Genomic DNA, 144,179 nt, shown 5'->3' with positions numbered 1-144,179 from the left:
TGCCAGAGCGTGCACCAAGAATTCAGCAGCGGGGATATAAACACTCGAAGCCTCCAGGATCCAGGAAACTCTCAGTCCTCAGGCCTGAGCCAGAGAGGTATCTTGTCCAAGAAATCTACACCCTCTGGTGACCAGGAAGAACCTGTGGGTCCTCCAGCCCCAGATTCAGAGATACTGCAACTACACGGAACACAAGGCTGTCCCCGTTGTCCAGAGTTACAGAAGGAAATAGAGGACCTCAGGAAACAACTGTCAGCCCTGCAGGCTGTCGGTGAGAAGTTCCAAACCCATTCAACTTAAACCTAACATGTCCTCAAGACAAGCAGCTGGCGTGGTTTCTGATTCCTCTTCCAGATTCTTCTCTCCTCTTTGCTGCTGCTTTTTCTGCCCCTACCCCTGTCCAAGTTAACAGTAGTTTCGAATTCAAATACTTCTCATGAAGGAAAATAAAAGTCTGTGATATAAAGTCAATAAAGGTAACTCTAAAGAATGCTGGCTTGCTTCTGCCTTCTTGAAACTAACTGGTCACTGTACCAACACTGCCTGCCATGGAACATGATGAACCATAATGCGTTAAAGAGGTTGAGGGTAGTTTCTTTACAAGGCTGTTTTTCGATCTATTAGTTTTTATTTGGGCTTCGAGGTTTGATTTGTTTGCCTGTTGTTTGTTTCGTTTTGTTTCTTTGGGAAGGATCCCACATCAAGAAGATAACGGTGGTTCTCCAGATAAACATAAAGTACATTCTCTGATTTTAAATGGCTTAGAGGGAATTGCTCTCGTTTTACAGGGCTAGCACTACTGACAGGAAAATACAAATATAAATATAGGTGTTTGTGTGCCATTTTAATATTTTAAGCAAAGAATTCAGTCAGCTGACATCTTTATTCTTCTTATCCATGCTTCTCTGGTACGAGGTCCCACAAGTCTTTGTTCAAATATCTAGGAGCAACCTGTCCATGTAGTAGTGTCGAAGCATTCCAAGGTTCGACAGATAAACTCTTGGTGCCTGGCTAACACTACAGTGGCACAGTCAGAACTTCAGAAAGAAGTCAGTGGGCTCTGTTGAATATCTGGCCCAACAAAATCTAAACGTAAAGGATCTCTATGTGATAAACTCTCCAGGTACGACAAGCAGAAAACAAATGCACAGCCACAGCCCCAAGCTAAAAGCAGACCATACAGTTGTTTGCAAACAGAAGCAAAACAGAGAAAGGACTTGAAAGTCACTTTCCCCACAAGTTTTTATCTGTGACTCTATCCCTTTCGTTCCCTTCACCTATTTCACCCCAGACACTTAGGCTGGATTGGTCAAGCATACAGCACTCTTCGGAATCTAGAAATAGAAAGGGTGTTTTATTTGCTTCAAAGATGTATCATCTCAAGGAGAGGAGAGATTCACACCAATATCAGAGAACAAACTGCAATTCATAGTGTAAAAATAACTGTAAGCTATTTGGCATCGCGGACAGAGCCCTGTGCTACAGTTATGAACTCATCTTTAAATCGGTTTCAGTGCTTTCTAATGAAGCGCCCTTGGATGACTCAGTTTCATTTCCTTGGGCTTTCATTCTTCTTCTGTAAAATGAGGATAATAACAAAAATGAGTCTTTGTGTGTGAGGAAGAATTGCCTAAAGTTTAAAGTCAAATTTCAGGAAAATATAAAGGACTGCTATGGTTTAAAATGTAAACACGGTAGAGCACAACTTTGAGTTTATACCCTGGAGGTAGAAATAGCTCCCCCACCTTTAACTATTGGAATAGTCCAAGAATTAGTGAAGAGCACATCTCTGGAACTTCTGCGAGATCACAAGGAAGAAGCAATCAGGTACCTGGGAGGGGGATGCCTAGTTAGGAAACTGCCCCACTTTGAACTGAGAAAATCCAGGCCAGAAACCCTGTGTATGTACAGGACAAAGAGTCATAAAACTTACACTTACAGTGAACCAGGGATATTTCTACTCTTATAATAAAATGCTTTCTGCTCTCTCCCTCTCCCTCTCTCTCTGATGAATACAACATTACTCTCTGAAAAAACTTTATTTAAAAATAATCAAGGAAGCCACGCACAGTAGCACAGGCCTTTAATCCCAGCACTTGGGAGGCAGAAGCAGAAAGAATTCTATGAATTCAAGGCCAACATAGCCTACATAGTGAGATCCAGGACAGCCAGAGTTATATAGTGAGACCCTATCTCAAAAAAAAAAATCAAGTAAAGTTGCCACAATACCACATGTACTTCTTAAAGAAGGACAAACAATAATCACCTAAATGGAGGTCGCTGAAGGAGAACTTTCTTGTGAAATGTGTGATGGTAGATCAGTATAAACAACATCAAACAATACTACATGCTCAGAGCAAAGGAGACATTTGTTAGTAACACTGTGTTCATAGAACAGAGGGAAGAGTCATCAACTCTTAACCCTCAGGAGAGATTTCTAAAGAAAATGAATGTAAATGAAAGGTCACAGTAAAATTCTTACAGTGTGCCAGAAACACACACACACACACACACACACACACACACATGCACACACAAACACACATACATACCAAACACACACACACACACACACACACACACAAACACACACACACACACACACACACACACACACACACACACCAAAACCATAAGGAGTCCAGAGATGTTGCCCAGTAGAGGAGAAGTTGTTTAAGATATATAATGTCCTAGGTTCTATTGTCAGCATGGAAAAAAATCACTGCTGAGAGACATATCAAGAAGAATATGATAGATTTGGAAGTTATTTAAGGTTACTTCTCTTGAGGAAAATATCAAAAGTAAATAGAATATTCAACACAGAAAAAAGTTCTACTATATGGAGGAAAATATTGATATAACAATTAAACCCTTCCCAGGTCAATGAGGAGCTTCCCATTCCATCTCCCTAGACTTCCAATACCAGAGGCAATGATTAAAATAAAACCAGCAATTTCGACCAGAAAATATAACTTTTAAAGTCTGAGGAATATTTTCTGAAATTTATTTTACATACTAAACATCTTTCTAAATGTAATAGATCCCAGAGACTGTAACAGAAAAAAATTATACAAATTTCATTAGTTTTCTTCAATACATCAAGAAAACAAAGTTAACAGGAAGCATAATTAGCCGTAATGGCGTGAACAGAGGTTCAGTCTTGTTATAATAAAAACTATCAAGAGATACTGCTTTTTTAAAATACATTTATTTTTTATTTATTCATTTTACATCCTGATCACTGCCCCTCTCCTGGTCACCAATCTCCCACAATCCTCTCTCTTCCTCCATACCTCCATCCCCTTCTTCTCTCTAGGTATCCCTCTACCCTGGTACAAGTCTCTGCTGGTCTAGGAAGATCCTCTCCCACTCAGGCTGAACAAGAAAGCCCAGCTACAAGAACATACCCCACACGCAAGCAACAGTTTTTGGGGTAGCCCCCATTCCAATTGTTTGAGACCCATATAAAGACTGAGTTGCGGGTTGGGGATTTGGCTCAGTGGTAGAGCGCTTGCCTAGGAAGCGCAAGGTCATGGGTTCGATCCCCAGCCCCGAAAAAAAGAAAAAAAAAAAAGACTAAGTTGCACATCTGCTACATATTCGTGCAGAGCCTACCTCCAACCTGTGTATGCCCTTTGGTTGGTGGTTCAGTCTCTGAAAGTCTCAAGCATCCCAGGTTAGTTGCTTCTGTTATTTCTGTGGAGTTCCTAACCCCTTTAGGGCTCTCAATCCCCCAACTCTTCCATAGGAGTCCCTGAGCTCCATCCAATGTTTGCCTGTGGTCTCTGTGTCTGTCTGAGTCAGCTGCTAGGTGGATCCTCTCAGAGGACAACCAGGCTAGACTCCTGTCTGCAAGCCTAACAGAGTATCATTAACAGTGTCAGGGATTGGTGCTTGCCCATGGGCTGGGGCTCTAGTTGGGCTGGTTGTTGCTTGGTCATTCCCTCAGTCTCTGCTCCATTCTCCATCCCTACATTTCTTGCAGACAGGATAAATTTGGGGTTGAAAGTTTTGTGGGTGGGCTGGTGTCCCTATCACTCCACTGGAGTTCCTGCCTGGCTACAGGGGGTGGCCTCTTCAAGTTCCAGATACTCCTTTTTAAATAGCAATATTAAAAAACCTTAGTAGCACTTGATATGTTTATATTGGGAGTATTATTGAGATGTGCTTTAGAAAGAGCAGCTTGACAATGTTCATTAAACATATAAATATACACACCAGCATCCTTATTTTAATAAGTCAGCCTTAGCTATCCCTGTGTCCTTACAATAATGAATATACACTGAGGAGCTACTTATGGTAGCAAAAATAGCAGTCCACTAAATTTCCATCAGCTAAGTAAATGCTATCCCAGTTAATATTGATGAAGCAGACTACCTCCCAAAATAATGAGAAATCTCTTTGTTTATGTCTGTGGAATAAATCTCCACGGTAAACCACTTAGTTATAAAAGCAAGGTATAATGTGTATACAGAAATTCTCAGAGTTTGTGAATGTTTAAATGTGCATCTAGAAACTGTGATTGTCTCTAGAGGAACCCAAAAGAAGCAATCAAGGGTAAAACAGAGACCTTGAGGTGTCTGACAAGGAAAATAGAAATGGCCCCTTTGATTCTACAGAATTGAGAATTGTTGTTTTAATCTCAATTGTTGTCTCCAAAAAATGGAATTAGTCTAGGGAGATGGAATGGGAAGTTTTAATTTGCCCTGAAAAGGTTTTGGGAGGATTTTTTAATATTGTAAACTCACTTCTATATTTCTTGATATAATAAGTATTATTTTTATCTTTTTTGAAAACTTTAGAGATTACGCATAAAAATAATTTCAAACTCTCTGTTCTATTTAAAATACCGTATCCCACTATTTGGCTGTTTGTGCCAAAACTGAGAGTAGAAAATATGTCACTGTAGCTATAATAGTAACAAAATGTTCCCTGTATTATAAGAATACAAAGAGGGACCAGCCAATTCTGGAGGCAGATGGGTGGTTACCACAAAACCCAGAGATAGAGAGATGCAGATTAAACTAGCTCTTGAAGGATGTTAGTTCACTCAACAGATATCTGGTACAGGAAGTTAAAGACACATGCTAAAGCGTGAGTATAAGAAACCATAATGCTACATAGAACCTGTCAGGTTTGCAGAGGACTTGGACTCTGTGAGGGCGCCAAAGTAGAGAGGTCACAAGAGAATGAACTAGACACAAGGTGGAAAGGGGAACTGAGGTGGAGACAGTGTTACAGAAAGCCTAGCTGACCTGCTAAGGTGCCTTTTTGAATCAGTAGATCTAAATCTTACCAGCTATCAGAATTACCCAAAGGGGTCTCATAAAAATACCATCTCATACCAAGCAAATCTTATTCTGATAAATAGATTTGTGGACCTGGAATTTAAACCTAACATTCCACTGCCACAGACAAAGAATTGTCAGATACTCAGTGCAGCATTGTGTGTGCAAGAAGAAACAGAATCCTATTGGGAGGTTATCAAGACTTATGTGTAGTTTCCTGTGTGTACATGTCAGACCAAACACTTCTTTTTCTTACAGCTCTAAACTCATTCTTGTCCACAATTTGTTAAAAGTGAGGCAGGAATAGGAAAATAAATTTGTCTTTTCCCTGATCCTCCCTCCAAGCCAGTTCCTGACACCACTGCTATGAGTGACTGAGCAGAAAGTACTAGGCAAAATAAGAACAACCAAGCACATTCACTAAGATTTTTCATTCAAAGTAAAGACTTTCTTCTTCTATGTAGAATAAACAGCAATAATTCATGATTAATTATCTTAGTCCTTTTTCTGTTGCTGCAATAAAATACTTTGACAAAAGCAAGATGAAGGAGTTTATTTAAAGTCACAGTTCAACTCACAGAGAGTCAAGGAGCCAGGAGAGCGAAGCAGTTGGTCAGATTATGTCCTATCCAGAAACAAACAACCAAACAAAGCAGCTAATGAATGCATGCTAGTGTCAGCTCAATTTTTTCCATTCTTATACACTCTGGGCTGTCCTGCCTAGGGCATGGTGCCACTTACAGTAGACAGCTCTTGCCATGTCAATAAATGTAATCAAGATGATCTCCTACAAACATATCCAGAGGCTCATTTTCCAGGTGATTTTAACTTTTGTCAAGTTGACCACACTTACAATCACACCGATCATTTCCAGAGTATCAGATCTTAAGTAATGTTTTGAACAGATAATTCAACAGCTCCTATCAACTCCTGACCTGGTATTAATAATGCTCAACTGACACTTACTAGACATAATGTTTAACCAGAGTCCTTTCAGTAAAAGTTTTTCTGTCACGGAATCAAGAAGTGCCTGCTGCACCTGGAGTTATGAAGATACAAAAGACAAGGGTCCTATTGTCAAAAGTCATCCAATCCTCTGGGGAAAAAGTCACAATCTGAGAGCAGTCTTGAACTAAACCCACAATATTTATCCTAAAAATAGATGTTTTTAAACATCCTCAATCTGTAGATGAGAAAATTAAGGCATAGAACCACATGCAATACAGACAGTCACACAGGAAATACTCATCAGGAACTTAAGATAAAGTCATTCCAAAATCTATTCTGTATAAAACAGGAGACAGTGATGTCAAGTCCTAGTCCTATAACTAATCATCCTGCATGGGATTAAGAAGGTAAAGTTTGGATTTTACATCCTTTCTTAAGAGGGCTCATAAAAATGTAGAAACTTGTTATTGAATGATCCAAAAAGAGAAATTATACAACCTGAGTTCATTTGCATATTCAATGTCTATGATAGTTACTAAGTATCTGGAATAATAGTGAGTCATACACAAAACAACACAGATTTTTCTTTGGACATGATCAGTTATCTCACCCAAGAGCATTATGGTGAAGGGAGTTTATTCTCATTTGTTTTCATCTATGCCAACTGTAAATCTAAGGTTTCCTGCAATCACTTCCTCTTGAGTAAAGATTGAGTCTTAGGGTATACGGAAGACATTACAGATACATAGTCTGCATGCTGCCTATAGCTTGCCCTTATCCTTCACAGACATCATTAAGCAATCCCAGTACTTTTTCACTACACTTAAGAAAATCTTTGTCTTTCACCACACAACTTTAGACAACTTTTACTGTCTAAGATGAGGGCATATGCCTCCAAAATATATGGATTTTATTTTATCAATTGAATATAGTTCAATAATTGTATGCTGAGGCTTCCACACTATATATATATATATATATATATAGAGAGAGAGAGAGAGAGAGAGGAATAATTGAAGTCTTCATCTTTAAAAGATGCTGTAACATATTCCTGTAAGTAGGAACTATAAATAAATAATCTTTCAGTAGTTTTATAATGACTATAACTTTGAATTGCATGTCCTCAAGTAGAGACCATAACTTTTACCATCGTGTACATGTCACTTACAATAAGACATGGTAGAGATGACTCTGTAATGTTTGTTAATGATCTAGGAGCAGAGACTAGTATACTTAATTTTTAAATAAATAAGCAAAACCTTTAAGGAAGAAGTCAAAGTTTTGGGGAATCTTAAGAAATCATTATTTGAGAGACTAAAGAGATGGCTTGGTCAAGTAAAATACTTCCTTTGCAAGAATGAAGATCTGACGTTGATACCTAGAACCCACATTCAAAAACCAAAATGTAGAGCTGAAGAGATGGCTCGGTGGTTGGAAAAATGACTGGTGTTCCAGAGATCTAGCTTCAAATCCCAGAACCACTAAACAGCTTATAACTATCTCTAACTCCAAGATCTAACACCCTCACACAGAAATACATTCAGGCAAAACACCAATGAATATGAAATATTTTTAAAAGCCAACCTGGTGGTACATACTACAAATCCCAGAACTGGGAACATGGAGATAGATGAATTCTTGGGGTTCACTGGGCAGCGCTAAGCCAGAGATAAACTCTTTCTTGAAAAGTAACATGAATAACACCTAAGGAACTGTAGCTAAGCTTGTCTGATGTCTCACCCATAAGTTTCCATGGGCAAGCATGTGCACCTTTACAAGTGTACCTGCAAATGCATGAACACACACACACACACACACACACACGCACACGCGCACACACACACACACACACACACACACACACACACACGCACAGCGTTTTTCCAAATGAAAAGACATACATACAAGAGAAACTTACTTTTGCAATTCTGTTGTTAAACTATGATTTAAAATAAAACAAAATATGATTAGGAATATAGCTCAATGTTAGAAGAACTCTGCCTGCAGAGTGCAAAGCTCTGTATTCAATCTCTAATGCTCCAAAAAGTTACTTATCCTCTACTCATTCAAAGGCAGCATCTTACTACCTTCCAGATTATTTAAAAAGAGTTTAATAATATAATAAAGGAAAATATAAATGTTTTCATCAAAGCTGTTACAATCCATCTTTATTTGCTATAAAAACCCTAGGAACCCTAAATTCAACTGCGCTTACAAATTCCACCTGATTGCATTCTTTCCCAGTGATCTTTCATGTGGTTTATTTTGTGGAAAACTAATTAAAATCAATTAGGATGACATTTCATTGATTGGTCTGGTTTTACTCATGTGTAACGAAAGTGCAGAAGCAGAAATTGAAGGGTAGTGGTGTGCCATTTGTTCTCACCCCCTCAATGGCAGGTATCTGTTTCTACTGAATGGACAAGCCACTAAAATTCCAAAGGATTTATTTAAAGCATAACCAAATGCCTTTCATTAAGCATCTGGATTAGAGACTTGACTATCAATGGTGCTTGGAAGAATTTGTCCTTGGTGTCGTTCACAGAATATGATCAACCTTCCTTTCCTACCTTTGAGCTTTAACAAGATGAACTTTTACAATATGAGTCACTCACTCCCTGCATTTTTACTTGTTTTCCTATATATATGATATGTCACACATTACTTATTTCAGGTATCCAAATCATATGTCTCAATATCAGGCTTCTATTTCCTGCATCTCAGGGGTGGGGGGAGACAGTCACAGACACAGATAGAGACACAGAGAGAGACGGAGACAGAAAGAGACAAAGAGACAGAGAGAGACAGAGACAGAGACAGAGAGAACAAATGTGAAAGTATAAGCAAGAAGATTGGGAGAAAGAGGGAAAGATAAGAGATAAGACAAAGAAAGAATAATAAAAATGTGCACAGATTCCACATCTATGGTCCAGGCTGCATGTCTAAATGATGTATGCCACATAATCATTATGAACCAGGTGTGGTGACTCATGCCAGTAATTCTACTGCTCAAGGATGGTAGTCAAGAAGATCAAGGACAATCTGGGAATCCTAGAAAGAGAACCCTGTCTTAAAACTAAAGAAAGGGATCTGAGGTAATGGTTCAGTGGGTGAAGTTCTTGTTGCAAAATCATGAAGATCTGAATTCAAACCTCTAACACCTACATAAGATAAAGCAATGCAGCTTGAAACCCCCATTACTTAGAGAGCAAAGGCATGCAGATCCTTGAAACCTGCTGCCCATCCAGAGCTCTGACACTGTCCCTAAAAAAGGATGGGGTGAAAAGTAATACAGGAATACACCAATGCTGACCTCTAGAGTCCACACAAACATGCACTCAAGTTATACATATGCATACTTGCATAGCACACACACACACACACACACACACACACACACACACACACACATTACAATCTAAAAATTAAATGCATCTTTCTCTTTTGGAGATCAAGAAACTAAAATATAATTTGGTCACCTGCTGAACAGCAGGGACAGTTCAGGACCAAGATCTAGCCTTCATGCTTGTTTCTGTTTTAAAAGGAATTTGCTACTTTTTTTTTTTTGAGCTGGGGACCGAACCCAGGGCCTTGCGCTTGCTAGGCAAGCACTCTACCACTGAGCTAAATCCCCAACCCCGGACAGCTACATTTTTATACTTTCAGACTCTAACTCTTCCACAAATCTTGGGCGCACCCATTTGAATGGAATTTCGGTTTTAGAGCTTCAACCATGTTCAGTGAAACAAAAGCCAAAAGAAACTATTTTTGAAACAAAGTTGTGTATATAGTAAAAACAAAAACAAAAAATTTACAAATTCTTAGTCAAGGAAAAGAGAAAAATATGTCATCAATACCAAACGCAATAGAGAACTTTTTAGACAAAACTGAACTCAAGAAGAACTTAGAAGTAAAGGCATAGCATTGGGAGTAATGGTATTGAGAATAAGGGTATTATTGTGACATCAAAGCAGGAGGAGAGAACAAAATTAGAAGGAGACACTATAAGGCAACTTAAAATGCTGAGAAAGAAATATGCAGAAAGTTAAAGGGGAGAGGAAAAAAGAAGACGATGCAGAAAGAGCAGAAGCAGACAGATGTCTCCTTACCATGGGACAGAACAGGTCCTTTTTCAATAGCAAGTCAGGTTTAGTCTTATTAAAGAGAATAAAGCTTTCTTTTTTACATTTTCGGTCTTAATTCACTTAGCAATAAAAGGGTAGAAGCCTTTTCTTTCTCTATGTAGTTAAGATTGGAGCTCATTTTCATCCAGAATGAGAAAGCTCTTTCTGCACTGGTGCTTGGTCTTTTCTTCCATATACATATGTAAGTATGGATGTGTGTGTGTGTGTGTGTGTGTGTGTGTGTGTGTGTGTGTGTGTGATTTGAGATAGCATGAAAGCCGGGCCCAGCTGGTTCGAATGGAGATTTAAGAAATCTGTATGCATGAATCTGGATATGAATTTATATGAGTTTAATCCCTATTTGCTGATGTAAAAGTTTCTCCTTCTGCAAGCATGATTCTCTTCTCCTGATTCAGTAGAAGTTTAGTGCTGCAAACTTTACCCAAGCCTGACAAGCAAGAGGCATCTGGACAAAAACTGAAAGGCTCTAGCAATTAATCCTTTACTTAATACCCAGCTGTTTCTCAATGAGTTGCTAAATGAGACTGCAGTTTGTGACCTCAACATGATTCAGGCAGGTCAGCTACAGTAGCAAAGTAACTTAGATTAAGATAGGTAGATGTTTTATTATTATACGGCAACCCTAAATATCTCATAAGACCAAGTCTTACCCTTGCCAATGCTCTTCCCATTCCACTGCCTCAAGAAAAACCAAGAACAAGAAAGAAGACCTGACCTGGCTGGCTTCCAAAAGAAAAAAGAAAAGAAAATTGAAAAGAGAGGAGAAGGGAAGAGAAGAGGAGAAGAGAAGAGAAGAGAAGAGAAGAGAAGAGAAGAGAAGAGAAGAGAAGAGAAGAGAAGAGAAGAGAAAAGGAAGGGAGAAGGAAATGCCAAGTACATACAGAAGGATGGCTTGACACAGTTCCTGCCCATGCAACAGAGCTAACAATGCGTGGGCCTCCATGAGTGTTGACAGTTGCTAGCACATGAGATTTATTTGTACAAAAATGTACATATTTTTATGTTCCTTCTTCAGGTAATGCTCTCCCCACTAAGGTTAATTACTCCATCATAACTAAGAACAGCATGACTCCAGGAAGAAAGAATGTGTCTCTGTGATGCTAAGACCTTCAGGACAGCCCTTAAGGCTGTGAGAAAGAACTCTGAAAACATGAGTTCAAAAATATATAAACGGAATTTCTCAACTATACAAAATATAACGATACAATATGAATTATATGAGGGACTTCACAGACATAAAAGAACAGAGGCAGATGCACTATGAACCAGCTCGCTAGAAAGATATTAAGGAAGGAGGTAAAGAGATTTAGGGAGTGGTGATCTCAGCGCAAGATCCCACCCAGTGAAACTTATTGTTTGTGCTTACAAAGGCAGGCAATTTCTTAGTTCAAGGTCAGCATGGGACAGAAGGAGTTTAGACCCAGGCATGGTGGGAATGGTGATCTCAGAATGAGATCCCACTCAACACACTTATTCTCTATGTATACAAAGACAAGTAGATCTCTGAATCCACTTGCCATTTTTAAAAACACCATGTATTTGGTGTCTTCTTCTAAAAATCAAGCGGCTAAAGTCATAAAATGCTGATTCATATGGAATAACCAAAAAAGAACCTGGGTGAATGATTGAGTTGATATGTAAATAAAAGACTGAGCTTTTAGTCTGTAATAGATGAATTGTCTAGAGAGCTATTGCAGTTCGGTTTTAGAATTTGTCTGGTGGGCTTTATGACTTTGGACAGAAAACCCAAGAATTTTTTCTAGCAGTTTTTCTGACTTTGGTTGGATAACCCATGAGCTATCCAGAGAGCTTTTCAAATTTTTTCTAGCAAGAGAAAGAGCTGTCTTTAGTTAAGAGCTGTCTTGAGCAGAAAGCTGTCTAGGGAGCCATCTTGAGCAGACTACAGAGTTTTCAGTTTGTACCTATGATTAACTTTGAGTAATTCTTTCACTGCTCCCAAACACCTTTTCCACAGTAACTCCTCTCCAAGATGAGGCTGATCCATGGCATGGATTTAAAAAAGAAAAAGAAAAAAGAAAGAAAAGGAAATGTCTCTTTGCAACAAACAAGACCATTACAGAAAACAACTGATCAAAGTACAGAAAAAATTTGACCCAGCCCCAGTAAATATATTTACAATTCAACTCTAGCACCTAAGGCTCAGAAAACATTACAGAGAGGGTGTGAAAATTTTTTAAGATACAGAGAATCAAGAAGTCTACTTTGGTATTGTCTGTCCTAAAAATGTCATGGAAACTTTGCCCATGATACCTCAATAATATGACTTCCTAAACAAGACCTGATAGGGACAACACCAGCAGACATGCTCACATGGAAGGAGGAACTCTCACAGAGTCCTACCCCTAAACAAATAGTTATAGACAACTAAAGAACATTGAGAGCAGAAAAAATAGTCTTTCTGAGATATAACCACCTTAATTTACTGTCCAATTGTTTAGACTTGAAGTGTATACACTCAAGTAATAGTAACCAGATATATCAGGTCATAAAGTAAAAGAAGCCATGAATTTAACGTGGAATAAGGAATAAGGGGAGACATAGGAGGGAAGAAATGGTGTAACTATTTTTAATTTCAGAAAATAAATTTAAAACAAATAAAAATAAAATCTGGGGGTCCTCTGGAGCAACCAGAGCTACCCTGAGCAGCCTGCTATCCTGCTAGCCCAGGAAGACTTCTCATCCCCCACCTCCTCTCAGGCCATTTCATCAAACCTATGGATCCTGAACCATACAGGTGTTTCCATTTTCCCACCCATCTTCTCTGCTTGCTGAGTCCACTGAAGCAACCGAGCTGCTCTGCTATCCCTGGTGGACCTCCATTTTCCAATTACTTCTCCTTCATCTTCATCAAGCATGCTAAACCTAAAACATAAAGGTAAGCTTCCCTTCCCCTCATCCATTTTTACTGCTCCCAAAATCTTCTGGGTACCCAAAACTGTGCTAGCCCACAAGGACCTCTATTTTCCCATCACCTCTCTGTCCACCTTCATCATATCTGCAACTCCTGAAACATACACACCTGCAGATTCAGAACCATAAGACACTTGTGTACCCATCAGAGGTCTGTCACACCAGGACCATAGAGATTAACCCCCTTCCAATAACTACTGCTCAGGAACATCCGGACACTAAAGCCATAAAGATAGCTAAAGGTCCTCAAAAGAACACAAATAGCAAAAGCCAGGACAATATGACATCTTCAGAGCACAGCTACCCTACTACAACAAGCCCTGGATATCCTAACATAACCAAAGCACAAGAAAATGACCTTAAAACCAATCTTATAAAGATAATAGAGGTCTTAAAGAGGAAACAAATAAATTTCTTAAAAATACACAGGAAATACCATTAAAAAGATAAAGAAATAAATAAAACTGTGCAAGGCCTGAATGTGGAAACAGAAGCAATAAAGAAAGTAAAATCAGAGGGAATCTTGGAGATGGAAAACCTAGGGAAGAGAATAGGAACAATAGATGCAAGCATCACTAACAGAATACAGGAGATGAAAGAGAGACTCTCAGTTGTAGAAGATACAAAGAAATTGATACATCAGTCAAAGAAAAGGTTAAACTTGAAAAATTCTTGACACACAAAAAATATCCAGAAAATCTGGGATACTGGAATAGTTTACATATGCTTAGACCAGAGAGTGGCACTATTAGGAGATTATTAAAGTGGGTGTGTCACTGTGGGTATGGGCTTTAATTCCCTCATCCTAGCTGCCTGGAAGCCAGTATTCTGCTTGCTTGCTTGCTTGCTTGCTTGCTTGCTTGCTTGCTTGCTTGCTTGCTTGCTTGGGAACAAGAAGTGGAACTCTCAGTTCCTCCAGTCTCATGTCTGCCTGGACTCAGTCATGTTCCTGCCTTCGTGATAACAGACTGAACCACTGAAGCTGCAAGCCAGCTTCAATTAAATGTCATCCTTATAAGAGTTGCCTTGGTCATGGTTTCTGTTCATAGCAATAAAACCCTAACTAAAACAGATAACAAAAAAAAAGACCTAGCCTAGAATAATAGGAATAGAAGGTGAAAAGTCCCAGCTCCAAGGCCCAGAAAATATTTTCAACAAAACTATAGAAGAAAACTTTCCCAACCTAAAGAAGAGGACTATAGAACATCAGTTAGACTGGATGAGAAAAGAAAATTCTCCCAGTTCATAATATTCAAAACATCAAATGTAGAGAGCAAAGGAAAAATATTAAAAGCAGCAAAGAAAGAAGACCTGGTAATACACAAAGGCAGACCTATCAGAATTACACCCAACTTCTCAACAGAAGCTCTAAAAGCTAGAAGGCCCAGGATGTACATATTACAACCTTGAAAGAATAACAGATGCCAACATAGACTACTATACCGAGCAAAGCTCACAATCACCAAACACTGTAGATGGAGAAAATAAGATATTTCAAGACAAATCCAAATTCAAGCAATATCTACCCATCAATATAGCCCTCCAGAAAATACAAGAAGGAAAACTCCAACCCAAGAAGGATAACTACAGAAAATAAGTGATTATTTACCAGCAAAAATAAGGGAAGCATGTACAAAACAAATACACACTAACAACACTAACATCAAAATAACAGGAAATAACAATCACTGGTAGTTAATATCTCTCAGCATCAATGGACTCAATTCCCCAATAAAAAGATGCAGGCTAACAGCATGGTTGTGCAAACAGGATCCACCATTCTGCTCCATACAAGAAATATACCTCAGCAATAGAGATAGATATTACCTCAGAGTAAAGGACTGGAAAATGTTTTCCAAACAAATGGACCCAAGAAGCATGCTGGAATAGAAATTATACTATTTAATAAAAATAGAATCTCTTCAAAAATTAAAAGAGAAATTGATACATCAGTCAAAGAAAAGGTTAAACTTGAAAAATTCTTGACACACAAATAATATCCCTTTTAGAGAAAGGAACTCTAAAAGGAAACTCATCAAAGAAAAACTCTAACCAGATGATATCTCAATTCTGAACATCTATACCCCAAACACAGGGCGCCAACATTTGTAAAAGAAACATTGCTAAAGCTTAAATTGCATATCAAACTACATTAATAGTTGGTGACTTCAACACCCAACACTCACTAATCGACAGACAACCAGATTAAAAACTAAAGAGAGAAGCAACAAAACTAACAGACATGAATGAAGTAAACCTAAGAGACATCAATAGAACATTTCACCCAAAGACAAAAGAATATACCTACTTCTCAGCACCTTAGCGATCCATCTCCAAAATAGATCATATACTCAGTCACAAAACAAGCTTGACGGATACAAGAAAATTGAAATAATGCCTTGGATCTTATCATACCATCGTGGATTAAAACTGGACTTCAACAATGACAGAAACACCAGAAAGCATACAACCTCATGTAAGTTGAACAATTTTCTACTCAATGATCTCTGGTCATAGAAGAAATAGTGAAAGAAAGACTTTCTAGAATTCAATGAAAATAAAGGAAAAACATACCCAAATGTATGGGACACAATGAAAGTAATGCTAATATGAAAATTCCTAGCACTAAGTGGCTCCATAAAGAAATTACAAAGTTCTTATACCGGCAAATTAAAAGTACACCTGAAAACTCTAGAAAAAGAAAAAGAAGGAAGCACACAAAAGAGGAGTAAAATGCAGGAAATAATCAAAATCTAGGCTGAAACTAATCAGGAAAAAAATACAAAGAATCAATCAAACCAAGAGCTGGTTCCTTGAAAAAATAAATAAGATAGACAAACCCTTAGTCAAACTAGTCAAAAGACAGAGACACTATCCAAATACACAAAATCAGAAATGAAAAGGGAAGTATAACAACAGTGAGGAAATTCAAAGAATCATCAGGTCTTAGCCCAAAATCCTGTACTCCACAAAATTGGAAAATCTTAAGAAAATGGACAATTTTCTAGGCAGATATCACTTACCAAAGTTAAGACCAGGTAAACTATGTAAACAGTCTTTCAAAGAATAGTTAATACCAACATTCCTCAAACTATTCCACAAAACAGAAACAGAAGAATCATAAAAGGAACACTGCCAAACTCATTCTATGAGTCATCCTGATACATAACCCACACAAAGACTCAACAAAGAAAAAAGAACTTTGGATCAATTTATGAACATTGATGCAAAAATATTCAACAAAATACTCGCAAACCAAATCCAGAAATACAGACACAGGGATAGTTCAATATACAGATATTCATCAACATAATCCACTATATAAACAAACTGAAAGAAAAAATCACAAGATAATCTCATTAGATGCAGATAATGTCTTCAAGAAAATCCAACACCCTTCATGTTAAAAATATTAGCAAGATCAAGGATACAAGGCACATACCTAAACATAATTAAAGCAATATACAGCAAACCAATAGCCAACATCAAGCTAAATGGAGAGAAATATAAAGCAATTCCGCTAAAATCAGGGACAATAGAAGGTTGCTCGCTCTCTCCCTATCTCTTCAGTATTGTAACTTAAGTACTAACCAGAGGAATAAGACAACTAAAGGAGATCAAGAGAATACAAATTGGAAAGGAAGAAGTCAAAGTGTCACTATTGGCAGATGATATGATATTATACATAAGCAACCTCCATAATTCTACCAGAGAGCTCCTACAGATGGTAAACACCTTCAGCAAAGTGGCTGGATTCAAAATTAACTAAAATAAGTTGGTAGACCTCCATCATATAAATGATAAATGGACAGAGAATGAAGTTAGGGAAACAACACCCTTTACAATGGTCACAAATAATATAAAGTATCTTGCTCTATCTAAGCAAGTAAAAGATCTGTAGAATAAGAACTTCAAGTCTCTGAAGAAAGAAATTGAAGAAGGTATCAGAAGATGGAAAGATCTCCCATGTTCATGGATATGTAGGATTAAAATGGTGAAAATGGCTCTCTTGCCAAAAGCAATCTACAGATTCAATGCAATCCCCATCAAAATTCCAACACAATTTTTCTACAGATCTTGAAAGAATAATACTCAGCTTCATGTGGAAAAATAAAAAACCCAAGATAACCAAAACAATTCAGACCAATAAAAGAACTTTGGAAGGAATCACCATCCCTGTACTGCAGAGCAATGGTGATAAAAACTGCATAGTACTGGTACATACACAGACACATTAATCAATGGAATCAAATCAAAGACCCATAAATAAACCCACACACCTATGGACACTTGAGTTTTTAATAGCGAAGCCAAAACCATACAATAGAAAAACAGAAAGCATATTCAACAAATGATGCTGGTTTAACTGGAGGTCTACTTATAGAAGAATGAAAATAGATACATATTCATCACCCTTCACAAACTCAAGTCCAAATAGAACAAGTACCTCAACATAAAACCAAATACACTAAATATCATAGAAAAGAAAGTGGGAAATATATTTGAATTCATTGGTACAGGAAACAATTTCCTGAGTAGAACAATGTCTCTGGCTCTAAAGTCAATAATCAATAAATGCAACCTTATGAAACTGCAAAGCTTCTGTAAGGGAACGGACACTGTCAATAGGACAGCAGCCTACAGTTTGGGAAATGATCTTTATCAACGCTACATCTTATAGAGGGCTAATATCCAAAATTTATAAAGAACTCAAGAAGTTAAACACCACAACCCAAATAAAATCGGAGCACAGAGCTAAACAGAGAATCCTCAACAGAGGAACCTCAAAGAGCTGAGAAGCACTTAATGTTCAAACTCCATAGTCATCAAGGAAACACAAACCAAAACAACTCTGAAAATCATACACAGAGCAGAAACTCAAGTAATAGCACATGCTGGCAAGAATGTGGAGCAAGGGGAACATGCCTCCGTTGCTGGTAAAAGTACAAACTTGTACAACCACTCTGTAAATCAATTGGCAGTTTCTCATAAAATGGGGAGCAGTTCTACCTCAAGACCCAGCTATACCATGCCTGAGCATATGCCCAAAGGATGCTCCTCCATCCCACAAAGACCCTTGCTCAACTATGTTAATAGCAGTTTTATTCATAATAACCAAAAACTAGAAACAACCTAGATGTCCTTCAGCTGAAGAATGGATAAAGAAAATGTGATGCATCTACACAATGGAATACTATTCAGCTATGAAAAACAAAGACATCATTAATTTTGCAGGCAAATGGATGATCTTGAGAATATCATTCTGAGTGAGGTAACCAAGTCCAAAAAGGACATGAATGGTATATACTTGCCTATAAAATACAGGATGCCAATGCTACACTCCACAGACCCAAGAAGGCTGGTCCAGAAGGTGTACACAAGCAAGGATGCTTGAGTCACATTTGGAAGGGGGAAAGGAAATGCTCCTGGAAGGCAGATAGAGGGAGGGAAAGAGAATCGTGAGTGGAGGAGAGGGTTCAAGGTCAGGAGTAGGGAAGAGCAGGAGGGATGACAGGGTGGCCATGAGGATAAATGGAAATCTGCAGCTGATGGAGGTGGGAGGTAGGGAGAATCTCCAGAAAAGGCAAAGACCTTATATAGCGGAGGATCCCCAGGATGAATGGGGACATGCTTAGCTAAGACTCACTGCCTTGAGGATATGGAGCCTCAAGAGACTGCCTCCTGTGGCCAGGCAGGAACCCCGGTGGAGCAATAGGGATAATAACCCACCCACAAAACTTTTGACCCAAAACTTATTCTGTCTACAAGAAATGCAGGATTGGGGACAGAGCAGAGACTAAGGGAACTTTCAACCAATAACCAGCCCAACTTGAAACCAATCCCATAGGCAAGAATCGAACACTGACACTACTAATGATACTCTGTTATGCTTGCAGACAGGACTCTAGCATGGCTGTCCTCTGAAAGGCTCCACCCAGCAACTGACTCAGATAGATGCAGACCCCACAGCCAAACATTGGATGGAGCTTGGGGACTGTTATGGAAGAATAGGAGGAAGAATTGCAGCCCCTAAGGGGATAATAACTTCACAGGAAGACCAACAGAATCAACTAACACTGACCGTTGGAACTCTCAGACTGAACTACCAAGCAAAAAAGATACACTGACTGGACTAAGGCCTCTCTGCACTTATGTAGCAGATGGGTAGTTTTGTCTTTTTACTGACTGGTTTTATGTGTAACACAAACTGAAGTTATCACAGAGAAAGGAGGAGCCTCAGTTAAGGAAATGCCTCCATGAGATCAGCTGTAAGGCATTTTCTCAACTAGTGATCAAGGGGAGAGGACCCAGCCCATGGTGGGTGGTGCTGTCCCTGGACTGGTAGTCTTGGGTTGTATAAGAGAACAAGCTGAGGAAGTCAGGGAATGCAAGCCAGTAAGAAACATCCTTCCATGGCCTCTGCATCAGCTCCTGGTTTCCTGACCTACTTGAGTTCTGGTCCTGACTTCTTTTGGGGATGAACAACAATGTGGAAATGTAAGCTGAATAAACCCTTTCCTCCCCAACTTGCACCTTGGTCATGATGTTTGTGCAGGAATAGAAACCCTTACTAAGACAGTCTTCATATGGGTCCTGAACAACTGTAATGAGAGCTATCCCAAAAGTTGTTGCCTGTCTGTGGGATATGTTCTTCTAGCTGGGCTGCCTTGTCTGGCCTCAGTGAGTGAGGATGCACCTAGCCTCTTGGAGACTTGATGTGCTAGGCTGTGGGGATTGTGAGGAGGACACTCTGGCAGTCCCCACTTGAAGAGAAGGGGAGGGAGGAGGGTTTAAGGACTGTAGGACAGGGTAACTGGGAGGGGGCAGCAAACTAAATAAGCAAAAAGGGTATATATAATAATTTTTAAAATTAAAAAATAAATCAATAAAATGTGTTCTCCAAACTGGTAATATTGTTGAGACTATATAAGGACTCCATTTTATTGGATATTTTATTTATCTACATTTCAAATGTTATTCCCTTTCCTGGTTTCCCCTCTGGAAACCCTCTATCCCATCCTCCCTCCCCCTGCTTCTATGAGGATGCTCTCCCACCACCTACCCACTCCAGCCTCCCTGCCCTGACATCCCCCTACACTGGGGCACTGAGCCTTCCCAGGACCAAGGGCCTCTCCTCCCATTGATGTCCAACAAGTTCATCCTCTGCTACATATGCAACTGAAGTCATGGGTACCTCTATGTGTACTCTTTGGTTGGTGGATTAGTCTCTGGAAGCTCTGGGGAGTCCGGTAGGTTGATACTGTTGTTCTTTCTATGGGTTGCAACCCTTTAGCTCTTTCACTACTGGATATTATCCCAAAAGCTCAGAATATCCCAAAGTACAATTCACAGATAACAGGAACCTCAAGAAGAAGGAAGACCAAAGTGTGGATGCTTCAGTATTTCTTAGAAGGGGAAACAAAGTACTCAAAAGAGGAAATACAGAAACAAAGTGTGAAACAGAGACTGAAGGAAAGGCCATCCAGAGACAACCCTACCTAGGGATCCAGCCTGTATACAACCACCAAACCCAGACACTATTGCAGATGCCAAAAATTGCTTGCTGACAGGAATCTGATATAGCTGTCTCCTGAGAGACTATACCAATGTCTGACAAAAACAGAGGTAGATGCTTGCAACCAATCACTGGACTGAGGATGGGGGTCCCCAATGGAGGAGTTAGAGATAAGGACCCCTAATAAGTACTCCATAACACAAAATATAAGTCAAATCCAAGCCAGGAAAACTAGAGTGTATAACTCACACTGCAAATAGTATCAAATTACATGAATCTGTACTTTATCTACTTGCTTGATAAGGAAATATACACTCAGACTATAGTGAAATGTTCTCTCTCACACATAGACCCCAGCTTTTAGTTTTTATATGTGTGTATGCATGTAGGTGTGAGTGTAGGTATAGGTAGTGAACCTTGAAAGAGTGCCATGAGAGTTCTGAGGAAAGAGGAGGATAATTGAATGCATGGCATAAATGTGGAAAGGGGCTTATTGAGAGCAAAATGAGTAAGGGGGAGAAGAGAGTAGAGGAAAAAATCAAGGAAGGAGAATCAACAAAGACAAATTGTGTGTGAACATGCCATAATGAAACCTATTACTTCATGTGCAATTAAAAGCCAAGTAACGGGGTTGGGGATTTGGCTCAGTGGCAGAGCGCTTGCCTAGGAAGCGCAAGGCCCTGGGTTCGGTCCCTAGCTCCGAAAAAAAGAACCAAAAAAAAAAAAAAGCCAAGTAACTATAATTAGAAATTTCTGTACTCCGACTGGGCAGACTAATGTAAAGAAGAATGACAATGGTAGATGTAGAGTGCCTAAACTTCTCACACACTCGTGGAGGAAGGTATAAATCTGAGCAATCACCTTTAAGAACTCTTTGGGAACATTTACCAAGTAAGGCATATACACATGATACTGTATATTCTTCTTCCTCCAAAAACTATTATAATGTATTTTACATAGCTCCGACAATCACATCACATCAGGTAAAGAGTTCTGTAAAATTCACTAAATAGTAAAGACACAGAGATGAAGAAATGGCCCTAATGACTAATCACAACAAAATGAATAAATGGATCACAGTGCATGATAAAGTGGATAACTATACCGCCATAAAGATGAGTACTAAATACTACATTGGACAGTTGGAAATGAGTTAGAGGAGGAGGGAGCAGAGGAAATGAAGGAAAGGGAAGGGGAATGCAAGAAAGACCATGGAGAAAATTACAGGTTTATATGTGTGTGTGTGTATGCTTATACATTTTTGTATACACACATGCACGTGTGTGCACAGTTAGTTCACTCTTAAATAATCCAAGGAATGAAATAAATATCCTGCTGATCTCCTGAATCAGAGGTCCATGCTGTGTAGGAAAAGGAAGATGAAGAATTATCTAGATGATGCATCATGCATCTGTATGCTGTGCACCCAGAGTTTATCCTCTGTTGATCCTGAGAAGTGGGTTTCAAGATGGGTTTCACAGAGGCCTAGAAATTATCAGATAAATTAAAAATCGGCGAAATCAACCAGCATCCATGGAGTGTGAGAGAAAGTGTGGGTCAGGCTCAAGATCTGCCCCACAAGTCCTCTTGTATCTGTTTTCTGTGTGTGAATTTTCTGTGACATCTCATTGAAAAAGTTGTTATCTATACAACTGTCTGGCTAGTCTCTGTTCTAAAAAATAAACTGTATAAACCACTGACCTGTGAAGCACAGATTCACCGAGTGCCCACAGAGCCATTTTTCCTACTTTGTGTCAACACACCCCAATCTCGGTAAGAAAAACAGAAACTCTATTATGTATTGATTTTTTTTATTCTTTAACACTGTCATCTCCTCTAGCCTTCCTGTTCTGTAAGGGAAGTGTCTGGTAATAAATTTTGGTGGTTTTGGTTGTGAGTCTAGCCCTCAATGGCTGAGCCTTCTTTCCAGTCCTGATTATAATTTCTAATACCAAAGGAGAAGATATCACAGTTTCCCTGAAAATGAGGAAACTGACCAATTACAGTCCTCCTTACAATTCTCATATTCTGCAATGTCCTTTTTGAACATACTTTGCATTGAGACCATGAGGCCATTCAAACAGGAGCTTCATTGCCACACAGTTTTGATGGCTGCGTATGAGATGTAAAATATCAGATTTATCTTATGCTCCTCTCTCTCCTATTTCTATATTACTTTTTATTTAAGACATTATTTGTTTAAGACATAGATCCACTTGTAAAGTAAGTGAAATAATTTTATAGGTCCCTTTAACATGCTAATGCACAAGGTGCCCATAACCTTCTTAGATGTGTTATGTTTTCAAATGACTTATATTCCTTTTAATTTTCCTCCAACTCTCCCAAAATAACCTTTAATGTGGAATTTTATAGCTCCCTTATTTTATAAGCTGGAGAGGCAAATATTTGCACATGTCTATATATCAAAATTAAGTACGTGTGTGTGTGTGTGTGTGTGTGTGTGTGTGTGTGTGTGTGTAATTTTACTATACTAACTGTACACAAACTGTATTAGTCAGCTTCAGCTCACTCTCTTCCTGGTTCTAAGACCTTTGCTTCCTTCATTGCAAATTGAAGTTTTGCTCCATCCGCATTGGGTTAGTCAGATGGTGTATGTGTCGACTAGGAGAGCCCTGCTATAATTGATATTCATTTTCTGCCACTGTGCTTCTGGCTCACGAAACTTGAGCTTTAAATGCCAAGTAAAGCCCCTGATATTATGTGCGCACATTGTTACATCTACATGAACACTTTTTACGTATATGGCCACCCTATAAACACAAAATTTATTTCAACCCTCTTAAAAGTTATTTGTTAACACTTCAGGCAGGCAGGAACTAAGTTTTCAGATTAAGGCATAAATGGACTGCCAAATTGATTTGCAGACTGATTGTACAAGTTTGCACTCCTACCAGCAATGGATGAGTCTTCCTCTTGCTCCACATTCTCCCCAGCATGTGCTGTTAACTGAGTTTTTGATCTTGGCCATTCTGATGGGTGTTTAAGGTGGAATCTCAGAGTTGTTTTGATTGGCATTTTTCTGATGACTACAGATGCTAAACATTTCTTTAAGCATTTCTCGGCCATTAGATGCTCCTGTGTTGAGAATTCTGTTTAGCTCTGTACACTTTTTTAATTAGGTTATATGGGTTGTTGGTGTTTATCTTGAGTTCTTAATAAATTTTGAATATTAAAATCAGATGTAGGGTTGGTGAAGATCTTTTCTCATTCTGTAGGCTACCATTTTGTCCTATTGACAAAAGGGTAAGTGCCCTTTACCCTACAGAAGCTTTGCAGTTTCGTGAGGTCCCATTTATCAATTTTTAATCTTAGCCCCTGAGATGTTGATGTTCTGTTCAGGAAGTTGTCTCATGTACCAATGTGTTCAAGGCCTTTCCCCCTTTATCTTTTATTACATTTAGAGGAATGGGGGTTAGATGGGAAGTTTTCAAGGGAAAACTAGAGAAAGAAGGCTAGGGAGAGGGGAAATCGGTGGATGGGGGCATGGGAAGGTGTCTCTAGGATGTGCCAGAGACCAGGGAGTCTATAGGGTGTCTCTAGTTGAGACTCCTAGCAGTGGGGAATATGGAGACTGAAGTGTCCACTTCCTATAGCCAGGCAGCCAAGTGTCCATTCCTATCCCAGGGGAGGAATAAGGACGTCAGCTCACCACAAAATCTTCAACCCAAAATCTATACTTCCTACACGATGCATAGGGACAAAGATGGAGCACAGCCTGAAAGAATGGCCAGATGGTGACTGTCCCAACTTGAGACTCATGCCGGGTAAGAACCAGTCTCTGACACTATTAATGATACTCTGTTATCCTTGAATATAGAAGCTTGGCATAGCTGTCCTCCGAGAGCTCCAGCAAGCAGCTGACTTAAACAGATACAGAGACCCACAGCCAAACCTTAGGGCTTAGTAAGTCTTGTGAAAGAGTTGGGGGAAAGATTGAGGGACCTGGAGAGGGACCTGGCACTCCACAGGAAGACTAACAACATCAATTAACCTGGACCCTTGGGGGCTTCCAGAAACTGAGCCACCAATCAAAGTGCATACATGGGCTGGACCCCAGCACATATGTAGCAAATCTGCAGCTTGGTCTTCATGCAAGTTCCCCCAAAATTTGGAGTAGGGATTTACTTTGACTCTTGCCTACCTGTGGGTCCTGTTCCCCTATCTGGCCTCAGTGGGAAAGGATGTGCCTAGTCCTTCAGTGACTTGAGGTTACAGTGTGGAATGGTATTAGGGGGTCTCTCCCTTCTCAGAAAAGAAAGGAAGGCTTGGAGAGGGGATACATGAGGGGAAAACTGAGAGGAGTTAGGGGCTGTGATTGGGGTGTAAAGTGAATAAATAAAGTAATAGGAAAAGACAGAAATGGACAATATTTATGATTTCATGGAAATTATATTCCAGAATAGGCAAATATTACATTTTTATATGATAATGTTTGGTATACATTAATAGTTGTAATGCTGGTAGTTAATATATGAGAAAAAAATGTCATATGAGGGTTCTTACCCAACTTGGGAACAAGAAAGACTTCCCCAGGAAAGGGCCCCTTTAAATGAGATCCAATAATAAAGGGAAGTTAATATCCTCCTGTCTGTATCCCACCTCCAATACTGGATTAACATGTTCACATAACCATGCCTGGCTTTTTTATATGGCTATTGGAGGTTCTGAATTCATGTAAGCATGACTGTGCGAATGTCAGAGATTCCCATGTATGCACATCATGCTCTCTTATCCATTGAGTCACTAACCCACCCCAGTTCTTATAAGAACAATAAAAATAATAGTTCTTTCTTTGTAAATATGTTGTGAAGACTCAGTGAATCCATCTAGGCCAAGTGCCATGACCAAGGCAAGCCCATGGAGATATCTCTTCACAGTTGGAAGGATAATAGGTTGCAGAGAGCCCAGAAAGCAATTATGTAAGCAATAAGAAATCTTTACAAAAGGACAGCCCAAGAAGAATTGAGAATGACTATGGAGTATATATTAATGTAAATGGAGATATGTCATGGACCAACTGTATAGAAATACCATCTTCATTTATATGATAAGAATTTATAGATGTTATTTATAATATATTTAGTACTATTTATGGCTGTTATTATATGTTCTCATTACATATTGCATCTTCCTCACATGCAACGAAAACTTACTTCAAAATGACTGAAAAAAATATTTTCCATCCACATGCTCTGTAATTTGACCTTGACAGTCCCTCAACAAGCAGGAAAATAGATTTCTTTATCTCCTTGGATATGAGAGAACCTCATGACAGCTTTAACCAATAGTATATGGTACTAATATATTTGTACCAATCTCAGTCATAACCCTCAAGGTCCTTGGAGTGTCTACTCTCTTCTGGTTTAGAACTAAGCTGTTGTATTAGAAGCATAACTATGCTGTGCAAAGTCTAAAACTTTAGAGGATGAGACCCAACTAAGGAAAAGAAAAAAGCCAAAGGACATCGAGGTAGCACATATGTACATAACACCATCTTGAACATCTGTTCAGTACAGTGTCTAAAATGTTTCCACACCAGCTTCTGTCTAACTGTAGCTATGTAAGAGATTCCAATAGACAACCACTGAACTCTGCCACATGATAGCAGATTGCTTTCTTGGGGTAGTTTGCTAGCTGAGAGAGATGACTAGAAATAATATCTAAATCATTTAGGCTGACAGAGTGCTTACCTAGCATACATGAGGACTTGGTTTGATCCTCAGTATTATGCAAACCAGATAAAATGGTGCATTATTTTAACTTGGACAGTGGAAACAGGAGGATAATAAATGAAAGTCCACTTGGCTACATAGTGAGTTTTCAGGTCACCCTCCTTAAATCAGTAGAATGGGAGTGGAGGCGAGAGATGAAACAATATCTACATGATCTCAGTTAAGTCACTTTTTAAAAGTCTAAGATCCAGTTTTCCCAGCTGTCACACAGAAGACACAACATAAATATTAGTTCCTCTCCTATCTTTTACCCAAAGCAGTGGCAGAGATTTTTGTCACTGTTTTGCTGTTGTTAGAAGGGAAATTAGCACCTTTTGCTCTGACAGGTATATAAGAAAAGACAGACACATTATCCTTATACAGAAATGCTTCGCCCCTCTTCCTAGCAGGCAGCAACCTAAGTAGCTCTCCACGTTAGCTTCTGTGTAAAGATGAAACCAATGCAGCAGCTGGAGCACCAGCCTGCCTTTTTCATCCTAATGGAACTCAGAGGGGAAGACTCTCACTGTGCCCAAAGCTACCCTGGGACTTGGGAACCTTCTTCACCCTTGACCCTTGTGTGTCTCTCTGCAGTTAAAAGAAATAACTTCTTCCAGACCATCACCAATGCAAGCCCTGCAAAGAAACTGACAGGCTGAGCTGGAAATCTCACAACTATGCATTCCTGTGGTCATCATCAGTTTTTCATATTCAATGAATATTAAACAGGCAGAAATAAAGAGTGCCTTGCTTCATTTGTATTGGAAAAAATATATTCAAAATGTGCATTTCTTAAATAATATTTGGGAAAGTCTCGTGTCATAGTCACTAGGGAACTTGTTAAAAATGCAGATTCTAGAAGCTGATTGAATCAGACAGCCTTAGAGTGATGGTTGGGAAACTGTATTTTAATAAGTACCCATAGTGATTATTAACAGCACGAAAATCCAAGAGCCAAAATCCGACGCTCTCTGATCTCTTTCTGTATTTGATTTTGGAACTATGAAATGGCTTAGACTAGAAACCAAGAGATCCAAGCCAAACCCAGAATTGCTGTTCATTGCATACTTCTTCATGGGCTCAGTCATGGCTAAGAACCTCAACTGCACTTAAGGGTGCAAGCACTACAAGTAGCACTCTGATGTTTGAACTTGTTTCTGCTTAATCTGCCTAAATCTAAAATGAGTGCAACTTCTTGTCAATCCAAAAGCTTGAGTAGAACTGTTAAAGAAAGGTATAGGAGAGGCTTTAATGATTTAAAAAGCAATCAGAACAAGAGTCATGACTGCTCGTATTCTTCTGAAGGGATCAGCCCCTCTCTCTCTCTCTCTCTCTCTCTCTCTCTCTCTCTCTCTCTCTCTCTCTCTCTCTCTCCCTCCCTCCCTCCCTCCCTCCCTTCCTCTCTCTCTCTCTCTCTCTCTCTCTCTCTCTCTCTCTCTCTCTCTCTCTTTCTCTCTCTGTCTCCCTCCGTCCCTTCCTCCCTCCCTCCCTCCCTTCCTACCTTCTCCAAAAAGAAAGCTTAGATTTGGAAGATTGTCTTAAGGAAATCAATGAACTTTGTAGCGCATTTGCATACAGATTGCACTGGGACACCCTACCATACACTCCCCTCAACACCCATGGGGAGTGTGGAAAATGGAACAGTTGTACATGGAAGGGCTGTGATTTAAAGAGCCCAAGTGTGAACATACTGCAGTGTGTGTGCTATTTGTTGTATTGATAGTTGAGAGCCTAAACACAGCATGCTATCATAGAGTAGAGAAATGAAACTTCAGAAGCCTAAGAACTAAGTTGTCAAGATGTATAAATTGTTTGATTAAAACAAGTTATTACTCAAGTTCAATAAGATGGTTTATTGATCCAAAACTATATATATTCACATGGAGAAAAACATCTACAGTCCTTCAACTTCTTGATGTGCAGTATTAAAAAGACTCCACTCTCAGCTAGAGTAAAAGAAAACATGCCATACCTAACCCAATTAGGGAATCATCTTTCTTGGGAGGAAGAAGATGAGTATATTACCCAAGATGGACTCATCAGAATGTATGTCAGAACTGGTAAAACATGTTCCAGGGAAAGTCTTGACATTCTTTTACTATCATTTATACAGAGAAAGATGAACTGGGTGGTGCTTGGGGATAAAGAGAACTTAAAGTTGGGGGTGTAGAGCCCATCGTACCTGAACCAGACCTTTTGACTATGCAAACTCTGGTTTTCCTCTATGCTTTGCTTAGACCCATTTCATCAATGCGTACAACATCCTAAAATGATGACCAAGATCATATTTGGGCTTTATTTTGTCTGCTGTTTGCTACTGTGTTTATGTATTGGATTTAGTTAAAATGGCCACAAAATTTGTCATCCAAACCATGTACTAGATTATAAAAGAAACACTATTTAGAACTAGAGACATAGCTCAGTGGTAGAGTGTTTGTCTAGCTTACATGAGTCCCAGTATCACCTAGCACATATAGCACACAGGGTCATTATTTTTAATTTGTTCACAGTATTTATTCCTATATTGCTGAAACTTATAATACTGTTCAGCACAAGGCACATATTCAATGTCCTTTCAACTTCACTTTGATATATAAAACATTTTCAAAGTATTTCCATGGGTGTTTTCCCTCACTGGTTACTTTGTATGCCAGTCATTGCTCTAGGCCCCTGCCCTCGTCCAGTTTTCATTTTTAGGGAGAATAATAAGACAAGACAAATAAATAAATACTTTCTGGTAGGAGCACATGCTATAGGAGAAATAAAACACAAAGACTAGAAAATCAGAGATGTTTTACCTGGTAGGATCAGGGTTATCTCACTAAAAATGAGTGTGTAACCTAAGGCCACACTAGCCATAAGAGCCTTAAAGGGGTCCCTATAGTGAAGCAATTATCACTATGTCAGTACCACATAGCAGTCTGCAGTCCATGAGTATCTTCATCCTGTCAGGACACCACTCCCACACATTTCACCACTGTCTGCAACTCTCCAATGTCTTCTAGTTCCCAGACTGAGTAATGAGGATGCAGAATGTTCGTCATTACAGAGTCTAGCAACAGTCCAACGTGGCAGGTGCCACACTGGTTCAGAAGACATCACAGGTCAGTGTGGGGAAAGTTGGTGTAACTATAATAAGAGCTAGAAGTTCCAAAGCTTCGCAGATGAGGAGGAGGTGATGAGAGATGAACTTAGGACATGGGACTAGAACAATGGTTCCAGACTCTGAGATCAAGCTGTGGAACTGAATCCTGGGCTTGACTCCTAGCTCTTCTGCACAGTAGCTTTGTGGGCAGACAAACTTTGTGAGATTCATCATCTCACACAGAAGATTTGAATACTAATATCCCTATGCCAATATGCAGTCAGCAGTCAGAACAGTGTCAGAATAACTATGTGTTCAATTAATATTAGCTAGCATTAGTGAGCTGAGCAGTCAGAAATTTAAATATGTTCAAGAAAAGAAAGAAAACTAAGATCATTGCCTTTCTCCTCAGGAATCTCATTGGATATTCCCTGTGTGAGATCTCTCCACCATGCCCCTACTAAGGGCCCTGTCTCTGAAGCTTCTGCTGAAGCTTGCTAGGGTTTTTTTTTTAACCAAAAAATTAAACTGTGATATTTTTGTTTCCAATTTCTAATCGGAAAAAAAAGGTTTAACATGACAATTTTTTAATTCTCAGTTTTCCTCCCAGATAAATCTTTCTTAACTGTTGGACATCTGCTACCTAAAGTACTAACAGATGAAAAAAGTAAGTGAACAAGCAGGAAATATTACCAGAAAGCCTCAGAAACAGCCTGCCATGTTTAAACCAATACCTTGTTCTTTTTGTGGACATGTGTTCCCAAGATCACCATATTGTCTGGAAATAAAATTGTCCCAGTTGCATAAAACGGAATTAAATAGATCAGTATGCCTTGGAGCTCCTCAGAAGGGTATCACCCCATCTCCTGAAGAGGTTAACAGTCCTTCCACAGAAAAGTCCAAAGCGTTTAAGGACAGTTCACAGTTCAGCCCTCCACCTTCCCAGGAGCTAGAAAGTGGAACATAGGAACACGGGGAGGAGAGTGATGAAAGTGGGGAGAGAAGGGGGGAGAGTAATAAACTTCTGTCTTCTGGAGTATCTTCTTATTGATAAATTGCCCAAGCATACTTAAGAATTCACAATGGAACTGAGACCAGGAATTCTGTCCTGGAGTAAGACCATTGAAACAGGACTCAGCAGAGTACACACAGATCACTGAACCTACAAGGGCATGGAGAATGATCAGTGTGAATTAAGACCCCCAACAGTAATATATTCTGAGGTTCCTTGTCCTGGAAGTATCGGAATTAAGATTCTCAAAGCATCAGAATGAAGATGTCTACCCTTTTTAATGGCTGAGGCTCTGGGAAGCCACTCTACCCCTTTGCACTCTGTATTCATTCAGGCCACACGTCCATGCCTCATACTGGTAAGGCTCCTCCCCACCAACTCTAGTTATGGCTGCTGCCCAGCCAAAGTGATGCTTTGCCTACAAAATCTTTACCTACAATCTCTCCAAATACATCTGATAACTATTTTTAACCTGCTTTTTAAAAGGTAAGATCTCAATGAAAAATACTCTGGCATGCCTTAGTGAGACTTTTCACTGTTACCATGAGAAAAAGTACAAACAAATTATTATCTTATAGGATTGCTGATTAGGACCCCAAAATGAATCTCACTAAACTAAAACAAGATGTCAGCCACTTGAATTTCTGGATGCTCAGAGGGAAATTCCATTTTTTTTTTTTGCCTTTTCCAATATGACTAAACCACCTTCATTCCTTGTTTGATGCCAACTCTTCAACCTTCAAACTAACAATGGAGCATCTTTCTGGAATTGTTTACCTTCTAGCATTATTTATACCACATCGCTTTTTTTAAATAAAGGTCAGAAGATAATCTCAACTTCTAAAAATCTGGTGTGATTAGATTATACTCATCGTGAAAATTCGGAAAACCACCCACCCTCAGTTTCTCTATTTAATCTCACCCTTAACATATCTCTACCATGGAAGATAAAATGGCCACTAGTTGTTGATTTCGCTTAGGAGCCATTATTCACCTCACCCTTCAGCCTACAAAGATGAATGGCTGCCTGCATGCCAAGTACATATGTCCCATCTCAAGGACCCCAAGTTTCAGTCCAACAACTCAAGAATCAAAACCTCATTAAATCAGCTCAAAGCTTACTCTCTAAATCATCTCAATTATGTAGAGACATGGATCTGGGTGTTATTCATCTTGAGACACAATTCTTTCTCTAAAGCCTGGAAAACTCAAGAAACAAGATATCTGTTCTCAATATTTAATGATAGTATATATGCTAGTTACTTTTCTGTTGCTGTGATAAAACATTATGATTAAGGAATTTAAAAAGGAGTAGTGTAATTGAGCTTATGGCTTCAGATGGTTAGAGTCTATTATGGTGCTAAAGGCATAGCAACAGGAACAACTGGAGAGCTCACACCTCAAACTGCAATGGGGAGACATAGAAAACACACTGGAAATGGAACACCAAAATCTCAAAGCCCATCCCAGGTGACACACCTGCTCCAGTGAGGCCATCCCTCCTAATACTTCCCAAACACTTTACCAGCTAGGAACCCTTCAAACATATGAGCCTCTGAGGGCCATTCTCATTCAAACCGCCACAGGGAGACGAAATCGAAAATTTAGATGTTACTGAATAAGAAGTAGGGAAATGCAAGGGGAAAGAAGGCCGGCAGCTTTGAAGCTAGGCAGGAAAACCCATCAGGTTTCAAGATCGCAGCTCCACCCTCCATACTCAGCACACACCTCTCATAAATAGAGCACTCACTAGCCACCGAGAGGTTTTCTCAGTTTGCTTACTGTTAATAGAATTTACAAGCTCATTGCCTTCCTTCATACCCATTTCCTTTCAGAACAAGCTGTCAGTGTTTCTGTGTGTTGTGAAATTCTCAAGAACTTTGTCACCTGTGCGTGTTACGGGTGTTTTTAAATGCAAGAACTATCAGTATTCAAAGGCCATGAAACTTACCTAAGTTTCAGTACTTTCTCCTAATCTACACACAGATTCAGCCAGTGAGGGCTGAGGATAGAAATGTTTCTCACTAACCAAATTTGACGTCTGCAGGAGTATTTGTGGAGATAGTTATTATTGCTCTGTTAAAAAAAAAAAAAGTCTTACTCCATCCCACAATCATAACATGCTGTTGTGTGTTGAGTGACATCATGCTTCATAAGCTCTTCGGTCTTTTTTATAGTCCTACTAGCTTTTTGACCTAGAATAAAATCACTATTCTTTTAAAATACTGGTCCCTGAAATAGATAGGTAGAAATTTCTTAAAACTGTTAACCCAGTATGAGTTTCTTAAAGCCCACTGAACAAATGCCCTGGCTCTATAACTCTAGTTGACATACTTAATTTTTTTTTTTGCTTTTACCTTATTTATGTGTGTTCGTGTTTATGTCAGATTACCTCAGCCATGTCATATCTAGATGACGGAATTTCACATGACTCCTCCCATCCTCCGGATCTCATGACCCTTCTGTCTTCTGCTCTGTGATCTCTTGATCTTGCAGATAATCCTGGTCTACTCTTAACATCCTTTGACAGATAACATAGTTTTCAACCCATTCTCTACAGATCCAATCTCTGCAAACCTGATGATCTTCTGGGTGATTTTAGTACCGAAACCAATTTGTTGATAAAACATGAGCTGAGCTGATAGTTGGTGTCAGTTTTATCTCAGTATACCTGCCGATCGCATCTGCTTCTATCACCAGCTGATTTTCTTAATGTATTGTGAAGTTTTTGAGGCTCTGCAAAGATGTCAAATAATAATAATAAAGTCATCCTAGCCCTATGAATTACAGAGAATTACAGAGTCCATGTCTCTACCACCGTGAGTATGCCTGAACTCCTCTAATCTTGAAACTAATCAAGGTTGGACCTGGTTAATACTAGAGAGAGAAAGAACTATTAATTTTATCAGCTACAAGGTGAGCTGTTGCAGAACTAATAGTGTGTCTAAGAAATGCCTTTCCACAGATTTAAAGACAGAGTCTCTACTACATGCAATCTAATGAAGCTAAAAGACAATTTCTGATGTAACAATGACAACCCAAAGGAGAAATGAGTGAAACTTTGCATTAGGGAAAATTATAATATGTTTGGTTTGAGGTTTAATAGATAAAAATAAGTGTATGGTACTGTTTTATTTACTGTCAGAGGTAAAGTGTAAAAGAGAACATAAAATCAGTGAGCCTATTTAAAGAAACAGTGAGCACTGCTAGAGAGTGGAAATATTCAGAAAGTTAGCTGTAGAAACTAAGTGTCAAAGTATAAAATATTTGAAAAGCTGTACTGAAAAGCTGTCATTGATCATGAGGTGACTGGAATTACATATATAAATTTCCTAAGATGATATTGATGAAAATCTTAATCTGGAGATCTGGAGGAATTTGCAAATGCTGATGAAACATCTCTGTACTCCTGTCGTACTCCCAAAATCCCCTCCGCCATGACTGACAAGACAACAGTAGCAGGCTTTAGGCATGCAGCAACTGAAGGCTAGTTTAGATGTTCTTATGTATGCCAGGACTGCAGGAGAAAGCAAGCAGACAGTGATGGGGAAGACTAACATTTTTTTTCTATTCTAAAAACCACAAGAAAGTGTTCTTGGCCAAGTGTAGTGACTCAAGTTTGCAACCCCGGCACTCATGAATCCGAAGCAGACATATCTCTGTGAGTTCAAGGTTAATGGGGTCTATATAGCAAGTTCCAGGACAGCTAAGGCTGCATAGTAAAACTCTAACTCACAAAGAAATAAATAGTAAAAGAGAAGATAAGGAAAGGCCTTTGGAGAATTCAGAATCCACTATGTGTATGCATCTTGAGATCTCTGAAAAAGACCCAGGCGGGGAAAAGCTATACAGTTTGAATGTTGCTGATCATTGACTCTATTTAATCTGTCTTCTAAGTTTTTGGAGAAAAATAATATTTGAGCATTTAAAACTTTTGTGAAACAGCATTGGGTGTTTATTTTCTACTTACTTATATTTATATTTATATAAATTTATATTTATGCTTATATTTATATTTATTTATATTTCTGTTTGTCTGCTGTTTCTCTGTTGTCTTTTGCTACATATTTTCTGCAGTTAACCAAGGCCCAGGAACTTGAGACGTGGTAAAGGAGGCAGGGCGGTTATTACTACCATACCTAATGCTTCCAACTGTGTTGCTATGAAGACATTCACAAAGCCTCTAGACTATGAGGGTATTTGTAAAGGTCCTGCAGATAAAGGGAATGAAGGTTTCATCAGTAATGGGAACAAACCATGCCACATCATATGGGCAATGACAAAACCTCATTACAGAAACATGAAAGTAAGAAGTTGTCACAGGGCAGCTACATACGTCAGAAAACTAGAGAAATGATCCTAAGCAGACTTTCAGTAATGAAGATGGTACTGATATTTTGAACAGAGATCGATACAGATGACAGCTTGACAAAGATCCTAGGAGTGAGACTTTAATGTGGCATGGAATTAAGAATGTCCCACTTCTATCCTTCCACTCCTGTCACTGACTGCAGGGTTCTGGTACAAACTTGGTAAGGTGAGATCATCTTGGAGTTAATTTCCAGAATTCACTCAGGTTGCAAGTTGTCTCTGTTAACCTTAACTCTACAAGAAGTACCAAAAACAGCGGCAGCTGGGATAAAAGGTAGAAATTGAACAGAAAATAGAAAATTGGGTGCTCCTAACGATCTAGGTGGCATGCAGTCTAGAGGACCAAGGCATGTATCCATGAGGCATACTTATCGAGTTTGAATCCTTCTTGGGTCATCTGCAACCCCTGTGACCTGAGCCAAGTTATTTCACCTCTCTGTACCTCAGTTCTTCATCTGTAGAACAATCATGATAATGAGAACTGTGTCACTGTGAAGGTTGATCAGTTAATGTTTAAAACACTGAGCACAGTACCTGGCACATAATAATCAGTGCAGAGGTGACAAATGTCAACACGAATCTACAGGAGGTGATAATGACCCATATGCTTCACACATGGGAGACTCCAAGAATATTAAGATAACAGATAAATAAATATCCTATATTTCAGTCCAGACACATCTCTCACTACTTATATTTAGTTCTTGCCAATGGTACCAACAAACATTCTACTCTGCTTTGGACTCTATGTTCATCCCAACTTGCCTGTCAATGACAGTGAACAGTAACATAAAGGTATTTTTTAAAGGTTATATTCTAGAACTAATGTGTGTGTAACTGGTTATTATCGAATGCTGCTAGGAGTATAAATTGGTGGCTTTGATAGTTTTCATTGTAAACTTGACACAACTAGACTTACCTGGGAAGAATCTCAATAAGAGATTGTCTACATTGGGTTGTCCTATGTAATTGTCTTACAATTCATGAACCAGAGTTAAGTCCTCTCCCCACCAGCTTCTTATACCTCCGTAACTGATGTCCATCATCAAACTGCCTTGCCTGGTCTTGTTTTCCTTCACAGGCTAAAGCAAGATGATGCTGTGATGCAGGTTGGTTTCTGGAATTCTGGCAGAGATTCATACAATCATAGAACTAATGGCAAAGAATTAAGAAGCCAGAGTCTGGTTTGACTAGCTAAATCTAACAAGCTCCTGCATGACTTCATTCCCCAACATGATTCTCAGCTTCCATATCTAGAAAATGGGCATGCTTACATGATTTAGTCATGTAGTTCGATGAATTTTAAATTTCTTGTCTCGATTCTGTGGCCCTCAGAGGTAACAGTACATCTTTACAAGTAAGACACTGACCTCATTGGCCCCCAGGTCATTGACCAATTCCACACCTGTCTGCATGACACTGAATAGTGGCATTATGGCCTCCAAGCCTTCTCTACAAAGACAGTCTTGCTCAGCTCACTATACTGAAAGCAGAAGTACCATGCCCTGTGCATTCACTCCCTACCTACTGGATTCTGTTCCTTCCCAGTCTGGTTCTACTAAAGGAAGCACATTCCACTGCTAGACTCTTTGCTGATCTTTTCACTGGGAGCTATGAAATGACCATCACACGCATTATAATTCAATATCTTCTTAACAGTAGGAGCCAGTACTTTTGCCCTGAAGACTTTTCATTCTGAATTCAACTAATTTGTTATGGTAATTAGCAGAAATGTAACTTGCCATTGCTCACTGGGGAGTAACCTAACTATAATATTAAAGACAGTTGCTCCTATTCCATACCCCATACATGGAAGTCCAGCAGACATCTTTATTGATATGCAGGGTCTGTCAGCTCTACTAAAGCTACTGGTTTTAATAAGGCATACTTCAGCTCCACAGTGTCTTTCTAAGAGCCCTCCAGGCTAGGCCCAGCAGCTACAAACAAGCTCGCAGCAAAAACCTGCCCTTGAAAGAACTCCTGACCATAGCTGCATTCTGCTTTCTAAATTATGCCCTTCGTGTAAGTATAACTATAAACTTCTCCCTTCCTTCACAAACTGACATTTCAAATTTAATTATGAAATACATTAAAGAAAACAATGCTAAGACATTTATGCTTGTTTATAAAATCAAACCAAAGAAATGTATGGTTTTTTTCTATTTTATTTTGCTGTCCCCACCTCCAAGGGACTATGATCAGATCTACTCTCCAGAGTAACTTCATCACATTTGCCTGTGCAAAACTGAGAACCACTAACTAGAATAGTGGCTCTCAAGCTGTGGGTTTTGACCCCTGAGGGCCATATATCAGATATCCTGCATATCAGATATTCACAATTGGTAAGCAACAAAATTATGCTTATGAAGTAATAATTTTATGGTTGTGGCGTCACCACAACATGAGGAACTGTATTAAAGGGTCACGGCATTAGAAATGTTGAGAACCACTAGACTAGAAAGAAAGGGCCCTACTAGATCCTCCAGCAAAAGGAAGCATGCCGTAAGTTTTCAGTTTTCTCAGTTATGGTTGCACTGCCAGAGAAGCTCCGCTCTTGAGGACCATTGTCCTCAAGGAAAGCTGTCCCATCTTGATGGTGCCAGTGTTCACATTTCCAAAATGAAAACAGTAGCAAACACTGCACTGCCAGATGCCCTGTGGAAGGTCATATGAGATCTGGGAATGAATGCAGAGTAGCATATCAAGGATTGAATGTGCAGGCACAAGGTGCAGGAGAGATGGCTCAGTGGTTAAGAGCACTGACTGCTCTTCCAGAAGTCCTGAGTTCAATTGCTCACATGGTGGCTCACAACCATCTGTAATGGGATCTGATGTCCTCTTCTGGTGTGTCTGAAGACAGCTCCAATGTACTCATATACATAAAGTAAATAATTCTTCTGAAAAAATAGATTCAACCTTATTTAAAAGGGAATGTGCAGGTGCTTTGTCCAATAGGCATAAGTGCATTGCACCTCACCAGAGCTTTAGCCATTTATATAGGGGAACTGAGCTTTCAGTAAGTTAAGTACTAGTGTGCAGATAGAGCTCCACTGAGAGTCTGCTTTGCCATGCATGAGGACCTGAGTTTAGTCCTCCAGAACCCATTTAAAAGCAAAGCGAAGTAGTCCATGATTATCATCCCAGCTCTATGGAAGTGATGACAGGTGGGTCCCTGGGATTTTTGGACCAACTAGCCTAGGCTACTCCAAGTCAGTAGCAGAGCCTGTCACAAAAGACCAAGGCAGAAGGCACCTGAAGCATGATGCCCAAATTTGTCTTCTGACCTAAACACACACACACACACACACACACACACGATCACACATGCACAAGCTATGCACAAACTCCTTGTCAAAGTTGTTCATTGTTAAACGACCAAGAAGTTGTTCCTTATTGTCCATGTTTTTCCTTTCATTTATCAGCATCACTAGTTCCTGACACTAGCACCCATCTCTGGACTGGCCATTCCACAAGGACAGGGGCATCTAGTCTAGTCACCATCCCACCACCCATTCTTCCAATTGGCTCAGAGTTGACATTGCATAAAAATATCTGAATAAATGAATCAGTTAACAAATGAATGAAATTGAATTTGAACTAATTCAAGATATTGTCTTTAAGTCATTTTACCACCTCTGCTAGTAAAATTGCCCTTAATTTATTTCTTCCCATTGGCCTCACGGTTTGATCGATTTCCTCTACCAAGCAGAGAATCGTGACAAATTGTTTTTCCCTGTGTTCAGTTGATCACAAATGGATAAATTGCTAACCAGCATTTCTAATCAACATGAAATACATATGCATTAATTTCAGCATAAAACAAATACATCAACCTAGTGGCCTAAGTGATCCACTTGCAAGCACATGGACCACAGTCCCTACAATATCAAAAACCATAATTAGTTCTGAACCCTTAGAGATCTTGGTACACAGTTCAGGAAATACTTCCCTAATTGTGTCATATAGATATTACAATGACATCTTACAGAAGATGGCTGCAATGTCAACATATACGAAAATGCCATATTTGGTCCAAGATAGCTTTCAAAATTCATCAAATTTGTCACATTTAAGGATCAATATATACATAATCTAGTTCAAAGGAATATTAAATAAATATCATTTGACTTCTGACTAGCTTTAAGAAGGTACCTGTTGCCCAGACTTTTGAATTTCTAAGCTTTCCTTCCTAATTGAGTGCCTTTGTTTGCCCTTTTCCAGATTGTCATTATTTTGAATTTGAGTTGCTTTCTGATTTTACCACTTATGTTTGTATTTCCAAGCAATATATCATTTCATTTCACTTGTGTTTTGAGCTTTAAAAGGCATTTTGTGGCATGTACTACTGTGTGACTCACATTTTTACTGAACATTATATCTGAAAACAGATGAACATTGCTATAGATGATATCCATGACTGTATAGAAAATCAATTTTTCAACTTAAAGAATTTCTTTCCTGAAATCAGGTTGTTTTACCTAATTTTACCAGCAAATGTGGATACATAAAAAAAGGTGGATGACCAAACCAATTATCCCAAATCTGAATTCTATAAAAAAAAAGGAAGTTTGTGCAAATGGTCACTTCTGTGGAGCTGTTCTCCCTAACAAAAGTATTAGAGACCCAAGTTCTTTCCACCTAGGACACCAAGACACTCAACACTAGCCTCTGGTAGCCATGGAAGGAGAAGAGTTCTTTAAAGATCCCAGGAGGTTTGGAAATGCCTGCTGTGTGGCTGGTAAGAGAATTACTTGCTAAACATTGATTTGTAACAATAAAATAAGTCACTGGGTTTGAACAGATTTTAAACACTTGTTTTAGCATCAGATGATTGTTTTTAACACTGTACTCATACTGGGTAATGACACAGTCTCATCCATAGACATTTCTGATGAACAGCTGGCTACGCAATATTCTATAATCCAGGATACATACCAGCTTCAAGAAGGCAACTCTGCCCCATGCATGTTCAGTTTATGCTGACTACTAATCACAGTACACCAAACAGCTCCAAATGATGTCAAGAACTAGGCTGTGGCTACACTGGGACACAACTAAAGAAGCCTAGATAGTCACATTCCTTTAAGGGTCATGACAACTGTGCAAACAACAGTTATTCCATATTGCAAACATATTCCTCAATAGATTTTCTTTTATCTGTGCTCCAACAAACTGTCAAATAGTATCTTCTAAAGTTTGGGTGCATTAAATGTCCCAAAATCCCAAAAAAACTAAGGTCAGCTAGGTTTGCCTATATTCAATTGTTCTCTCTCTCTCTCTCTCTCTCTCTCTCTCTCTCTCTCTCTCTCTCTCTCTCCCCCAAATCCTGTGTGGGAGAGACCTGGACTCTCAGAAGTGCAGACAATCCTGAGAACTCAGAGGAGACCTCTGCTCACATTCCTGGCCAAAGAGGAAGGAAGCCGCCTAGTGCCCTCTGGGCACAGGAACCTAGGAGCAGTCAGGGGCAGGACCGTTGTGGTTTCTGCCTGCACACAGAGCTGAAAGCCAGTCACCAGGAGCACTGACACATCTGAGAGCAGAGGTAAAACCAACTCTTCTGCTCCAAACAACATGCCTTGTGGCCTCAAGACACACAAACCCAGGAGCAGACTGGGACAGGACACTTCCCATTTCTGCCTGCACCCAGAGCTGACCTGGTCCCACAGCTCTCTGTACATAGATCCTGCTGAGAGAAAACAGGTCTATAGGAGTGCTGACACACAGGCTTACAGGAGGGTCAGCCACTGTCAGAGACAGCAAGACAAGCTAACACCAGAGACAATGTGATGGCCAGAGGAAAGCACCGGAACCTAAGCAACAGAAACTAAGACTACTTGGCATCGTCAGATCACAGATCTCCCACTAAAGCAAATACCAGATATCCAAACACACCGGAAAAGCAAGATTTGGATTTAAAAATCACCTCTCATGATGATGATACCTCTATACTTTAAGAAAGACATAGACTCACAAACTGGATACATAAAGAGGACCCAGCATTTTACTGCATACGGGAAACACACCTCAGTAGCAAAGACAGACACTACCTCAAAGTAAAAGGCTGAAAAACAATTTTCCAAGCAAATGATCCCAAGAGACAAGCTGGAGTAACCATTCTAATATTGAACAAAATCAACTTTTAACCAAAAGATATCAAAAAACAAGGAAGGACACTACATACTCATCAAAGGAAAAATCCACCAAGATGAACTCTTAATCCTGAATATCTATGTTCCAAATGGAAGGATACCTACATTCATAAAAGAAAACATAGTAAGACTCAAAGCACACATTGGACCTCAAACAATAATAGTGGGATGTTTCAACACCAACTCTCAACAATGGACAGATCATGGAAACAGAAATAAAACAGAGACATACAGAAACTAACAGAAGTTATGAAGCAAATGGATTTAACAGATATTTATAGAACATTTCATCCTAAAACAAAAGAATATACCTTCTTCTAAGCACCTCGTGGTACCTTCTCCAAAACTGACCATATAATCTATCACAAAACAGGCCTCAACAGATATAAGAAGATTGAAATAATCCCATGCATCTAGTCAGATCCGCACAAATTAGCATGGGTCTTTAATAACAACAAAAAATACAGAATGCCCACATATACATGGAAATTGAACAACACCCTATTCAATGATAACTTGGTCAAGGAAGAAATTAAAGACTTTTTAGAATTTACTGACAAGGAAGGCACAACATACCCAAAATTATAGCACACAATGAAAGCAGTGCTAAGAAGAAAGCTCATAGCTCCGAGTGCCTCCAAAAATAAACTGTAGAGAGCATACATTAGCAGCTTGACAGCACACCTAAAAGCTCTAGAACAAAAGAAGCAAATACACCCACGAGGAGTAGATGGCAGGAAATAATGAAACTCAGAGCTGAAATCAATCAAGTAGAAACAAAAAGAACTATACAAAGATTCAACAAAACCAGGAGCTGTTTATTAGAGAAAATCAACAAGATAGATTAACCCTTAGCCAGACTAACCAGAGGGCACAGAGAGTGTATCCAAATTAACTAAATCAGAAATGAAAAGGAAGACATAACAACAGAGTCAAAGAAAATTCAAAATCTTCAAATCTTACTATATTCAACAAAATTGGTAAATCTGGATGAAATGGACAATTTTCTAGACAGATACCAGGTACCAAAGTTAAATCAGGATCAAATAAACCATCTAAACAGTACCACAACTCCCAAAGAAATAGAAAGAATAACTAAACGTCTCCCAATCAAAAAAAAAAACCCAGGACCAAACGGGTTTAGTGCAGAATTCTATCAGATCTTCATAGAAGATCTAATACCAATACTGTACAAACTATTCCACAAAATAGAAACAGATGGAGCACTATCCAATTCCTTCTATGTAGCCACAATTATACTTATACCTAAACCACACAAAGACCCAACAAAGAAAGAGAACTTCAAACCAATTTCCTTTATTAATATTGATGCAAATATACTCAATGAAATTCTCACAAACCAAATCCAAGAACACATCAAAACAATCATCCATCATGATCAAGTAGGTTTCATCATCCCAGCAGGGATGGTTCAATACACGGAAACCCATCAACATAAACCTCTATATAAACAAACTCAAAAAAAAAAAAAAACCCACATGATCATCTCATTAGATTCTGAGAAATCATTTGACAAAATTCAACTCCCATTCATGTTAAAAGTCTTAGTAAGATCAGGAATTCAAGGACCATACTTAAACATAGTAAAAGCAATATACAGCAAACCGGTAACCAACATCAAACTGAATGGAGAGAAAAATTGAAGCAATCGCACTAAAATCAGGGACAAAGCTGCCCATTCTCTCTCTACTTATTCAATATAGTGCTCAAAGTCTTACACAAAGCAATCAGACAACAAAAGGTGGTCAAAGGGATACAAATGGGAAAGGAAGAAGTCAAAATAACATGATTTGCAGATGATAAGATAATATACATAAGCAACCCCAAAAGTTCCACCTCAGAACTATTAAACCTAATAAACAACTTCAGCAAAGTGCCTGGTTATAAAATTAACTCAAACAAATCAATACCCTTCCTCTAATCAAAGGATAAACAGGCTGAGAAAGAAATTGGAGAAATGACACCCTTCACAATAGTCACAAATAACATAAAATACCTCGGTATGATTCCAACCAAGCAAGTGAAAGATCTCTATGACAAGACTTCAAGTTTCTGAAGAAAGAAATTGAAGAAGATCTCAAAGGATGGAAAGATCTCCCATGCTCATAGATTGGCAGGATTAATATAGTAAAAATGGCCATTTTGCCAAAAGCAATCTACAGATTCAATGCAATCCCCATCAAAATTCCAAATCAATTCTTCATAGAGTTAGAAAGAGCAATTTGCAAATTCATTTGGAATAACAAAAAAGCCAGGATATCGAAAATTATACTCAACAATAAAAGAACTTCTGGAGGAATCATCATCCCTGACCTCAAGCTGTATTACAGACTAATACTGATTTAGAAAAAAAGAAAGAAAAGAAAACGGTATGGTATTCTTACAGAGAGAGGAGGGGCAGGTAGATCAATGGAATAGAATTGAAGACCCAGAAATGAAACCACACACCCATGGTCACTTGATTTTTGACAAAGGAGCTAAAACCATCCAGTGGAAAAAAGATAGCATTTTCAACAAATGGGGCTGGTTCAACTGGAGGTCAGCATATAGAAGAATGCAAATTGATCCTTTCTTATTGCCCTGTACAAAACTTAAATCAAAGTGGATCAAAGACCTCTACACAAAACCAGATATACTCAAACTAAAAGAGAAAGAGGGTAAGAATCTCAAACAAATGGGCACAGGGGGAAATTTCCTGAACATAACACCAATGGGTTATGCTCTAAGAATCAACAAATGTAACTTCATAAAATTGCAAAGCTTCTGTAAGGCAAAGGATAATGTCATTAGGACAAAATGGCAACCAACAGATTTGGAAAAGATCTTACCAATACTACATCTGATAGAAGGCTAATACCCAATATATACAAAGAACTCAAGAAGATAGACTCCAGAAAATCAAATAACCCTATTAAAAATGGAGTACAGAGCTAAACAAAAAATTCTCATCTGAGAAATATCGATTAGCTGAGAAGTACCTAAAGAAATGTTTAACATCCTTAGTCATCAGGGAAATGCAAATCAAAACAACCCTGAAATTTCACCCCACACCAGTCAGAATGGCCAAGATGAAAAGCTCAGGTGACAACAGATGCTAGCAAGGATGTGGAGAAAGAGGAACACTCCTCCATTGTTGGTGGGATTGCAAGCTGGTACAACCATTCTGGAAATCAGTCTGGCAGCTATAAGAAAATTAGACATTGTACTACCTGAGGACCCAGCTATAACACTCCTGGACATAACCAAAGGTTGCTCCAGCATACAACAAAGACACATGCTCTGCTTTGTTCATAGAAGCCTTATTTATGATAGCCGGAAACTGGAAAGAACCCAGAGGAATGGATACAGAAAATTATATATATATATATATATATATATATATATATATATATATATATATATATATATATATATAAACACCATGCAGGTAAAACATTCACAGATAAAATAAAATGTATAAATTGGATTTTTAAAAATCTGAGTCAATTCCACAATTCCACCTCGAGAAATTCTTATCCTCTCCATAGTAATCACAATAGCCCATTGTTTTCTTAGATGGCTATGGAGAACTTTCTACCTCCTGTTTCCCATGTTGTCGGTTGTTTTGCACTCTATTCTCATCACAGTGGACAGTGTTACTTCAAAACTCAGATCAAATGATGTTACCCCTCTGCTTCAAATGTTTGCTTTTCCAGACTATTTGTCTGATGGTCATTACCTGAACAGCTAAATTGCGAGGCAAAAGTAGAAAAGAAATAGTCGGCTTCTGTATTCATTGCTCATAAGGAAGACCCAGCATGTTAATGCTGGTCTGGAACTTCTTCAGATCAAAACCATTTTCATTTTTGCTTACAAACTGTTCACATGCTCTGATGTCAACCAAATGTTTTTCTTCTTTTCTTTTTTGGCTAATTCCCTTGGACACACTGCTTAATTAGTTGGTCATCGTGGTGATTCATATTAATTTTATAAAGAGCACTCTACTTTCTGAATACTTAAAGATTACATTTGCAATAAGTCTTAACAGATATGCCAAGCTACTTGCTTAAAAAAGTTGATCCATATTCTGATTGTTGTTAGTGCTCTGACCAAATGGAAACCATCTTTATTCTTACTTTTCTTTAAAATTATTCAATTGTAAAAACTGAAAATAAAGTGTTGATCCATTTCAACCCATTTTGGCTTCATTGTATTAGTAAAAAATGGATGGTACTTCTATATGGCCTTAGCTTGTAGCACAATCTCAGCTGATTATCAAAATAACTAATAAATTAGTTTGATTATATATTATAGATGATTTAACACACACATGTATACATATATTAGACTATCAAATGTATGCCAAAAGTGGTTTAAAAAAGTCTCCCAAAAACACAGAGCAATGGCACTAGAATAGATTCAGATGTGCCTGACTATGTGACCTGGATGTTTGACCTCACTAATCACACTGCCGTAAAAGAAGAATTACAGGATACTAAAATCAAAAGCATGTGTACTAGCATCAACCTATGCACATTTGTATCCTGTGGACACTACTGTGTGACTTTGTAGTGCTAATGTGCTTCTCTCAGTCTCAATTTCCTCCCCTGAAACATGGAGACATTAACACTTACCAGAGGAGAGAAGCACAGAGTTAAGAAAAGTAGATCAAATGCCAAAACATCTCATTTTAATATTCCCAATTTGATAAGGAAGGAAATGTCATGGCTACTATCTTCTGTCACTTTCTTTTTAAAAGATTTGGGTCAGACAGTTGGAAATTCTTAAGTGTGTACTTGGTTTGTGCATCATAGATCTGTTACAAAAGAAAAAAAAAACAATAATTCTGGACTCTTCAATATTTCTTACAACTCTTTGGAAGTAAGCATAATTCATTCCATCCTGTGAATTGTATGCTGGTAGTGCAACCTCATTTCTTCACTATTAGGGGCCTGTAAACTCTTCTTGTTTAGAATAATAGAAGGAATTCTAATTTAGTTCTCATTCAACCAAAACAAAACAAAAACCTCAATTTTTAGCATGTTGGTGCTCCCTGAGGAGACTGGAAAAGTCAAGCATGGTTTTTCATTTTAATGTCTGATCTTCTAAATAAGCTGACAAAAGAGGAACATATTTCAATTGAATTTATCAAATGTTGATTATTTTGTGGTAGCAGCTATTCTGGGTAATTATGGCTCTATAATTCTATAAACACATTCTGATGTAAACAACAGTGAGAATGGCATTTTTGAATGCTCCGACCGTGCCCACAACATAACAAGAAGCAGTAATTTATTACTCGAACTAATAATTAGAAGTAATTAACTACTAGAAGCAATTAGGAATAGTAATTTATTTCTTAACATAATGTAATGAGCTGTTTTTTCTATGTATGTTTGAATATTTAGCAGTCAGTAATTAGTTTTAGAAGAAAGAAAGAAATGTGCTGTTTTGTTAACAATCTTAGATGCCTGGCTTGTGCATCCATCTGGCCCATTAATGGGGAGGTTTGACAAATCATTGGAAAGAATGCTGCAGAAATGGGTTCCAGGCCATCCTTGTGCAAGAGTGGTCTCAGTTTCATAGTTATTTAGTTATTAAATGAATATTTACTGAGTATCTACTAGGTCTTATGTCATCTGTGCTAAAAACTGGATAAATAGGCTGAGAAGTGTGAATGTTCAAGGAGTTAGAGGAACAGAGCATTGAAGGACTGTTTGATCCTTCATACTACCATTCTCTAGAGCGGCCTGTAAAAGAAAGGGTTAACTAGATAAGGAGCTAAAAGGAGTCTCTGCCACTGGCCAACACAAAGAGGGAAAACCCAGGGGTAGGAATAGGATGAACCTTTTCAGTGAGCTGAGACCTGGAGAACTAGAGGCTCTACCTCTGAAAACTAGAAAGAGACTTGGTTCCCACATGCATGTCCACATCAGCCCTCCCCTAACTCCCTACCTGGCAGTGCAAAATCGCAAAGGGTTGAATTAAAGTTGTCTTTTCAAATGATTCTCTGATCATCTCTCCAAAGATAAAATAGGGAACTGGAGCAGAAGATGGAGAGAAGCCAACTAGCATGCTAATCAGAGATTCGGAAGAATGATAAAGTACCCATGCTTACAGCATGGATGAAGAATGCAGTCTGAATCACAGCAATTTAGGAAATTGACAGCTGAAAATGAACTAAATACAATTACTGAAATAAAGAGACAGGAAGGGACTCGTGCAAGTGAATATATATGAATCATAAAATGACCCAAGAAATGAAAGTTAAATGTTTGGCTAATGCTGTGTTTGAGGAGATGATGAGTTCGAGAGACCCAAAAGACATGAAGGAGTTGTTAACCAGTCAGAAGCCTACAGTCCTCGAAAGTTCACAGTGGTATCCACTAAAGACATACTTTGGGCGTCATTTGCACAAAGAAGAACTATCTGAAAGAAGGCTTAGGATAAGAAGAAACTCCAGTCCGCTCTAGAACAGAGCCTGAAGACACCACACAGTTCAGGCCTGCACTTTCCTCCCCAGGTTCCTCCACTTGATCCTCTGGATCCCCAATGGAGACATGGGTGCTATAAATCCTTCCCTTTCAGCCCTTCATGATCTCCCCCTGCATTGGAAGGCGGTGACCTTCACTGCCCCCGCTCTACTGCTTCATTTCCTTGTTAGAGCACAACTTTTCTTTCTAGAAACTTCTATTGGTAGGTACAAAGCTCAGACTCCTAGGGTCACTCTCACTCTCTGCCACATTCCTTACCCACATCAGTCTAACATCACAAATCAAGACACCTCCCTTTGCATCTCTACAAGGGCATATTCCTTTCATCAGAATTATACTTTAATTGTTCTGCCCATGAATCAGGCAAAATCCACATGGTAGGCCTAGAGTGCAGATACTTTGTTGAGATGTCTGGTGTCTCTCTCTCCATCTTTCCTAAAACCATCTATTCATAGGCTAGGCTTGTACAGATGGGAATTCAGGATGGGGCTTGGGAAATATGACCCAAGCATTGAGAGAACCCAGCTTCAGTAGTTCCATTTTTGCTTCAAATATGCTACCCTTCAGAAAGGAAAATATCATTGCTAAGCCTCGGATCAGAAGTCTGCATCAGTAAAGTCAACAGGCATTTCTTTAATGTTTGCAGCTTACAAAATCAACATCATTTTTAATTTTCACATCAGTTTTATGAGGTAGACCTTTACCCTCAGGAAAATATTACCCTCAAGAAAAATGCAGAGAAGAAACCTGATAGCTTCTCAAGGTTAGTTATGAAAACTTCACAGGGCAGTAGTTGAAAGCTATATCTTATAAGTGAGTTTTGGACACTTGCTAATACACCAGACCATTCAAACTAGGAGACAGATAAATGTTAAAGAGATTGCCCACTTCTAAGCCACTGCAACATTAGAACACTGGGTAAGACTATCCAAAGCAAATGGACCTAAGACAGTTTTGATCATATCGAGTTATGGAAGTTATGTTTTCTATCAGAGTCCTAACCCCAGGATAAAGATGTGGAGAAGACTAAGAGATGATTAAACATCTCTTATGAATTTGGAGACAAAAGCATAGGAGGGAAAAAACATTATATAGGTCTCCACTCCGTAGTGTTTAATTAAATAGAAAAAAAATGCATGAACTATGGTTTTAAGTGAGATACATAACCACATACAGAGTGACTAAGGATAGGTTTAAAAACAAAACAAAAAAGCAAAAAATAAAGGGCCTGGTCCCTTCCAGACCCACAACCATAAAATCTCTAGAAAGAAGATGAACTTTTACTTTCAAAATTTACATCATGGTTCGTTTCACTCTCAAGTTAGCAGACCACTAAACTGAACCACTGCAGTACTGTTTCTTAGCCTGTTAGCAGAACATGAGAGCATCACAAGATATAGGATGAGCCAAGTTGCTTTGATCATGGGATTTTATCAAGCCTCATGTAGGGCTTGGGACGCCTTGGCAAGGTCTGCCTGCAGACTTATTGTGGTAAAGCAAACTGCACTTGGTCATGAACATTTCAAGTTCATACTTCTCCATAGTGCTCACAAAATAATTTTATTTTAATTCTCTTGTCCTGGTCACTTGAGAAAGTCATTTATATACAGGGCTTTAGTTTCCTCTTCTAATCTTTTTTTTTTTCCGGAGCTGGGGACCGAACCCAGGGCCTTGCGGTTGCTAGGCAAGCGCTCTACCTCTGAGCCAAATCCCCAACCCCTAGTTTCCTCTTCTAAAACAGTAAAGCAGGGTTGGAGAGATGGCTCAGCACCTAAGAACACTGTCTACTCTTTCAATGGACCCAGGTTCTATTTCCAGCACCCTCATGGTGTCTCATGACCATATGTAACTCAAGTTAGGGATCTGAAGCTTTCTTCTGGCCTCTGCCAGCACCTGGTATACACACGCTACACAAACATACATGTAGGCAAAACCCCTATACACATAAAATAAAAATAAATGAATCTGAAAATAATTAAGAATAACATGATTAAACAACTTGCAGGCATCTAAGGTTGTTGTATATGTTCAGTAAGATTCAGAGAGTGAAACACTGAAGAAGAAAATATCCCCTTGTGGACAGGCTATGTGCCTCTTGTCCAACTTATTTTCTTGTGAGTTCCCATCCACTGCTAAATAGGACTACAGAAAAGAGCTAACATTGAAGTCAAACTCATATCTGTGAGGTCATAAAAAGTGAGGTCCCAGTGCCCTGGGAGATGTTTCCCTTTCTGATGTTGTTGCAATATATAGATGGCTGCACAGTGTTAAGTGCTACCAAGAAAAATGAGCCCCTGCTATCATTCCCAGGAATCCCCATTGCATTTTATCATCTTGACACCAGAGCTGGACCCTGTCCTCCTACAACCACCTCCCATATAGGAAGAGATTTTATGCTCTGCAATGTAAAAGTCGCCCTTATTTATATTCTGAGTGACAAATATATAGTGCTCACAAGATGATTTTTTTTAATTCTCTTGTCCTGAAACCTTATATTATTATAGTCTCTGCTAGGCTTTTAGACCTACGAAGTGCATTCTACTATTGCAATTTTCCCCCTTGTTAAATGAGAAATATCACTGCTTTGTCTCAGCTTGGTTGACCCTTAATTCTATTTCGCTGACCCAGTGTTTTAATTAGTCCTCAAAACACTTGTTTGTGTGGTCCATGTCTGTGATCCATCAGAAAATGTTTATCCACAAATTAGTCCTGCTTTCAAGAGTGAGAAAATTATTCTCCCAAGAAAGTTTCTTAATTCTTTTTCACTATTCTTTTCTTGCACAAACAGTGAGTTGAACTAATTCTACTTGCAATGGGATGAATGAGTTTCCTAAGGATATAGGTTAAAGCAGTATGGCCACATGGTTGTGAAGATCTTGAAAAAAAAGTAACCTGCCTGCACACTTTTTAATATCAAACACCAGGGCAAGGCCTCCAGACATGTTACGTCATTTGCTCAAAACTTTATTTAGTCAGTGGCTCTCAACCTTCCTGATTCTGAGACCCTTTAATATAGTACCTCATGTTGTAGAGACCCCCAAACATAAAAGGCTTTGTTGCTATTTCATAACTGTAATTTTGCTACTGTTATGATTCTTAATGTAAGCCCGGGTTTGTCAAAGGTTGCAACCCACAGGTTGAGAACCACTAATTTATGGTATCCATCTCATTTTTCTCCTAAAAAGACCCATCTTGAACTTAACATATACTGCTAATTTTATTTTGCTGGAAATGCCCTGTAAGGAATGGCAGGGCAAACATTCAACAGCATGTATTACTTAGAGACAACTTGGCTCAGGTGTCCTGTGAATATGCATCTTGTGGCTGCTTTCACTGATGATTTGGCTCTAGGGATCTCAGGGTTAACCACAAAGTAGGAGGAGGATTTTAAAGGCCATATAACCCAGTATCTAGTCCCCTACTCCAGGCACAGAAAACCCAACAGATACACAGTTCCTATTAATGTTTCTGCTTTTGTGTTCACCAACAGTTACTTAAATGAATGGCAAAATCTCCAGGTCTACCCAGCAAGGAGGGGTTGCTCTGATTTTCCATTGAAACCTATGTTGTTGCCCAGTTGCTTCCATTGACTTTGAAGACAGCTCAATACATTAACCGCTTGCAGGCTGATAGACTTCTCTATCAGCACACCTATCAAGGGATGAGCAAAATTGCTGGTCTGACCCTCACTGACATCAGAGTCATTTTAGCTTACCCTCACCTATCACTGCAACTGTCACTATTTGCTAAAAGGAAAGCAAAGATCGTGGGGTAGTCTACATTTGCATGGTGATGAACCGAAAGTCTGGGGATGTGTAGAGGCGATGGCACCATGAAAGCACCCTCACTGTTGTTGGATTGGGAAGGAAATTTTTCAAATGTTTTCTCACAGAAAGAAAGATGAGTAGTCAATGTCTGTTAAAGCCAAGAATTATTTTGTATCATGAAAAAGATCATGAAGCTGTACAAGGATGTTTTTGTTAAGAAGATCTAACAAACCACCAACCCACAGGAAAAGGAAAGCAAAAAACTTAAACAAACACCAACCTCACAGGCAGCTCTGCTCTCCCTTCTAGGCCCTGTATCATTTGGTCTCTAAATCCTGTTTTGCTATGACACTCTGGGCTATCTCTTTTAATCAAGACCTCATTCAGTTACTCAAGTCTCAACTCAATATTGTAAGGGTCCATGATTCATGAAGAAGGATACCCTAGACTCAAATAGTATGCAGTAGCAAAGAGTGTTTAGTCTGCAGAGAGCCTGCATACAGAGGTCCACCATACTTCAGGGTGGGAGACAGAGGCATGGACTTCACGGGATCAATTTAAAGCCTGTTAGGGTAGGAATGGGTGACTTTTACCTTTCTTTACTTTGGCTGGTTGGCTCTATCTCCAGGAGTATGGGTGTCCTTGTGACTGGTTAAAGCTCTGGGAGATTTGGGGAACTTTTGCTGATTAACTTATATTTGGCTCAAGCTAGGTGCTAGGGCAGCTTCTGACAGCTCCTCGTGAGGGGTGGTTTTTCCTGGAATTGACTTGTTTTGAACTTTTCCAATTCTGAGAAACAGAAACTTAAGCCTAGTCTCACGAACTGTCAGTTTGCATCCTGCCGTGGAGTCAGCTGGCTCTGGCTAACTTAGTCCTCTCAATATGATTTCCAGAGATGCAAACTTAACCTACCTATATCTCTTAGTTCACCTACTCACTTACATGGAATCACACATGCATCAGTAGTTCAGTCAGCAATGGCTAGAAAGAGGCAACAACTTCAGGGGTCTAAGTAGCAAACTGATTATCACCTTCTCTTCAGCATTAAGCTGTGTAAGTGGACTTCATAAAGCTAATTTATTGTTTCTTCCCCCTCTTACCTCTACATCACCCTTTTCTAAAATACAAACAACCAAAAGAATTTGATACAGTCCCCCAAAAGATATGAGAGTCACCTTAACAAACAACAAATTTCTATTTGAGAGCACACAGGAAATAACTGTTTGCCCCAACACACACATACACACACACACACACACACACACACACACACACACACACACACACACACCACACACACACCACACATATTAGTAAGCACCAAATTTCAAATGACCAAGTGCCTGAAAGAATAAAAACTATGTTCAATCTAGGAGTGGTGACACACACCTGTAATCTCAGCAATTAGGAAATGAAGGTGAAAAGATCAAGAGTTCAAAGTCATCCTCAGCTACAGAGAAAGTTGCAGGCCAGCTAGGACAACATGAGATCCTTTCTCAAAGACTACATTTATGAACATGAGCTCCTATATATAACAGTATTACTAAATTTTGAAAGAAATATTGTTCCTTTCCATTATTAACTTTTTATATTAGACCTTTATTTGTGTAAATCTGTTTGTTTGTGACAAGTTCTTATTAGGCCCAGGAATCATTGAATTTTCTGTTGAGCCACAGCTGGCCTTGAGTTCCTCATTTTCTTTCCTTCACCTCCCAACTTCTAGGACTATAGGCATTCTCTACCACTTAAGCTGATACAACAAAATGTCATAAAACAGACAGCATACAAACAACAGAAATGCATTTCTCATACTTCTATAAACTGGAAGTCCACGATCAAGATATCAGTGGATTTGATGTCCAGAAGAGGCCTGTTCTCTGATGTGCAAAGAATACATCCTTGGTGTGTCTTTTACACATTGGAAATGGAACCTAGCCATTTACAAGTGCTTCTAAAAGGGCACTGGTCCCACCATTCACAATCCCACCATCCTTATGACCTCATCACCTCTGCAAGGCTCTGCCTCAACACAATTGCCATGGGATTTGGAATTTCAATATATAAATTTGTATGAGAACATATTCAGATATGGCAGTTTCAACTCTGGTGGTGTGGAGGGCATAGAAACTAGAAGCAAAGACTCAGGCGACAGATGTCTGGAAGTTGGATCAGAGAAAACTTTGATGATTTATTTAACTTCTGTTTTTGTCTCTTCATCTAGATAATGAAAGGGTGAAAACAATGAAGCTAACCTCGTAAGACCATTGAGTGGTTAAAAAGATTGGATTGGACACCCGCGGATCCCAGCCCACAGCAGCTCTCTGCTCCCAGACCCGGTGAGAGAGAGACCCAACCGCCTGGTCAGGGGGGCACTCCTGAGGCTGCAGAGCGGAAGAGACCACCAACACTGCTCACCCCTGCCCACATCCCTGGCCCAAGAGGAAACTGTATAAGGCCTCTGGGCTCCCGTGGGGGAGGGCCCAGGAGCGGCAGGACCCCTGCCTGAGACACCACCAGAACCTGAAAGAAACAGACCGGATAAACAGTTCTCTGCACCCAAATCCCGTGGGAAGGAGAGCTAAACCTTCAGAGAGGCAGACAAGCCTGGGAAACCAGAAGAGACTGCTCCCTGCACACACATCTCGGACGCCAGAGGAAAAAGCCAAAGACCATCTGGAACCCTGGTGCACTGAAGCTCCCGGATGGGCGGCACAGGTCTTCCTGGTTGCTGCCGCTGCAGAGAGACCCTGGGCAGCACCCCACGAGCGAACTTGAGCCTCAGGACCACAGGTAAGACCAAATTTTCTGCTGCAAGAAAGCTGCCTGGTGAACTCAAGACACAGGCCCACAGGAATAGCTGAAGACCTGTAGAGAGGAAAAACTACACGCCCGAAAGCAGAACACTCTGTCCCCATAACTGACTGAAAGAGAGGAAAACAGGTCTACAGCACTCCTGACACACAGGCTTATAGGACAGTCTAGCCACTGTCAGAAATAGCAGAACAAAGTAACACTAGAGATAATCTGATGGCGAGAGGCAAGCGCAGGAACACAAGCAACAGAAACCAAGACTACATGCCATCATCGGAGCCCAATTCTCCCACCAAAGCAAACACGGAATATCCAAACACACCAGAAAAGCAAGATCTAGTTTCAAAATCATATTTGATCATGTTGCTGGAGGACTTCAAGAAAGACATGAAGAACTCCCTTAGAGAACAAGTAGAAGCCTACAGAGAGGAATCGCAAAAATGCCTGAAAGAATCGCAAAAATCCCTGAAAGAATTCCAGGAAAACATAAATAAACAAGTAGAAGCCCATAGAGAGGAGACACAAAAATCCCTGAAAGAATTCCAGGAAAACACAATCAAACAGTTGAAGGAATTAAAAATGGAAATAGAAGCAATCAAGAAAGAACACATGGAAACAACCCTGGATATAGAAAACCAAAAGAAGAGACAAGGAGCTGTAGATACAAGCTTCACCAACAGAATACAAGAGATGGAAGAGAGAATCTCAGGAGCAGAAGATTCCATAGAAATCATTGACTCAACTGTCAAAGATAATGTAAAGCAGAAAAAGCTACTGGTCCAAAACATACAGGAAATCCAGGACTCAATGAGAAGATCAAACCTAAGGATAATAGGTATAGAAGAGAGTGAAGACTCCCAGCTCAAAGGACCAGTAAATATCTTCAACAAAATCATAGAAGAAAACTTCCCTAACCTAAAAAAAGAGATACCCATAGGCATACAAGAAGCCTACAGAACTCCAAATAGATTGGACCAGAAAAGAAACACCTCCCGTCACATAATTGTCAAAACGCCAAACGCACAAAATAAAGAAAGAATATTAAAAGCAGTAAGGGGAAAAGGTCAAGTAACATATAAAGGGAGACCTATCAGAATCACACCAGACTTCTCGCCAGAAACTATGAAGGCCAGAAGATCCTGGACTGATGTCATACAGACCCTAAGAGAACACAAATGCCAGCCCAGGTTACTGTATCCAGCAAAACTCTCAATTAACATTGATGGAGAAACCAAGATATTCCATGACAAAACCAAATTTACACAATATCTTTCCACAAATCCAGCACTACAAAGGATAATAAATGGTAAAGCCCAACATAAGGAGGCAAGCTATACCCTAGAAGAAGCAAGAAACTAATCGTCTTGGCAACAAAACAAAGAGAATGAAAGCACACAAACATAACCTCACATCCAAATATGAATATAAAGGGAAACAATAATCACTATTCCTTAATATCTCTCAATATCAATGGCCTCAACTCACCAATAAAAAGACATAGATTAACAAACTGGATACGCAACTAGGACCCTGCATTCTGCTGCCTACAGGAAACACACCTCAGAGACAAAGACAGACATTACCTCAGAGTGAAAGGCTGGAAAACAACTTTCCAAGCAAATGGTCAGAAGAAGCAAGCTGGAGTAGCCATTCTAATATCAAATAAAATCAATTTCCAACTAAAAGTCATCAGAAAAGATAAGGAAGGACACTTCATATTCATCAAAGGAAAAATCCACCAAGATGAACTCTCAATCCTAAATATCAATGCCCCAAATACAAGGGCACCTACATACGTAAAAGAAACCTTACTAAAGCTCAAAACACAAATTGCACCTCACACAATAATAGTGGGAGATTTCAACACCCCACTCTCATCAATGGACAGATCATGGAAACAGAAATTAAACAGTGATGTCGACAGACTAAGAGAAGTCATGAGCCAAATGGACGTAACGGATATTTATAGAACATTCTATCCTAAAGCAAAAGGATATACCTTCTTCTCAGCTCCTCATGGTACTTTCTCCAAAATTGACCATATAATTGGTCAAAAAACGGGCCTCAACAGGTACAGAAAGATAGAAATAATCCCATGCGTGCTATCAGACCACCACGGCCTAAAACTGGTCTTCAATAACAATAAGGAAAGAATGCCCACATATACGTGGAAATTGAACAATGCTCTACTCAATGATAACCTGGTCAAGGAAGAAATAAAGAAAGAAATTAAAAACTTTTTAGAATTTAACGAAAATGAAGATACAACATACTCAAACTTATGGGACACAATGAAAGCTGTGCTAAGAGGAAAACTCATAGCGCTGAGTGCCTGCAGAAAGAAACAGGAAAGAGCATATGTCACCAGCTTGACAGCACACCTAAAAGCTCTAGAACAAAAAGAAGCAAATACACCCAGGAGGAGTAGAAGGCAGGAAATAATCAAACTCAGAGCTGAAATCAACCAAGTAGAAACAAAAAGGACCATAGAAAGAATCAACAGAACCAAAAGTTGGTTCTTTGAGAAAATCAACAAGATAGATAAACCCTTAGCCAGACTAACGAGAGGACACAGAGAGTGCGTCCAAATTAACAAAATCAGAAATGAAAAGGGAGACATAACTACAGATTCAGAGGAAATTCAAAAAATCATCAGATCTTACTATAAAAACCTATATTCAACGAAATTTGAAAATCTTCAGGAAATGGACAATTTCCTAGACAGATACCAGGTATCGAAGTTAAATCAGGAACAGATAAACCAGTTAAACAACCCCATAACTCCTAAGGAAATAGAAGCAGTCATTAAAGGTCTCCCAACCAAAAAGAGCCCAGGTCCAGACGGGTTTAGTGCAGAATTCGATCAAACCTTCATAGAAGACCTCATACCAATATTATCCAAACTATTCCACAAAATTGAAACAGATGGAGCCCTACCGAATTCCTTCTACGAAGCCACAATTACTCTTATACCTAAACCACACAAAGACACAACAAAGAAAGAGAACTTCAGACCAATTTCCCTTATGAATATCGATGCAAAAATACTCAATAAAATTCTGGCAAACCGAATTCAAGAGCACATCAAAACAATCATCCACCATGATCAAGTAGGCTTCACCCCAGGCATGCAGGGATGGTTTAATATATGGAAAACCATCAACGTGATCCATTATATAAACAAACTGAAAGAACAGAACCACATGATCATTTCATTAGATGCTGAGAAAGCATTTGACAAAATTCAACACCCCTTCATGATAAAAGTCCTGGAAAGAATAGGAATTCAAGGCCCATACCTAAACATAGTAAAAGCCATATACAGCAAACCAGTTGCTAACATTAAACTAAATGGAGAGAAACTTGAAGCAATCCCACTAAAATCAGGGACTAGACAAGGCTGCCCACTCTCTCCCTACTTATTCAATATAGTTCTTGAAGTTCTAGCCAGAGCAATCAGACAACAAAAGGAGATCAAGGGGATACAGATCGGAAAAGAAGAGGTCAAAATATCACTATTTGCAGATGACATGATAGTATATTTAAGTGATCCCAAAAGTTCCACCAGAGAACTACTAAAGCTGATAAACAACTTCAGCAAATTGGCTGGGTATAAAATTAACTCAAATAAATCAGTTGCCTTCCTCTATACAAAAGAGAAACAAGCCGAGAAAGAAATTAGGGAAACGACACCCTTCATAATAGACCCAAATAATATAAAGTACCTCGGTGTGACTTTAACCAAGCAAGTAAAAGATCTGTACAATAAGAACTTCAAGACACTGAGGAAAGAAATTGAAGAAGACCTCAGAAGATGGAAAGATCTCCCATGCTCATGGATTGGCAGGATTAATATAGTAAAAATGGCCATTTTACCAAAAGCAATCTACAGATTCAATGCAATCCCCCATCAAAATACCAATCCAGTTCTTCAAAGAGTTAGACAGAACAATTTGCAAATTCATCTGGAATAACAAAAAACCCAGGATAGCTAAAGCTATCCTCAACAATAAAAGGACTTCAGGGGGAATCACTATCCCTGAACTCAAGCAGTATTACAGAGCAATAGTGATAAAAACTGCATGGTATTGGTACAGAGACAGACAGATAGACCAATGGAATAGAATTGAAGACCCAGAAATGAACCCACACACCTATGGTCACTTGATTTTTGACAAAGGAGCCAAAACCATCCAATGGAAAAAAGATAGCATTTTCAGCAAATGGTGCTGGTTCAACTGGAGGGCAACATGTAGAAGAATGCAGATCGATCCATGCTTATCACCCTGTACAAAGCTTAAGTCCAAGTGGATCAAGGACCTCCACATCAAACCAGACACACTCAAACTAATAGAAGAAAAACTAGGGAAGCATCTGGAACACATGGGCACTGGAAAAAATTTCCTGAACAAAACACCAATGGCTTATGCTCTAAGATCAAGAATCGACAAATGGGATCTCATAAAACTGCAAAGCTTCTGTAAGGCAAAGGACACTGTGGTTAGGACAAAACGGCAACCAACAGATTGGGAAAAGATCTTTACCAATCCTACAACAGATAGAGGCCTTATATCCAAAATATACAAAGAACTCAAGAAGTTAGACCGCAGGGAGACAAATAACCCTATTAAAAAATGGGGTTCAGAGCTAAACAAAGAATTCACAGCTGAGGAATGCCGAATGGCTGAGAAACACCTAAAGAAATGTTCAACATCCTTAGTCATAAGGGAAATGCAAATCAAAACAACCCTGAGATTTCACCTCACACCAGTGAGAATGGCTAAGATCAAAAACTCAGGTGACAGCAGATGCTGGCGAGGATGTGGAGAAAGAGGAACACTCCTCCATTGTTGGTGGGATTGCAGACTGGTAAAACCATTCTGGAAATCAGTCTGGAGGTTCCTCAGAAAATTGGACATTGAACTGCCTGAGGATCCAGCTATACCTCTCTTGGGCATATACCCAAAAGATGCCTCAACATATAAAAGAGACACGTGCTCCACTATGTTCATCGCAGCCTTATTTATAATAGCCAGAAAATGGAAAGAACCCAGATGCCCTTCAACAGAGGAATGGATACAGAAACTGTGGTACATTTACACAATGGAATATTACTCAGGTATCAAAAACAACGAGTTTATGAAATTCGTAGGCAAATGGTTGGAACTGGAAAATATCATCCTGAGTGAGCTAACCCAATCACAGAAAGACATACATGGTATGCACTCATTGATAAGTGGCTATTAGCCCAAATGCTTGAATTACCCTAGATCCCTAGAACAAACGAAACTCAAGACGGATGATCAAAATGTGAATGCTTCACTCCTTCTTTAAATGAGGAAAAAGAATACCCTTGGCAGGGAAGGGAGAGGCAAAGATTAAAACAGAGACTGAAGGAACACCCATTCAGAGCCTGCCCCACATGTGGCCCATACATATACAGCCACCCAATTAGACAAGATGGATGAAGCAAAGAAGTGCAGACCGACAGGAGCCGGATGTAGATCGCTCCTGAGAGACACAGCCAGAATACAGCAAATACAGAGGCGAATGCCAGCAGCAAACCACTGAACTGAGAATAGGTCCCCTATTGAAGGAATCAGAGAAAGAACTGGAAGAGCTTGAAGGGGCTCGAGACCCCAAAAGTACAACAATGCCAAGCAACCAGAGCTTCCAGGGACTAAGCCACTACCTAAAGACTATACATGGACTGACCCTGGACTCTGACCCCATAGGTAGCAATGAATATCCTAGTAAGAGCACCAGTGGAAGGGGAAGCCCTGGGTCCTGCTAAGACTGAACCCACAGTGAACTAGTCTATGGGGGGAGGGCGGCAATGGGGGGAGGGTTGGGAGGGGAACACCCATAAGGAAGGGGAGGGGGGAGGGGGATGTTCGCCCGGAAACCGGGAAAGGGAATAACACTCGAAATGTATATAAGAAATACTGAAGTTAATAAAAAAAAAAAAAAAAGATTGGATTGGTGAGAAGTATTTAGAAGACTTTCTGACATAAAAAGTGCTGCGCTGCGGTAGACCTCGTTATGATAATCAGGTTAGATAATTGAGCTATTTCTATAAATTCAATGTAATATTACTGACTTCTATATATCACAGACAAGCATACACATTATATGTGTGATAGATACATATGCATGTATTATGCACAGATAAAGATACACCTGTGTATATCAAATAATCAGGTGAAGGGGTTAATTATATAGCTAATTAACCCACCAAGTTAAGTTTTTTATTTCAACCTTATAGAAAAGTAAATTAATAAGGGACAAAGATTATGGGATTATGGAGATTTTTCTCATGTACAACTCAGAAATTTCAATGCCAAGAAAGTTTACCAAGTGATTTAAGAATTGAGGTCAATTTCAACTTACTGGAACTTACTCACCATATGAACTACAGATTAGAAACAAAGCAAAGTATCAGAGACGATATAAATTTGGGGGCTGAATTTGGAGAAGGCATTAGGTCCTCATCTTTGTCTAGAACATTCTGGTTGAGCTTGACACAAGGAAGATGTTGCATTCCTTTCTAGTTAGCCTCTGAGACACACCCAAAAGTAGGGCAAGTCCCCAAAGCAGGAAACAGCACTTGGCATTGGAGGTCAGTGAGTGTCAACTGCTCTTCTCACCACTGCTACACTCTCAACTCCCCACAGTCTTTCTCATTCTGGTTTGTTCTGCAAATTCTAACTGTAGCCATGAGCTGTCAAGAGGGATATTGATTTCAGAGGTGATTCCTGTAATGAAGCTTTTTCCCCCATCTTCTCAGGAATGCAATGGCATTGATCTGTTTGCCACCAGGCTTGGCTGTGGGTTTTTTGTTGGTTTGCGACCATGGATCCAGAAGAAATAATCTTCCTCAGATTATGGTCACCATGTAGAACTGTTTTACAGGGTGGTGGGGAGGACTTTGAGTAAAATCAGACCCATCTTCCAGGTGATGCTGAAGGTTATTCCAGAACTTCTATGTCTTCCTTCTGAATTGACTTATCATGAGTGTTCACGTTGACTGTTTGCATCCCTAGAGGTCTGTCAGCATCTGAAAGGAAAAAAGCATAGTGTACATAAAAACCATATATTCTAAAAATCCCCATCTCATTATAGTAGAATCAGAACAAAAGTGAGTTGGCCTGAGGGCTAAAGAAAATGTTGTGAAAATTGTCATGAGGCCCGCCTCAGCAACAACCATCAAGTAATGAAGACACACAACTTCTAGAAGTCGACACACCAGCTCTGCCAATTACCACCTGTGTGGCCCTACATGCATACCTCGCAGAGATGAATTTACAAATCCAGTGGACAATGTGTGTAATATCAGGCTCAGTAGATATTTCAAAGTCAGCTTCTTTCTCCTTATCTCTTTAACCAAAGATAAAATATAAGGCCTGAGGAGCTAGACAATGGAAAGATTAATCATTGATGGTATGAGCCAAGGCAGACATGGTAATTTTCTATTTAAAAGTCACTCAGTGAATCTTCCTTGAAGTTTGACCTAATGTGGGTTACCAGTACACTATTGGATGCTATGTGACATGTAAAATTGAGAAACAAATGGCATCTATCCCTAGGAAGCTTAAAGGCTTATAAAGCATCAAAGACACATATGCAGAATCACTAAGACATGCATTTGTCTTAATTCAGAGTCTAGAAGAGGGACCAACTATTGGTATGAGGGGACTTCAGAAGATAAGAAATAAGGCATAATTACCTGTTCTTGAGTATCTTGAGAAAAGCAAACACATTTCTCTGATGATAGACTATGGCTCCTGAGAAAGCAATGGTATGAAATCTATGTCTCCTTAAGACTTGGGCCTTGAAACTATACAACATTGATTCACTGTATTATATTGTGTAAAGAGTCACAAAGTTAACTTACATTAAAGAGGAGGAGATGGTCAAAGACATGAGTGCAAAAATGGATGAACAAGAAGAAGCTATTAATGTAACATGCAGACGACTGTAAAATGCCTGTGAGAAAACATCTTTTAAATCATGACCATGGGGAAGACAGGATGCTCAGAAAATATGGCAAAGGATCTTGTCATAATACTTCAAGAGGAGACATCATGACTGCCCTGTAAGAGAGGTTTGTGAATACCTCTTACCGTCTACTGCAGCACTGAACAAAAGTCAACAGTCAGTTTGAATTCTGTGCCCTCTCAGAAGGCTAACCTAGCCTTCTAAGACACCTTCTTGAAAGAGAATCCTATCTTTTCTAAGAAAGGAGAATGCTTGATCACTCACTCTATTTCTCAGACACAAATGATCAAAATCACTTAGTGATAGCTTTATGAACTGGAGGATGGATACGTCCAGCACAAAAGTCAAGGCTAAGAATGAAATAGTGAATGAAAGACACAACTTTCCTTGTCTAGAGAGGCCAACAGGTTACAACCACCAACACCTCTGTAGAAGGACTCTAGACTGGTTATAAGTAATTCAGTCATCATTTAATATCAATTAGACATAACAAAGCCAATGGTCATGAACAGAAATATGAATAAAAGTTAGTTTTGTTTGATTTTGTTTTGCAAATAAACCCAAGTAGGCATTGTATTAGCTTTCTTTCACATTCATTTGTTTCTTTAGGGGGAAAGAGCATATCTTGTCTTCAACTTGTGATATTTTAGTGATATTTTTACCTTCTCACCTATTGCTTAAGACTAATAACTGCTATAAAGAATAGTAAAAAAGCAAGAAGAAACTGAAATTCAAATGATTTCAAAGAATAATGATCTCACTTTTCTTTAAAGCCGAATAAAAATCCATTTTATATCTATACCACATAATTCATAATTCTCACAATTCATTTATCTGCTTATGGGTATGTAAGCCTATTCCTGTCTTTGGTATTGTGAGAAGAGCAGCAATAAGCATGTGTGAGTTTGGGTATTTGCCAAGGAGGTATGTCAGGGCCATACAGGAGTTTTATTTTTAATATTTTGAGGAACTTTCATATTAATTTCTATAATGTCTGTATGGGGTTACTTAAGACAAAAGAAAGATTAATTGTATTTTAAGAAGATGAATATAGCCAAACCTCATGGGAGAGAGACCTCACCGCCTGGTCAGGTGGGCACTCCTGAGGCTGCAGAGCGGAAGAGACTACCAACACTGCGCACCCTTGCCCACATCCCTGGCCCAAGAGGAAACTATATACGGCCTCTGGGTTCCCGTGGGGGAGGGCCAAGGAGCGGCAGGACCGCTGTGCCTGAGACACCGCCAGAACCTGAAGGGACAGACCGGATAAACAGCTCTCTGCACCCAAATCCCGTGGGAGGGAAAGCTAAACCTACGGAGAGGCAGACACGCCTGGGAAACCAGAAGAGACTGCACTTTGCACACATCTCTGACACCAGAGGAAAACACCAAACGCCATCTGGAACCCTGGTGCACGGAGGCTCCCGGAAAGGGTGGCGCAGATCTTCCTGGTTGCTGTCCCCACGCAGAGCTCATAGGCAGCACCCCACGAGCAAACTTGAGCCTCGGGACCACAGGTAAGACCAACTTTTCTGCTGCAAGTGACCTGCCTGGTGAACACCAGACACAGGCCCACAGGAACAGCTGAAGGCCTATAGATAGGAAAAACTACACGCCCGAAAGCAGAACACTCTGTCCCCATAACTGGCGGAAAGAAAACAGGAAAACAGGTCTACAGCACTCCTGACACACAGGCTTATAGGACAGTCTAGCCACTGTCAGAAATAGCAGAACAAAGTAACACTAGAGATAATCTGATGGCAAGAGGCAAGCTCAAGAACCCAAGCAACAGAAACGAAGACTACATAGCATCATCGGAGCCCAATTCTCCCACCAAAGCAAACACAGAATATCCAAACACCAGAAAAGCAAGATCTACTTTCAAAATCATATTTGATCATGATGCTGGAGGACTTCAAGAAAGACATGAAGAACTCCTTAGAGAACAAGTAGAAGCCTACAGAGAGGAATCACAAAAATCCCTGAAAGAATTCCAGGAAATCATAAATAAACAAGTAGAAGCCCATAGAGAGGAGTCACAAAAATCCCTAAAAGAATTCCAGGAAATCAAAAATAAACAAGTAGAAGCCCATGGAGAGGAGTCACAAAAATCCCTGAAAGAATTCCAGGAAAACACAATCAAACAGTTGAAGGAATTAAAAATGGAAATAGAAGCAATCAAGAAAGAACACATGGAAACAACCCTGGATATAGAAAACCAAAAGAAGAGACAAGGAGCTGTAGATACAAGCTTCACCAACAGAATACAAGAGATGGAAGAGAGAATCTCAGTAGCAGAAGATTCCATAGATATCATTGACTCAACTGTCAAAGATAATGTAAAGCAGAAAAAGCTACTGGTCCAAAACATACAGGAAATCCAGGACTCAATGAGAAGATCAAACCTAAGGATAATAGGTATAGAAGAGAGTGAAGACTCCCAGCTCAAAGGACCAGTAAATATCTTCAACAAAATCATAAAAGAAAACTTCCCTAACCTAAAAAAAGAGATACCCATAGGCATACAAGAAGCCTACAGAACTCCAAATAGATTGGACCAGAAAAGAAACACCTCCCGTCACATAATTGTCAAAACACCAAACGCACAAAATAAAGAAAGAATATTAAAAGCAGTAAGGGAAAAAGGTCAAGTAACATATAAAGGGAGACCTATCAGAATTACACCAGACTATTCGCCAGAAAATATGAAAGCCAGAAGATCCTGGACAGATGTCATACAGACCCTAAGAGAACACAAATGCCAGCCCAGGTTACTGTATCCTGCAAAACTCTCAATTAACATAGATGGAGAAACCAAGATATTCCATGACAAAACCAAATTTACACAATATCTTTCTACAAATCCAGCACTACAAAGGATAATAAATGGTAAAGACCAACATAAGGAGGCAAGCTATACCCTAGAAGAAGCAGGAAACTAATCATCTTAGCAACAAAACAAAGAGAAGAAAAGCACACAAACATAACCTCACATCCAAATATGAATATAACAGGAAGCAATAATCACTGTTCCTTAATATCTCTCAACATCAATGGCCTCAACTCCCCAATAAAAAGACATAGATTAACAAACTGGATACGCAAGGAGGACCCTGCATTCTGCTGCCTACAGGAAACACACCTCAGACACAAAGACAGACACTACCTCAGAGTGAAAGGCTGGAAAACAACTTTCCAAGCAAATGGTCAGAAGAAGCAAGCTGGAGTAGCCATTCTAATATCAAATAAAATCAATTTTCAACTAAAAGTCATCAAAAAAGATAAGGAAGGACACTTCATATTCATCAAAGGAAAAATCCACCAAGATGAACTCTCAATCCTAAATATCTATGCCCCAAATACAAGGGCACCTACATACGTAAAAGAAACCTTACTAAAGCTCAAAACACACATTACACCTCACACAATAATAGTAGGAGACTTCAACATCCCACTCTCATCAATGGACAGATCATGGAAACAGAAATTAAACAGAGACGTAGACAGACTAAGAGAAGCCATGAGCCAAATGGACTTAACAGATATTTATAGAACATTCTACCCTAAAGCAAAAGGATATAGATTCTTCTCAGCTCCTCATGGTACTTTCTCCAAAATTGACCATATAATTGGTCAAAAAACGGGCCTCAACAGGTACAGAAAGATAGAAATAATCCCATGCGTGCTATCAGACCACCACGGCCTAAAACTGGTCTTCAATAACAATAAGGGAAGAATGCCCACATATACGTGGAAATTGAACAATGCTCTACTCAATGATAACCTGGTCAAGGAAGAAATAAAGAAAGAAATTAAAGACTTTTTAGAATTTAATGAAAATGAAGGTACAACATACCTAAACTTATGGGACACAACGAAAGCTGTGCTAAGAGGAAAACTCATAGCGCTGAGTGCCTGCAGAAGGAAACAGGAAAGAGCATATGCCAGCAGCCTGACAGCACACCTAAACTCTCTAGAACAAAAAGAAGCAAATACACCCAGGAGGAGTAGAAGGCAGGAAATAATCAAACTCAGAGCTGAAATCAACCAAGTAGAAACAAAAAGGACCATAGAAAGAATCAACAGAACCAAAAGGTGGTTCTTTGAGAAAATCAACATATAGATAAACCCTTAGCCAGACTAACGAGAGGACACAGAGAGTGTATCCAAATTAACAAAATCAGAAATGAAAAGGGAGACATAACTACAGATTCAGAGGAAATTCAAAAAATCATCAGATCTTACTATAAAAGCCTATATTCAACAAAACTTGAAAATCTGCAGGAAATGGACAATTTCCTAGACAGATACCAGGTACCGAAGTTAAATCACGAACAGATAAACCAGTTAAACAACCCCATAACTCCTAAGGAAATAGAAGCAGTCATTAAAGGTCTCCCAACCAAAAAGAGCCCAGGTCCAGACGGGTTTAGTGCAGAATTCTATCAGACCTTCATAGAAGACCTCGTACCAATATTATCCAAACTATTCCACAAAATTGAAACAGATGGAGCACTACCGAATTCCTTCTATGAAGCCACAATTACTCTTATACCTAAACCACACAAAGACCCAACAAAGAAAGAGAACTTCAGACCAATTTCCCTTATGAATATCGACGCAAAAATACACAATAAAATTCTGGCAAACCGAATCCAAGAGCACATCAAAACAATCATCCACCATGATCAAGTAGGCTTCATCCCAGGCATGCAGGGATGGTTTAATATACGGAAAACCATCAACGTGATCCATTATATAAACAAACTGAAAGAACAAAACCACATGATCATTTCATTAGATGCTGAAAGCATTTGACAAAATTCAACACCCTTCATGTTAAAAGTCCTGGAAAGAATAGGAATTCAAGGCCCATACCTAAACATAGTAAAAGCCATAAACAGCAAACCAGTTGCTAACATTAAACTAAATGGAGAGAAACTTGAAGCAATCCCACTAAAATCAGGGACTAGACAAGGCTACCCACTCTCTCCCTACTTATTCAATATAGTTCTTGAAGTTCTAGCCAGAGCAATCAGACAACAAAAGGAGGTCAAGGGGATACAGATCGGAAAAGAAGAAGTCAAAATATCACTATTTGCAGATGATATGATAGTATATTTAAGTGATCCCAAAAGTTCCACCAGAGAACTACTAAAGCTGATAAACAACTTCAGCAAAGTGGCTGGGTATAAAATTAACTCAAATAAATCAGTAGCCTTCCTCTACACAAAAGAGAAACAAGCCGAGAAAGAAATTAGGGAAATGACACCCTTCATAATAGACCCAAATAATATAAAGTACCTCGGTGTGACTTTAACCAAGCAAGTAAAAGATTTGTACAATAAGAACTTCAAGACTCTGAAGAAAGAAATTGAAGAAGTCCTCAGAAGATGGAAAGATCTCCCATGCTCATGGATTCCCAGGATTAATATAGTAAAAATGGCCATTTTACCAAAAGCGACCTACAGATTCAATGCAATCCCCATCAAAATACCAATCCAATTCTTCAAAGAGTTAGACAGAACAATTTGCAAATTCATCTGGAATAACAAAAAACCCAGGATAGCTAAAACTATCCTCAACAATAAAAGGACTTCAGGGAGAATCACTATCACTGAACTCAAGCAGTATTACAGAGCAATAGTGATAAAAACTGCATGGTATTCGTACAGAGACAGACAGATAGACCAATGGAACAGAATTGAAGACCCAGAAATGAACCCACACACCTATGGGCACTTGATTTTTGACAAAGGAGCCAAAACCATCCAATGGAAAAAAAGATAGCATTTTCAGCAAATGGTGCTGGTTCAACTGGAGGGCAACATGTAGAAGAATGCAGATCGATCCATGCTTATCACCCTGTACAAAGCTTAAGTCCAAGTGGATCAAGGACCTCCACATCAAACCAGATACACTCAAACTAATAGAAGAAAAACTAGGGAAGCATCTGGAACACATGGGCACTGGAAAAAATTTCCTGAACAAAACACCAATGGCTTATGCTCTAAGATCAAGAATCGACAAATGGGATCTCATAAAACTGCAAAGCTTCTGTAAGGCAAAGGACACTGTGGTTAGGACAAAACGGCAACCAACAGATTGGGAAAAGATCTTTACCAATCCTACAACAGATAGAGGCCTTATATCCAAAATATACAAAGAACTCAAGAAGTTAGACCGCAGGGAAACAAATAACCCTATTAAAAAATGGGGTTCAGAGCTAAACAAAGAATTCACAGCTGAGGAATGCCGAATGGCTGAGAAACACCTAAAGAAATGTTCAACATCCTTAGTCATAAGGGAAATGCAAATCAAAACAACCCTGAGATTTCACCTCACACCAGTGAGAATGGCTAAGATCAAAAACTCAGGTGACAGCAGATGCTGGCGAGGATGCGGAGAAAGAGGAACACTCCTCCATTGTTGGTGGGATTGCAGACTGGTACAACCATTCTGGAAATCAGTCTGGAGGTTCCTCAGAAAATTGGACATTGAACTGCCTGAGGACCCAGCTATACCTCTCTTGGGCATACACCCAAAAGATGCCCCAACATATAAAAAAGACACGTGCTCCACTATGTTCATCACAGCCTTATTTATAATAGCCAGAAGCTGGAAAGAACCCAGATGCCCTTCAACAGAGGAATGGATACAGAAAATGTGGTACATCTACACAAGGGAATATTACTCAGCTATCAAAAACAATGACTTTATGAAATTCGTAGGCAAATGGTCGGAACTGGAAAATATCATCCTGAGTGAGGTAACCCAATCACAGAAAAACACACATGGTATGCACTCATTGATAAGTGGCCATTAGCCCAAATGCTTCAATTACCCTAAATGCCTAGAACAAATGAAACTCAAGACGGATGATCAAAATGTGAATGCTTCACTCCTTCTTTAAATGAGGAAAAAGAATACCCTTGGCAGGGAAGAGAGAGGCAAAGATTAAAACAGACACAGAAGGAACACCCATTCAGAGCCTGCCCCACATGTGGCCCATACATATACAGTCATCCAATTAGACAAGATGGATGAAGCAAAGAAGTGCAGGCCGACAGGAGCCGGATGTAGATCGCTCCTGAGAGACACAGCCAGAATACAGCAAATACAGAGGCGAATGCCAGCAGCAAACCACTGAACTGAGAATAGGACCCCCGTTGAAGGAATCAGAGAAAGAACTGGAAGAGCTTAAAGGGGCTCGAGACCCCATATGTACAACAATGCCAAGCAACCAGAGCTTCCACGGACTAAGCCACTACCTAAAGACTATACATGGACTGACCCTGGACTCTGACCTCATAGGTAGCAATGAATATCCCAGTAAGAGCACCAGTGGAAGGGGAAGCCCTGGGTCCTGCTAAGACTGAACCCACAGTGAACTAGACTATGTGGGGGAGGGAGCAATGGGGGGAGGATGGGGAGGGGAACACCCATAAGGAAGGGGAGGGGGGAGGGGGATGTTTGCCCGGAAACCGGGAAAGGGAATAACACTCGAAATGTATATAAGAAATACTCAAGTTAATAAAAAAATAAAAAATAAATAAAAAAAAGAAGATGAATATATAATAAATGGTTGGGAGATAGACACTGATAGTGAGTGATCAAAACTGAAATGCAATAGGACGGAACAGCCGAAATCACTGTGAGTTGGACTCTTGCCACAACACGATAATGCATCCCTCTGCAACGTAAAACAAGTGGCTTCCCCCACCCAGACTCCACCACGTCACCCACCCAGACTCCACTACTACAGAATTTCCAGATACCTCCTACCTAAAGATTCCAAAGTGTTTCATAAGATATCTTTTGAGATATCCTTTGTATTCTTTTTAAAAAGCATTATCAATGTATATTTCTTATATGAATTGTGGGTCTCATAATGGCATTTGTATTCAAGCATATCATGGATCTTTTCTTCTCCCTTCTGCTGTGATCTTTACTTTTCCTAAAAAGTCTCCTCTTTGCTTTCATTAATATATATATATCATATATATATGATTCATATTTATCATATATACATATGATTTCATATTTCCTTCTATTTCACTTATAAGTGGACAATTGAGTTGTAAAATAAGGTAGTTGATAGTTTCTCTAGTTTACAGTATCCTGGATCTTTCGATTTTTTGGAGACATATAAGAGCATAAAAACATTCTTTGACAGAGAATTGTTAATTCCAATATAAAGTTCCATAACTACAGAATGGCTACTCTAACTATATAGGTGTTCATTGAGATATGTAGTTTGGGTCGGATTAAACTTTCTGTGTGGTATTTTTTATTTGTATGTTCCTTATAATAAAGTTCTAATGAATTTGAAAAAAATAAATGATTTTTGTGATAAAGCAAATGAACTTCAATCCAAAGTATACATGAAGTTGTTTAATGTTTGTCTTCAAGCAGACACACACTCTACTAGTCTTAGTAATCCTTCCCTATCCCACATATGTGAAACATCATTTTAATTTCATGTTTCCTAACTTGAAGTTTTGCTTTAAATTACTAATTATCAATAAAAAGTAATAGAACAAAAAAGTAATAGATTCTAAAAAGGAAGGAAGAAAAAAGAAAGAAAGGAAGGAAGGAGGGAAGGAAGGGAGGAAGAAAGAAAGAAAGAAAGAAAGAAAGAAACAAAGAAAGAAACAAAGAAAGAAAGAAAGAAAGAAAGAAAGAAAGAAAGAAAGAAAGAAGCCAGTGTTAGTCAGCCTCCATGAATTTGCATCCCAAAGCTCTTGACTTCCTACTGACTATGAAACTGGTCTCACAGCTTTACTCACCTAAAAACTCAAACAGTAGCACATCTTCTCCAGAACAACTACAAATATTTACATCAGTCAATTCCCTCATGGCACTTTTAACTCCTAGACAGCACAGTGACTACATTCTAGAGGTTGTTCACTGTTACTTTTTTAATTTTATAGTTAGCATAAACTTTGAACATAACATTTGATAGAACCAGCAACTACACTTGATTCTGGCTTTGCAATACATTGAGAAGCTTTAATAAAGGTTGACTCCTGTTTATATTCCCCAATGACTTGTAAGTAAATAAACACATGAAGCAATGAGTAGTGAGAGGTTTCTGATATCTCAAGAACCAGACACAGTTCTTGAACTGCAGAAAAGGTTCCATAGATTCTAATTGGAGGACCAGGTGTGGATCTATTAATAACATTAATAAAAGATCAAACATTCCTTCAATGTCTTTCAAGCATATTTTCTTTCCTTCTTAAATCTTTAAAGAGAATATCTCTGATGCAGAAGAGAGAGAATGATAATATGAACTAAGTACCCTTCAGCAAGCAAACTGTTCCGAGATGGAAGGATGTTTTTATCACAATTCTCAATGTTGCATGCATTCAGTGCCATATGCTGTTATTCAGCAAGCATTTATGAAGCATGTCAGTGCTCCAGGTTCTTCCTTAAGTGCCAAGAGTGCAAAAACTAAGCAAGGTATAACAGCCTTGGGGAGAGAACAGCTCAACTCTATAACTTTAAGGAGAATAAAAGAAGATAGGGGAGCTAACAAAGCCATGACACAGATCATACACAAGAGACATGGACAGTAGCAAATAATTGCTACAGGATCCAGAGAAGCAATTGTAGAAACTGAAGTACCTGAGCAAATACCATTCAGACAGAAAGCCTGTGCTTGGTATTCCCACCATGTCATCATGAAATACATCAGCAAAGAGAAATTCTGTAATAGACTCTAATGAAAGTCTCAGAAGGATTGAAGTCCTCCTTTACGGCTTGACACTTGTCCCAAGGAAGCCCCATGTACATCAGTCCTGATAGAACACAACAGCCCCTGGTTAAACATTCCATCTCCACAATTTGTCTTTCAGAAATGTATCCGATCCATCTTGGGTGAGGTGAAAGACGTGGTCAGTTTGCTGAGCAATGAAATCATTCAAAAAGGATCCAGCCACCACAAGCAAGATATTGCCGTATTAATATTTGATTCGAGGGAGCGTGGGACTGGTTATCAATAATTCAGTCATCATTTAATATCAGCGATGTGGAAGGCGCCTGATGGTTGTATTAGTTTACACATTTGAGTGACTAAGATGTAGCATGTTACTGCTGCTGTCACATTCCTTATGTTACACGATGACAGTGTGGCTTATGAGGACTGAGATGATATACCTACTCTGCCATCCAGATTTGTAAAGCAATCGGGAGCAGCCAGGCCATCCCCAGTGGGATGAGCGGTAAAGAAAAATATAGACGAAGTGTCTTTTTGGGTTTGGATTCTCCCAAAAGAATCAGTCCTGAGATAGATTCAAAAGCAAGTAGTTTGGGAGATGACGATGGTAAGGGGTGAATGAGACACAGGGGAGACATCTGGTAATTAAGGATGCAGTTGTCGTGCCAGCTCCCACCTTGGGCGTCTAGAATCGAATCCAGCAGATTCCCACGGAGAGTCGGTGTAAACCTGGCCTCTGAGTTATCACACCCAAGGGATGAGGAAGCTGTGTTTATACAACAGTTCCAGAGTCACGGGCTGAAAGCTGCCCCAGAAGAGTCTTAACTTCCTAGCATTCCCAATGCACTACGAGCACAGAAAATACCTGTCTGGAATAGAGAATCCTGGAGCACAGAAATGGAGAGCTCTGTGCAGTTGGAAACATGAATGACTAGATGCTGTCAGTGTCTACTACTGTGTCCTAACGGCTACCTCTCCATCGTGTCAGCCGTCCAAGCACAGTGAACAGAGGGAGATCAGCACTAAGTAACTACCTACTGTGTGTCAAATGCCTCACAGGTATCATGGCATCTACACGAACATAAAAGCATGACCCACTTTGCAAGCAAATGCGCTAGATGAGGAAGGAGTAAAAGACTTTGTTTAGCACACGCGGGGCTAGCGTCGCTCAGTAAAGGAGAATCTAAATTCAAATCTTTCTAACCTCAAAGCTGATACCTTTCCAGTGACTAACTTTCGAGTTGTGCACAGGCACACACAGCAATAATAAGTGACTTAGACACTATGTGTACACACGAATTCTGACAGGTAGTTTTCAAAAGTTCAGTTTGTCTAGTCTCTTTTTAGAATGTCTTTTTCCTCTTGCATCCACTCATCTAAGCTTGGCAGCTTATGAATTTTGAATTAGCCTACAAAGAAGACCAGGACTTTAGCAGGCAGAGCTAGAGACCAATCCTAGAAGAGGAAAATCATTTTGTTGCTATTTTCAACAGGTGTCTTAAGTCATTCTCAAACACAGAAAATAGAACGGCACTTTCAAGCAAATTCTGATGAGGATGTCCACAGGATGCTAAGGAAAATAGAAACCTTAGTCTGTGGTTAGAGAGGAACTAAGAGGGAGGCAGAGCCCTCCCTACCAGAGAGTTTAAAAGCCAGACAATAGACTCCAACTTTCTTTTTTTTTTTTTTTTTGGACTGTCCTAAGTTGTTTATTGGATATGAATTTTACAAATATTACGTGTATTATCGGTAACGGTGGAGCTGAAGAGTATTGCCCCTTCTCCAGGCTGCACGGCGAGATCCACCAATAGTGTGGTGGAACTTGTGGCCCTTTCCAAGGCCACGGCTCTTGCGGCCAGCAGATGTCAGCCCACGCATCTCCCTGGGTTTGTGGACTGGTTTGGTGATCCATTGGTTGTCAGGATTTCTTCTGGTAGCTTTATGGAATGGATCAATGAGGATAACCAAAGAAAATGTATATGTGGAATCTTCACCAACCCAGTAGGAATTCAGGACTCTCAAAGCACCACAATGGCGTCCAGCTCTCTCCTCAGCAACTGACTGAAGGCTTCGGGCAAATTTCAGCTGGTTAACACCATGGTGGACAGGCTTGCCTTAAGTTGCACCCTTAGGAACTGGGCGATTGCGACCACCGCGGCGGACACGAATCCTGTAAAGGACATAACCTTGCTTAGCCTCGTATCCCTGCCTTCGTGCTTTATCAAGCCAGGTGGGGCAGGGAGCCCTATGCAGCGCAGAGAGCTGGCGGTATTGCCAGCAGTGGTCCCTTAGAAGAAAGTGCATCACGTCGGACTGCTTCTTCCTCCACAGCTCCTGGATGTATTTGTATGCACCCATTTTGGCTCACCTGAGGGCTGCCACTAGAGGAAAAGAAGAAGCCTTTCTCCCACAATCCCTTTTGTAGACTACAACTTTTTCCTGGACTCAATAAGACACTCTTATAGATAGGAAAGGTATCATACAAAAGAAATGGTATTCCAGGCAGAATTCAGCAACCATGAACCAAATAGACAGGAAATAAGGGTGTGGTGTCAAAAACACACGAAGCTTTTGTAAAATTCCTTCCATTCCCAAGAGTTTGCATTTTTTGTTTTTGTTTTGTTTTTGTTTTTGTTAATGTTTGATTTCATTTAATTTTTCATGGATATTCTATGTATTTACATTTCAAATGTTGTCCCCTTACCCCCTTCTCTCATACTCCCTCCCCCTGCTTCTATGAAGATGCTCCCACTCCCACTCATTCTAACCTCAAGACCCTGGCATTATCCTACATTGGGGAAATGAGCCTTCACAAAACTAAGGGTTTTGCCTCCTATTGATGCTGGACAATGCCATCCTCTGCTGCATATGTGGCTGGAGTCATGGGTCCTTCCATGTGTACTCACTGTTTGGTGGTTTAGTCCCTGGGAGCTCTGGTGGGGTCTTGTGGGTTGGTATTGTAGTTCATCCTATGGTGTTGCAAACCCCTCCAGCTCCTTCAGTCTTTTCTCTAACTCCTCCGCTGGGGTCCTTGTGCTCAGTCCAATGGTTAGCTTCAACCATCCTCATCTGTATCAGTAAGCTTCTGGCAGAGCCTCTCAGGAGACACCCATATTTGACTCCTGGCAGAAAACACTTCTTGGCATCAGCAACAGTGACTGGGTTTGGTGGCTACATAAAAGATGGATCCCCAGGTGGGGCAATCTCTGGATGACATTTTTCTTCAGTCCCTGCTCCATTCATTGCCCCTGTATTTCCTCCCATGAGTATTTAGTTCTTGCTTCTAAAAAGGACTGAGGCACCTACATTTCCCTCTTCTTGGGCTTCATATGATCTGCGAATTTTTCTTAGGTTTTAGGCTAATATCCACTTATCAGTGAGTGCATACCATATGTGTTATTTTGTGATTGGGTTAGCTCACTCAGGATGATGTTTTCCAGTTCCAACCATTTGCCTACGAATTTCATAAACTCGTTGTTTTTGATAGCTGAGTAATATTCCATTGTGTAGATGTACCACATTTTCTGTATCCATTCCTCTGTTGAAGGGCATCTGGATTCTTTCCAGCTTCTGGCTATTATAAATAAGGCTGCAATGAACATAGTGGAGCACGTGTGTTTGTTGAATGTTGGAGCATCTTTTGGGTATATGCCCAGGAGTTGTATAGCTGGGTCCTCAGGTAGTACAATTTTCTGAGGAACCTCCAGACTGATTTCCAGTGTGGTTGTACTAGTTTGCAATCCCACCAACAATGAAAGAGTGTTCCTCTTTCTCCACATCCTCGCCAGCATCTGTTGCCATCTCAGTTTTTATCTTTGACATTCTGACTGGTGTGAGGTGGAATCTCAGGGTTGTTTTGATTTGCATTTCCATGATGGCTAAGGATATTGAACATTTCTTTAGGTACATCTCAGCTATTCGATATATGCTGCTGGGAATTCTTTGTTTAGCTCTATACCCCATTTTTAATAGGGTTATTTGACTGTCTGGAGTTTAACTTCTTGAGTTCTTTGTATATTTTGGTTATTAGCCCTCTACCAGATATAGGATTGGTAAAGATCTTTCCCCAATCTGTTGGTTGCTGTTTTGTCCTAATGACAGTGTCCTTTGTCTTACAGAAGCTTTGCACTTTTATGAGGTCCCATTTGTCGATTCTTGATCTTAGAGCATAGCCCATTGGTGTTTTGTTCAGGAAATTTTCCCCAGTGCCCATGTGATTGAGACTCTTTCCCACCTTTTCTTTTATTAGTTTGAGTGTATCTGGTTTGATGTGGAGGTCCTTGATCCACTTGGACTTAAGCTTTGTACAGAGAGATAAGAATGGATCAATTTGCATTCTTCTACATGCTGTCCTCCAGTTGAACCAGTATCATTTGTTGAAAATGCAATCTTTTATCCATTGGGTGGTTTTAACTCCTTTGTCGAAGACCAAGTGACCACAGGTGTCTGAGTTATTCCTGGGTCAATTCTATTCCACTGATCTATCTACCTGCCTGTCTCTGTACCAATACCATGCAGTTTTTATCACTATTGCTCTGTAATACTGCTTGAGGTCAAGGATGGTGATTCCTCCAGAAGTTCTTTTATTGTTGAGTATAGTTTTGGCTATCCTGGGTTTTTGTTATTCCAAATGAATTTGCAAGTTGTTCTTTCTATCTCTATGAAGAATTGAGTTGGAATTTTAAGGGGGATTGCATTGAATCTGTAGATTGTCGGCTCTTGATCATAAAGCATAAGCCATTGGTGTTCTGTTCAGGAAATTTTCCTCAGTGTCATGTGTTTGAGGCTCTTCCCTACTTTTTCTTCTATTAGTTTAAGTGTATCTGCTTTTATGTGGAAGTCCATGATCCACGTGGACTTGAAATTTGTTCAGGGTGATAAGAATGGGTCAATTTGCATTCTTCAGGACGATTTGCATTCTTCTATAGGCTAACCACCAGTTAATCCAGCACCATTTGTTGAAAATGCTATATTTTTCCATTGGATGGTTTTAGCTTGTTTGTCAATGATCAAGTGACCATAGGTTTGTGGGTTCATTTCTGGGTCTTCAATTCTATTCCACTGACCTACCCGCCTCTCTCTGTACCAATACAATGCAGTTTTTACACATTTACTCTGTAATACAGCTTGAGGTCAGGGTTGGTGTGTCCTCCAGAAGTTCTCTTAATGTTGAGTATAGTTCTTGCTATCCTGGGTTTTTTGTTATTCCAAATTTGCAAAATGCTCTTTCTAATTCTATAAAGAATTGAGTTGGAATTTTGATGGGGATTGCATCGAATTTGTAGATTGCTTTCGGCAAGATGGCTATTTTTTACTATATTAATCCTTTCAATCCATGAGCATGGAAGATCTTTCCATCTTCTGAGATCTTCCTCAATTTCTTTCTTCAGAGACTTGAAGTTCTTATCATTCAGATCTTTCACTTCCTTGGTTAGTCACACTGAGGTATTTTATGTTATTTGTGACTATTGTGAAAGCTGTCATTTCCCTAATTTCTTTCTCAGCCTATTTATCCTTTATTAGAGGAAGGCTACTGATTGAGTTAATATTATATCCAGACACTTTGCTGAAGTTGTTTATCAGCTGTAGGTGTTCTCTGGTGGAATTTGGGGTCACTTAGACAAACCCAGTTTTGCTCAAATCTTGTTCTGCTTTTCAAACATTTGCTGTTGGCAAAGGGAATTCAGGAAATTCCTTCTCTTGGCTTTACTCAAAGTGAAGTTCTAGCCAGTCTCATTTCTTACTCTTCCCTAGTTCAGAAGAGACTTAGGAGCTCCTCCTCCCCATTGCTCCTCCCTGGGAAATAGATGTTTCCATCATGAAAGTGAAACTTGAGCAGTTCTCATACCAGGAGATCTAAGATGCCAAATGTGGAAATACTGTGACTTGCCCTGTGGGTCAGTAGAGTTCCTAGGATGTCCAATGTGCACATAAAGGCCTGGCTTCTTCCTCTGGACTCCCTTGATAATCTATCATCCTTCCCTATATCAAACTGAGAGCCTTAATTCTAGTCCTAAGAATGATTAGGAAGATGCTTCAGCAAGTGTTAAAGAACACAATGGTATTATCACTCTGTCATCAAAAATTTTAATTAAATTAATATTTTAATTATGATGCCTATTTGGATCCCAATCAGTGAGCCAGTGGCTAGAAGCCAGCACTGTTCTTTTACTACCAATGGGAGCTCATCTTTCCATTGGCTGGAAACTAGATGAAAGCAACAGTCGTAGCCTTTAGGAAACTGACTTAAAATGAAGATCAAAGGTCATTATGGGTAGCATTTTCCCATATAGACATTTCCCATATAATTATATATTAAAAAAGAGAAAAACACTAAACCTCGGGCTGGAGAAGTCTCATGTATCAGGTCAATTAGAAAAATCTTCCCAGGCATTTTCAGGACATGCCTAACATGTTTCCTTACCCAGCTCTGAATAAATTGGAAGGTAACTCAGGCAGCAAGACAATTGATATATTGCCTTTTCTCTGATCTTAACATGTCTCTTACCTCATTATCAACTCCCTGGGTTCTATGTTCTCTTTCTTGCATGTGTAATAGAAACCTGTAACTGTAGAGAAAGGGGGAAAAAACATAACAGAATCCTGCCTGTGGTTAAGTGGGACCCTATCTCCATGATGGTATTAATTCTCCTTTTAGAGTCAAATGTAGTTTTAGTTAAACTTCCCTGATGGTATCAATCCTGCTTTTAGAGTTTTAGTTAAAATTAATTGTCCTTTTCAAATGCTTCTGTGTTCATGCATCATATATACATGTGCATGCGTGTACATGGGAATGCCAGATGTTGAAGTTGGGGTGTCTTTTTTTTAAATTGTTTCTTCATAGTGTTTCTTTTGAGGCAGGGTCTCTCACTACGTCTGTAGCTCACTACTTTGAGTAGACTGACTGGTCAGGAGCTCTTGGGATCCTGACTCTGCCACCACAGCATTGGAGTTATAGGCATACACCATCACAACTGATTTTTATGGGTTCTTGGAATTACAACTCAGGTTCTTATGCTGGCACAGCAAGCCCTTTACCCACTGAGGAATTTCCAACCCCCTTAATTATTTTTTACTTGAGTCATATCTCATTGAAGTTATTTTCCACACTTGGCAAACGTGTCAGATGAAAAATGCGTATCCCTGTGGTGTAGAAGAGTAAGAAATAAGTCAAATATAAGGCCAACCCTTTAACACAAAGCAAAATGGTAGGAAGTACAACGGGATCGATGGCTGTGCAGATCCCTCCAGAGAACACGAGTAGCTTCCGGGAGACTTCTGAAAGATGCAGCAACTTCTCAAGCAGAGACCGTAGACGCGTGTCAAGCTTGGTTTTCACTGTCCTTTCAGTCATTTAGGCTTCAGTGGTAACCGCTGAAATAAGCAGCCTCGGAAGATTTAGAACACAGAGTATTTTGATCTACTTATTTTAAGAACAGACCCCTTTCCAGTCCATTGCAACACCCCACAGATGTAAAGCAAGGATAGGTTCATTACCAGTCTTCGCTCAACAGTGCTACAAATGTATGTGGCTAATTATACAACCACCTGCAGTTATACAGATGGAAACACTCAGCTCCAGCTGGAGCACATACCAAGCTCGGAAGATGCTTGGCAGCAGCAGTCACAGGCTTTGGCAGCCGAGAACTGGAATGGCGTGTCCTGTTTTGCCTTTTGAGATCCAAATTCCAACTCAGGGGAGCAGGGGTTACCCCATCCTTTACAGTGTTTCTCCAGGGAGCTGTTGCCCCAGTGACTGTTGCCTTTCTGTTCTGTGTCTCCACTCAGCTTATGAGTCATTAGTTCCTGAGATCCGGCCAGAGAAAGCATATTTATCTTACTGATTTATTTTATGGAGTCCTGAAAAAATACAAGACAATTATTAGCATGGTCCAGAACAACAGCTTGATGCCCAATGCACATAAACGCATGGTGCCAGTTTTTGCAAACTGAAAACCCTCTCTTGCACAGTCACCCAACAAAGGATCAGCAGAGAAAACTTAGATCTGCCTCATCTATGGTTGGTAGCAGAGGAATGAATAGGAAAAGAGAGCCAGATGTTGATTGACTGGAAGGTCAGAGAGAAGGCTTTGGGATCCTTTGGTGGAGACACAGACAGCCACGTCTCTTCACAGCTTGTGGGCTTCTTTGGCAGGGAGTTAGTGGGGGATTTTGCACTTGTGTCATGGAAGAGTCATTGTCATTCTATCTGGTTGCTTTTGCAAGCTTCGAGTCAGCATATTTCTAGATCCAGATCCAACTTATCCTTGAGAGCAGTGGTTCTCAACCTTCCTAACGCTGTGACCCTTTGATACAGTCGCTCTATAAAATTATTTTCATGGCTACTTTGCAATTGCAATTTACTTCTGTTGTGAACTGTAAGATAAGAACCTGATATATAGGGTCATGACCCTCAGGTTGAGAACCGATATGTTAGAGTATTCTAGAAGCTTCTTCAAACATGTTAAACATTCTTACCTAAAAATTTTCAGAAAGCATATCCTATATTATTTGTCAATAATAATAATAATAATACCTAATATGCTTACACCTTTTGAGAGAGGAAAAAAATGGACTCACAGACACAGCTGGTCAGGAAGGACCTGAAGTCCAGATGTTGAGGCTGTGTCAGTATTTCTCCTTTATATCCAAGCCTGTGCACAAAAAAAAAAAACTTGTTCTAGACTCCTGGAGAAACTCTTATTTCATTTAAGCTCATTAAGTCTTCTAGATTATTCCACAAAGTTGCAACTGCTAAGTGCCATGATACAGAGAAAACAAGTTTCATTTTACGTAAACCTTAGAGAACTCCCTGTGCCATTCTAGACCAGAGTTTTCGTGCTCCTAAGGGAGGTCTTCAGCAAAACTTTGCGAACATACACTTGCTATTTAAAGCAGAATAACTTCCTGTAGATCTGGTTGTGACAAAACAATGCTATGTTAATTTCACATAAACCGGAGATCTGCTTTTTTATACTGAAGTATTTGGAGTAGGTTTATGGTCTAAGGGTTTGTGGTTTAAACTGCTCATTCTAAAATGAAGCGCACCAGTTACAGAAGATCGCCAGGCCCTTCTGAGCACAGGACGCTCAGCACATATTATCCGGGCGATGTGAAGATGGAATCGTGTCTGTCGCAAACTCCCTGGGTAAGCTGAAGGCTAGAGAAATTTACAGTTTGTTCAGAGCTCACCTAAGGCTGGCCAATCATATCCACTTGTGATTCACTTTTTACTCTTTATCATACTCCTTAGGAAAAATGAGGCACTTTTTATTAAGAGTACTGTACGATTTAATTCCCACTGACTACAGTAAGATACTGATGTCAAGAAAAACACTTGGCCGAGGCTGCAAAGTAAATTAGAATCAAAATTGGAATTTATTTTGAGTAACACACTATAACACATAAAATTATATTTGAGTAACATGTAATATGTGTAACAATATTATGAGATAACAATATTATATTGCATATAATAAATCCATATTGTACATTATATTACTTGCATATATGCTTATGTTATATATTATATATAATAAATACATCATTATATAACATATATTTATATGCATATATGTGTATGTATATACATATATGTGTATATACATGTGTATGTACACATATCTATGTATATACACACACACACACATATATATATATGTATGTATGTATGTATGTATGTATGTATGTATGCTACTCTAGGGCTAGCAATATGGTAGACACTGAGGAATACACTCCTTCACATATGCTATAATCTGGAGAGGAGAAGACGTTTCAATACAAACAACTATACTAGATAAGATGTTTCACAAACACAAAGCACTCCTGACTATAATAAAGGCTGCATCCTTTTCATCTGTTGGTGCTGATTGTGGCCCACCTATTAAATCCCCTTTCCTGTGTATACTCCGGTACAGGGTGAGTTCAATCCTCTCAACCCCCCAACTAGATTATTAAGACTTTCCTGCCCCATCCTCCAACTTTTGCCCTAAGAGAACACTTCACTCCCACTCCTTGTTCTTCTCTGACCCATTACGATCAAACTATTATTTATAAAATATTCAAATCCTGTTACCATAGTAATTAAAAAATAGAATATATTTTAAAAGAACTTTGGCCACTTACATGTAAACAAAATTATCATAAATACCTCACTGTAAGATACTAGAACCCAAACAAAGGCAAGAAGCAAACTGGAAAGAGTGGAAATTTTAATGAAAAAGAAAAGGAAGGAAGGAAAGAAGGAAGGAAGGAAGGAAAGAAGGAAGGAAGGAAGGAAGGAAGGAAGGAAGGAAGGAAGGAAGATGGGATGAGATATGCTGAATTTTTTTTAATAAGAACAGCAGGCACCAATGGTATTGTCTACTGGAAAGTTGGATCAGAAGAGCTTTTTATACAGGAGTCTCTAGTCAGATGCTTAATTATTGTTGGATGACCTAATAAATCAGATTCAGGCACTTGACCAAGAGACAAAAGAAAAATTAATGTTCAAAGGGGAGTAGAAATTTTATTCAGTGTGCCTGTACCAAAAAAAAACAAGAGAAACAAGTGTCCTTTGTCCAGTTAGGGGAGTACTGACCAATGAGCTTCAAGATACGGGGAAGGAACAGAAGTGAGGGTGCAGAAACATTTATACTGGTTAGACTTGTTCAAAATGCCATCTTGTTGATCGCTCTGGATTGGTCGGATAAGCCTTGGTCCAGTAAGAAAGTAACTGTGCAGAAGACAGATTTGGCTTTTGTCTATCTGAGCTAGCCCTGATAGCACAGACTTGTAGTCACAGTTACTTGAGAGTCTGAGGTACGAAAGTTACAAGTCTAAGGTCAACTTAGACCACAGAGTGAGTTCAAGGCCAAACTGGTAACTGTCTCAAAAATAAAAAGGAAGCCTGGAGTTCAGTATTAGAGCACTGACACAGTGTGTAGGATCCTGAATACTACAAAAGAGAAGGAGGAGAAGTGGAGAGAAGAGGAAGAAAGAGGAGGTTGCATATCTATCAGACATTTTTTCTGAAATCTAAGGTGACTGCAGTAAAGCATGGCAGAGAGCAAACCACACACACACACACACAGACACACACACACACACACACACACACACACACACACACACACACGGCAGAAATGTCCGGTTTACCCCCTTTTTTGTGGCGGACCATTTGTAGACTCCAGAGAAGAGTCATTGCTTTCATTAAAAAACAGCTTCTAACTTGTTGTTACTATTTTGAAAGTGAAAATAAAAATCGGCAGATATTTTTCCAGAGAGGAAAATTGGATTTGGGGGAAGAAAGTGTGAAACAGGAGGGGTAGCCAGAAGCTCTGCCTGAAGTCAGAGACCTGACCGCAGTCTGAATGTTGAGGGAAGAGAGAGATGTGAGAGCAATACAACAAAGCGCAAGCTCTCATCATTCATGGCCGATGAGAAATCTGTGAATAGGCGAATGCACAAAAATATAGACTCAAGAGCTACCTGCACATTGACAGCACACATCTGAAAGATACCCAGGAAGGGGGAGCTCCGTGGACTTCCAACTGTTTGAGCAAAATCTCCTCCCAAGTCTCTGGTTTACCAAAATCAATACAGAAATAGGAGTAGCCTCAGGAGGCCAGGTAAATATAAAAATAACAAGTATGGATCAGGAGGGAGACCATAGCCCACAGAAAACTAAACATTCAGCTTAGATTCAAGTGACTTAAAAAAAATCCCAATTTCAAAGGTGCTGGGGGGAAAAAGCCTGCTAGTATGACTGGTATGTAACACTGTCCATGAGCTGATGAATGGATACTCAGAAATAAAGGGATGAAAACAGAAAATAGTATATAGGGAGAGAGGTAACCAGTTACCTTTCATAGGTGAGTTTCATAGTTTCATAGTTCTCTTTCATAGGTGAGTTTTTATTTCTTATAGTTTATTTTCATTGTAGGCCTGTATGCCATGTGTCTTGGTCATGTCCACGTCCCACTCCCTCCCTCCAGCTTTCCTAAACTCCAGTCACATATCTCCATGACCCTCTCCCCATTTCCTGTGTAGTTTGTTTTTTAATAGACCACTAAGAGTGCACATAGTGCTTCCCATATTTGCATGTGTGTGGGCTCATGTACTGTGCCAGGGGCTACCTACCAATGGCTGTCACCCCAAAAAAGAGAAATGACTTTCCTTCCTTCAACAGCCAACAACTGTTATTAGTTCCTCAGTTAAGGGTGGAGCTTGGGAGCCCCTTCCTGCTTCCTGCTTAAATTTTAACTCTCTTGTTCTTATGGAGAGCTTATGCAAGAACTGAGACTTCTCTGAATTTACGTAGGTAATGGCCACATCATGTCCAAAAGCCAGCGTTTCATAGCACTCCTCCAACTGCTGGCCCTTATGTCCTTCCTCCCCTGGTTCTATGATCCCCCTGGGCCTTGAACTTTTAGATTTATTTAAATAGAAATGTCTGTAGAAACCTGAAAGTGACTGAGAGACCACAACTGAGGGTGAAGAGAAGAAGCCTTAAAGGGGAGTAGAGTGGTAGAACACATAGTATGAAAATAGAAGAGAGCACTGAAGATGGTGAGGTCTAAATGGATGAGGATAGGAAGTAGGAGAGAAGATGGAGTACAGGATACAGGTTAACCAAAACTAAGGATGGATTGTGAAGTTAGTCACATGGAAACCTATTTTATAAGCTACAAAGAAAATTTTTAAGACTTTAACAGCAATACCATACACGAATGGATTCTGACCCAGAAGCCACGTGTTATTGGACAAACTCCCAGTGTCACATGTGGTAAGTGTTGGCTGAAAAGGTCCCAGGAGCTCCCTAAACCTATCTGAGTATGCCACTGCCCTGAGTTGGCCTTAAGAAGGACCCTAGTCAAACACAGTGGATCAAAAAACAAAAGCAAAAGTAAGACAAAAGACAGAACGGTAGGATAAGGACTTGGTGGCAAGAGAGTAGTGGATTTTGGGGATGGAAGGCTGAATGTGGCCAGAATGTATTATATACATTTATGAAGCTGCCAAAGAATAGGTCGTTTTTTAAAACTCGCATGTTATGGAAAGAAACAGGAAAATTCTCAGGAATAAAAATCCACAAAACTATTTCTGAAGGGCTGTAGTGGCAGAGTTAGCAAAGACCACAAAGTGGCCAGATCATCTGTGTTCAAATAGCTACAGGTAATTCTCCTTAGAGGACTAAAGGAAACTGTGATGGTGACAGCTGAGCCCCGCTCATGTGGTTTGTGCAGTCACAGAAATAGTTCATAGAGCTGGAACTCAATTTTAAGTGCCCTGACCTGAGTTTTGCCTATGTTTTTAGGTTTCTTCTTTTAGTCAAAAGTACTAGAACCCATAATTCATGAAGCAGAGTTCCCTGTTGTCATAAATGTTTGCTATAACTTTCAAATTATATTTTCATTCATATATATACAGATATATACATACATACATACAGACAGACAGACAGATAGATAGATAGATATGGAAAACAGGATACCCTGTAGCTGAACTTCACAGCTCACCACGTGTAGGTGCCTAAGGAGCACAGAGGACATCAAAGTTACTTGGGGAAAGGTCAGCATAGGAAAATTTGCAACCGGGACAACAAAGCTCAATAGCATACGTGGGTCCTGAGCACATTGCAGAGGACTGTGAATTTACCCCAGCATACATAATAATGACAGGAGAGAACAGATTAAAACATAACGCACACACGAAACAAAGAACGGAAGGAAAGAAGGGAAGCAAACTACTGATCCCTTACATAATTAAGCTATTACATTCAGCCCAATTCATTAACAAGTATATATACATTTACCCAGACATTGCCAATGGCTTCAAGATCCAAGATGGATCTAATCCCTGCTGGAAGCACACTGGTACCAGAACAGGGATGAACTGGGTGCCACTACACACCACCTGTGGGATAGAAACAGAAGGCTAAAGACTGGTGGAGCTGGGGGCTGAAATACACACTGTGACTCAGAACTTGGTAACCACTAGAAAGAGCTGCTAATTTCTTCATTTGTTTCTTTGTAGTGCTTGAGATCAATTTGAAGGACTTCTACATGTCCAGAATGTCTGTGCGGTAACAGCTAAACTTACTGGACACTTGCTCTATCATCCTGGCTTAGCTATTTGCTATCAGTCACAGACTTACGAGATTCCTCTATTATTCCCAGGGAGCGCTGCTCTGAGAGTGATAGTTACTTGTGTAGGGTCACACAGGGCTTTAGAAATTTCAAGTAGAAAACTCATGCTTAGAGCCAAGTCTATGTAGCTGTAGAAATGAACCCCTACTCGAGCTCGACATTTATTTGTATCCCCCAAAGGAGGCCAAATAGCACATCACCCAAATGCTCTCCTCCCAGGAAAATCACCCAGAATTATCATAGTTTATAGACAAAGCAATCTTTTTCCTGGGACTCCTTTTAAAAAGCCACTTAGATAATATTACAATTACACACACACACACACCATAAAAAGTACATTAGTCACCACTGTGGGAACAGTTAATTCATTGATAAGACTAGACAAGGACAGGACCATCCAACTGGCCCGGAATTTGTACTTCCACATAGGAAGGCGCTCCCTAAACTGTATAGCATTATAGTATTGTGCCTCAGTCCAGCCTACTGCAGGTCAGCTATTCATGGGGAGCCCACTTGGCTAATCTCATGGGGAGCATTAAGTACTGGTTTCCCCCGACCTCATTTCCCAAACCTGCCACTTGTACAGCAGCAGAACAGTGCATGCTGAGCGCAAAATGGTCCCCATCCTCCAGACCTCATCATCCTAGAGGGCTTTCAAGTGAAGGTGAGGTGGCCAAACAGCTACCAGGCCTAATTAGCTCCCCTACTAATGGGAGTACTCCCTCCTCAATTCCCCTGGCCTGGCACACAAAAGCTGCAAATTACTTTCCGACCTTTGATGCCTTCCCCAGAAGCCCTAAGGACCAGCTTCCTAGCTGTGGCTTTAGTGCCTCTCACCCTCTGATCAAAAGCCCTGCAAAGGGCAAGAGAGCAGTCTCCTGAGGGGCTGCAGCTTCGGAGAAGGGCTAATGCCTGGACTAATCAGGCCCAGCTGTGGGGAAGACAAGTCATTGGCTTGCAGAATCCCAGCTCTGAAGGCCTCTGTGTGGATTGGCTCATTCACAGAAGCCAGTAGCACTGCTAAGGCCCTGGTGTTTTTCCTCATCCTGTTCCCTCCTCTCTTCCACCTTCGCTCAAACTTCTCCTTCTTCCTGTTACATTTGCAGGTGTTGGTTCAGTTTTCAGCTCAGGGGCAGAAGAGTTGGGAGAAGACACTGTCTCAGGGTTACTAGGTCCTCATCCAACAAGCTGCCAGGGAGGATCCATGGAAAGCAATCAGCCCATCAATTCTTTTAACATATTGAGTGCCCAGTTAATTCTGAGTGTTGCCCAGCGCTATGGTGAACCTCTTACTCATTTTGTTTTTATCTTATGCTTCTCCTAAAAGAATCTGTGTCCCTCTGTGCTTAAATGTGTATTAACTCCTCTCCTACTCTTTGATAACCTTCGTAGATTATCAGTTAGATCAGCTTTTCTGCATTAATAGTTGCTGTTCCCCCCCCCCCGCTTCTAGTCCTCGCTGTACATGCTGAACATAATACAACACAACGAGTGGCATGGGAAAACACATTCTTCATAATAATTAAGAAATATACACTGAAACATTCTGAATATCTAATTTATATAGCCCAAAGTAATAAATACTGTTCAGGGGCTGGAAATATGGCTTCGCAGTTAAAAGCACCTGGTGCACAATTCTCAATTGTGAGAATGAGAGTTCAAATTGCTCCAACAGCATAAGAAGCCTGTCACTCCAGCTCCAAAGGATCTAAGGTTGCCTTCTGGCTTCATACAATCATACCTACACATACACATACACATATATATGTGCATGCGCACGCGCGCACACACACACACACACACACACACACACAACTCATCACAAACAATTTTTGAAAACAATATATTATTTCTTTCTCACAACAAAATAGTCTGAGGGATGTAACTCAGCGGTGGGATCTGCTGTACCCCAAGCCCTAGATTCAATCCCTAATAAAGCCAAAGCAAACAAGTAATAGCAAAACACAATCAGGAAAGTCAGGATAAAATAGAAACAGTGGTAGCACTTTAACGTTGCACAGTCTTTACAGAGGAATTTAGAAACCGTGGCATGGGCTGGGGAGATGGCTCAGTGGTTGAGAGCACTGCCTGCTCTTCCAGAGCTCACTGGCTCAACTCCCAGCACCCACACTGTAACTCATAGCTATCTATAATTCCAGTCTCAGGGGATCTGATACCTTCTTCTGGCCTCTCTGGGCACCAAGAATGCAAGTAATTTATAAGCATACATGCAGGAAAATACCTTATAGATATGAAATAAAAAATAAACCTTTAAAAATTCTTAAGGAAATGTTTATAAAAGTCACAAAAATAGGTGTCCCATGGAATTTATTCTAGGGTAATACAATGTATCGTCATTGATATAGCTTTGGAGAACAAGTTCACCCCTGCCTGAAGTATTCTCACTTGAAACTAGAGGCAGGAAGGACTGGGGAACAGACCAGCCTGCTTAGGTGCTGCCCATGCAGGACTAAGACACGGACCAGACATATGGCAATAATGCTGAAAGAAGAAACGAAGCATTTGCTGTTCAGCCCTGTTACCATAACTGCCTCCAAAGAACTCTGCACAGCTCTGAAATGAAGCATATAGTGATGTGGTGGAAAAAGAAACTTCAGATTCAAACAACCATAAAACCACCAGCAATAAAATATGCCCTTTTAAAAAGGTAAAAAAAAAAATGGAGACAGGCAGTATTATTTTGAAATAGTGCTACAAATGGTTAAGCATTCTCTGTGCTTCATTCAGCAGATATAAAAGTACTGCCATTGCATTAGGAGGTGGGCTAAGGAACTAGGATCTGAGGCAAAAGATAGTGTCCCTGTGATCAAAATCCCAGAATCTAGGCAGTCATTGGAGAGAAAAATCATTCTATAATATGACATAGGGAACACAAGAGAAGAAAGTACAGATTGATCATGTAATACCTGAATGGCTGGGCTGTAAAAGGCTTTCTAGAGAAGCTATTATTACTTGTGCTGAGAGTCTCCTCAGCTTATCCAAGCAGGAAGGGAGTGAAAAAGGAATTTTCAGATGGAGAAAATAGTACTAGGGGGCAGGTAACATATGTGAAAGAGCACAGAGCCTCTTGGAAACCACAAACAGTATAGCTAGGACTTAGTCCCAGAGAGTAGATGAGTTAGGACCCGAGGATTAAGTAGCAACCAGTTGCGTACTGGCTTCCTTGCTCCCTTTCTTATTTTCTTCCTTCCTTTCTTTCTTGTGTCCTTTCTTCCTTCCTTTCTTTCATGTGTCCTTTCTTCCTTCCAGCCTTTCTTGTTTCCTTCCTTCCAGGTTATGATGGTTGAATAACAATGACCCACATAGGCTAATATATTTGAATGTTTAATCACAGAAGAGTGGTAAGAAGTCAGGAACAGTTACCTTGTGCTTTATTTGCTTCTCTGGTGCTATGATATAAGGATGTCCCAACCAACTTGGAAGGAAAGAGTTTATTCTAGCTTATACTTAATAGTCCATCATTGAGGAAGAGCAAGGCAGGTACTCAAATCAAGGACCTGGAGACAGGAATCAAAGTGGAGATGATAACAGAATACTGTCATTAGTTTACACCCTATGGCTTATTCAGTTCCTTTCCTATACAACCCAAGGATCACCTGCCCATGAGTGGTATTGCCCATAGTGGGCAGTTCTGGGGTTCTCTCTTCCCAGGTGACCCCAGTTTGATTCATTTAACAAATAATAACTGGACTACCTTCTAAACTGTAAACTGTACACAGAAGGCTCTAGAATGCTCAAATAAACCTCAGAGATCTACTAGGACCAACTGTCAGGAGATCAGCTAAAGGGACTCAAAATTCTCAACTCCATCACTTTGGAAATTTTAATACTCTACAAAGGCTCTGGAGATCTCATCTCAAGGTCATGAGTTCTTCAACCTCCTGATATCCTAGAATATCCTTGTGCCTAAGTCAGACTGAATCCCATAAACAGACAATTTAATTTTCATCTTAGTCATTATTCTATTACTCTGGAAAAACACCATTATTGAGGCAACTTGTATGTAAGAAAGCATTTAACCAGGGACACGCTTACAGTTTCAGAAGTTTAGTCCATTATCATGATGGCTGCATGCGAGTAGGCCCTGGAGCAGTAGATGAAAGCTATGTCCTAAACTGTAGGCTAAAAAGGAGATCCTGGGCTTGCCATGGGCTATTGAAAGCCCACCCCCAATGACACACTACCTCCAACAGAGTCACAACTCCTTATCCTTCTAATTGTTTCAAATAGTACCACTCTCAGGTGAATAAGCATTCAAGTATATGAGCCTATAGGGCCATTCTTACTCAAATCCCCACAACCTCTTTTCTCAGAAGGAAGGAAAGAAGGAAGGAAGAGAAGAAGTCTTCTTTTTTCCATTATACAGCACTTTTCCCTCCTTTTAAAACAACATGTGCTGAGGATTTCAATGTTGCCTTTATCATTTATCATCTGTGATTTAGGAAAGTCACTTAACTTCTCTGCATCTCTAATTCCTTTTCCATAAAATAAGAATAATTACCAGAGTAACATTTAACACTATTAATGAGCTTTTCTCTTTCATATTTCTGCATGCACAATCTGTATAATCAATCTAAATTGCCCATCTGCCTCCTCTAAAGTGGAGGTAAGAAAATTAAGATAGGTCTTCAAGAAGAAAAAAAGAATTATTGTTCTTGGGCAGATATGCAAAACTGAAATTTGTAACCAGAAAAAGCAGGTTTTGTCAAGAAAGATTTTTTTCTAAATTCCTTTGTCTCCTTCCCTTAATATCATCCAGAGATTGTCACGACATAATTGAGATTATATTTTTTATAAAAGATGTCCCATTCCAATAAAAAGAAATGAATTCTAAAAAATCCATCCTTTCAATGCAAACTGCAAGGTAAGCAAAGGCAAGAAGGGAATTCTGGGGGACTTTGTATCTCTGTGACCAAATACATGACATCAACAGCTTAAGTTAGGAAGGCTTTATCCAGGTTCACAGTTGGGGAAAGTTTGATCGGTAGCCATTTGGTGCTGTGTGCTTGGACTGACTGAGCATCATGTCAGCAGAAATATGTGGTAGAAGAGATTTGGTAACTCTTGGCAAACAGAAAGTAGAGAAGAAAGAAACTGGAGGACTAGTATAGCCTTCTAGTATATCCCACTTGATCATCTTCCCTAAAATAGGTCCCCCCTCTCTAAACACTGCCTCATACCTCTTTAAACAGTGTCATCAGCAAAGAAGTAAGCATTCAACATATGAGTTGAATAGGGGGATTTCATATTTAAGCCTTAACACTTTACTAGGGAGCCCACTACCATCAGTCTCCAAGACAGATTTCCACTGTGGAGGAGTGGAAAGCTAACTTGAGCTAAAGGGCCAGCTGAGACTCTGAGGACCATGGACTTGAGCCTTCCCAGCCCTCAGACTGTTTTCTTTGCTCTGTGCTGCCTTTGTATCTCTTACTGAATACTGGGTCTATAATTAGAGATATCATCTTTGAAAGGGCTTGCCTTTATCTTAAGGATGTGGTCACTGAAATTAACATGTGTGTTGCTGTTGTCGTTGGTGGTGGTAGTGCTGCTGCTGCTGCTGCTGCTGCTAGTGGTGGTGGTGCTGTTTCTGGGAGTATGTTTGTCTCCATTCTCAAAGCTCCAAGAAATGTTTTCATTGGTAAAATCTGAGACAAAGGGCTATTTCCAAACTTAATCAGCTGGGTCACTTATAGTTTTAGGGCAATTCTCATGTGAATAATTTTGGTCAGATATTGGCCTAAGTAGTATGCATATGTATTCTTTGTTGTCTTTCCTATCCTAAGCATAAACTCCTAATCTTTCTTAGTTCAGTCAGTAAAGTGTTCATCTTGCAAACAGAAAGACCTTAATTCTGTCCTCAAAATTCTAATCAATTGCCAATCAAGAAAACAGATCACAGGCCAATCTGGTGGGGCCCATTTTCTCAATTGAGATCACATCTTCTGAAATGACTGTACCTCTTGTCAAGTTAAAAGTAAACTAGCCGACCCGCGGATCCCGGCCCGCAGCAGCTCTCTGCTCCCAGACCCGGTGAGAGAGAGACCCAACCGCCTGGTCAGGTGGGCACTCCTGAGGCTGCAGAGCGGAAGAGACCACCAACACTGCTCACCCCTGCCCACATCCCTGGCCCAAGAGGAAACTGTATAAGGCCTCTGGGCTCCCGTGGGGGAGGGCCCAGGAGCGGCAGGACCCCTGCCTGAGACACCACCAGAACCTGAAAGAAACAGACCAGATAAACAGCTCTCTGCACCCAAATCCCGTGGGAGGGAGAGCTAAACCTTCAGAGAGGCAGACAAGCCTGGGAAACCAGAAGAGACTGCTCCCTGCACACACATCTCGGACACCAGAGGAAAAAGCCAAAGACCATCTGGAACCCTGGTGCACTGAAGCTCCCGGAAGGGGCGGCACAGGTCTTCCTGGTTGCTGCCGCTGCAGAGAGCCCCTGGGCAGCACCCCACGAGCGAACCTGACCCTCGGGACCACAGGTAAGACCAAATTTTCTGCTGCAAGAAAGCTGCCTGGTGAACTCAAGACACAGGCCCACAGGAACAGCTGAAGACCTGTAGAGAGGAAAAACTACACGCCCGAAAGCAGAACACACTGTCCCCATAACTGACTGAAAGAGAGGAAAACAGGTCTACAGCACTCCTGACACACAGGCTTATAGGACAGTCTAGCCCCGGTCAGAAATAGCAGAACAAAGTAACACTAGAGATAATCTGATGGCGAGAGGCAAGCGCAGGAACCCAAGCAACAGAAACCAAGACTACATGCCATCATCGGAGCCCAATTCTCCCACCAAAACAAACATGGAATATCCAAACACACCAGAAAAGCAAGATCTAGTTTCAAAATCATATTTGATCATGATGCTGGAGGACTTCAAGAAAGACATGAACACACTTAGGGAAACACAGGAAAACATTAATAAACAAGTAGAAGCCTACAGAGAGGAATCGCAAAAATCCCTGAAAGAATTCCAGGAAAACACAATCAAACAGTTGAAGGAATTAAAAATGGAAATAGAAGCAATCAAGAAAGAACACATGGAAACAACCCTGGATATAGAAAACCAAAAGAAGAGACAAGGAGCTGTAGATACAAGCTTCACCAACAGAATACAAGAGATGGAAGAGAGAATCTCAGGAGCAGAAGATTCCATAGAAATCATTGACTCAACTGTCAAAGATAATGTAAAGCAGAAAAAGCTACTGGTCCAAAACATACAGGAAATCCAGGACTCAATGAGAAGATCAAACTTAAGGATAATAGGTATAGAAGAGAGTGAAGACTCCCAGCTCAAAGGACCAGTAAATATCTTCAACAAAATCATAGAAGAAAACTTCCCTAACCTAAAAAAAGAGATAGCCATAGACATACAAGAAGCCTACAGAACTCCAAATAGATTGGACCAGAAAAGAAACACCTCCCGTCACATAATTGTCAAAACACCAAACGCACAAAATAAAGAAAGAATATTAAAAGCAGTAAGGGAAAAAGGTCAAGTAACATATAAAGGGAGACCTATCAGAATCACACCAGACTTCTCGCCAGAAACTATGAAGGCCAGAAGATCCTGGACTGATGTCATACAGACCCTAAGAGAACACAAATGCCAGCCCAGGTTACTGTATCCAGCAAAACTCTCAATTAACATTGATGGAGAAACCAAGATATTCCATGACAAAACCAAATTTACACAATATCTTTCTACAAATCCAGCACTACAAAGGATAATAAATGGTAAAGCCCAACATAAGGAGGCAAGCTATACCCTAGAAGAAGCAAGAAACTAATCGTCTTGGCAACAAAACAAAGAGAATGAAAGCACACAAACATAACCTCACATCCAAAAATGAATATAAAGGGAAACAATAATCACTATTCCTTAATATCTCTCAATATCAATGGCCTCAACTCCCCAATAAAAAGACATAGATTAACAAACTGGATACGCAACGAGGACCCTGCATTCTGCTGCCTACAGGAAACACACCTCAGACACAAAGACAGACACTACCTCAGAGTGAAAGGCTGGAAAACAACTTTCCAAGCAAATGGTCAGAAGAAGCAAGCTGGAGTAGCCATTCTAATATCAAATAAAATCAATTTCCAACTAAAAGTCATCAGAAAAGATAAGGAAGGACACTTCATATTCATCAAAGGAAAAATCCACCAAGATGAACTCTCAATCCTAAATATCTATGCCCCAAATACAAGGGCACCTACATACGTAAAAGAAACCTTACTAAAGGTCAAAACACACATTGCACCTCACACAATAATAGTGGGAGATTTCAACACCCCACTCTCATCAATGGACAGATCATGGAAACAGAAATTAAACAGTGATGTCGACAGACTAAGAGAAGTCATGAGCCAAATGGACTTAACGGATATTTATAGAACATTCTATCCTAAAGCAAAAGGATATACCTTCTTCTCAGCTCCTCATGGTACTTTCTCCAAAATTGACCATATAATTGGTCAAAAAACGGGCCTCAACAGGTACAAAAAGATAGAAATAATCCCATGCGTGCTATCGGACCACCACGGCCTAAAACTGGTCTTCAATAACAATAAGCAAGAATGCCCACATATACGTGGAAATTGAACAATGCTCTACTCAATGATAACCTGGTCAAGGAAGAAATAAAGAAAGAAATTAAAAACTTTTTAGAATTTAATGAAAATGAAGATACAACATACTCAAACTTATGGGACACAATGAAAGCTGTGCTAAGAGGAAAACTCATAGCGCTGAGTGCCTGCAGAAAGAAACAGGAAAGAGCATATGTCAGCAGCTTGACAGCACACCTAAAAGCTCTAGAACAAAAAGAAGCAAATACACCCAGGAGGAGTAGAAGGCAGGAAATAATCAAACTCAGAGCTGAAATCAACCAAGTAGAAACAAAAAGGACCATAGAAAGAATCAACAGAACCAAAAGTTGGTTCTTTGAGAAAATCAACAAGATAGATAAACCCTTAGCCAGACTAACGAGAGGACACAGAGAGTGCGTCCAAATTAACAAAATCAGAAATGAAAAGGGAGACATAACTACAGATTCAGAGGAAATTCAAAAAATCATCAGATCTTACTATAAAAACCTATATTCAACAAAACTTGAAAATCTTCAGGAAATGGACAATTTCCTAGACAGATACAAGTAATCGAAGTTAAATCAGGAACAGATAAACCAGTTAAACAACCCCATAACTCCTAAGGAAATAGAAGCAGTCATTAAAGGTCTCCCAACCAAAAAGAGCCCAGGTCCAGACGGGTTTAGTGCAGAATTCAATCAAACCTTCATAGAAGACCTCATACCAATATTATCCAAACTATTCCACAAAATTGAAACAGATGGAGCCCTACCGAATTCCTTCTATGAAGCCACAATTACTCTTATACCTAAACCACACAAAGACACAACAAAGAAAGAGAACTTCAGACCAATTTCCCTTATGAATATCGACGCAAAAATACTCAATAAAATTCTGGCAAACCGAATTCAAGAGCACATCAAAACAATCATCCACCATGATCAAGTAGGCTTCATCCCAGGCATGCAGGGATGGTTTAATATACGGAAAACAATCAACGTGATCCATTATATAAACAAACTGAAAGAACAGAACCACATGATCATTTCATTAGATGCTGAGAAAGCATTTGACAAAATTCAACACCCCTTCATGATAAAAGTCCTGGAAAGAATAGGAATTCAAGGCCCATACCTAAACATAGTAAAAGCCATATACAGCAAACCAGTTGCTAACATTAAACTAAATGGAGAGAAACTTGAAGCAATCCCACTAAAATCAGGGACTAGACAAGGCTGCCCACTCTCTCCCTACTTATTCAATATAGTTCTTGAAGTTCTAGCCAGAGCAATCAGACAACAAAAGAAGATCAAAGGGTACAGATCAGAAAAGAAGAGGTCAAAATATCACTATTTGCAGATGACATGATAGTATATTTAAGTGATCCCAAAAGTTCCACCAGAGAACTACTAAAGCTGATAAACAACTTCAGCAAAGTGGCTGGGTATAAAATTAACTCAAATAAATCAGTTGCCTTCCTCTATACAAAAGAGAAACAAGCCGAGAAAGAAATTAGGGAAACGACACCCTTCATAATAGACTCAAATAATATAAAGTAACTCGGTGTGACTTTAACCAAGCAAGTAAAAGATCTGTACAATAAGAACTTCAAGACACTGAGGAAAGAAATTGAAGAAGACCTCAGAAGATGGAAAGATCTCCCATGCTCATGGATTGGCAGGATTAATATAGTAAAAATGGCCATTTTACCAAAAGCAATCTACAAATTCAATGCAATCCCCATCAAAATACCAATCCAATTCTTCAAAGAGTTAGACAGAACAATTTGCAAATTCATCTGGAATAACAAAAAACCCAGGATAGCTAAAGCTATCCTCAACAATAAAAGGACTTCAGGGGGAATCACTATCCCTGAACTCAAGCAGTATTACAGAGCAATAGTGATAAAAACTGCATGGTATTGGTACAGAGACAGACAGATAGACCAATGGAATAAAATCGAAGACCCAGAAATGAACCCACACACCTATGGTCACTTGATTTTTGACAAAGGAGCCAAAACCATCCAATGGAAAAAAGATAGCATTTTCAGCAAATGGTGCTGGTTCAACTGGAGGGCAACATGTAGAAGAATGCAGATCGATCCATGCTTATCACCCTGTACAAAGCTTAAGTCCAAGTGGATCAAGGACCTCCACATCAAACCAGACACACTCAAACTAATAGAAGAAAAACTAGGGAAGCATCTGGAACACATGGGCACTGGAAAAAATTTCCTGAACAAAACACCAATGGCTTATGCTCTAAGATCAAGAATCGACAAATGGGATCTCATAAAACTGCAAAGCTTCTGTAAGGCAAAGGACACTGTGGTTAGGACAAAATGGCAACCAACAGATTGGGAAAAGATCTTTACCAATCCTACAACAGATAGAGGCCTTATATCCAAAATATACAAAGAACTCAAGAAGTTAGACCGCAGGGAAACAAATAACCCTATTAAAAAATGGGGTTCAGAGCTAAACAAAGAATTCACAGCTGAGGAATGCCGAATGGCTGAGAAACACCTAAAGAAATGTTCAACATCTTTAGTCATAAGGGAAATGCAAATCAAAACAACCCTGAGATTTCACCTCACACCAGTGCGATTGGCTAAGATCAAAAACTCAGGTGACAGCAGATGCTGGCGAGGATGTGGAGAAAGAGGAACACTCCTCCATTGTTGGTGGGATTGCAGACTGGTAAAACCATTCTGGAAATCAGTCTGGAGGATCCTCAGAAAATTGGACATTGAACTACCTGAGGATCCAGCTATACCTCTCTTGGGCATATACCCAAAAGATGCCTCAACATATAAAAGAGACACGTGCTCCACTATGTTCATCGCAGCCTTATTTATAATAGCCAGAAAATGGAAAGAACCCAGATGCCCTTCAACAGAGGAATGGATACAGAAACTGTGGTACATCTACACAATGGAATATTACTCAGGTATCAAAAACAACGAGTTTATGAAATTCGTAGGCAAATGGTTGGAACTGGAAAATATCATCCTGAGTGAGCTAACCCAATCACAGAAAGACATACATGGTATGCACTCATTGATAGGTGGCTATTAGCCCAAATGCTTGAATTACCCTAGATCCCTAGAACAAACGAAACTCAAGACGGATGATCAAAATGTGAATGCTTCACTCCTTCTTTAAATGAGGAAAAAGAATACCCTTGGCAGGGAAGGGAGAGGCAAAGATTAAAACAGAGACTGAAGGAACACCCATTCAGAGCCTGCCCCACATGTGGCCCATACATATACAGCCACCCAATTAGACAAGATGGATGAAGCAAAGAAGTGCAGACCGACAGGAGCCGGATGTAGATCGCTCCTGAGAGACACAGCCAGAATACAGCAAATACAGAGGCGAATGCCAGCAGCAAACCACTGAACTGAGAATAGGACCCCCGTTGAAGGAATCAGAGAAAGAACTGGAAGAGCTTGAAGGGGCTCGAGACCCCATATGTACAACAATGCCAAGCAACCAGAGCTTCCAGGGACTAAGCCACTACCTAAAGACTATACATGGACTGACCCTGGACTCTGACCCCATAGGTAGCAATGAATATCCTAGTAAGAGCACCAGTGGAAGGGGAAGCCCTGGGTCCTGCTAAGACTGAACCCCCAGTGAACTAGTCTATGGGGGGAGGGCGGCAATGGGGGAGGGTTGGGAGGGGAACACCCATAAGGAAGGGGAGGGGGGAGGGGGATGTTTGCCCGGAAACCGGGAAAGGGAATAACACTCGAAATGTATATAAGAAATACTCAAGTTAATAAAAAAAAAAAAAAGTAAACTAGCCAGCACAACCATGCTTCCTGTAAGTAATGCCTTGCCAGCAACACTCTTTATGTAACTCTAATAAACTCATTGGTTTCACCAACTTAGACTTTAGTAAAATCGTGTGTTTCATTTTCGATGGTGCCATTCTTGGGTGGGTAGATGTTTATTCATTCCACTCCAGGAAGAGCCTCGTACAACAACAGACTCTGAGAAATGATATACCCAGTGTTTTCTTTGTCTTCCAAAGAGTGTAGACACATACCCACATATAAACATTCACCTAACCAAACACAAACATACTTTTTACTTCTTAGCACTTTTGAAAAGGCTCAGCTTACATTTGCTAATTGATATATTAAATCTCTGTCGATCATATTTGCTCCATTATATCCATGTTCGTTTTGTACCCCTCCCCCATATGATGTCACCCATCCATGTGACATCACCAGTGAGGAATCTTAGCTATACATTACCTGGAATTTTTGCAACATCCCCTGGATTGATGATGTGTTTTAACAAAATAAATCTCCATATTCATTTTCTTTAAGAATTTTGAAATGCCAGACATTAGACATTTGGGGAGAGCTGCTCGAAGAGGCCAAGATATCAGAGATGACAGCTACCTTCTCTGAAGAAAGCCTAGTAGGAGAGGGAGGCATAAGCATGGAGTATCTAGAGCCAGTCTGCAAAGTACTTAAGGAATGGAAGCTGTGAGGTATGAGATCCGTAGAAGGAGGATCTAGCTTAAGAGAATAAAATTTTTTTAAAGATAAAAATTCTCTGTAGCACCATTAAAATACAGGTTTTCTTCTTTTCTGTCTAGTCTCAGCAAGGAGACAGCCAGAGTCACAAGTTAGAGTCACAAACTTTGTGTTGTATGACTTTCTGAGGAGGTAAAAACAAACCTCTCTCGACCCCAACTATGAAACTGAAAACAGATCAAAGTCCTCCCAGGCATAACCAAGTGAGTCATTCTCTACTGGGATTACTTAAGGGGATGTGAGTGAGACATCGCAGAAGCATAGGTGTCTTGGAGACAGTTGCATCACCAAAAACCCACCTTAGTGTAGGTGAGGCCTCGTAGTCACGGCACCCACAGGCCTCCCTGCATCACTTGCATGTATCTGGGCTGAAAGAACAGCGTCATCTCCACTATAGTTGCTACTGCTTATAAAGACCCAATAGACCCTCAGGGCAGGATGTTCTGAACCTTTCAGGTTTCAAGAGCTTCCTGAGTCTTAACGTTCTAGAAGGAACTGTCTCAGTTCAAAATCTACACAACACCTACTTAGAAATAGAAATGACTGGAAGATCATCCAGCTTAAACTCTTAAATCATTGCTGTGCCTAAGCTCCCACACTAGGACCTCCCTCAGGCTACAGTGAATGTAAGAGATTTGGGGTTCAAGTCCAGCTTTTGTGATTGTAGAATGACATATCACCCTCTGTGAACCTCAGTTATTTTGCCAGACACAGCTGTTGTGGGTGGTGACTTTGGTGACTTATTTGAGGGATGGTGTTCTACTGGGGGAGAGGTGACAGTGACAGAAGACCCACAGTTAGGCTTACAGAACCCTTCCTCTGCTTTCTGTAAACACTGGTCTTGATTTTGCACCATCCAGCAGAAAGACAATCCAACACTCTCCGTTCCCCTTCTTAACAGTAGCGCAGGCTGGGCTATCACAGCACACAAATCTCCTTTTTCTATAGCTGTCCTCTCCCTACTGAGGCCAATTCTCCTGACTTATTTCATCCCCACTAAATATATTTTTTTGAATTCATCCATTTCATCCCTCAGAGATTCAGACTAGCGGCCCTCACCGCATCTGCTTATTACAATAAACAAGCTTTAAATTGAATCTTAGGTGCTACGATTCCCTTTCAATAGAACCACATCGAATGAAATTGTCAGAAGCTGGGGGAGGCATAAGCTGTTTCACAAGTGAGATTGGGACCGTGAGCTGAAGGGATTCAAAGTGACTCGCTGGGTTGCACAATAGCTGTGTCTGTTGCAAGAAAAACAGTGTAGAGTATCTCTCCGCCTCTCCAAAATCAAATTCATTGTGTTCTGATAAGATGCCAAAAGGAGTCCCATTGACAGATGTAAAATATTCAAACCACAGGCTTGGTGGCTGAATGCCAAGCTTTCTGCTCCCCTGCACACCATCCTGAACAAAAACCGGCAACGAAAATGAGGTTTCTTTCATAGGAAAATGACAATTTCCATCCTGATCTTTCTACGATGCAAACTCATCTGACCAGTAGAGGACTAACAGCACAATTATTTCCATATCTTTATAAATCACACACTGTGTGTGTGTGTGTGTGTGTGTGTGTGTGTGTGTGTGTGTGTGTGTGTGTCCAAGTGAAATTTGCTGGTTGCATTTTCAGTTGTATTCCCCAGAGAATTGGTCAGCACACCTCAACATAAAACATATCTTTAAAATATAAAAGCGAAATGTCACAATTTCGAGTTGACCACAGACATCAAAAGTTTTCCTTGTTGCCATTCACCTGTTGCATATCCCGGCAGGTAAAGGGGTAAATAGGCACAATCGAGAGTCATGGAAGAGGCACAATTGACAGCCATGTTGTATTTTAATGTAGAGAAACTTCTTCAGACATCATATGTTCATTTGACATCTCTCTGAAAAAATGATGGAAGAAAACGCTATTTGGAGTCTTCGGGGCAGCTATTCAAAACTTAAGTGTTAAACAGGCCTCTATACAGGGAGTGTGGACTTTGTGGCTGAGTGCAGCACTACTGTTATGCCATTTTCAGAGTCATCCCCCTGCAGTGAGACATTTATTTAAAAGGGTCTTTTTAAATGCATGAAGACATCTGTGATATAAAACACTGTCAGAAAAATGAGGCGGCTTGTAAGTAAGTGGAAAGTAATTATCAGATGCCGATGTGAGTCTGTAACTAATGGGGAATATCAGACAAGTATCTGAAAGTAAGCTGTTTAAGGAGCAAGTAGAAGGCTTAGATGGAAACAGAAAAATTGGAAAGCTTAGATTACAACAGAGCTATATACCACCTGGGCTTGTTTTCTGATGTCTGAGCAGGCCAGTCTGTCTGCATCTGTGATGGTTTCATGAGAAGGACTGCCCCCAAAGGCAGCTCGTAGGTTGAATGCTTGGTCATCAGTTACTGGAACTTTTTGGGAAGGATTAGGGGGTGTGGCCTTGTGGGATAGATCACTGAGGTTGGGCTTTGAGATTTCAAAACCCCATGCCAGCCTCATTTCTCTCTTTCTGTGGTTGCAACTTGCCAATAAGATGTAAGCTCACAGCCACTGCTCAAGCACCATACCTGCCCACTTGCCTACCTGCCTACCTGCCCACCTGCCCACCTGCCCCCCTCCCACCTGCCCACCTGTCCACCTGTCTACCTGCCCACCTGCCCACCTGCCCACCTGCCTACTTGCCATAATGGATGTAGCCTCTGAAACTGTAAACAAGTCCTCAGTTAAACTATCTTTTACAAGTCCCCTGGGTCATTCCATTTTTAACAGCAATAAAATAATAACTAAGACAGAATACAAGCACCACCTTCATAAAACAGGATATTAGGATACCCAAATCCCTGTGAAACACCTAGTACAGGACCTGGAACATGGGAGGGTCACTGGTTTGATTACCTATGTGTTCTGTGATAATAATTAAAGTCCTTAGGCTCAGGCAAAGGCAATCACATGATTTAGAATGCTATCCTTCTAATTTAATGAAGATATTTCTAGGGCCTAGAGTACAAACGACACTATTGGTCAAGGTACATGTATCCTTGGCCATAATAGAATTTTGGGGAGGATTATGTTTCTCTCTTTAGGTTTCTTTTGAATCTTTTATTTCCAATCTTTACTATGTAATTGGCCAGATACCCCAAAGAGCTCTAGGACAGGTATCGTTTGGATTATCCAGGAACCTTGTAAACAGACCTCAGATCAAGAAGTGAGCATGAAATTTGCTCCCAAAGGCCAATGTGGTATTTCATTTTGCAGGAAAAATATATAATCGCTAACAAAAATCTATAAACATTTATTTTTACATGCACGGGTAAGTGTAGTCTTTACCCCTTATCAAGGAAGCCTCTCTTTGCAACAGAAAAAGACCACTACATCGAACTCTAACCAATCAATATGCAGAGTTGAGAAGCCCAGTACCAGTGGATATATCTACAAAAACAACCTTTTACCTAAGGCTCAGAGAGCATCGTGAAAGTAGGGTAGAATGATTATAAAAGCCAAAGAATCAGAGAGTTTTATGTGATCTTGTGACTACTAGTAATATCACAAACTATACCCATAAAGTCTCACCGCCATGACTGCTCAGAAATGAATGAACAAGGAGGACAGCAATAAACTTGCCAAACTGGATGGGGAAAAGGCCATGAGGGCTCTACGCTACACAAAGATCTATAAACAACTGAGGAAAGCCAGGAGCAGGTTGGGTGGGCTTTCAGGGAAATGCACACCAATTGGTCACCCAGTATCAATCAGTCATCCCTGAAAACATACATACAAGGAACATTGTGCCACTGGTGAGATTATATTTAGGAGGAAAGAGAAGGAGAAATGTTCTGCTTAAATTAAAATCTCAATAAAAGTAACACTGCTTTTTTAAAAAAGATAATTATGAAAGTTATATATGTGCATATATTCTTAATGAAAGAAACTTAGTGTGAATATATTCTTAATATATTTAATTAATTTAATTATATTAAAATTACACATATTCTCAACTTAAACAAAGTCAGATCATCTGTTTTTCCTACTCCCAGGACTATTTTTCTAGCCTAGCTATCACTCTCTCCTATTTATACTATTGTAATAATGTCTTGCTTATTTTGCTGTTTTGAATCCTAGCTTACTATTGCCAAACTGAAAAATTCATCAGCCAGGGGGAGAGAAAGCATACAATATTTAGTCATTAAATGGAACCAACATGCTGGCTGGTGTTGGCTCAGATAATTCATGTAGACAGAGGCCCTGAAATACAGTATCTTGGGGCTGTACATTTATTAGTGAGATCACTGGTAAGGATGCTCTACCCATGGTGCTGGTTATCAATCATTTTTCTATTCCTACTGCTAAGAGAACTCAAAAAAGTTAAGATGAAACACATCCAGGAAATTCTAGATGACTCAGTATAACACAAAGATATATGATATCAGTCCTTTGTTTCAGACTAGAAAACTATTACATATTACTGGGGAATGGGGGAGGTACCTTCCTAGATGCCTGTAGCACATTTTAGAAAGCACTTCAGAATGGAACCTCAGCCATCATAAAAATATTTTGACACCAGGACACTATCTTAAAGACCTTCTAGTCAGAAACACAAAACTGAAATGTTTTCTAATTCGCTTACTGGAAAAAATTATTTTAAATCTTAATTCCAGATACTCACAAAACTTTTTTGCTTGATGTAATAACTAAATGTACTACAGGAAGCAACTATGAGAAAGGAAATATTTTAACTCAAGTTCAAGAGATACAGCCCATTACAATAGAGGAGTCACGGACGTAGGACCTATTGCTGTGGGCAGCAGAAAGACCCTGTGCTCACCTCTGTGGATCTGAAGGTGAAAGCGGAACAATAAAAGCATTCGGTTACTCTTCTCTTCTTAACCTTTTTTCTCAGTCCATGACTTCCCCCAGTGAGATGGCAAAAGGATCCCCATCAGTTAATCTTCTCTGGAAACATCTACATGGATACACCCAAAGAAATACCTCTCCAATATCCTGAGGATTTCCTAATACAATCAAGTTAATGATCAAACAATCATAGCCAGCTAGCAAGAAGTAGAAGAGGCACTTTCCTATATTTGCTGATCGTAGTAAAAAATGATACAACCCTCTGGGATAGGAGTTTAGCAATAAGTGTGAAGAGAAATAAAAGTCACCTCTTTCATTTTCCTGTCTTGTAAAATCTTCTGAAAAACTGAATTAAACAAGAATTATACTTAAACCATCCCCAGTGGTGAACATAATGGATTTTGTCATATTTATACTAAAGCTAAGATTTATTGATTCTTTACTGAATGCCAAGCCATGTGTGAAGGCTTTTATATGGGCTAATTTATTTACTACCCACAGAACTCAAACAACACTGTGTATGGCTTCAGAGTCTTTCAATTGTAGGAAGCAGAATGGCTGTCCTGCTGAGTTTAACCCATAATGAACGTGCTAATAACACAAGAAGTGCAAAGGTAGTGACTCTGTGATTGGTTAATTTACTGGTGCCACTAAGAAAGGGCCCGCCCAAATGCTTCCTCATCTCCTCTACTGTGCTCAGGCACCCTGACTCCTTGGTGGACACAACATAATCACAATAGCTCCAAACCTCATATCCAGATGCACTGGCAAAAAAAAGTCTCTGTCTCCTTGACCAGGATGCATTTCATAAACATTCCCAAACTATTGCTGTGATTGGCTTAGATAAGGAGACTGATTAGAAAGCAGAAAATGTTATGTGAATCTTGGGTGGCAAACAAAAACTTCTACTGTGAATCTGATGCTTTTTAGCAGGAAAAAAAGCAGCTAGGGTACTCAAGACAGTCAAGTAGCTTGCCCAAGCTCACACATCTGGTCATTAGAAAGGTTAAGATTAGGAGCCAGTTCTGGCACTAACTAGAGCCCATTCACTGCAATTCTGGTTTACTGATGCTCCCCACATGTGCGTTGAGTTAATTCCCATGGTGCTTGATGCCTGACAAGAAGCAACTCAAGGAAAGAAAGGTTTGTTTGGCTTTTAGTTAATGGGAAAATAGCCAGCTCATCTTGGTGGCCTGCAGTAATAGGACTTCTTAGGTCATGTTGTCTCTGCAGTCAAGATGCACGGACCAACAAATGCTGGCAGAATGCTTGCCTTTTGTCATTCAGTCCAGTACATCAGCATTTGGTACGGTGCTGCCCACAACTGGGATAAGTCTTCCTACCTTGGCTAACCCAGTCAAGAAAATCTCTCCCAAACATACAGACTTGAGTTTGATTCCAGATTGTCAAGTTGACAATCAGTATCAACCATCACTTACATATAAGGTTTTTACATGTATGGTTCCTATATGCATGATTATCCAGAGAAGTCAAATCCTTAATGAAGTCAAATTCATAATGCAGATGGTGAGAAGTCAGTACCGTGATCTGCTGCCTATATACTGGAGATCTACTTGGGGATATAATTCCAGTTAAAGCCAGGAGGCCTGAGAGCAATAGAGCCAATAGCTTAGGTGCTATTTCTTATACAGAGGAGTTACATGAAAAACATGAAGCAGAGAGAGTGGCTCTCTCCTTCCTATGCCTTATATTCTACTTAGAACTCTAAGAGCATGGAGGAAGTCCATGGTGTTGGGGTGGAGAATGATCTGCTTTGCCCTATCTACTAACTTCTGTCCAATCGCATTCAGTAATCTCTCACAGACACATCCAGAAGAAAGTTTAAGCAGATTTCTGGGCACCCATTGTCCAGGCAAGTTGGCCCACAAAATGAAACATCACAGCTTCTCAGAAAAACCATTTTCTCTCCAATATTGTCCTTTTTGGTATGAACTTTCCTCGTGTCAGAAAAAAAATGAAAGCAGGCCACTAGTCGCTGTATCAGAAATGCCTGAGGAAGGAAGCCATTTCCTCCTTACATTGTCTTCAGTGATACCAAATAATCTGGGCAGTCACCCATTCCATTCATTCACTTATTCACTTAATCATGTTCTAGTGGAATCTTGACCTTCACAAGATGTGGATTCTGAGTCCAACTCAGACTATAAACATTTTATTATGTGATAAATGGATCTGTGATGTAGATCAGTGATAGAATGATTGCCTAACATGCATGAGGCCCTGGGTTTCATCCCTGGATAATACTGAATGATGATGATGATGATGATGATGATGATGATGATGATGATGATGATGATGGTGGTGGTGATGGTGGTGGTGGTGGTGGTGGTGGTGGTGGTGATGGTGATGATGGTGGTAGTGATGGTGGTGGTGGTGGTTGTGGTGGCTATGGTGATGGGTGGTGGTGGTTGTGGTGGTGGTGATGGGTGGTGGTGGTGGTGGTGGTGGTGATAAAAGGGATGAGAGTCATTGCAGCATTCCCCGCCATGGCCATGACCACCTATAAGATGGTGCTGGTCAAGCACAGCAAGAACACATAGAACCTGGAGAACAGTGTGGAGGTAAAAGTATAGCAGGCAGATGTGAGATGCTGGCTATGAATTTGACATCGGCTTCACCCCCATGCAGAGGAGAGCAATCTAGACCCTCTGGACAGTCCAGATGTGGCTGCCAGGAGCCAGGAGCTGGTGCCTTAGTGAGTGACACAATAGGGTCTGACTGACTGGTCTCAATAAAGCAGAAACTGCTGCTAAGCATGGTAAGGAGCTGATAAAAAAATTCCAATAGAGGCCAGTTATCCCTTCTATGGAAATATCAGTAAGGAATGCAGACCTTACTGGGGACCAGATACCCTCCTGTGAGAGCCTGAAGGACACTATTGCTATTCTGGACTGAAGAAATTGTCCCCCAGATCAAGGGGGAAAGGGTCCTGATTCCGGCCCATGCCAACACCTTCGGGGCATCATCAAGTATCTCTGAAGAGGCCATCATGGAGCTGAGCCTGCCAACCGGTCTTCCAACGTCCATAAATTGGACAAAATCTAGAAGCCCAAGAAGCCCTTGCAGTTCCTAAGAGATAAAAAGACCATGTGCAAAGCCATGGAAGCTATGACTGCTCAGTTCCAGGTGAAGAAGTAAAGGCAAGCAGGCAGGCTCCATTCCCAAAAGCACCCTCCCGGCCTGCTCATGTCTCCTGCACCCCTCCCCAGCACCTGCCACACTGACTACACCTTTAGGATCTTAATTTTAAGTTGTATCTAGAGATGGGGCCCCATGCCTCCCATTTTCACTTTGGTGCTTTATCCACTGCACCCTCTCCCTTCACAGCACATCATCAGAATAATACCTCTGGGGGTGCAGTTTCTTGACCCACATTCAGGGATGGCTCCCCATCCCAGGAGAGTGGAGAGGTACTAATTATAGTCTTCCTTCACCCTTTGTTTGCTAAGGGTCTGCTTAGGAAGCACTCAGGAAGGAACCATACCCCCTCATGACCAATGTGGAGAAGCTGTGGCACAATGCTGTCCCTGGAGCTTGTCCTGCAGTCTTCTGCAGTCAGAGAACAGGGGCCTGTTGTCATTTCAGGAAGTAACTTGCATGATAATTTAAAAGATACTTCCTCTCTGAGTCTAAAGGAGCTGCTGGTCCCAGAAGGTTGGGATCAATCCTGTCAATCCCACATGTTAAATTTTACTTTTACCAAAAATAAAAAATAAAAATAAAATTTATCAGTACTCAAAATGCTTTCTGTGGTTTCAGGTGGTAGCTGGAATTGGTCCCATGTGGCCACCAGAAAATAAGCCATGTTGTGAATTCCTTGTACTAAGGGGGCAGGAGTGCCTTGCTGTGTCACAGTTAGGATCCCTCTACCCTGTTTTGTAGATGTGAAGTGTCCCTTAGTCATGTGCATGAACCGTGTTCCAGATGTTTGACTCTAGCGTGTGGGTTTAGAACTTGTTTTGGGCATAGCTGTTAAATCTCTTTCCAAATCAGTATAATAAGAGAGTATGCAATGATTAATAATAATAATAGTGATGATGATGATGATGATGACAATGACAAGGACAATGATGACGGTGATGATGAAAGAGCCTGGGGCTCTCAGTGGTCCCAGTAGATAGGAGATAATACTGATTTGATGGAGGTAAATACTAATAACATAGTATCATTTCTAACCCTCTTTTCTCTTGATGACTAACATGAATTTTTGCATTGGTCATTCTTTCTTATCTCCTTATCTGTGGGTCCTTGGAAGAGTGAGGGTTATAGGAAATAACAGTCTGTAATCTCCACTGTTGGCAACTGCAATACCGAATATAGAGCAAGTCACAATGCTTCCATCTCCTACCCAGTATTTCTTGAATACCTACCGAGTATGGGTAAATCACTGAACCACAGTCCCTGTGGACAGAAGTACAAGGACCCTCTGCCAGTCTCATGAAGCACCTAAAAGTCAAATCCAGAGTTCCTAAGTATTAAATTGGCATTGTATTGTCACATAAAGAGATTCAGACTTTGGTGATCTAGAGAGAGCCTGTTTTGAAGCAGTTAGAGTACCAAGGTATCAAACTTTGTTTTCATGTCTAGGCTTCTTCTGAGGGACCCCGTCCTCTTGCCTTATGAAAACATCCTTTCAGGGACAACCATTCATGCTGACACTGTAAGACTCTTCAGATGCCCAGAACTAATTGCTACCACATCACTCACTAAGTGGCTCAGGTTCTGCATGTCCCTGACATCAGATTCATAACCTCGACCAAGGAAAATGAACACAGAGAAAGGAAATTATCATCGAAACAGCTACCCTAAGCATAGCACATCACTCTTCCCTCAATGTGCAGTCAGTTTCACTCTCTACGAAGAAACCTGACTGTCTACTGACTCTGATGGCATGAGAAATACTAGAGAAAGATTTTCGCAGGCTCCCGAATGCTAGGATGCTGTATGAAGAGAGAAGCCAAGATCACAGAGAGTTCTGATGTTCAAAGAGGCTGAAAAAAGGAGAAACCATCGCATATGACAACGCAAAGAGGACAGAGCAGTGCTACTGAGAGTCCTTGTTTTGACTCTGACGTTTTTAATGATGCTGGCATGTTTGACATTCCTACTTTATCCAAGGTGGTCAGAGCAGTTGAGTTATAAATCTTCCTATCAGTAACTATAAAATGAGAATGTTTTTATGACTGCAGTACTCTCTAGAGAATTTTTAAAGGTTCTCCTTTCATTTTGTTATAATTGTGTGGATGTGTGCATATAGGCATACATGCCACAGTACATGTATGGAGGTCAGAGAACATCTTCATGGAATTGGTGTTCTCATTCTATGAGTAAACATGGACTGCAGGGATTAACATGGCTTGATGCACCATTGGTCAACAAGCACCTTTACCTGCTGAGCATTCTTGCCTGATGACCCTAAAAGATTTTGTACATACAAAGTCCATGAGGTAGAGTTATACATAGGGTCATGCAAATTAGTGATAGATATTTTACAATCTCTTATATAGCTTTGTTAACTATAATAAACCCTAGGATAATGGAGAGACACAGAGAGGAACTCAAAGCAAATGTCCTGTGGAACCTGGCTCAGGATGTCAATAACCACAAGCCATTCATACCCAAATGTAGGGCCAGAGAGATGGCACAGCTGTATGAGAGAAAGCACTCGTGTATGAGGCTGCCAACCTGAGTTTGATCCCACAGGGAAGCAAGAGAGAACCAGCTCCTCAGAGTTGTCCTCTGATCTCTATAGTCTTGCCATGGCATTCACCTTGCATTCTCACACACATATACACATTAAAAAAATAAACAACTAGCAAGCGCAAGGCCCTGGATTCGGTCCCCAGATCCGGGAAAAAAAACAAACGAACAATTTACCTTAGTAAATACAGATGCCGGAGGTTAGGAGAGCTAGCCTCTAGCTCTCACCTAGAAAATCAGTAGGTTTTTGTTTTGTTTTATTTTTGTTTTTTGTTTTTGCTTTGTTTTGTTTTTTGCCTTGGAATTTTCTTAAATCTACGTGTAGCTTTTTTCCCCTTAAGACATAGGATCCTAATGTAAAGGGCTGTGGTTAACCTCAAAATCAGATAATGAGGAAGCTGGAGCCGTGGCTCAGCTGTTAAGAGCACTTGCTGCTCTCTCCGAGAACCTGGTTTTAGTTCCTTAGCATCCTTAGCTTACGGTAACTCTCAACTCTAGTTTCAGGGGTCCCAGCACCCTCTTCAGATCTCTGGGGGCAGACATATGGTACACTTACATATGCTCAGGCAAAACATTTGTATACAAAGAAAGAAGGAGAGAGAAAGTGTGTGTGTGTGTGTGTGTGTGTGTGTGTGTGTGAGAGAGAGAGAGAGAGAGAGAGAGAGAGAGAGAGAGAGAGATTTTAAAATCAAAGAATAGAGTATGTGGTAAATGTAAAGATATAAACACAAGACTGAAAGATTATTAGATATAAGTCAATTGTTTATTGTCAGCAAAATGAATCATTAAGAAAAGTTGATCTCCAAGCTTACTTCAACTTCTACGATCATGTAGCTCAGAGTCTGTATTTCTCTAAGATCCTAATCTACTCACTTTGTCTCTTCCCTCCTATGTCCTGCCTTAATCTGCTTGCACTGACAAAAAATAACTAGCCTTGGGCTGAGTAATTTATAGCTAGTTAATAATGGTCGGTTGAAATGAGTCTGGTAACTGGAACACCCAAGGTCAGGGCAATCAAATGAGACTCTTTCCTAGTAGATACAACCTTTTGGTTGTCCTCAACTAGTAGGCAAATAGATTTGGGGCAGGGACTCTTTCATTAGGGTGCTAATCCACTCCATGAAAACTGCACCCTCAAGACCTCAGCACTTCCAAAAAGCCCAGTTTCCTAATACCATGACTCAGGGAGTTAGATTCCAAGATGTGAATTTGGTGGGAATACAAACACTGAGCCCATGATATACCTCCAACTTGCAACTGAAGTAAACACAGCAATGATAATTTATCAAATGCACACAGCACATTTCCCTACACACAGAAAAAGCATTCTAGTCTAGACCCATCTAATTATAGTTTACATCACAAAATAGGAATAAAGCAGAATCCCAAGTCCTATTTTATTAGGTCTGTCTGAGCCATATTGCCATGACTAATTCAGCTCAAGTCCACAAGCCAAGCCTAGGAAGACATTTCCAAGACAGAATTCTATTCTGCTTCCCACTTCTCACAGGCCAATGAGGCTTTGAAATTGAATAGCAGTGGGAGATTAAAGATGTCTACAGTGTTCCCTGGTTTTAAAGAGAAATTCTGACATAGCGTGCAACATGGCTGAACCTTGAAAGCATTAAGCTAAGTGAAATAAGCCAGCAACAAACAGGCAAACACCAAGTGGGTCTTCTTCGAGGAGATACACAAAACAGTCAAATTAATAAAGACAGAAAGTGTAGGCAGCTGCCTGGGGCTGAAATGAGAAGCAGTGTAAGTCCCTGTGTAAAGGGTATAAAGTTTCAGACTGGAGAAAATGGAGAACTTTCTGGAAATGTGGAAGGCTGTCACAGGTGCGACAATATCATACATGTATAGGTTACCTTTGCAAATGGCCAAAGGATACAAGCTGTGTATTGTAAACTTTATCCCAATGAAAAACAGAGGTGTGAATTCTTTGCTGTTCCATCCATTAAAAAGTTAATTCTCCTTTCTTCCCTTTGAGATACTGTTCTAGCTTTGATGAGTTTCCTGACAAACAAAAAATGTTAGAGGTACTCTGGATTTCTCAAGGCCTGGTAATGAGACTTAAAACTTTTCCCAGAGCCTCTTGAGAGGTTTCTTGGGGATCTCCATCTAGGGCTGGAGAGATGGCTCAGTTATTAAGCACTGGTTGGTCTTCCAAATGACCTGTGTTTGAATCCCAGTACCTACATGGCAACTTGCAGCGATCTATAACTCCAGGATCAGAAAGAAGATCCAATACCCTCTCTGGCCAATGTGGGCACTGCACACATATTGTACACTGCATACATGCAGGCAAACACCATACACAAACAATATCTAAAATAAAAATATACATATATTTTTTAAAAGGCACTCTTATCTACCCTGAAATAACTTCTGATGAGGAACAGCAGGCCAACTGTGTTCTCTGCTCAGGTGGAAAGAGAAAAGCCTAAACAGACCCACCTGTGCCAGCATTTTAACCCAGACACCAGGCATGTGAGTACAGAGAAATGTTCTGGTCCTAGAAGAATGGTAGGAAGAACCGAGAGCCAGCCCTACATAGATAGGACCAGTTGACCCACTCAGATGCCACACAGTTGGTGCTGCTCCAGCCATGCCTTCCCATCTTCTGAGGAACTCACTTTGCAGTGTATCATCAGAATCCATAACCCCAAGAGGAAGATATGAGCAGATGACAAGATGTGGTTTTTGTCACTTCCTTTTGAAACAATTTGTTCCCAGCGATGAAGAACCAAAGCCCAGCCTGTTGATCTCACAGAAGAGATTAACCCTTACAATTTGGACCTGACTTTGGTAGCACCAGACCCATGAAACTTGTTCAGATTAATTCTAGATGAACTTTAGTGACCCTACCTGTACAAATGGAGATCTTAATCACTGTCCTACAAGATACTGAGAAAATTAAATAAGATCAGGTGCTTTGAAGCACTCAGGCTAATACCGAGCCTGATTAAGTTAGTGACTAGTGAGTTTGATTGGATTTTGTCCTGTTTGTCTTAAGAACAGAACAAAGATAACCTTTCTCTCAGATTGCCTCCCTTTGATAATGAGAAATTGAAATGGACATGAAGTGATTTTATCTGGAAAGCCCTTTTAGTCCCAACTGCCTCACGTACAGAGCTCTTGTAAATCCTTCCCAAACATACCTAGGTTGGAGTTCTGCTTGTAACTCTTACTAATGACATAATCTTTAGTGAGTAATATCCAATCATATAACGCTTCTGTCCCCTCAAAATTCAAATGTTCATATCTCAACCCCTCCAGGTTATGGTGCGAAGGTTGGGAGTGGGAGTTAGTTGAGTCTTGAAGACAGATGAAGCCTTCATAGTAGCATCGTTGCTCTTAAAAACAGACTCCAGAGATCTGTCATGTGATAACACAGCAAGAGGGCATTATTTATTACCCAGGAAATGGGCCTTCAGTCAACACCAACTCAGCCTGTACTTCGATATTGGAAAGCTCAGCTTCCAGAACCTTGAGAAATACATTTCTGTTCACAAACTACCCAGTCTATGACATTCTGTTACAGGAACGCAAACTGTCACTGTGAGCTTATATTTCTTTCTCTGTATGAGAACAACAGCAAAATGACAACATACCTATTTACAGAGGTAGCTGTGTGGACTAGACCAGATGAGGTTTTCTAAGGCTCCTAACATGGTTTGTGGCACCAAAGATACAAAGCATCCTTGTTTTCTGTGACTGCTGCTTGCCGACCTACTTATCTGATATCTCAACATGCCAGCTGTGGGGATACGATAGGCAGGCACTAATTGGTCCCTTCACAACAGTAATAAAATAAACTTTAACTCGGAACAAGTGCCAAAAGCATAATAAAGAGGAAAGGAAAAGCAGATCTGTGTCTCCACCTCAGCACTAACCAAAGTGGTCCTTGCAGCCTAGGAGCGTTTTCAGAAAGCCAATGAGGAAAACCCCATGACTTTTCCTAAATCGAGACAAAAGAGACCTCTACTACAAGCATATAGTCCAAAGCAGCAGCCCATGCATCTCTCCATCTATCAGTGGCCTCAGTTGTCTCCTCTCCACTTGTTTTCCAATCAGTACATGATTGCTCACAAAGACAAGGGATGACGACCCAGGTCCTGATGTTGCCAAGCTTCAGTAAAGGTTTTATAAGGAGCCAACACCATAGCCACTAGTCAGTAACAGACTGGTCCCTGACATGTATGCCCTGTTCCCTTTCAAGATGGTAGAGTATGTCACTTACGACCATGCCTTTCTGTCCCCAAGACCCTGCTCAGGTCTCCATTCAGAAGCTGTTCCATAAAACCTAGAGTCAAAAGGCTGCTACTAGAGGCAAGCCTTCTAACTGGAAATCTTTAGCAGTATGGTTCTCCAAATCAAGGGGTCTTCTTAGTGCTCAGGAAGGCAAATGGACAATATGTGAGAGCAACTCGAAAAGATGAGGAAAGATGGGGTCCTCTAAGAACAAGACCATCTATCTGTTCATAAGGAGCCTAAGATCTGTCCTCAGGAAGGTACAGTTCAAGGATGATTCAGTCAAACAGAGGAAGTACACATACACCATACCACAAACATGCACATACACAACACACACATTATACAAATCATATACACACATATTAGACAAATCACATATACACTCCACACCCAATACACATTATACCACACACACATATAGAACATACCACATGTATACTCACATACAAACACACATATACATGTAAATCACACGAATGACATACACAAACATACTATACAACACACACACAGCCTACACAAACATACCACACACATACACACCACACACACTACATTCACATACATACAAACACATACTACACACAACACACACATAATACACAAACACACCACACTTATGCACACAGGGCACACCTACACTACATGCATACACATATACAAACACACAAATCACACACACAAAAAACACAACATATATCACATATACTACACACAAACACATTACATATAAATATATACCTATCAAACATACCACACATAACACCACACACACATATCACATTATATATATGTATATATAATATACAAACATGTATTAGACACATGTACCAAATATACAAATACATCATACATACACATGAGTGCATACATAACACATCACTCACACCCATCATGCACACATACATTACACATACATTGCCCAATCAAAAGACTTAACGTTGTTTTCTGAATATGACAATCTACTTAAAGTTTTATTAGTTCTTTGTCTTTAATTGATTAAATGTGTTTACTGGCAATTTCATACAAGTACAAAATATGTTGTTTACTCTCATCCCATCCTCTCTTTCTCTCTCCCAGCACTAACATTTCCCCTTTTTCCCTGTAACTCTATTTCCCACATTCATGTCTTTTTGTTTTGTTTTATAGCCCACTGAGTTTAACCAGGACAGTCTTTGTGACTGTGGGTTTGGAATTATCCAGACTGGAGGACTCACTGTTGGGCACACAACAGAAGTCAATGACCATCTCTTCACCAGAATCTACCAGTAACAAATAATTCAGCAAAGAGGAGTAGGGTCCCATCAGAATCTCTGCACTCCATACTTGCCTGTTCCCAGGCACGATCTTGTTCAGGCCCAGGGTAGACAACTACAGAGTCTGTAAGGTTATGGTGGCAATAGCTATGTCCTGCCCAAAGATCATATTTCACAGCCCTTCTACTTTCTGGTTCTTATTTTCTTTCCATCCTTCTTCTGTGATAGTTCCTGAGCCTTGGAAGGGGTGGGCATAAGTGTCTTATTTAGAGCAGAGCACTCAATTGCCAACTTTTAAACATCAAGAACAGCCATGAAATTCACACTCACTACCATTCACGGCAAAGAGAAGCTTCTCTGATTAAGGATATGATATAATTTGTCTATGACTAGAAACATAAATATTTAGAATGCAGTTTAGTGCCATGATAATCTAGCTATACAACAGCAGTGTATTCTTCTCCAGGACCTGAGTCCTTCACTGAGTACACAGTACCAACCATGGATCATCTCCGGTGGTGTGGGCCTCAAATCCAATTCAAACACAGTTGGTTGCCCCATAACATGAGTTCTATTAATCCTATAATCTCCTTTGTTCCACAGAACCCACAGTATTCACGAGAAGGTTGTGCTCTGAATGAAACAAACAAAAGGCTCAATAGTTTGAGTCACAAAGTATTTCCATTCACAATGAATAGTGTCATGGAGACACACAAGCTCAAAATGTGAATCCTTTCTGGTGCTACCACATACCACTCTGTGATACGGCTCACATAAATCACTCTGTGATATGGCTTCTTTATCCATTTAACAGAACATATTTTCTTCGTATCTGTGCTTTGTTCTGTTTATTCTGATACTACCCCAGCTCCATTAGGCCACTACTCTCATCCTGTTTATTATGTTCTCCTTAGCATTCAGAGAGTGTCTGCTCCATGGAGACACTTGTGGAAGTCAGGAGCCAGTCCTGAGACAAAATGCACATTAACTGTTTCTTAAAAATTAAAATTGTTAACTAGTCATAAAACCGTAATCTTATTAGCTTGGTGACTACAACATTGAAGGTGAGAATTCCTTTTCAAAGTGGCCACCTGGGGAAGAGGTTACAATTAGTAAACCCAGGATAAAGTTTGAAATGATTACATCTTAGCAATGGAGAAAAGGTGTCTCATGGAGCTGAATCCTGCCCCTGAGGAGAAGGTACAGTTGAGAGAATGTTGTCACTTGCCCGTGAGCTAAGAACTCAGAAGCTGAGGAAGACAACTACTCAGATGATGTCTTCAAGGAGAGCCTTCAGACCTGGTTGTAGAACTCCCAGTTACTTCTCTAGCAACATGTTTGCCTGCATGTCACCATGCTCCCCACCATGATGATAATGCACTAAGTCTCTGAACCTGTAAGCAAACCTCAACTAAACGCTTTCTTTTAGAAGAGTTGCTGTAGTCATGGTATCTCCTCACAGCAATAGAACCCTGACTACGAAGGATTCATTTTCCATAAAAGTGCTGTGATCCCTGTGATTGTTCTGTTGATGGCATCAACATCACCAGCAGTCACCCATACCTTCTTTGCTGCTAAGGAAACCTGCTTCAGGAATGAGAGGATACATTGTTTGTGGCTCCTCCCCAGCCCTAAAAATGCATTTTGACTCATCTGAGCCAATCACATTAATTCCATTCACCTTATCAATGACTGGCTCAGGCATGGATACTTGCTACAGACCCAATCAATATTGCAAAATAATAAGTCTTCCAGTCTGCTTTCTATCGCTGTGGGAAACACCATGACCAAAAGCAACTTGAGGAGGAACGGATTTATTTTAGCTAACAGCTTACAGTCCATCATAAAATGAAGTCAGAGCAGGAACACAGGGTGGTAACCAGGAGACAAGAACTGAAGCAAAAGCCACAGAGGAATACTGCTTACTGACTTGCTCTGAGATTCGGCTACATTTTTTCACATACTCCTGGATTATCTGTCCAGAGACGGCACCACCTATAATGAGATGTGCCTTCTTATGTCAATCATTAATCAGGAAAATGTCCCACAGCCTTGCCTGCAGACTAATATGAGGGAGGCATTGTCACAACTGAAGTTTCTTCTTCCCAACTGGCAAAGAAAGAAAAAGTTCTGGATCCATTCTCCTCTTACTATTGTTCTCCTCTAAACACAGTACAGGTGAAATATAATTCCTATTGCTGCTGTTATCTTGTAATTAGAAGAAGCTACTATCAAAATCCTAATGTCAACTTATTCAAAGTTGTCTGAAGTAATACACCTTTTATTATTAGGGTACAGGCACACAAAATACAGCAGTGTTTTAATGAGAAATATCTGAACTGATCCAAAGCATTCTCACTGGTATCTCCAGGAGGCTAAGAGCACCAGGAAATCAGAGGCCAAGTTTTAGTTCACAGTTTCGCATACCTGCTATTTCAGTGAGTCTAACTAGCATGGTTACTTCCCTGGAATTAGAGATAGACATCACCACACTCAACAAGAAATACTTCCGAAGTCTTACTTTCTGCTAAATTCTGATTGAGAATAGGAATGAATCCATATACTGAACAGCCAGACAAGAACTGCGAATGAAGTCAGAAGATCCATACAAGCTGAGATAATCAAGCACCTCCCATAGGCAAGCTATGTCAAGGGTGAATGTTGCTTTGTAACCCTGTTTCTAAACCAGAGAGACTTCCCCAAACCCTAGGGACAGGCAGAAATATTATCTTGGATTTTTAGAAAGTCTCCCCCCACCAAAAAAAAAGGTGAGGAAAAAATAGTAAGTTCTAAACACTATTGCATCAAAAATTTAAAAAAATGGGACTTGGGCTCTCCAAAGAGGACTCAAAGCTAGGACAGCCTGAATCTGCTCATCCAGCATCCTCTGACTACCACTGTGCTCTTCAGGGTACACCAGGACATGAGTGAAGAGTTAGCACAGCAGTTGTGGGAAGTTGTAACAGTAGAGTTCATGCCGCCACCCTTCCACCTCTGGGGAATCTCTCTCCATTCATGTTGAAGCAAAGAGGAAAGGTTTCATGGGGTGCCTCAGGGAGCATAACATGAGAATTACCTAGTACTTGCTAAGTGTAAGGCTAGAAGACTCTCAGAAAAGAAACTGAATTCTCTCTTGCTGGTAGCAAATAAAAATATGCTGTGCTTTTATCAACAATTGAGGGAAGGTAAGCGTCTTCCAAGCATGGGGGGTTGATTTTACAAAACTGAATGGCCTTTTGTCTTTAATTACATTCAATCAAAAGCCTAGCCTGGAGGGGGTGCATGGGTGGAAGAGGGAAGGATCACCTTGAATTTCAGTTCTAAGAGGGTCATCATAGTGACAGTTCAGAAGAGACGAGCCACTGTCTAGAGGACACTGCAGGAAACCACCAGCACAAGTCTCAGGAAAAACTCAGAAAAGCTTCCTATAAAAAAAAATAGTTTACAATTGTACAGAGGCCATGGAAGAATACTACTGTGAAGTGACCTTTCTCCAAATGCCCTCTCCCCAGAGGCTAACTCTGAAAGGATCAGAAACAGGGCCTGATCCATAGGAGGTAAGAGGAAGCCAGCTAGCATCCCTTACCCTCCTGCAGCAGCAGCCCAGCCTGAAGCGAGGATGGGGAAACTTCAAAGAGAATAGAAATGTACTGTGTGGATGATTATGCTAGACTCTACCAAAATCATATCATTGCAGTAGATTAAACCAAAAGTTTATGATTTCTACAGGCCTTAGCTTTTTGTAATCTCAAAACAAAGTGCTCTTTATTTTCTAACAGTGATTAAAAGCCCTGACTTTATTTAAGAAAGAAGAGATGATCCAGAAAGCCAGGATGAAATGCACTCTGGATACCCATTGAAGGCAAGTGACGCATGTGATAGCCATCCGTACTAGGCATCCATGGGGTCAGCCCCAAGAGACCCTGTCACCTTCATCGTTCCTCTGTGCTCTGTGCCACCCACCATTCTATCCTTCTAAGTCTCCCTTTGTGACTCTGTACCTCTTTTAAGCCTGCTCAACACATCACAGACTCTTAGGTTCTGAGCGCTCCAACTTTGAAGCTCTGGCTTCGTTTCCAATCTGTCACATTAAGCTTTGCCCTTTGAGCTGCTCATCAATCACACGGAAGTGAAAGGGGGCACGCTAGAGGCACTCAGGCTATATCAGCTCTTCGTTTCCTTCACCCCTGGGTCTCTCTCGTGGATGCTGCATCTTTGCGTGTAGCATCTATGGAATGGATCTCTTCAGGATGATCCCTGAGTCCCTCCCACAAACATACCATAAATCACAACCTTCTATCAAACCTACGACCTAGAAACTCAGGCTCTAAATATGATGGAAGATGACTGAGATCTTCAATAAAGGGGCTAAAGACCATCCTGCAAAAGGGGAGGCGGCAGGTCAGAGGACACCAAGCTCCCTTGTCCGTGCCAAAACCTCCACCCTTGCCATCCTCTTGACTTTTCATTGATGATAAGCAAATAGATTCAGAAAGTCAACAACATGAACAACCTCATAAAACTTCCAAATAGTGGGACTGAATTAAAGCCTAAGTCTCTTGAGCCCAAATTCTATCTATTTCCCAGTTCATCCCACTGAGGGTGAAAGAAGCCAGGCATGAGGTGGGAAAGGTGAAGGCAGCTTTGAGGGCTTATAGAGCCCATCAGGTAGGTACTGCAGCATGCAGTGATGTGGTTTGAAGCAGTACAGTAAGGTGTGTGTGTGTGTGTGTGTGTGTCTGTGTGTGTGTCTGTGTGTGTGTCTGTGTGTGTCTGTGTGTCTCTGTGTGTATGTGTGTCTCTGTGTGAGTTTGTGTATGTCCATGAGTGTCTATGTTTATGTATTATGTATGTGTGTATGTGTCTTTATGTCTGTGTCTGTGTGTGTATCTGTTGTGCCTATATCTGTGTGTATAAATGTGTCTCTGTGTATGTTTGTATATGTGCATGTTTGTGTGTGTGTCTGTATTTGTGTGTCCGTGCGTGTCTCTCTGTGTGAATTTGTGTATGTCTGTGTGTGTGTCTGTGTGTATGTGTGTGTGTATGTTTGTATGTGTGTGTGTGTTTGTGTGTGTGAATCTGTAGTTCCAAGTTCAACTGTTAACTGCCCCTCTCTATTTCCATGAACCAAGGAGAACTGGAGACAACATGTTTCCATTCTTCTAGCAAAGGCTTTAACAGAGGAAAGAAAGAAAGAAAATATAAAGGAAAATGGAGGAAAGGAAAAAAGGAGAGGGGAGGAAAGAAGACAAGAAGAAAGAAACTCTCCCTGTCCCCAACATGTTCCTGTGGCTGCAGACAATGAGCCCCTATGCAGAGAAATGCCTGAAAGACTCAACTTCTCCTCACAACCAAAGCAGTGGTAATAAGATCGTTTATCCCCCCCCCACAAGAAACACCATGTTAATCAGTTCCTTTGCTGACTGCTCCCACACTAAAGTTTCCCTCACAAACATATGAAAAGCTAAGCCCAACAATCAGTACACTAATTGAAATGCCAAGTTGAAGTTCAATAGATGGTTGCTGCTGGGGTCAGAGTCATTACCAGCCATTAAATGTTATATGAAAAGATCTGCAGAGACGTGGTTTCAGCAGTATGCTTTAACCCTCCCCGCACCCACTGTGGGAAGAGAACAAGAAAGACACAGGGTGGGTGAGGGGGATGGGACAAGGCTGAGACCAGGGCTAGTGCTGTGCTTAGCCTGAGAAATGCAGGCTACGAGGAAAGGAACCCTGCCTTTCAGGAACCTGATGCCAATAACTTCCCACCCACTCTCTTAACTAAAGACCACTTTCTCAGTAGTGTGCAAGACATAGAACCAGACCTGGATATGACTTTGGATCTTTTCTCACACCCATAAAGCAAGCATCAGAATGTTTGGATCTTGGGATTGCCAGAATTATTCATGTAAATGCTAATGTCTTGCCATGCAGAAGTTACTAGAGAAATAAACAGGACCATCACCTGAAGCAGGAAAGCAGAACCCCCAGCCAACAATCCTCATTGTAAAGTTTTTGTAACTGGGAGCTCTTAATGGGGGTATGAAGATGAATGTGGCTCATTGAAGATAAGTGAGGAGACATTTCATCACCTACTCTGAGTCTGGGGCCTGGGCTGTATCCTGTGTAAATTAGCCCTTTCAGTACTCACGAAGACTGGCACAGACTGAAGCTATCTCACAGCAAGTGGCTACATACAGGAAGCTCAGCATGCTCATCTTCAAGGGCCGTGGCATTTCCCTCTAGCACTTCCCCTCCTAGAGTGGAAACACAAATAATTTCAAAAGCAGTTGCACAAAGAGCAGGCTGTATCATAAACAAGATATTTGAAGCCAGAGCACTTTCTGCAGACAGGTGAAAGCCATGTGCTTGAAAGCAAGGGATGGAACTTTGGGTTCATCTTGCTTATCTCAGTTTCCTTTCTGCCAGAATCCCAAGATCCAGAATTCCTAATTCAAGTTGATGGCTAAGCCACATGGCCTCTGGACATTCCAGTGGCTCCCAGTGATGCTTGGCTTCCATGACATCATCACTCCAAGCTCTGTCCCGTGGTTAGTTGCTCTTTGCATCTCTGGGTCTTCTCTTGTGTCTCCTATAAGAACATTTATCATAGGATTCAATGCCCACCTGCATAGCCAAGGTGATTTCATCTCAAGATCCTTACCTTAATTACAACTGTAAAGAATTTTGTTCACATGCATTCACATGGTCTGGGCATTAGGACATAGAAATATTTGAGGAAGAAGGGTCACCATTCAACCCACTACAATGCCCCAAGCTTTCTCCAAGTCTAAAACATCTTCCCACCAATTCTTTCCTCTGTCCCACCAGATTTCAAGATTTCTCATTTGCCAGCCCATATTCAAGAGCAAGATTTTGTTTCCTAGGACCCACCTCCAACAGTGTTTCTTTATACAGTAAATATTAAATGTCTTGAAGAACTGTCTAGACATGGAGTTTCAAATTCCTTACCACTCACCAGGCCGTAACCCCTTGGAACCTGGCTTTCATCCTTACTAGTAAATTAAACAGTCCTCTAATTTTTTTTCAAGACTTCATCTCTCTTCACATCCCACACCCCGCCCCAGCCACATTGGTCTTTTGCTGATTCTGACCTAAAACCTTACATATGTTAAGATAGTTCTTCCTTCTTCCTAGAACACCTTCATGTTTCTCCTGGGAAATGGCACTAATTGATAAATATGTTTACAGAAAGAAACTTATTTGGGGAAGTTGGTTCATGCCATTATGAAGGATGGCAAGGTCAAAATCTTCAAAGTAGTGGTGCAAAGATTCAGAAAGATACAGTTCTACAATTTGAGTCCAAAGATGTCAGGCTGAAGAACCAAGAAGAACTGGTGTTGACATTCAAGTAGGCAGAACACAGTTCTCTCTAGTACAGGGCATGCTGGTCTTCTCTTCTATTTGGGCTCTAACAATTGGATGTCAGCCACAACATTTTGAAGGGCAGCATACTTGACTCAGATTTCACCAATTTAAATCATACCTTCACTTTAAAATATGCTCTTAGAAACATCAAGTATAATATTTAGTCACATAGCTGAGCACTGCAGCACTGACAAGTCAAAGATAAAATTAAACTTCAAACTCAACTTACCAGGCATGGTGACACATGCGTATAACACAAGACTTGGGAGGCAGGAGCAGGAGATTTGCTACAAGTTTCTGGACAGTTTGGTGTACACAGTGGTTCCTAGGGTAGTCAGAGCTACAAAGTAAAACCCTGTCTCAAAAGCTAATTAACTAATTAATTTATTAGATCTATACAATATCTCTACTACTTGGAAAGCTTACAACTCAACTTTCTGATCCCAAGTCAAACATTTCTACTTAAAAAGCTCTTTTATGTCATCCAATCTAAAACAGCCTCTCTGGTTTGACTTGATGTGTTCTTTCAGTAGCAAAGTTCACTGGTTATGGCCGTCACATTATTTGCATATGTCCTGTTGTACTTAGTCTCTGTCATTTCTGTGATCATCATCACCAGCTACACGATATTGGGGACATTTATCTTGGTCACCATTAGAGCCCCACTGTATAAATTATTGCATCACACATAATAGGTGTTGGTTTGGAAGCTACACTGAAGATGGAGTTAGATCCACAAATGATACGTTATAGATGTCATCAGTGAAAGACAAGAGGACAAGGCAGCAAGAGCCATGGACTCAAGATGCAACTCAGAGCTGTGAAAAAGAGGTAAATGAAGAATTGTAGACTGGAGACAATTCTAACCAAATTCCAGTCAGCCCAATGGAGAGAAGTTTTGCATCCGTAGGAATAGTCCTCTGTCTCCAGTTATTGGTAGGTCATTGCTTAGAGACTTGTGTCCTCAGCAACAGTACATGGTTAACCCAGAAGACAGAAGCTGGTCATTTTCAGTCAACTCGAGTACTGGGGAACTACTAGGCTATTAGAGAGATGCTTCTTGTCCACTGCTGTGTCTGTCCTCAGAGTAAGTCAGGGCTGATCACCATGTTCCTCTTTCATCATGGCTGCCACTTTCTTGGGCTTTGTGTTGACATTGCTTTTCCTGGTTTCCTTCCTCCCTCTCTAGCTCTTCTTTCTCCTTTCTTCTCTCTTCTTCCTGCCAACTCTGAAATAAATTTCTTCCCTGTAGTGGTTTGAATGAGATATAACACCACCCCTCCAAAAAAAGTGTCTGCTAACATAGTCGAAAGGGACAGGGTGCATCCTAGGTTGCTAATCAAACTAGGCAATGTCATCAACTTAAAGTTGGCTTTGAGTGCATGAAAAAAGCAAGAATAAGGGAGTCCAGGATTCTCCCCTCACATTTTTAGAGAACTTCTGTGGCCAGGCAATGTGTGGCAATTCTAGAGTCGCTTAGAGAAAGCCTTAAGAGGGTAAGCAACCTGAGAGAGCATTGCATGAAGGCAGAAAGATGAAGCCAGGGTTACAGAGGAGATCCCCAAGATGCTGGATACGCCAGAGCCATAAGTCATCTGCCAAGGAAGAATTACAAGCAGGTATTAGAACTAGCCCAAAAGAGAAATGTATGTTGTATGCAGCAAAGCTAGAGGGGTAGATGTTAGCATTCTGTCTAAGCTCCATGCCACAGTTACCTGGCAATAGCCAGGTATGCCTGACACTATAAAAGGGGGCTGCTTGCCCTCTCCTCACTCCCTTGCTCTCCTCTCCTCCTCCCCCTTTGTCCCTTCTCTCCCCATGCTCATGGCTGGCCTCTACTCTTCCCTCCTCTTCCTCCTCCTCCTCCTCCTTTTCTTCTTCTTCTTCTTCTTCTTCTTCTTCTTCTTCTTCTTCTTCTTCTTCTTCTTCTTCTTCTTCTTCCTCTCTCTCTCTCTCTCTCTTTCTCTCTCTCTCTCTCTCTCTCTCTCTCTCTCTCTCTCTCTCTCTCTCTCTCTCTTCCATCCTCTGCCCCTACTACCCTCTTAACTCTGTTTCCCATGCCCTGAATAAACTCTATTCTATACTATTCTGTCCATGTGGCTGGTCCCTCAGGGGAAGGGATATCACAGCATAGGCCTAGAGAGGCACCCCTTTCCCCATATCCCACTACACATCCATAAAACATATCCCCCCTTTATCTTTTTTATAAACACATCAGTAGAGCCACTGAAGGCCTTTGAAACTAAAGTCACAGACACAAAACACAGAAGTACCAGAGTTAATGTTTGACCTGCTAGGTTTCAGTCTTACTTTGACACATCATTTCCTCACTATGCCCCCATTCCTTCTTTTGGCAAGGGAATGTATATTCTACACCTCTGTGTGGTAGAAGTAGGTATTTCTCTTTTTGGTGTCACAGGAGTTGGACTAAATGTACTTTGCATTATAATATGGCCATAATACTATGGGAACCAGAGGTGGAATGTGGTAGTTTGGATGAGAAATGTCCCACCATGGACTCAGGTATTTGAACCACTGGTGGTCGTGTTTGGTGAGGTTATGGACCATTAATAGCAAGAAGACTTGCTGGAGCAAATATGTCACTAGAGCAGGCCTCGAGATTTCATAGCCTTGCTTCACTTCCAATTCACTCTTTAGTTTCTGTATGTGACTGTGTACATTTTTTCAGCTTCTTGCTCTGTCCCCTGCCACCATGCCTCCCTACCATTATGGACTTCTAGCCCTCCGGCACTCTAGGCCAATATAAACTCTTCCTTAAGTTGCTTTTAGTTATAGAATTTTATTACAGAGGCAGAAAGTAACTAATACATGTCCCAAAGGGATCTGCCAGGCCTCCTCCTTCTACAGCTCTGTGCTGTGTACCTTGAGGCACCCGAGCTAACTTCCTGAGTAATCTCCGTATTATTGTAATGGAGCACTCCCTGTGTGCCTGGCTTTGCACTGAACCTCCCATTTGTATCTTGCCAGTTATCCTCATTTAGCCCCTCAAGGAGATACTACTATTTCATTTTAAAGGTACAGAAATTAAGCCTCAGAGGGGCCGCTTAGCCAAAGCTCACACGTCTTATAAAGTGCCAAAATTAAAACTCAGGTCTATACAACCCTAAAGTCTATCTTCTAGTTAGACAGAAAGCTCTGACAATAGTCAGCGTGTATTCTTCCAACTTGCAGGCCAACCAAAACACAGCTGATTGAGGATGGGTTTGGCCAGTGTGACTGAGAAGCCATGTCAACCCAGAGGTGCCTGGTGCAGCTGAGCATACAACAGGTGTGTGGTGGCCCCCTGGGCCACACTTGCCTGCAGAGGCCCAGACAGCTGTGAAGGGGTTAACAGCTCTGGTGGAGAGTGGCTGACTGTGGGCCACCTCTTTTAAATACTAAGCCCCTGGTATCCTTGCTAATGACATTCTCACTGCCTCAGGTTTTACTCACAGGAGTAATGAATTAATTAGTGAATATGGGTGAGAAGCTCTTTGAAGTTGTAAAAAGCCCACAGTACAGATGCTAAGGAAAGGAACCAAACAGACTAAATCAGATAGCCTGTGAGGGCTGAATAGCTCTTGGTGATGGAGCCCCCAGCTCTCTGAGGACAAGTACAGACAGAACAAAGTGAAAACTCCTTGAAAGGGCTCCCAAGACCTGTACGTGCCTTCAGAGGCTTCCTGGCCCGTTCTGGAGGTCTAGCAAAGAGTTCCATAGTCTTCTTATTCCCACAAATTGCACAGCTGTGCAGGGGAAATATCTAAGGCCACTGTAGTCATCAACTGTGCCCTGCCCTAAGTTACTCCATTTTACATGAGATAGTTTTCCACTCTATACTTTGACCTGAGAGAGAGTTTGATTGCATCTGAGGATAGGAGGTCCTTCTACACCTTGGTGGGCATATGAGCAACATATATGTCTTGCCCCACCAGCAAGACACAGATTGATAAATAATTTATTCCTAAAAAGGAAAAATAAAAGAGGGCGCTGTCCTACAAACTTATCAAAGTAAACTGAGACCATAGGAGCACACAGATGCACCAAAATCATCTCAGGAAAACTAAACTCAAGGACTTATCAGATATAAGAGACTAAAAAGAGGAGGGAACTCCCACAATTGCCAAACAGAGGAATGCATATGACACTGAAATAGCAGTGGCCTAGCTGACCTGTTGTCTGACCACCTGATACAGGCAGAGAGGGACAGACAGGCAGAGAACCCTCAACTGCCCCAAGGGGTTCGGCCTGGCTTTTGTCTATTGATGCAACCCACTTGTTCCTTACACCCCCTCATCCGCCCAGACTTGTCCATCACTCATCCTGTCTGCCTCCTCATTCATTCAGACACAGTGTTACCATTACCTTCTAAGCTCTTGTGCTTCTTTTCTGTGGTTCAGCTGTGGCTTACATGTCCCTAGAGAGACTCTTATCAGTCACCCCTTTCACCTCTCAGGCCTCTTGGAAATTCCTTGAGCTCTGTGCTTAAGCCTCTTTAACCCTATATAGCCATTTATTAATCTATATTTTTACATGTAGATGTACATTTATTGTGCCAACTATACAGGAGGAGAGGGAGAAAGGGAGATAAATAATACTAAGGGTATTTGAAAAAGCCTTTAAGGGATCATATCATATTTACCTATAATACATATAATGCCTAGAAATAGATATATTAAATGCCACCTGGGCTGGCAATGAAAATATGTATTCATTTTAACACTGTAGAAAGACAGAAACACATGTCTATGTTTCTCACGTAGTGGGCTCAGGACAACACCTAAGGAGCCCAGCAGGGAGGAGAATCACATCAGTGTTTGCCATGACTATTTTGTTGGTCTCTCTTCTGCTATAAGATTGTTGTATCACCTCAATATTCATCCAGGGGCTCACGACAACCAAGGCCACATCTGGGGAAGATTTCTTACTACATCAATTATGGCAGAAGAGGGCATCAAGTAAGAGAAGAATTAGGAGGAAGAGAGAGAAAGACAGAGACAGACAGACAGACAGACAGCATACCCTGCTATCAGGAAGCTAGCCTTGTAATAACAGGGTTAATCCAAAACTTCTGGCTTAACCTTCTTTAAGTCAACACTTTTGTGCTGGGAGTTATATTTCCAACATTTGAACTTTGAGGGAAACATTCAAATTACGGCAACAGTATATGAGTATATTGTATGTAGTACACAGCATTAATTTTAAAATGTGTTTTAAGTCAGGCTCTAGGGGCTGGAGAGATGACTCAGCAATTAGGAGCACTGACTGCTCTTCCAAAGGTCCTGAATTCAATTCCCTGCTACCACAGGGTGGCTCACAATCATCTATAGTGGGATCCAATGCCCTCTTCTGGTGCGTCTGAAGACAGCAACAGTATATTCACATACATAAAATGAATAAACTAAAAAAAAATAAAGACTCTTATCAGGCAACCCTGGCTGGTCTCGAACACATTACGTAGACCAGGCTGGCTCCAAACTCATAAATATCCATCTCCCTCTTCCTCCTAAGTGCTGGGATCTTTAGAGATCTGTGCCACCATGCCCAGCTTTAAAAACAACTTTACTGGCTTATGTAGTTCGCATGGTATGTTTACTGCTGGTTCTAAGCCAGGATCTAGACCAGAGTGACTTTCAGAGCAGTCACAGTCATTATATTAAATGAGCTGTCCCCATAACTATGCAGACTGGGTGCTGAAACCCATCTTATAGATGAGACCAAAGAGAATTCTTCTTGTTCTTCTTGTTTAGGGTGGGGGATAGTGATGTGGTCCCAGTAGGAGGCATGGAAGAGCTTGGAACTCATGAGGCAGCCCAAGCTGGTCTCAAGGACAATCCTCCCATGTCAGCTTCCCAATCACTAGGACTCTAGTCTGAGCTACCATAGCCTCCTAAAGAAATTGATATTTATGAGGAAAATGAAATGCCATACAAGCAGTGGGAATATTAAATCATCATAATGGAGCTGCAAGCTTCATCCTGACCCTGTATTTCTAGAGCTTATTTCCTCTCTGCTATGCCTCCTTTGTCATTGTGAAGACATTTGACCACTATGTGGCCTACAACAGAATGCTAAACCTAAGAACCCAGTGATTTGTCGTGATAGGCCAGAGAGAAAGGGTTGCTTTGACATGGCCAAGGCCCCAGAGAATAGGAACAGCCTGAATGTAGAGTGACATGCTGGATGGTAAATCAGGGACCAGTGTGGAGAGTCCTGGGGAGCAAGTCCCTGAGAGGGAAGCACGTCTCGCTACAATCGTGCTTTTCACAGCCTGATGTCTTATGAGATGCCCCATCCTTGTCAGTGGTAGGTTTCAGAGCAAAGCGACAGTGATTGTTGCTATGGGAGACAGTGTGGTTTGTGACACAAGAAAAATACTCTTGCTGTTGCGAAAGTGCATCCAGACTGTCCCAATGGATGTCTTCTGACGAAACTAAGAAACAACTCCACTTCCTCAAAGCTGATGTGAGAACTATTGGCCACAACTGAAGGGCTGGTCCTCCAGTTGGAGCTCAAAGAATAGAAATAGCTCATACAAGCAGGAGTTAAAGGGACTTGGGAGCATGAAGGTTGGACCTGAAGTGAACAGATTGGCCTTTGGAGTTGGGTTTTCACTCTGTAGCACTGAATAGTCTGAAACTAAATCCTGCCAAGACAAAACTACTCCTGCAAAGCCCTCAGTCACACCAGTCCTGGGCAATTTCTGTACTAGCCATAGTCATGACCTACCATCCCAATATCCTTGAACATTCACATACTCTAGCCTCCCTGTTGTGGGCTATACTGAGGCCCATGAAACTGGGACAGCACACATTAATTGTGGAACTTGAAGAGAATTGTTGAAACCCGTGCCTCAGAAGGATGCTGGGAAGGGTCTGAGGACAAAGATGGCTCAGAAACTCACAAAGGGTGTGAAAATTTCACCCAAATTTCACTGTGATGTCACCAGAGGCCAACTATAGAATCTCCCACTCTCCCCAACCCCCTCCTAAAAAGTGAAGCAAACAGCCAATTGTTATAATAGCATAAAGGTTTCAACAGCACCATCTTCTGTCAATAAGGAAAACTACAAGCAGCCAAATTTGGAATCAACATTAATAAGATGTGAGGCCTTCAAAGACTGGGTCAAGGACTTGAGGGGAAATGAGACTTGCAAAAGACAAAACAGATTGTTAGGAACAGGGCGGAGACAAAACATGAGTTTGAGATTTTCAGCTCGCCTCTGCAGGTGTTCTGTTTAAGGCTAAGAAGGCAACTGGATCTTGATTTTTAGAAAGGAAAGTGGAGGAGGAGGGAGGGGGAGGGAGGCAGGGAGGGAGGGAGGAAAATAATGGAGAAACTTAACACTGGGTTGAGCAGCCTGTGATTTATATTAGCAGTGTCCCCACTTCACAAAAGAGGGTCCCTGGTTCCATTAAAGACTCATGCCCGGGGAGTTGGTGACACAGCTGGTGTTCTCTGGCCACAGCACTGCACTGACACCACAGAATCATGACCTGGAGCCTGAAGGTTCCCTTGCAGCCACCTCCCAATTGTGTCATTAAACCCTATTCCATAGCAAGAATGGGAAGAAGGCTGGGTTTCTCCAGAAAGCAAACATGGGCACTGCAGGCTGCTCACCACTACCAGTGACAGAGGCCTCGACACTGCCACTTTCAAAGGCAAGCCTGCAGTTGTTCATGTCTCTGGTCTTCTCAGAGCCATTCCTAAGTAACAATAGTTGGCTGTCGGGATTGTTTAAGGTCAAACGGCATGTCCTCTTTCCTTCTTTATGTCCAGGAAAAAATCCCACAGTGACCACCTGCATAAACCTGAGCCTGGCAATTTGTTTAGGAAAAAAAATGCAGGTCCCCTCCCCCACACAGAAAACTCTAGAAACCAGAGAGCCACATTCCCAAGGGTACTGATTTTTTGTCATGTTGTTCGTTTGTTTTGTTTTGTTTTATTGAAACAAGGTCTTTCTGTTATGGAGCTCTGGGTGTCCTAGACTTGCTACGTAGACCAGGCTGGCCTCAAACTCACATAGATCCACCTGCCTCTTGCTGCCAAGTGCTAGGGTCTTAAAAGCGTGTTCCACCATGCCCAGCCTTCCAGGAGGACTGCTTTTTTTTAAACAGTGACCGGTGTGGAAGCAAAGGTTGCTTCTCCTCAGTCAGTGGTCTTGGACGACTCAATGACTTGAGGCCACAGAGCAGGTGCTCTGATGTCTACTGTTGCCTAGAACAGCCTCCACGTGTAACTCATCCATCACAGTTTTCTGGTTCAAAGAAATATGATCATTCTCCAATTCATCCTACCTGTAACTCGTATGACCTATCCAAACACTGAACAAGGCCATCCCGTTAACCCCAGCTGATTGTCAGCCAGGTCCTCTCCAGCAGGCTAGATTTAATGGTGTTACAACCCTCCTGTTGTGGAAGACAGCCACTCAGTGTATCCTAAAGCCTGATGTACCTTCTGATCTCAGCAAGGCAGGCTTTTTCCTGCTCACACACCACACAGTCAGAGCTAAGTGGCTGCTGGCATTCATTAACTAGGTGGATGATGTCAAGTCCAGAATGGAGACTGTTCTCCTGACATTTTGCTGCTTTGTGCTTCAAGCTTTTATGAACCCATAGGAAAGAGGGAAAAGGCATTGCCTGCTGTCTGTCCTCTCTGTACCCCATCAGGAAAAGCATACTGCTTCCCAGAGCACACAACAACTCCAGAACCAGTAACGGAGCCATCTCTGCTATTAGTACTAGGAGATGCCAAGTCCTGTCTCTGCACTTCTCTAACACCCATAGGATTTTACCTCCTTCTGATTATTCACTGCTCCCAAACCCCAATCATCAGTTCTATTTCCTCTGCACACTGTACTTGATGGTATCCCACCTTCTTTTGTCAAGAACTCACTCACTTAGTTTAGCAGGAAGGCTGGCGACAAATGTAGACTAAACCAGAGTTTTATCACTTTTAATTTATGAATGTATTAGGAAGTTCATACCTGAGCTAGTATATTGAAATATACACCCTACTCTTTTCTTGACGTATCAGAATGTGGGGACTAACACTGAGGTCTTTGATGATTTTGGAATTGGTTTCTTTTTCTTTTTTTTTTTCAGAGTGAGAAAGAAGAATCAATTTTCATTCTTCTTCGTGTAGACACCGTTTCCCTGGCATCATTTGTTGAAGATGCTGTGTGTTTCACAAGTATTACTTTTGGCATTTTCGTAAAATATCAGATGAATGGACTTATATCTGGGTCCTCAATTCTAGTCTGGTTACGATGTCTGGCTTGTGTCTGTACCGTGCAGGGTTTGTTATAATGACTCTGTAGTAGAACTTGAAATCTCCAGCTGTGTTTTTATTGTCCAGGGTTATGTCAGCTCTCTGGGGTTTTGTGTTTCCATATGACTTTTAAGATTGCTTTTCAATTTGCATAAAGAATGACTTTGGGATTGTATTGAATTTGTAGATTGTTTTTAGTTAGTGGCAATTTTCACATTATTAATCCTACCAATACGTGAGCGTGGAAAACCATTCCATTTTTTTTTGACATCTTCAATGTTTTAGCATGTTTATTGCGTAGGTCTATTTCAAGTATTTTTGCAACTCTTGGAAATAAGATCATTCCTCAGACTTTCGTGTCTGAGCATATTTGTCACTGTCACATGGGAATGCTACTGATTCGAGTGTGTTAATTTTGCTGCCTCTCACTTTACTGAAAATGTTATCAGCTTGAGGGATTTCCTGATGAGGTCCTAAGGTCCAATGTGTAGGAACACATCATCTGCAATTCTTTCTTCTCTTGCATTGAACCTGGAAAAGACTTTAAGGACTCCATTAAATGGAAGTGGTAGGTGTTCCTCATCTTTGTAGGGACACTTCAAGTTTTTTTCCATATACTGTGATGGTGGCTATAGATTCGTTATATACAGCCTTAACTGTGTTGAGAAATATTCATGCCTAATCTCTCCAGGAATTTAGTCAAGAAGAGATTTTGACTTTTTTCCATCTATTAAGGTTATCCTGTTATTTCTTTGAGTCCATTGATCTGATAAATGGCATTTATTGGTATACTTCTTGTTGAATGGTTGCTGCAGGTCCTTATAGCTCACACTCCCTGTTAGCACTACTCTCATTGTATCATGAAGGTTTTAGATCTTGTGCTTTCATTTTCATTTGGTCCTAGTTTAGTTTCTTCTTGATTTCCTCAGTGACCCATTCATCAGTCAGTAAGGTATCTTTTTGCATTCATGAGTTTACATGTTTTCTGTAGTCATCTTCATATTGATTTCTAGATCTATTTCCATTATGGTCACCTGTCCCAGTTCCTATATTTGTTTTGTGCCCTAACACATAATCTATTTTAGAAAATACTCCTGAACTGCTGAGGCTACTGTGTGTTCTTTGGTGCTTGGGCGGAATGTTCTGTAGTTTGTCTTACTTCATCTGATATGCAGTAGAACTTAACTCCAAACGTGGGGTATTCAGATCACCTCCATTACTGTTGTGGGCTTAAGCTGTGGGGTTGTAGTATTCGTTTTATGAAATCGACTGAGCCTTTGTATGATACACATATTCTTAGAACTAAAATTTCCTCCTGATGGATGGTTCCCTTGAGCAGTAGAAACTGACCCTTTCTCTTCTCTGGCTAGATTTGGGTTCAAGTCCATTATTGTCTGATATTAGAATAACAACTCCTGCTTGCTTCCCGCTCTCACCTGTTCGAAATATCTCTCTCCATCCTTTGCATCTGTAAGTACTAATCTCTGATGGAGAAATATGTTCCCTGAAGGCGGAAAATGTATGGATCCATTTTTTTTTTCAAGACAAGGTTTCTCTATGTAGTCCTGGAGCTCACTCTGTAGACCAGGCTGGCCTCAAACCCAGAAATCTGTCTGCCTCTGCCTCCCTGGTACTGGGATTAAAGGGGTACACCAGCATTACACAGCACTACTTATTGTGGCTTCTGGTTACATGTTTTTATAGAATTTGTGAGTGTGCAAACAAGTGAGTCTCTGTATCTGTATCTGTATCTGCTTCCTGTGCCTTTTCTTGAGTTCTTTTCCTTCTGTTCTTGACTTTTGTCCAATTCTTAGCTGTTTGTTTTGTTCTCTCTTATTACACCATATTCTATTATTATCCCTTAAAGGCCTATTTCTTTTCTTTTCTTTGTGGGGCTGGGGGGCTGGGGTTGAGGCAGGGTTTCTCTGTGGCACCCTGGCTATCCAGGAACTAGCTCTGTACACCATGCTGGCCTCAAATTCACAAAGATCCACCTGCCTCTAGTGGATGGATTCAGATGGGAGGGGAGGCAGATAGAACTGGGATGAGTAGAGGGAGAGGGCGCCATCATTAGGATGTATTGTATGAAAAAAATCTATTTTCAATAAAAGAAGGGAAAACAAGAAAACCAAGTCTCCTTCTCCCAGACCTTATCAAAAACTAATAGCTCCTCAGCTAGTGGTGGAAATTTCACACTTACCTGTCCTTCTAGGCTGGAATTTTGTCTGAGTCGAGCTTGCACTGGTCTTGTGCAATAGTATCACGGTGAGTTGATAGGTGCATCTATCTGCCTTGTGGTGTCCAGAAAGCACTGTTTCCCTTGATGTTATCTACTGCCTCTGACACTTACAGTCTTTCCATCCCCTCTCCCATGAAGACCCTGGGTCTTGGGGTGAAGAGTGTGTGGGGTGTGCTTGTGTGTGTGTGTGTGTGTGTGTGTGTGTGTGTGTGTGTGTGTGTGTGTCCCATTTAGGGCCAGCACTCCATAGACTCATTCTTTAAAATAGTTTCCAGTTGAGGGTTCTCTGTTACTTGCCATCCACTATAAAGAAAAGTTCTTCTGATAAGGATTGAGGGATGCTCTGACCTATGCTTACAGTAACAACTCATTGGAGGTTACTTTACTGTCATGTCTATTTAAAAGAATAATAGAAGTAGGGTCTCTCCTGGGGCTTACAACCAAGATAGCCACAGGTTCTTGGCTCCTTTAACAGTTCCAGGCATGGGCTCCATCTCACGAGCCAGACCTTAAGTTCCATAGCATCCATTCTATTATTATACCGGTGACCATATCTTGTCAGGCCAGTCATGCTGTAGTCTGCAGGATCCACAGCTGGGTGAAAATAATTATCATTTTCACTTCTGCTACCACATATAGCACCTTCCGGCACTATAAAAGCGAGCCAGTAGGAAGGAAGCTTCCAAGTAAATATCAGCCTGATTTTCTCCATGTTCTGTGACTCAAGTCTATGATATACTCAATAGGGTCTAGGAATCATGTTCTGGAGTATATTGGAGAGTATTGGCAATAGACTATACCACTTATAAATCTATGTGATCTCCATTGTCCAACAACTTAAAAGGTGGCAATCTATTCCTAGTACTTGGGTTTTCATATGTTAGAATGAGGTGTCTAGTTGGGTTACTATATCCTCCCCCATTAAAATGTAACTACATTAAGCTTATACATATACAGATATCATATAAATATACATATACATCATATACATATATGTGTGCAAGGGCATGCATGTGTACATATACATGTATGTGCATATTTACATATATGCATATATACATGTATATATGGAAGTTTCTATAATAGTAGGTTTCTACATGGCCTTTTCAAAAGTCCTTTAGTGTTGATTATCCTTCCCCATATTCCCTCCTCTCGTCTGCTTCTTGTAAAGTTATTTGCCTTGGTCCTGTGAACTGGAGGTGTCTGAAACAAACTCCTCCCAGCTACTACTGCTGCCGTTCCACAGCCAGCAACAGTAGGTGGCTGCACACTGCCTGTAGCACTATTTAAAGTTTGTGCTTAGTTGTCACTGTTCCCTGACTCCCCACTGAGGTGCTGATGGTTGTCCTGGTGGCAGTCACTGGGGACCCTTTCCTACAATCCCTCTTGGCACACATTCTGTAGATTTCCTGAAAGACATCATTAATACCCACTTTCAACTGACTGTTGGAGTCTGCCAGATTCTGCAGCTGCAGTAGACATTGTATTGCTTGCAGTCATGGTGACAAGTCTGAGACAATAAAGAAAGTTCTTTGGGGCATGTATCAAGTGGATCCTGGAGAGTGGAAAAGCAGCTGATACCATGATTAAATATTCTGCTCCTTTTGTTTGCTAACTATAATAAATGACTTGCTCTGACTGGCCTCTAAGCCATCATCTTAACTAAAGGACATAGGACTTTATCTTGATTGTACAGTAAGTAATCTATAGGTCAGTGGTCCTCCTTAGTTTCATGGTTCTGCAATGTCCAGGCCAATGTCAAGACTATTCTCTTGACTTGGTGAAGCAGTCCAGCACCAATACTCTCTTCTCTGGCCAGTTCTGAATGGACTGAGAAATAAGACAATATAGTTGACTTATGAGACCACAGACCATTTATATTTTGGTGATAAAAAAATGGATTGAAGAGAATATCTAAAATAAATTAGAGTTGGTAAGGTTCCTGATTCTGATTACCCACCCAGTTCCATCACTAAGGCAGCCCCAGGTCCAGTCCACCTCAACAGGGGTACACATACCTGCCAGGGTATTGCTCATGCAGCCTCTTCCATCAGGAAGGGAATAACGGGTGTGGGAGAGCATTGCCTCTGTTCTACATGCATGGCACTACCATTTGCCATGCCAATCTCAACAGTCTAGGTCTACCTCCACCACATGGCCTGCTCCATGGATCTTGCTCTATGCCACTCTGCGCTACATCCTAAAATACTCATAGTCCATCCTGTCACGACCTCGCTCCATTTGCAGCGGGAGAAAATGCATCTTTCAGCTTAGTATTGGAAACAGGTCCTACCCTAATCATCTCACCTCTAGCCTCTCTATCCTTCAGCTTCTGTACCCTAGCCACATCAGACTTCCTGCCTTCCCAAGATAAACCACATCCTTCCCTTCCTTTTCCTCCCAGATGTGCTCACAGCAGGAACATCTGCAGACCAGAATAACAATGAATGCAGCACAACACAGAAACCATAAACTTAATCAAAATATTGCATTTTTTCTTATAACTCAAAATTGTGAAGTTCTTGAGTGTGAACATTATAGATAACATACACCGTGTCATGGCATGAAAAGTTTGAACACTGAATGACCTTGCTCTCTTTGCCTGATCTAATTAAGCATCTTCTTTGAATTGTTTTCTTTATAGGATCTCACTCACACTTTAACACGTAGATAGCAACTTACAGAATGAAGGCATTATTTCATGGAATATGTGAATGAATCAATTAATCACTGAATTCATCTACCCAACTAGATTTTAAACTTCTCACAAGCAGAAGCCATGCCTTATACTCTTCTGTAATTCATAAAAACAAAGGTTATAACAGTGGTGGTAGTAATTGTGATAGTAGTGGTGATGATGACAACAATAATATTCCTCTAACCACCGTGATGCTCAACCATGACCTCATCAGGTCCTTCACCCCTTCACTTCTTCAGAAACGTATCATACATCTGAGAAACTTTCCAATCTCACTGAACCGTTGAAAGAAGCAAATGACAATGTGTCAAGGCAACATTTTGCAAATATAAAACATTCTCTGAATGCCTTTACCCCTCAGGGCAGTCCGTGGCTTTGAAAGAAAGTAGCTGTCAAACCACTTTAGCAAAGACTCGTGTTCTGGAATACACCTGGGGCCATACCTTGTCATCCATTAAAAGGTTTCAGAACAAGAAAACATCCTGCCGAGGCAGAAATACAGCAGCTTCAAAGTCTCTGGTCCTAAAAGCTCAGATAGACACTTTCTCCCTGGACACAGTGTCTGACTGAATCCTATCCTCTCTTTTTACCCAGGATAGGACACAGAGACAAAGCTCTTACAAGGCCATGAAGACTTTGTCTTTTCTGCTGGTGTGATGAACACTTGAGGAGCCTAAACCTGTCAGAGGGGCCTCCACAGGATGCTCCAGCAGGTATCAGGGTCCTGCCCCATGGCTCCAGACCATACACTAGTAAGCTGGGCTGTGTGCTCCTAGAGCAATAATTCCTCTCTCCGGCCTCAGTCTCCCTTTAATCTTCAAAAGGAAAATGTGTTCTTGCATCTCTCAAAATCATGTAATGAACACTCTTTTCCCTTTCTTAGTCGTCTGTAGCCTCAGTGATCATCCTGCTGTGTCTGGATCATTCCAGAAACAAATAAGCTTTTAGGACTTTGACAAGAGTCTTCCCTACTGCCCTCAGACAGAAAGGCAACTCTTCCTATACAGCCTTTCATCTTGTTTCCAACTGCAACCCCAGGCACACTCCCCAAGGTTCTTTCTCTGATGTACTTTTCTCCACCTTACTTGCTACCTTTTAATGTGGTTTTCTTATTTACTCTGTTATCAGAGGTGAGAAGCTGGATGGTGGTGGGGATATCTGCCTATCTTGCTCACAGTATTGAACAGGGTATCTGGCACTGTGTAGTGACTGAAGCCTATCTGTTAAATGACTACAGCACATATTTACCAAGAACCTACTGTGCTTTAGGCTCTAAGCCTAACAATGACATTTAAAGAGCCCTCGATTGTTCACTGTCCTGAACAATGTGCCTGTCACATGATAGGGACTCAACACTATCTAATTAAATGAATATAACACATTTTCTGAGCACCTACTGTGCTTTAGGCTCTATGCTTACCAATGGCATCTAAAGAGGCCTCAATATACTATCTGTCACATGAAACAAATTGAGAGCAACTGGATGCATTGATCAATAAAACAGGAGCAGACATGTAGGGATGATGGACTTGGATGGTCCAGGAGAGGAGCTAATTTACTGTCTCAGAGGAAAGAACAAGAAGAACTTCCCAAGGGCCTGAACCTGCTCTGAGTTTAGTAAGATAAACAGCACTGTCTAAAGGCAGGAGAGCTGGGTAGCTTCTCCCAAGACACAAGGAAAGGTTATTCTAGAAAGCATTGTAGGCAAGACCCTGTCCTTTCCTAGCAGAGATGTTTAACCTGAGATTATTTAATAAGTACATGCTGAATGAATAATTAAGTTATTCAAATAAGAAGAAGCAATATAAGATATTTTCTGGCTCTGTTGCTCTCTTCCTGCATTGAAAATTAACATGCAAAAATATATGAAAATCACCAGGGAAATGGAGATGTCCAAAGGAATCGTGAGACTTGGTAGTTTGAAACAGAGAGCAGAGGTCACATAATAAATGAAGGGAAAAAGTAGGAGTTCTTTGGAGGTAAGCACTTGGGAGTATAGATGGGTTGTGATGGATGTGACCACTTGCTGTGACACTAATTTCTGTTTCCATCTCCTGGGACAGGAGCTTGTTGACGAAGCTCCCAGGAATGGGGCTGAGGACATCTGAGCTCCTTGTGGACCATCTGTCTTCAGGAAGGGGAAGCAGTTAAGCAGAGAAAGCCCCTCCAGGCCTGTACCATATTTCATGTGTCTTCGACTCAAAATAATCAATGTTCCAAAGTCACCCACTTTGGAGTGCCATACCCTCAGCTTCTTCATTCCCCAGAGAAATCTGGCGATTAGAACAATAAAGGCCACAGATAAAGTCTACCATTCCAGGCAAAACTTATGTCCTTAACTACTGGAAGAGATTGTTGTATTAAATAATTTAATTTTCAACTTGAAATAAGATGATAAGAAAAAGCTATCTGTGACAAGGACATTTTGATCACAACTCCAATAGAACAGAGCAGGGTACAGAAAGACTAGGTTTATTCAGCAAATCTGGCCTGTGCCTCTTAGACTAGACCACAAAGAGTAATTTTTGTATTTTTAAATTGCCAGCAGGAAAAAAAGTCAAACTGCTATTACTTACTACTTTGTGACACATGGAAATTACACAATATTCAAGTGTCCATTTCGTCACTAAAGTTGTTCTGGAGTGTACATAATGTGCTCACTAGCTTACATGTCATCTAGGGATGCTCTCCCTCATGAGGCCCAAAGGCATACTTGAGTATTTACAACAGACTATACAGCCCATAAGGCCAAAGTGTTTCCCATCTGCCCAAGATGGGGCAAGTTCAGAAGAGCAGCCATGATCCCCAACTTCACCAGCACATCAGGTTTTATTATACATTTGTTCATCTCCCAGAGACCTCTGGAAGCTGCCCAAAGTCAATATCACTTAATGTCTGCCCCAGTAAGGTCTTCAGCACACAAGAAGAGCCAACAAGGGTCCACTGAGCAGTTCTCAACACGAAGCGTAACAGTAGGACCAGGACCAGGCACTGTTCCTTCTTTTCTTTCTTTCTTTCTTTCTTTCTTTCTTTCTTTTTTCTTTCTTTTTTTATCTCTTCAGTACAGTAAAGCACAACAACTTGAAGCAGCCTGCCAATGGGAAGAGTCCATTCACTGGTTGCTTAAGGATTACCTAACATATTTAAGGACGTCACAAGTGCCAGAGCCTCAGGTTTTAAACTGGAAGGTGAAATAAATATGTGCAGAATCATGCACTGACCCAATGAGATGATGACTGGACATGTGCTTTACTCCTTGTATTTTGTGAGCTAATTTGACATTTCCTAGCTATTAGGTCTATTTTAATAAATAAGGATGGGTCATAACCTGCTAAGAGTTAAAGGTTAAGGTAAGTTACTCTCCTACAAGTTTTCTGCCAAATTACAAGAAAACAGAACTCAGCATGTGATAATTAATTGTATGTGTTGCCTTAGCTAGAGTATGAACCTAGACAAAGAGTTACTTAACCTGATATCCCACCACCATCTTCCTTACCCTCCTCCTCTCTCGTTCGCTCCTTCTCCCTCTCCTCCCTGTGCTGTTACTTTGAAGAGGACCATACATGAACAGTGATTCGTTAATCAAGCATCTACTAGTGCAAGACAAAAACAATCCATGAAAAAACTTAGTCCATGATCTCAATGAATGCACAGTCCCCTCTATTCATCACACAGCCAACTTGCATGCCAAAATAATATTCCATCAGTCAGAATGAGGTTACCCTTCTAATTGGCATCAGGCAGCCAGAATCCTGGTTGTAGAAGGAACCTTTAGACATCAAGCCCTTGGCACAAACACTGAAGACATGGGCTCCAGGGCTTGCCAGGTTCTTAGACCTTGTACTTGCAAGTTGAAGGTTTTCTCTGAAATGTTTAATTCGATTCACCATGTGTGAGAAATGCAATTTTGCTAGTAAGCATAGCTTTCTAACATCCATTACACTTATTAATAGCCCACATATATCACCAATGAAAACCCATTTCTTAACTCGTTGCACTAATTAGCAAGGTCACTAGTATTAATGAAGGAAAAAGAAACAAAGGACACAGAGCAGTTTCCAGAATGTGAGCGTTCCATTCCAATAAGGTTGACTGCTGTCCAGTCCTGGGAAGTGAATTCCTGATTGATAGTAACTGATTGCACCCAGGGTGTGGTTTAAACTAACTGGTGCCTATGTGAAAACATACTTTGATGCTGAAATGGTTGAAAGTAAATTACCAACATTATAACTGTGTGGTACAAGAAATGTCATGTTCCTAAATCCAGTTTTAATCTCCTTTAAGCTATTTCTCACTGGATGGTAAGGACCACAATCTCAGCACCCAGTGAGAATCCCTTCTAAAGCTTCTCCTTTGGTGTCCCAGTTGGATCTCTAGAGTCTTATGTCCCTAGGACCCAAGACAATCCTACTGATGTTGGTGTGGTTCTTCTGATATACTCCTGTTAAGAGATTGACTCAAACCTAATTTCTGGGCCCCCTGCCAAGGCTGGAAGCCCAGGACCTAAGTCCTGTCTAGATTTGCCACAAGTTGCGTCCTAGGACCTGAATCCCCACCCATCATAAATCTCCTAAATTCCCCCAGCTCCTTTGATCCTCCCAGTTGTCAAAAATCTCTATGAGCTGTTTGACCAGTCTCTGTCCTTAAAGTGAAAGAGCACAGAGGACCACCTGGGTGTGGTGACCGTGAACCATGGAAAGGCTGGGTTTGATCACTGAGTGTTAAAGGAGGAAAGAAGGGAGAAAAAGGGAAAGCTTGAGCTTGACCAAATAAGGGGCCATTTGGGGATTCTACAAATATGCCAAATTAAAGATGAATTCTCAGAGGTCATGAGTCTAAGCTGTGATGGGGGAGTAGGCATTCACGATCTGTAGAGAGGTCACTGCTTGTTGAAGAAAGCAGGAATCAGAAATGTCTTTTTAGAGGCTGAGCCTTGGCTAGAGTCTCCTTCATGCAGACAAACAACCTCTCCACCTTGCTCTGACTAAAGTGACCCAGAAAATAACCAGAGTCATCACTTTCATGTTCAATTCTATAGGCGTCATAAGCCATCCCACATCCTGGAATGACGAACTACCCTTTCTCTTCCAAGGACTATCACAGCCCAGTGTCTCTCCTGTCGCAGATGCTCAAGGAGGCTTAAAGAGACCTCTCATTTGTGTTCATGGTCCACATACACAGAGTTGGATCATGAGTCTTTAAAAACCTCATTCCGATGACACTGGATGAGCTGTTCTGGGGTTCTCAGGCTCTGCTGCCCTTATCTGTCACTTCTTCCTTCCCTAGTCTCTCATCAACTCTGTGCTATCCATGGTCTGGAGCCTTATTATTAGAGTTTCTCTAACTGGCAGTAGAAAGGCTTGTTTGCAAAAGAAACTCTAACCTAGCTCCCAGCTGGCCACGTGGTGCCATTCTCCCCATACAGAGACGCAACATTCATCCCAAATGAATCTGCTAGTGGGAAAACAGAAGCCAATGAGAGATAGTTAGGAGAGCTTTTCCCTCTCCTTTCAGCCCAAGGCTCAATGGAAACAAACACCAGTTAATGTCTCCCTCTCTGCTTCTTACAGGAAGATCAGCTGCACCTCTCACTTAAGGGTTTCAAGACAGTCAAACATCAATCTGTAGGTATTTTGCAGATGAGATTAACATCAAAATCAGTAGACATTATTTCACTCCAGTACATGAGTAGGTCTCATCCAACCAGTGGATGGCCTTAAGAGAAAGCTGCCGTCACCAAGAGAAGAAGGCTTCCTGCCTGGAGACTACCTTTGGACTCAAGCTGCCACATCATCTATTCACAGCCGATTTTCCAGCATCCATAATCACATGTGGTGTGGAAACACTCACGCCTCTTCTACACATGGAAAGTCCATCTAGGAAAGGCAATGACAGAAGATACAAGGAGATGCCAACTCCTCAGGATAAGGTAAAGATGTTTTAAAGATGGGTGATCTAAACGTTTATCACTAACAGATTTGTACTGAGAAAATTATATGCTAACTGTATTTCCTCCAGAAGAGAAAAAGGAAAAAGAAGGTTCCAGAAAGAATGAGGAAATTGATCTTTAAAACAAAGTGCTGGGCAAATCTAGACCAGCACTGGTAAGTAGATTAAGAATTAATTAACTAATGAAACTCCGTTGATTACCTTGGGCTAAAAACACGTTCCATTGTAAATAAAAGCAATCAAGATGTAAGCAAAGAAAGGAGGCCTGGGGTGGAGATAGCAAGAGTCCTCCTACTTTCAGGAGTTTTTATGTATAATTTCAGTCCTTATAGAGTCAAGATATAGGTCAGAACTAAAAGTATCAGTATATCAGAAATAGAAAAATCTCTCCCTATATATGGACTGACCCAGGGCTCCAACTACATATGTAGCTGAGAATAGCCTTGTTGGGGCACCAGTAGAAGGGGAAGCCCTTGGTCCTGCCAAGGTTGAACCCCAGTACAGGGGAATGTCAGGGGGCATGGTGGTAAGGGAGGACGGAAGGAGGGAACACCGTTATGGGGAGGGGGAGGGGATAGGGGGCTTATGAACAGGAAATTGGGAAAGGGAATAACATTTGAAATGTAAATAAAGAAATATATCCAATAAAAAATGTAAAAAAAAAGAAAGAAAAAAGAAAAAGAAAAATCTCTCCCAAGTGATTAGAAGAGAAAAAAGGAGACTAAAGAAAATGCCATCAAAGCTTGGAAGATGGCTCATGTTGGTAAAGTTCCCGACCTTGCAAACATGAGGTCCTGATTCAGTATCTCAAGAACTCACCAAGACTGTGACAGTCCACATAAGACCAATACGGTTCAAAACAGACAAAATCTAAGCACTGAAAAATGAAAGTGGACACAAAGTTCTACCCCTAACCAAGAAGCTAGTTATAACTGATACCTGCTAAAGGAGAGAAAAGTCTCTTTTCTCCAATGGAGTGATACAGGATATGCAACTACCTTCCAGGCCAGGCTCTATACACAGGAGTAGTTGGCCAAGAGAAAGAACATTCCATTTGTGGTGGGCAGGGGGCTCCTTTTTTCTGTTTTTTTGTTTATTTGTTTTGATATTTTATATTGTTTTCCTTAGAGAATGAGAGGAAAAAGAGGATGAAGTTGTATGGGTAGAGGTGTGGGAGGATCTAAGAGGAGTAAAGGGGGGGAACAATATAATGAAAATATATTATGTTTTTTAAAATTAAAACAAATGTATAAAACAGACAGTTACAAAGCAAAGCAGGCATGACTAT

General features: G+C 40.5%; 1 protein-coding gene, 1 long non-coding RNA gene and 2 pseudogenes across 3 annotated transcripts in view; 2 read left to right on the top strand and 2 right to left on the bottom strand.

The window, feature by feature from the left end:
- Positions 1 to 490, top strand: part of 4933412E24Rikl (RIKEN cDNA 4933412E24 gene like) — a 1,734-nt gene extending 1,244 nt beyond the window's left edge. Inside the window, 1 exon segment of the mRNA NM_001145141.1 lies at positions 1 to 490. This exon segment is cut by the window's left edge and continues 1,244 nt beyond it. Coding sequence (NP_001138613.1) covers positions 1 to 300 — 300 coding nt within the window. The 3' untranslated portion in view covers positions 301 to 490.
- A 73,185-nt stretch (positions 491 to 73,675) lies between these two features.
- On the bottom strand, positions 73,676 to 74,375 carry LOC148004811 (large ribosomal subunit protein eL15 pseudogene; annotated as a pseudogene).
- Positions 74,376 to 76,220: 1,845 nt separating this feature from the next.
- On the bottom strand, positions 76,221 to 127,164 carry LOC148004810 (uncharacterized). Of its 2 annotated transcripts, none has more exons than XR_015625611.1 (4): positions 127,101 to 127,164; positions 121,443 to 121,938; positions 80,549 to 80,622; positions 76,221 to 79,828 (listed from the first exon to the last, which is right to left on the bottom strand). It is a non-coding gene; the product is annotated as an uncharacterized LOC148004810 (long non-coding RNA). The 2 variants fall into 2 exon arrangements; XR_015625610.1 differs by lacking the exons at positions 121,443 to 121,938; positions 127,101 to 127,164 and adding exons at positions 85,758 to 85,864; positions 99,574 to 99,652 and having other exon boundaries at positions 80,549 to 80,667.
- Pgam1-ps4 (phosphoglycerate mutase 1, pseudogene 4) lies at positions 106,626 to 107,271 on the top strand (annotated as a pseudogene).
- Positions 127,165 to 144,179: the final 17,015 nt, after the last annotated feature.

This window comes from Rattus norvegicus, chromosome 7 (assembly GCF_021556685.1).
Source record: "Rattus norvegicus strain SHRSP/BbbUtx chromosome 7, alternate assembly SHRSP_T2T, whole genome shotgun sequence".
Taxonomy (NCBI): domain Eukaryota; kingdom Metazoa; phylum Chordata; class Mammalia; order Rodentia; family Muridae; genus Rattus; species Rattus norvegicus.
The sequence above is the reverse complement of the archived record's forward strand: the minus strand, read 5'-3'. Positions and strand labels throughout refer to the sequence as shown.